The 144,179-nt window shown below is 37.8% G+C and overlaps 7 protein-coding genes across 14 annotated transcripts; 4 read left to right on the top strand and 3 right to left on the bottom strand.

Moving 5' to 3' along the window:
* The first annotated feature begins 30,279 nt into the window (after window positions 1–30,279).
* On the top strand, window positions 30,280–34,060 carry LOC114148950 (protocadherin 8). The gene is made up of 3 exons (XM_028024466.1): window positions 30,280–32,895; window positions 32,986–33,184; window positions 33,374–34,060. Exons 1-3 carry the CDS (start codon window positions 30,442–30,444, stop codon window positions 33,685–33,687), a joined length of 2,967 nt encoding a protein of 988 aa, XP_027880267.1. The 5' UTR covers window positions 30,280–30,441; the 3' UTR covers window positions 33,688–34,060.
* A 2,351-nt stretch (window positions 34,061–36,411) lies between these two features.
* On the top strand, window positions 36,412–43,890 carry cnmd (chondromodulin). Its single transcript, XM_028024509.1, has 7 exons — window positions 36,412–36,456; window positions 36,624–36,767; window positions 37,177–37,317; window positions 37,449–37,562; window positions 37,673–37,826; window positions 38,904–39,073; window positions 43,309–43,890. Exons 1-7 carry the CDS (start codon window positions 36,412–36,414, stop codon window positions 43,534–43,536), a joined length of 996 nt encoding a protein of 331 aa, XP_027880310.1. The 3' UTR covers window positions 43,537–43,890.
* Window positions 43,891–53,579: 9,689 nt separating this feature from the next.
* ednrbb (endothelin receptor type Bb) lies at window positions 53,580–58,435 on the bottom strand. 2 transcript variants are annotated; one of them, XM_028022010.1, is made up of 8 exons: window positions 58,299–58,435; window positions 57,069–57,439; window positions 56,808–56,920; window positions 56,398–56,602; window positions 56,069–56,209; window positions 55,842–55,975; window positions 54,421–54,529; window positions 53,580–53,816 (listed from the first exon to the last, which is right to left on the bottom strand). In XM_028022010.1, exons 2-8 carry the CDS (start codon window positions 57,285–57,287, stop codon window positions 53,661–53,663), a joined length of 1,077 nt encoding a protein of 358 aa, XP_027877811.1. In that variant the 5' UTR covers window positions 57,288–57,439; window positions 58,299–58,435; the 3' UTR covers window positions 53,580–53,660. The 2 variants fall into 2 exon arrangements, with proteins under 2 accessions (XP_027877811.1, XP_027877810.1); XM_028022009.1 differs by lacking the exon at window positions 58,299–58,435 and having other exon boundaries at window positions 57,069–57,598.
* LOC114147535 (uncharacterized) lies at window positions 58,339–67,787 on the top strand. Of its 2 annotated transcripts, none has more exons than XM_028022008.1 (13): window positions 58,339–58,626; window positions 58,725–58,776; window positions 62,518–62,639; window positions 62,753–62,826; window positions 63,258–63,353; window positions 63,481–63,642; window positions 63,814–63,962; window positions 65,406–65,452; window positions 65,577–65,692; window positions 65,858–65,937; window positions 66,052–66,207; window positions 67,142–67,370; window positions 67,536–67,787. In XM_028022008.1, exons 1-13 carry the CDS (start codon window positions 58,359–58,361, stop codon window positions 67,770–67,772), a joined length of 1,788 nt encoding a protein of 595 aa, XP_027877809.1. In that variant the 5' UTR covers window positions 58,339–58,358; the 3' UTR covers window positions 67,773–67,787. The 2 variants fall into 2 exon arrangements, with proteins under 2 accessions (XP_027877809.1, XP_027877808.1); XM_028022007.1 differs by having other exon boundaries at window positions 62,515–62,639.
* Window positions 67,788–68,297: 510 nt separating this feature from the next.
* LOC114148241 (glutamate-rich protein 6-like) lies at window positions 68,298–78,753 on the top strand. 2 transcript variants are annotated; one of them, XM_028023381.1, is made up of 10 exons: window positions 68,298–70,553; window positions 71,745–71,845; window positions 71,937–72,010; window positions 72,415–72,531; window positions 75,531–75,630; window positions 75,724–75,863; window positions 76,759–76,835; window positions 76,916–77,071; window positions 77,154–77,382; window positions 77,469–78,753. In XM_028023381.1, exons 1-10 carry the CDS (start codon window positions 70,534–70,536, stop codon window positions 77,685–77,687), a joined length of 1,233 nt encoding a protein of 410 aa, XP_027879182.1. In that variant the 5' UTR covers window positions 68,298–70,533; the 3' UTR covers window positions 77,688–78,753. The 2 variants fall into 2 exon arrangements, with proteins under 2 accessions (XP_027879182.1, XP_027879181.1); XM_028023380.1 differs by having other exon boundaries at window positions 75,531–75,863.
* Window positions 77,797–97,157, bottom strand: cog3 (component of oligomeric golgi complex 3). The gene is made up of 23 exons (XM_028023379.1): window positions 96,947–97,157; window positions 96,550–96,696; window positions 96,403–96,464; window positions 96,005–96,170; window positions 95,529–95,603; window positions 95,210–95,302; window positions 94,886–95,011; window positions 94,081–94,161; window positions 93,947–93,990; window positions 93,709–93,835; window positions 92,298–92,389; window positions 91,968–92,107; window positions 85,989–86,149; window positions 85,293–85,401; window positions 85,085–85,203; window positions 84,872–84,961; window positions 83,904–84,024; window positions 83,526–83,614; window positions 83,254–83,388; window positions 82,887–82,962; window positions 82,620–82,747; window positions 79,714–79,812; window positions 77,797–79,546 (listed from the first exon to the last, which is right to left on the bottom strand). Exons 1-23 carry the CDS (start codon window positions 97,112–97,114, stop codon window positions 79,517–79,519), a joined length of 2,478 nt encoding a protein of 825 aa, XP_027879180.1. The 5' UTR covers window positions 97,115–97,157; the 3' UTR covers window positions 77,797–79,516.
* Window positions 97,158–99,382: 2,225 nt separating this feature from the next.
* Window positions 99,383–142,909, bottom strand: mid1 (midline 1). 5 transcript variants are annotated; one of them, XM_028022878.1, is made up of 11 exons: window positions 142,777–142,909; window positions 120,680–121,401; window positions 118,700–118,759; window positions 108,670–108,765; window positions 107,785–107,892; window positions 106,487–106,635; window positions 106,165–106,292; window positions 105,486–105,629; window positions 102,044–102,205; window positions 101,723–101,930; window positions 99,383–101,516 (listed from the first exon to the last, which is right to left on the bottom strand). In XM_028022878.1, the coding sequence occupies exons 2-11, from the start codon at window positions 121,343–121,345 to the stop codon at window positions 101,168–101,170; spliced, it is 2,070 nt and encodes a 689-aa protein (XP_027878679.1). In that variant the 5' UTR covers window positions 121,346–121,401; window positions 142,777–142,909; the 3' UTR covers window positions 99,383–101,167. The 5 variants fall into 5 exon arrangements, with proteins under 5 accessions (XP_027878679.1, XP_027878682.1, XP_027878680.1 ...); XM_028022881.1 differs by lacking the exon at window positions 142,777–142,909 and adding an exon at window positions 130,351–130,374; XM_028022879.1 differs by lacking the exon at window positions 142,777–142,909 and adding an exon at window positions 128,292–128,476.
* Between the last annotated feature and the right edge of the window lie 1,270 nt (window positions 142,910–144,179).

Here is a 144,179-nt window from a genome sequence, read left to right as displayed (position 1 = left end):
GTGAGACAAGAGGATGGAAGCATGTGAGCAGCAGCTGCGAAGGTGCCAAACACTCAGACTGGTTCTTGGTCTCTGTTGCTTTTGGCACCTCCTGCAGCATCACAGACACAGATAACCCCCACCACCCCTATCCTCACATCTCTCCAACTGATTACAACTGGCCAAATGTTTAGCACACTTCCCCCAATCACACTTAATGTGCTGCTGCAACATGCCACTAAATAGCTCTCAGGGTTATATAAATCACATTGGCGTGTAGACTAGATGTTGTTAGGTCTAAGGTAATTGTCCTTCCTTCCTGTTTTGGTTCTTTTATTTGCATCAAGACGTCTAAACTTGGATTTTTTTAATTTTCTTTTTCAGCAGGGCTTGAAAATCCCTTTACAGACTGCCACTGAATTTAGGACAAGTGAGGGCCAACTTAAAAAGACATATTTGTAAAACAAAGAACGCTTATGGAAATAAATGCACAACATGAGAAAATCTGAAAGAAAATTCTTTCTGTCTTACGATAAATTAATTAGTCTATTAGGGCAAAGCATGAATAATAAAGACTTTTCTTGTAATTAGATCTCAACGGACTCTACATGTTTTAAACAAATGCAGAACATTAATATGGATGCAGCGCCAAAAAAAAAATGCTTCCAAGATTTCCTCATGCTGGCCACCAAAGGCTGGGACTATTAAGAAATTTTTTGAAAGACATGTTTTGTTGTTTAAATCTCCTAAAAGCCCAGGCAGATCAAAAGAGGCATTAGTATGCAGAGACAAATCATGTTTGGCTGAGGTTCCTCTATCCCCTCTCAACTCCAGCCATTCCCTCCTGTGTAGTAACTAATGGTTGTTGCCTCACACCGATTGGAACAACAGTTGCTAGCTGCATTTTGTTATGCATGAGCATTCCTGAAAAAGCACTGACCTTATGTGGAAAAAAAAAAAATCTAAAATAAAGGAAAAAAAAAAACAAGCGGAGTACAACTGCACGGCTGGAGAATGACACCGTCATTAGAATTTAGGCACAGAGAGGAAAAAGACCATTTTCTATCTCATCATTGTTAAAAAAAATACCTGGTAAAGGAGCATAATGACAAACAAAGCAAAAAGAGGTATCTGAATTTGAGGCCAGTCATCTCAAAATGGGGAGTCACCCTGCAGGGTTGGATTAAAACTAGGGATGAGAGTGCCATCTACAGGTGACGTGTTCATACAGATGACTTGCAACATTTTAAGAGCTTTCAGCACTATTGTTCATGATATTTCACTCAAATAAGTGATATATATAAACACAAAACGTTTTACCTACTTCATGAAAGAGACAGCTTTTTCTAACAGAGAGTAAAGACGGCGACATTAAAAAATTGGAAATTTGCAACTTGCTTCTACTTCTATTACCTCTGAAGTGAAGAGGTGTCTTATAAAACGTATTGCAATTATAGTGACTGCATTACATTTTATGTATGTTTTTTTTTCATGACTGAAGACCCAGTGGTTGCTTCCAGACATCATTTGAATGTGATGCACATCAAACATTTTTAGTGGTTGATGTAGCTTGAACAAGACTTAAAATGTTACTCGTTCAGTGTCTTTTTATGTGCAAAAAGATATGAACGTGTTTAAACTTATAACTAAATTTAGTGTCTGGAAAAAGTATTTACCCCAATTTACTGTTTTGTCATTTTGTAGCATTACAACCATAAATATAAAATTGTTGGTCCTTCATATTATTCATATATTTTCATACTATGTGAAAAATATTATATTTCAAATTACAGAGATGTACAAAATTCTGAATTAGAAGGAAAATGATACATGGTTTACGTTTTGTTGAGAAATACATATCTGAAAAGTGTGGCAGGCATTGACTTTGTTTGATGCTCCAAAATAAAGTGAAAAACAAACTAAAAGCAAAACTGTTCAGAGCATGTTTCTGTATTTGAAATGCCCAGAGAAAGTGCAGATCTAATATTTATTTGAAAATCCTTGGAAAAACTTAAAAGAATGAGCAAAATTCTGAGACAAAGTTGGTAAAGACTTAATAAAATACAACTTCTAAAATAGAATTCAAAGTTCTCAAGAGACCTGAAAACAAATATATGCCACTACTTAAAAAATGTAAACCATCCATTCTTTCACTTCCACTTAATATTTACTTTGCATTGGTCTATTACATAAAATTTTAATAAAATACACTGAAATTTGATGTGAAAGGTTGAAGAGGTCTAAATACTTTAACAAACCACTATGTCTACTGAGGTAAAAAGAGTTTTCTTGCTCAGCCACACCGTGAATAAACCAGATAGTCGGTGAGAAAGTAATATTATTCAACACAGGAAAGATAAAGTGTATCTTTCTTGCATGTGGGTTTTCCTATGATTGCATTTATATATGCCTCCATGTGCATGTAGCCTTGATGCTAATTTGACGAGTTTTCAAAGACGAGGGTCCCTCTCCTGCTCCTCGAATGCATCACATCTCCGCACTGTCATCACAGAATGTCAGCTCCTCGAAGCAATTTCCCTCTCAGCCATTATCTGATGAGTGAGAACCGTTTCCCATTGGCAGTTGAAGATGATATTTGGGCTGAGCTGGAGCTGGCTGTTGACCAAAGCTCCGGTCCTCCTGGTCCCAACAGCACCCACGGGCCTGGCCACCGGGGGCGGACTGTTGGGCCAACTGGCCACTGAGGGGTGTAATCACTCCCTCTGACAGTTTTGGCACAAGCAATCCATTTGCTTCACAGCAGAGAACCCTGAGTGGAAGAAGTGCATAATGCTGTTAGACCAGAAGATGGCAATATTGAGGCAGCATGCTGATTTAAAGCATCTCTGCTCTTATAATGCTTATGTGACCCTTATGTGTGGAGACTAAGAAAAGCTTTTATCTTAGTGATCCTTATCATGCTGTATTGAGGTAATTGTGTCCTATGTAATGGTCCAATTAAGTTTAGTTAGTTTACCAAGTGGCTAAAATAAGAGTAATTATCATTAATATGTACATAATGCAGGGGTATACCTTAAAGAAGCAGTGCTTAAAGATTCTGCAAGCAGACAATACACTCTTATTTTGCTGTCTTTACTCATGAGAGTTTGAGATTATGAATGCAAAACGGTAACAAAGGCGCTAAATAGGAAGCCTGTGGTGTGTGGATGTGTGCAAGTAGAGCAGAGAGATAGATTAATGTTGAGGGGCATCGGCTTAGAGGGTGCTTTGTTTCCCCCACTGTGTGCCGAATGCAGAGAGGAGTTAAGGGATTCCAATCTGGTCGTCGAGTCCTGCGGTGCGAAGAATGTTTGGAGTAGGCTCGGCGATAGCGGACTCCATTACAGGGCTGAGTCTCAGGGTAGGATGCCATTGTGCAGGGAAGCGAGAAGGTTAATCAGATCCTGGCTCCATTATGACAGCTTGGTATTTCCAAAAGGAGTTCTATGAATAGAAAACTGTAAGCTCTTGTAGAAAGGAATCTGGGCTGGAAGCTTTTTGTATTTTATGTTTGTTTTTTGTTTTTTTGACTTGATAAAGAAGAGTGTTGGTATACATTTGAAGTGATTTTGCATCCTCCGGAGCAAAATAAATAAGAATTTTATGGAGGCCTGCTTATTAATTATCTGAGATTAAGAAATTCTCTTGCAGCTCTGCAGCTGTGTCTTTGTTTGCTGGCAAGGGCAGATTAACTTAATTGATTTTTCAAGTATTAAATTAATTTCACATTGTGAATCAATGATGTCTGCTTGCACAAATTCTGCTTGTATGTTATCAGCATTTCCTCATTAAAAAAAAGGAGACATTTCAAAGCATACTTTTTTAGGGTTCTTTTGTTTCCGCTAATAAGGGTATTATTCTAATTTTATTTGCCTCATTGTTGATGAATAAATTTATTTTATTAAGTTATTTTATTGATTTTATATGGTGAGCTGTTCTCAAGAAAACTGACAGGCTTCATTATCTCTACATTTAACCCTTTTATTTCTCCACAATAAGCACACACAGCAAGTTCCAGCTTGCTGAAAGGCACAATTTAGCTTCCTTCCTCAGCTTGTTGTGTGCTGAACTCGAGAAAGTATCAGATAAGCTAGGCACTGACTTGATAACACCATCAACATCTACCTCCACTTACACACTCAGCTGAAAATCTCCCTGATTAGGAGGCAGCTGGAAAGTGATGCTTGCAGATTGGTTATAACATAGCTGCTATCCTATGTGCTAAACATTTCAGAATATAAACTGCTGATGACTATCGGGATGAAGATGCAGAAATGCTACACCAGATTTTCTTTCACTTTATAAATGACCTTAAAATGTCTAGATGCTTTTCAATATATTAAATATCTTTGGAAAGGTCATTCGCTTCAGTAATTATACTCAAAAAGTGAAACTTATTTAGATTCAGTACACAGAGTGATATATTGTATAGTGTTTTTTTCTGTTAATTTTTAAATAGTGTCTCACAGATAATGAAATCCCTAAGATAATAAAAGGTTTTAATACATGAAGGAGTTTGAGGATAATTGTTTCCCTGCATCTGTTTGTTGGGTTTTACCCCAGTGAATGAGAAGGTATCCTCCCTCCACCTACATGTGGAGGGACAGATTTTAATTGTTGTTGGTGCTTATGTGCCTAATAACACCAAATCCGCAGTTATTGGACTTCTGTGGCTGTCATGGGAAGATGCCAGTCAGACTTGGCAGCCCCAACCGTATTGTAAGGATCTGCTGTGAATCTCTCATCAGACTCAGCTGTAACTCCCACCTCTGGGAGATCTTTGAACAAGTTCCAGGGAAGATGTCCAAGTGGGCCACGTTCCGTGCTTCCATTGACAAGTCGGCAGACTGGTGCTATGGCGGCAAGGTTGTCAGTCCCTGTTGCAGTGGAAACCGTCAAAACATGATGGTGGACACTATTGGTGAGGGATGTTGTCAAGCTGAAAAAGACCCAAGATTCTTATTGGTTTTTTTTGGCCCAAAAGACACCGGAAGATCCAATAAAATGTCGGGTGGTCTGTGAGGCAAAAGCTCAGTGGTGGGAGAAATTCAAAGAGAACCTCCACCATCCAGCATCTCATCTAGGCTGGCCTGTAAACGGCTTTGGATTCCCAGGAGGAGCTGGCCACTTGTGGCTGATCCAAGTGGCTGTGGAGAGGAAAGCCTTTCTGCTTGGGTTGCTGCCTCCGCCACCCACAGAAGATAATGAACAGACGGACTGACAGACGAATGGATGGGTGCATGGCTTGGGTTATGGCCTACACCATCCAGCAGAAATAACAGTAAAGAACACTCCATCTAAAACATCAGGAAAGTTGCTACTAAAAACTTTTAGCAGCATTTTTGCTGTTATTAAATCACTTGGATGTATACAGTGGAACTAAAAATGGGACAAAAGCTGCATTTTTGATAATGTGCCTTTAGTGTTTGAATGCACGAAACAGTTAGAAATACAATGCTATTGGCTTATATCACTAGTTAGCACCAAAATAATTAGAGTCATTCTGACATTCAACTAAAAGAATCTAAACTCCAGAGTGCTGTTATTCCCAAATGTGAGATCTGACTTCCCAGCAAAATCAAACAAAGCAGTAGCCCATAGCCACTGGGCTGAAAGCAAAAACACATTTATCTGGCCACCACCCACCACACACACATTAATTAGGATAGAAAGAGAGGTAAAAAATAATCTGTAAGTTCACTAAGAAAGAACTGCGATAACTTGCCTCTTGTGGTGACCATTTCTCTATAACAATCTTTAGATGGCGCCTACATACCAACTGGTTGTTTGAGAGCTACAGCAGCACTGTCATTTTCTTAGACATAGACATGGAATTTGCTAAACACTGTGACTTTGACTTTAACTGTGCTTTCTGAGAGTGAGGCTGCTGTCACGTGTATGTTGACATATCAAGCAATGTGCTTTCGATCTCTCAAAACATAAAAAATGAAGTACATCTGTTTCATAAAACATCAACTTATGTCTATGAAGTGTGTGAGCTGCTAATTGTTGGTCCCACAGTGTGAGTTTTGGGAAAGGGATGGAAAATTAAGTGAGCTGCTGAATCTGGATAATAAGGCACATGCCTATTGAGTGACACCACTGTCTCTTTTAATTTTTTCTTTTGAAATGTAATTTATCCTTGTCACCTGGCTGATAGGTGCTGCTCTAATTCACTCCAAATGAGTTCTGTTAAGCCGAACTCAAGACTCTGTGCAGATCAGTCAAGCTCTTCCACACTGAACCCACTCATCCATGTATTTATGGACCTTGCTCTGTGTACTGGTGAGCAGTCATGTTGGAACAGCAAGAGGCCATCCCCAAGCTGTTCCCACAGAGTTAGAGGCATCAAATTGGCAAGACAAGTTTATTTATATAGCACAATTTGTACACAAGACAGTCATATGCAATTTCAACACAATAAAAAAGACTGAAATTATGAAAACCACTGCAGGTATTGGATAAAAAGAAACAATTGATAAAATGCTAATTTAATCTTAAATCACACTCACCAATCAAAATGTCTGGTGGGATGCTGAGAGTTGGCCTCTTAGTCACCGGACTAAGAAGCCAAGCCCAATTTCTTAAAAACACTCCGACATTAAAATGTCTCCTCCATCAAGCATTATGTTTGGCAAAGTGAACTCATATGAGTGCTGTTTTTCTGCCTACTGTCAAACTTAAACTCATCCATTGGATTGCCATATGAATTGGGATGATTCATCACTCCAGAGAACACAACTCCATCGCTCTATAGAGTCCAGTGGCAACATGGTTTGCACTGTTGCATGTTGTATGCAACAGTATAAATCATGGAAACCCATTCTATTAAGTTTTTGATATTGTTCTTGAACTGATCTGAAGGCCACATGAAAGTTCTACGTCTGAATCTATTAGCTTTGTACAGTGTTGGCTAAGTCTGTGCTCGCAGCATCAACTTAGCACAAAGAGTAGATTAAGCGCTTTCATAAGTGGCACACTATCACAATATTATGCTGAGCTCTTGTGAGTGACCTATTCTTTCACAAATATTTGTAGAAGCAAATGCAAAGGTGCTGGTGGATGTTCATATGTTATGCATATGAATTTAATACGTTTGACAATAAAATATATGTTCCAACACTGAACAGTTCTTTGGACATACAATCAACCTTCTTTCATGGCCATCACGTCACCTACTTAAACCATATTCTTTGTAGAGAACTGATGAGAAGAAAACACAAGAGATCTCTTGCTCTACATACTTGTGAAATGTTACAGAAGAAGACTAAGTACCATGCTGTTGAGAAAGGGGTCTATATAAACTTTTAACAGCTTCGGTGAAAGTGATCGAGGCATCAGTAATTTTGTAAAACTGTACTATTTACTGACATGAATTAAGCACATGTACAAAAAATTATTTTCCTGAACTGAGTGAGATTATGCCACAGCAATAAAAGACGAATTTCTTTTAAGACTTTCTACACCATGAGCCCCTAGTGATATAACTTGTTAGGACAATGAACAAAGTAGGGAGCAATTCTGAGAAAAAATGCTTCTAGACAATATACATCAAGAGTGATTGAGAGAACTGACACTATAGGACAGCTCTTATTTCATGAGGAAAAAAAATGTAATTTCTTTGTGAAGTTAAGAAGCTGAACTTCAACTAAGCTTTGGAGAACAGAGCACTTATAAGCGAGGAAATGTGTTAACAGCCGAGACAGACCTATTCTCGGCAAAGAGATAGTAAAGCATAGAAGATGAAGTGAGATAGAAAATCTAATTTCCATAACAGAACAAGAAAAACAGTCTGGCAGACGTTTTTTTTTTTTTTTTTCTCCTGCTCGTTCCTTTGAATTGTCAGAGCAATCATGGCCAAGCCACAGCCAGGGCATCAGACTAAAAGGAGTGGGGGTGACTGGGGTGGCTGGGATAAGGGCGTTGGAGGGATGTGAGCCCTCTCCCTTCCAAAACACATACAAATGAACTTGACCAATCTTGCGCCCGTGCATGCTCAAACACACACAAAACAGAAGAGGAGACACTCCGAAGCAGGCATGCACAAACATTGCTCAGTCTCAGAGGATCAGACAGTGAACACATTATGCAAACAGAGGCTTTGTGTGTATGCTGCTGAACGTGCCTGTGTGTCGGAGAGAAAAATTAGACTGATTAAAAATCAGGAAAAATCACAAACTGTTGGATGAATCTCCTAGGGGCTAATTAGGATGCTGAATCCTGAGCTAAAAACAACAAAAAACACTGTTGAACAAATCAGGAAATGTAGGTGTACTTGTGATTTGTTTTCTGATATTTGATTTAAACATTGAGTTTGTTTACATCTTAGGGATGCAAACCGTACCTGCCTCATATTCTTTTCTTCCACGAAACAGGCAATAATTGGCTCCTGTGTTTTGTTTTTTTTCTCAGGATATAGGACTTGCAGCAAGCAGTGGAGTGAAGTGAAGAATGTTGCTGAAGAGCAGGGGTCAGTCGACATACTTGTTTCATGAGGGAAAACCAGGTTCTAGCAGAGTATATTTCTGGTCCTTTCAGAGCTGAAATGAACCATTGCTATTTCCTCAACTATGAGCTCCTCAGTGAGGAGACATAAAACGGAGACTGCAGGGACAAATTTGAAATGCCCCCCTTACAACGCAGTTTAGATCCTTTTTTCAAGCCAAAGAATGGGCACTCATTGAATACTTTTTACGATATTCAAGTGATGGAATCAATATTGTTTATGCTTAGCTTATTAGTCAAGTTTTGCTGTTTACCCCAAGTTCAGTGGGAAACAAAGCAAACATGGAGGCAAGTGCACTGATCAGATCAAAAGAGGATTTTCTTGGCCTTTGTCCAGTGAAAAACTAACACTGCAAATCAATATGAATATCCAGTTGCACGTGGTGGTGGTCACATCATACTATAGGAGTGTCTTCTTTTGTGTTGGTACAGAAAAGCTCTGGACCTTTACTGGGCCATTCCAACACTCAAATGTACTTTGATCTAAACAAGGGTTTCTCATCCTGATCCTTAGGGTCCACTGTCCTTCATGTTTTAGAAGTGTCTCTGCTCCAGCACACCTAATTCAAATAATTACATTAGCTCCTTTTCAGGTCATGGAGTGCTGCAGAAGCCCTTTAATCGCACATTCATTTATGTCAGGTGTGCAGCAGAAGTGACATAAAGCATTCAGGACAGTGAACCCAGGGACCAGGTCAAGAAACTCCGGTCGAGAATAAAGCGCATTCTGGTATTGGAATGGCCCAGACAAAGCCCAGACTTTAATCTCTAGCAAGACTTAAAGATTTGAACACGTTTACAGTTTTGAGATGCAATCTGTGGCTACGTCGAGTTGCTTTACCACAAATAATAAGCACTGCATTATTTCAGCTTTTTTCTCACTGGGTTTTTAGCACTTCTAGCACACTGTGCTGTGGAGTGAAATGGAGGGTGTTGACACAAAGCAGGGGTCAGTCAGCGTACCACTTTCATGGGGAAAACCAGGTAACAGCGGAGTACATTTCTGGCACTTCAGTAGTAGGAAATGAACCATTGTTAGCTCCTCTATGGTGAGCTCTGCAGTGGGGCGACATGAGAGGAGACCACAGGGGCAAAAATTGAAATGACCCTTCTCACAAAACATTCTAAATATTTAATTCAAGCCAAAGAATCGGCTGCAGCTGAATGTTTTGCACCACGTGCCGAGCCCCCAAGATGTTAGCCCAAGCAAGTGTATTGTGATCATTTGTGTTCGCCTTATTAAATAGAAATCTGAACTGCTCCCTTTCTTTCAAATCTGTCATTCAGAAACTTTCAATTTTCATGCACCTGCCATCAGAGCAGTCAGCCAGCCTGCATGAATATATTCAACATCACACAGAGACAGTGAACAGAGGGGGATCTGTTTAATGTTCTGAGAGGAGGAAGAATTATACTTTAATATTTAAACAGCCTTCTTTTTCTCTAGAGTTTTCTGTATATTGCTGAAATTCTCATTGTTTTCTTTATGTTAACAACACAATGGTGGCATGACATGACAATCAGCTTGACAGAGAAGCTATAGCAGCTTCAAATCCATCCAAACTCTCTTTCAATTATCATCCCTGTGCACATGAAATGGAATGCACAATGGTGGAGTCTATAATATTCATTTATTCTGACTTCCCCGCAGTTACTGTGTAAATTTGACTGAGGGATGGGTTAACTGCAACATGCATGAAAGAGTAAAAAGCACGAGTTACATTTTTGGAGCTCTATTAAAGTTTCTGGTGCTGCGCAGCACAGCTATATTTCTTGGGAAAATCTGATGTTTGCAGAGAGTAATTTCACCTGCCACCTCAGTTTTTGCTGTGAGTTGGTGTCTTGGGGTTAAAGTTTCATGGCTAGCAGGGCACCGACAGAGCTGCAGAAAGAGCCACCAGCAATCTGGCAGGTCGGTGAAGAAAACCCGAGCCTAATTAACCTCTGAGTAAGCAAGTCTGCATCGGTGTAAGGGTATGTGTGAGATGGTAAAGCGGGCAAATCTACTATCATCCAGTTCTGCTGTTGAAAAAGCAAACACCAGAAAAAAAAATCCCATTACATTCCTGAAAGTGGGATGGTATAGCTTTGAAGGTGAGTATTTTTCTCAAGCAGAGGATAGCTTAAAGCTTAGTCTTAAAATTTTGAAATATAATATCGTCCTTGATCACAGAATCCAAACACCAATACTTAAATTGATTCGATGAAAATTTAAATCTTCAAGTTCTTCTATGAAGGTTGTTAACAAGCTGTACCCTGACATTATATATAACTATAGGTAAGACAATACATGATATTTAATTTGAATAAAAAAGAGAGATAAACCGAAGAAAAGGTCAATTTTAAAAATCAAACATGGCTATATGTTTAATATTTTATTGTATTCGAAATCCCAAAGTTAAACAATACAGCATTAATAAAAGTATAATTAAAACCTTTAATACAACCGTACTCATGTTTCAAGTCTGTTCAAAATTGAAAAATGAGTCTTTGTTTTACAGTTTGGATTTGTATGTGTGACTCCAGAGGAGTCAGTGCCTCACCTGTCGTAAACCTCACCACATGTTACTGGTACCTATGGGGGGGAAAAAAATCTGATTTCCAAGCAGAATTGACTGCAGGCTTGAATTCTACACTGTGATCATACCCTGACAGTAGATGCATTTCCATTCCAAATGTGTGCAAAACTGTTATTATTCTACTAATGTTGAAAATACACAATTTTGCAATTGCAGTGTTTCCATTAAGTAAAAAATTCAATTAAAATCACAGCTGAATAAGTTTGTTCACACAATATGTCATTAAAAAAACACGTCTCACCATTATCCTCCAAATTAGAGAATTATGAAAACTGAATGCTGCTACTCCATGTTGGACTTTGGTTTCTTTGTCTGCAAAGTAGACTTGAACCAGAAGACCTGAGTGGTTTGGAGAAATAATACGAGAAAAGATAATCAATGTACTTTGAATGCTAATCAAAATGCTAATACATTCAGTGACTTGGTTTAGATTAAAACATATGCTTTCTTTCAAGTTGTGCTGTCAAAGTCCATACTTAAAATCAATTAAGAATTTAGAAAGAAAAAACAAAGCTGGAAATTGATTTTTTGACTCACTCTCTGCATAATCTGACCGTGGTTGAGCTATTTAACCAGATAAATTGACAGCCACTTCAGTCTATAGTTGTGTAAAGCTGGCAGGGAGATTGCAGCTGTAATTGGGATGAAAGTTAGTTCTGTAAAGTACTGACACACACAGATTTTTATTCCACCAAAATGCTGACAACCATAGTTTCATTCCCCATCCCACAATTTAGACCATGCAAATAAAATCCCAATAACTTTAATATTTGCAGTTGTAATGTTACAAAACTTCAACAACGTTCTTGAATAGAGCTCTTACTAGTCTTTGCAAGGCACTGTACAACTGCAAACATGTAAACTGTCTCTGGTGCACATGCTGTCTGCTAACAGGAAACGCAACAGAAGAACCACTTTTAAAATATTAAAATACAGCAGTGCTGGAAAAAAAAAACTATCCGATAATGATCTGCGCTTGACTGGAAAAAAGACACTGACAGTTAGACAGGAGTACAGCACAAAAGTAAATTATTTCACATGCCCTCAGGCATGTACATACTGTCTGTTTCGCAGATTTTCACTCGGTCCAGGCAGTCGCTGGTCTCTGTGTCCCCAAGGCACAGCTCTGCTCTGCACAAATCACTACACAAGAAAACAAAACAATAAAGTAGCCAGTGCTTGATGTCGGCCTCGTGCTTCTATGCATTAGCTACTGACCTGCTCAGCTTTTTGTTACTGAATCTATTTTATTGCTTTAAGCCCTCACAACCTTTAAAACTAATTGTTACAACAAGCACTGAGAAGACTATAACAAGCTACCCCAGATTTTTTTTTTTTAGCCTGACTTTCAGCACGGAGCACTGTGTCAAATAAAAGCCTTCTACTAGGAACAAAAATTTAAATTCAATATTCAGTCGTTGCTTTTTATAACTCTGTAAAATGATGCAAAGGTATTTTTTTCTTTTCATGCATTGAGAGTTCTACACTAACTGGTTGTATCTCAGAAACAAGGTCCTCTTCACCTCAGGTTTTACATGTTGTACAACTGATCCACTTGACCGTAGAGATCGAGTAGGTTGCTCTTTGAAAAGTCTTGTCGATTAGCCAGAGACACACTGGAAGCACCATAAGTAATATCAATGTGAACTGTGAGAGACAAGCTCTAGTTCAATGTCAAAGCCACACCTTGGTATTAATGATATTCAGTGAAATCCAGGGTCCTGACCACTGTTGCTTTATATAAAACAAAGTGAAATTAATATTAAGGCTACATTTTTCTTCACCAGCAGGCCTGTTTATTTAAAAAAAAATAAAAATCAACAATCCTGACCATAATTTGCCACTCATAAAGCACTGTTGCGAAGTCACCTTCTAGCATGGACCATCTATCACTGGTTATGCATGTATAAATATGGATACACATTTTACAAAATGTGATTGAATGGTGACCTGATCAGGGTGTACCCTGTCTTTTCCATCTCATCTGAAGGAAACTGAAGTCCATTTGCAAATTGTCATTTTGGACACAATCAGAGATAGAAATAGACTGGGCACATGTGGTTTTCATGCTTGGTACTACAGTTGCCTTGCAGCAAACCGGTCCTGGTTTCAGATAATGACCTGGTGTTTTTCTGCCTGGTGACCCCATCCATGCACGCAATCCGACTCCCACAATCCAATAATATGACTGCTAGTTATTCTAAATTGCCCTCAAGTTAGAGTGTCTCTGTGCTAGGTTTTCTATTCCCTTTGTCTTTGTGTTGCTCTGTGATGTAATGGTGACCTGATAGGCACCAGGCCCCAAAGCTCTGTGAGGATAAGTTGGCATGGACAATAAATGGATGTTTCATAAATTCATCATTATTCTTTTGCTCTGAGTCATAGCTAAAATGTGACTAGTCTAGTGTAATGTGTATTCCTAGAAAACATTGGGAAATTTGTCAAAAATAAAAAAACATTGCTAACATAGCTACTCTTTCATCTTTTGCTTGGTAATGATATTATGGGTAAGAGAGTCATGTGTGACAAATCATTTGGTGTATAAAATCACACAGCTTTAGAATAGGACACTAAGTTGTGACTGAAAATAGTAAATTTACATTAAATTAATGAAACAAAATAAAATTCTTCTTTGAGAAAAACAACCACTGTGCTAACTGTTGATGCTGGATTTGTGGGGTTTTCCTTCTGCATGAAGAGACTTGATAGAAGACATGACAGTCAAAAGCAATAGGGAGAAAAAATAAACCATAACATGTCACAATTTTACATTTCTTTGTCATTTAACTGATATACTTTGCAGGGACAACCTCTCGATTAATGTAGCTGTTGAGTTTTTTTTTATACAGATTGATAACAAAAGCACAAAGAGGTTATCAGTTTTAAAGGAACAGAGGGAAAAAAGCAACCTTCTTGAACTGTTTCTGCATTTTAGATTTAGCAAAAAGCACATGTTTTCTAAGCAAGTGTCTCCACAATTGTGTCCTCCTACCTGTATTTTCTGAGCACTGTCACAGCCTGTTACCTCAAAATCAACCAGAGAAGTCTCTTGTCAGGCCTAATCTTTTTCTCTGATTCTTCCTCATGTTCACTGTCTTTCTCTCTTGGAAGCTTGTTTCCACACAAACTGCTGCGCGCAGCTAGATGCCATGAAATCTCTGTAGTTTGCTTCGGCTGTGTGGACATGCTGTCAGTAGTGATGTGCCGAATCAAACTGACAGCTCAGATGTGGGGTGAAAAAAAAAAAAAGACGTTAAAGATCATGTGGATAAAGGGGCCGATCATCCCCAGGTTTCGCTGGTTTAAAATATCTAGAAAATACTCAAGTGGGATTGGACAAAAAGTTTGTATGAATTCATATCTGTGTGCTCTCTGATGTGTTCGCTTGTAGCTTTCGAAGTGCATGCAAATCTTCCCAACACCACCAGACACTTCAAATGAATTCTTCATTGGCCTGTCAAAATGCTTTTCCTCTCCCATCAACACCAGCAAGAGTCTATCGTGATCTTCTATGCAATGGCCTCATTGTGCGGGGCATCAAGTATTCTATGGCTCCATCTCCGGGTGTGCTGTGAACTGTGAATTTCAGATTCAGACAGCCCAGGGCCCAAGGCCATGAGCCGCCAGCACTGCTGAAGTACTCTGTTGCTTCACACATTTGAAATTGGCTGACATGTTTAAATTTGCCATACCTTTGCTCATCCTTGTGCGATTTCTACTGCGGAAACCACGCAAAGCTGAGCGACTGAAGACCTACATGTGTCAGGGCAATAAAGCGCTTCCCACCTCCTGTTTTAGTCCACATTTTCTGAACTGCCATACATGCACATTTTGATGAGATTTATAGTGTACACAGAGAAATACCGTTGGACACACCAGCTTGTAACATGGTAATCTCAAGAAAGGATGTTTGACGGAGAGTTTCGCCGTATTCAGCCACTGGATCCGATGGTGCGGTAATCCCTTAATATCTCACCAATAACTATTAAGGATTTAATGTCACTCCTGCTCTTCTGGGAGGGGGTTTGCTTGATTCACTCCAGTTTTTTCTCAGCTCAGGACACGGCGGAGATTGACTGAGCCTGTAAAACCTCAAAAGTCTTTTCTCACGGTTCACAGAATCAGCAAAGGCAGGATGTTCAGATCTTGTATAACAGAAAGTCAGGGTGACCATTTCCACCTAAGTTGGAAAATCCCTGTCAAACCAACCTCCTTTCACTTGCTTGGATGATATTTAAAAAACATGTGAGGATGAAACTTGTATTTACAAAATGCCCTGAGAAAGTATCCATACTTCTTTAATGTTTTTAAAATTTGTTGTCCCCATAAAATCACAAATCAAATATTTTTTGTGAGATGAACTAAGAAGAGTGTGATGTGCATATATTTAAACTCTTCTGATAGCCTTGAAAAAAATAGAATTCAATGACTCCTTTTAGGTGTCACTGAATGAGTAAGTTCTGTATAACTCAATCTGAAGCCTTTACAGAACTCACAGGTAAATTTTGTAAAACTTAAAAAAAAAATCTCAGGAAGGATTATGGCAAAATTCAAACTTAAAATGTGTAAATAAGCTAGACCACCTAAACATACAGACAAGGAAAGGAGAATATTAATCTAAAATGCAGCCTAGAGCCAAAACCTCAGGTAGGACAATCTGTTGAGAAGACAATAATTAGTCGTGCACGCAACAAATCTGACCTTTCTGGAACAGTTGCAAGAATATACTGCTGAAAGAAAGCCACAAGAAGTTTCAATTGCAGTTTACCACCAACTATGTAGGATAGAGGTCTCTATCCAACACAATATTGATCTGCCTGTATTTTACCACTGGATTACTGGCTAAAAATATAAATATGTAGAGCACTGACAGAACCCTATCACCCTGAACACACCTACCTACCTGATAATGTCACAGGATTGTCACAGTGTCTTGCTGTGGCAATCCTTCTGTTCTGCAGGAACAGGAAAGCTGCTCAAAGTTTATTGCAAGATGGAAGGAACTAAATATGGGACAAAGCTAGAAGAAAATGTATTAGAGCAGATTAGAGGGCAACAATCCTAAGCATACAGCCAAAACTATAATGTCAATGCTTAGATCAAAGCATGATGTCTGTTGGAATAGACGGACACTAAAGTCCAGACCCAAATACAACTGTGAATCTGCGGCACTTGAGACTTGAAAATTGGCTTTCATAGTTTCTGTCCAATCTGACTGAGTTTGAGCATTTTGGCAAGATGGCAAATGGGAAAACATTTAGATTTTCTAGATGTGCAAAACTGGTAGAGACAAAAATGTATGTCTATAATGTATTGACATAGGAGGACTGACTACAAATGTATGTCATATGTTTCTGATGGGACCTTGTTAAATGTTAAATGCATCAATTTTCTCTCATCAATTAGGTACTACTTTCTCTTAGCCTGTCATACAAAATCTCATTGAGATGAATAAAAATATGTAGTTTTAATGTGAGAAAACATGACAAAAGCTTCAAGGAGTACAAATACTCCTCTGAAACACTGTTAAAATGCAACCTTAATATTCTCGACTGGAATGAAGTTTTGTTTTTTTTTTCTTTTTGCAATGTTGCTTTATTGCTGCTGATACACTGAATAAAGCATTTGCAATGCAAAGTGGTTGTAATCCAGACTCAGACGAAAGCCAGTTATAGTGTGAAAAAAAATTTGGATCACAGTAGGAGAGATGGATGAAAAAAATATCCTGCTTTTTTAAGGCCTCTCAAAACTTCCCCGGTTAATTTTTTATGGCCATACCTTTTAAGAGACACGTCAGTTTGATTTAACGTTCAGCTGACAGTTATTGGTTTTTGGTGTTTACCTCTTATCACTTCAGCAAACTGGGGAGGCCAATTTATACTCTGGATGCACATGAAGCAGCATCAAAAATTAAGATCTTGACGCCCTGGAAACATTATAAAAGCTTTCTGTAATGCAACTCTGTGTGTAATTGGTGATGCTCTTTCTCCAAGTGTGTGCGTGAGGACGATAGCGGGCTTGTTAAAATTTATCAGTATTTTTTTTCAGTATTCTCACTTTAGAATGACAGACTGACACTTTTTTTTTCTTGCTACAGCCTCATCTACTCACTCAGTGGACCCCGGACAGTTTGCATCTGAATGATGAAAGTGCAGCATTTTCTATCTTTTTCTTTCGTTTTTTTTATTTTTTTTTACTCCATTACTGATCCCCCAGAGTTTGCCTCTGTCAAGTTGGAGTTTTCATGATAAACAACCAGGCAGCAATAAGTGTTTGCTGACACATATTCTGGCACGTTTGATAAAGAAAATCTTTAAAATTGGGCTTACAGTGGAGAAATTGTCTCAAATGGTTCAAAGGATTTGAAGTGGAAGAAGAGAGGATTGATGTTTTTGCTGCAAGCCCCTGAGTAGAACTGGCCCAGGGTCTAATCAGAGAGCAACAACGCACCCCCACTCAGCACCCCCACTCCTTCCCCACAGCCACAGGATTTTCTCTCACTATTCAGAGGCTGATAGATGAGCCTCTCTTTGTATTTCAGCCATGCACTTTCTTAAATCTGAAAAGCCAATTCATCTTGGGCAAAAGCATAAGGAGGAGGGAGTCAGGGTAGAGGGGGGGGACTTCAAAACTCATTTTTTTCGCTCCTTCCCAGCACTCAAATGTCATTCACAGCCTCCCTAAACACTTTGTCTCCCCTTCATTAATTGTCTCAGTGCCTCACACAAGTCACGTGCCTTGACTACAAGTGCAGAAGGAAGACAGATCTCGCCTCGGCCCGTCCCTCCAAGATAAATTAAAAATGTGATAAAGACACACAAAATTTCCTAAATTCTTACTGAATTTAGAAGCAACAACAATAGAGCAACAAACTTTCAGGAAACTCATTAAAAGAAGCAGGGCAGACATGTTGCCATCTTAACAAGATTATGCCAAACTTCCATTTTGCAAAACCGCATTGGTATTTCATCACTTCCTACTTATATTTTGTAACCATCAACAAACTATTTTTACCGTTAAATCATTAAGTATCAATTTATTGTTCTTCATAGTTCAATAATTTCATTATTGTGATAAGTTATGAAGATGTTGAAATCTCATCTAAAACAGCAGTTAATCGTTCTACATTAACTGAAAGTTTAGTATTTTACCCAATTTTGTATTTAGTTTAGCCTGGATCTCTGTTTGAGCCAGCAGACTCTCACAAGATATGACAGATTATAAACCTTGATCAAACCAAGTAACTGTGGCATAGTTTTATTTATTGAAGTCATATTATCATATTTCTTTTTAGTCAATGACTGAAAGACTGACTCAGCTTGAGTCAGTGGTTGTCAAAGCAGGTACAAAATGTTCTCTATAGCTGCTTATTCTGAGTGGTCATTGGGCGAAAAGCTCAGTAAACTGTGAGCTCAGGCCTCTTTTCCATCACAGTACCAGCACAAAGACAGACAATTATCCCCCTTAAACACAATTTAAAGTTGAAATCAACCTAAGACACATGTTTCTTTGACTGACGAATATGTATATGGTAAAAGAAAAGCAATACATTTTCAAGAACTTCTTACTGTAGTGCAACACTGAAAATCACAAAGTATCTGCACTAAATTAACAGATGCTTTCTACCTGTTAAATACTTAACAGAACTGATCGAACATGCTGACTAAATACTCAGAAATTCAGACTTCCAAATAGAATTTATGTCTGTGGTTATGTGAGTGAATAAAACATAACTCAATTCTCAACTCAATTACTCAACTCAATTCATGGGATTTACCTCATGAAATTGGGTGTTAATTTAATAAAAGAGACAAAGCTAAATAAAAAGACTTTTTTTTGCTAAAATGTGCATAGTAATGCTGTCCATCACCTCAGTCTTTGCTGTGCAATCTGCCATATCCTGCTGGCTTTTATTTGAGATGAATGCACAGTGCTAATTATGAAATAAGGTGACACTCATGTAGCATTTAGAATGTAAAAGACATTGTGAAGTGAGTCAATGTGTAACCATTTCTAAAACATCTCATAGATACACTACAAGTATGAAGTGACTTACTTATGGCAAATATGATGCGTAGCAAATGAGAGCCAGTTTCAATAAACAGAAAACAAACAAGTATGCTGCTTTTATTCCTCTTGTCCACATGCAAACAAAATAACTTTCTGAAATGAATATCTATTTTAAAAAAAATAAAGCAAGATATTTTTCAATTATTAAAAACAATGACAAAACCAACAGCAGTTTTGACACATAGCTTATCACCCAGAGCACCATCACATTAAGACATGTAAAACATAAAACATCACAGAAATATTAAAAAATTTAAATAAAAAAAAAGTGTCTTGTGGCAAATGGGTCATCATCCTTTAGATCAAGAAAATGGCTGCAACGGCAATATTCACGCAAGAATATTATTAAAAACAATATCTGGTGACCTACTTCATCCATTCCCTCTATCGCTTTCTGAGCCTTTCTTAGTCTTTTCTGAGTCATTTCTACAGGCTTTTAAAAATCTGTTCAGTGCTTTACCAATCCTCAAAATGCATTACTACCAACGTTATATTAGTATCAGAGGGTTTTTTGATTTGTGCACCAGAGCCTGTGTAGAGACATGGTTTTTTTGTTTTGTTTTTCCAATCAGAAAAAAAAAATCTTACAAAAAAAACACTCTTAAAACTTCACAATATACAAGCAAAACCTGGGATTAATGGCACACAAAAAACTTTGCTGGGCTCGTGATGGACTGAATTAATCTTTCCCTTACAGGTACAGTGCTTTATAGACATCCAAGTAGTGCACCATGTCTACGCTTGCTGTCAAACCGAGTTCAAGCAGTTAGTGGGGGCAGACAAATAACCAGTGTAATAAATCATCCATTTTTCTCTGGTGGAGCATCAGAGAAGCTGCTGCACGGACAGGTTGTTTGAAGTTTAGGCACTTTCATTACACACGTCAACAACATGCGTAAAGTTTAATGGTCACACAGTAAACTTGGGGGCAAATTTTGTTACACTTCATGTAGCAAACTAAATGCCTATTTTTTTCTTCTTCCAAGAAGATTATTTGTCAGCCAGCGATGCAACATACATCGCAGTGTGTTTTTAATCTTGCAGCGTCTCGCAGTGCCCATGTGTTGAGGGAGAATGGGTGTCGGGTTTAATTAGCAAATTCTTACAGTGAATGTGGACACCTTGTTGACACATCCATTCCACATGAGCTATTGCTGATTCCTTTGAATGCAATTTACATAATTATACCTCATCCAACCCTCTGAAGCGCGTGCCTCAAACACCATGTTGCTCCCGGGAAAACCGCATGAGGGGGAAAAATACAGCCATATTAATGCTTGTGGCAAGAAAACACTAAACGCTGCAGCTCCGTTTCTCCATCTGCATTGTATGAGATGTGATGGCCTCGTTGCTTCACAGACGGGACCACACATACACACACAGGCGCACGCACGGTGACGCGCACATGGATATAAGCTCACTCTTTACAGTTAAAGACACACACAAAGACAGAAAATCTCACTGCCTGGGAAAGATGACCTACATTTTGTCGATGCTCTGCACTTTCTGTACATATTTATGTTGATCTATTTTTCAAAAAATGCAAAACCTCATTCCAAAACATAAATCCTCATTTACATGTACAATGTTTGCAAATGAGACACAACACCAAGTGAGCAATGTCAACGCTTCCCCACAGAACAATAAAACTTGACGGTCCCCCAAAGCCAGGAACCAAATTTCCTCCTGAACCATGTCTTGCTCATCTAATAACTTTGTTTATGTCTGCTGTGTGACACGTCTGGAGAGACACCTTGAACAGTGGGATGCAGCTCTCAGTCCAAACATAAAGAGAGTAATGAAATATTCACCCGCCTTATTGTTTCCAAACTCCTTGAGAAGAATCAATAAAACATAACATAAGCTTCTCTCCGAGTTTAAGACTTCCAGTGGGCTTTGAAAGCCCCTTGTGACGTTCCAGAGCCTTTCTTCTTGTGTAAAAAAAAAGGAATGAAAAAAAAATCACACCAGAGCTTTAGTTTGATGGTTGAATTAATCAGCAGAGACCATCTTCAGAACAAAAAGACATGATGTTGCCTTTGGGATCCAAGGCCATCTGAGATTTCACAGCCTGTATTTAAAGGCGTGTTTTGAAGAATGCATCTCAACAGCTCGTAATAGGCTACGACAAGCTGTAGTGCCTCCCGTTTGTGGTTTGCAAAACATGGATCCCCCTCAACCCCCAGCAACATAATACAAATATTCTCTATTTTCTGAGTTAGTGAAACTGAAGAACTTCAAAGAGTTGTTAAAAATACATTTGACTCAAATAAAGTCGCAGTAAAACATGTTTTTACGCAACTTTCACATTGAGGTTAATGCATTGTGAAGCGTGTCCCTTCAATACTTACAACAAGGAAGTTATACCGAACAAGGTCAACATTTGATGGCACCATTAGAAGACAAAGAATGCAGATAAATAGAAAGGGGCTGCGACCTTATTAGTATGTTATCTCAAGAGAGTCTGTTTTTCTTCTCACATATACAGGATAGTACTTTCCACACTTACTGGCTCTCCTGTAGAAAATGTGCATTATGCCTAGAAATAACATAAACTTTTGTTTCAGAAACAAAATCTCAGTGTATATTTTCTTTATGTAAAATGTATTTTTTTAATTACAGAGCAAAAGTACAGAAACGTATGTGATTATTTGGCCAACAGCAACAAATTGTAACCCAGAGTGTTTACTTTGAACCAAAAGTATCACTCTGATGACCGAGAACAATTTGAATGCAGCACAGACCAGCTTTTCATCCATGTGAGGTTTTTCTGACGCTATTAGTTTTGAGGAAAAACTTCTTGGACTTAGCTTAAAATACACATGGCAGTGAAGGGTTTTTAAAAATACATCATTAATTTTTAATGAACATTAAATCAAGTTGGACGGCTGATTACTGATGGGGCTCCAGCTATGAGTGCTTACACTGGTTCCTGAACTTTTTAACAATGGCTCCACATCTGCAGTTTTTGCTTTACATCCATTAGGCGGTTATGTGTGGAAAGCCCAGAGATGACCTTAGATATACAATGGAGAAAGCCATGAGAATTGTTAATTTTATTTGCTGCTCTCCTTGTTCATAATAGCTCAGCAAAGGGAGAGTTCTGAGGCATTCCGACAAACACCATTGGGAGATCATGCCATTTCTCTGTAAATGCAAAAAACAAGAAAGAAGGAACTTTTTTGCCAGTTTCTGGCAAACGTGCACTTTATGTGTGACATTTTTGGACATCAGAGCACTCAGCGTCTAATAGTGTAAGAGCAGGAAATGCTCATTGTCTATTTGACTAAGAGACTTGTAAGAGAAAAGTGACCAGATCTTCTGTATGCTAAAATGTCTCACTTCCCCAAGTGACCAAGAGACCTGACCCAGATAAGCAGAAGAAAATGGATGAATGGATGAATGGATGGATGCCTTTGTTCTCTCTTAAATGTTTCAGACCATCAGATACATTTTATTTTCTGAAAACGGTGCCCAGAATAAATGCAAAACACAAAATTTAACAAAATTTATTAAGGGGAAAAAAAAATAACCATCCAAACTCTGTGTGTGAAGTTACTTTCAGGAAATGAATTTGCAGGAATTAGCTCTGTTCAAATGAAAAAGTTGTGTCAGCAAAGTTCACCAATTAACACATTTCTTCTCATTTTTTTTAAAGCACTGCAACAACTAATTAAAATTTCACAGAGGGTCATGTGGCAAACTATTTTCAAACAATGTGGAATTTTTACACTTGCGTGGAATAAGCAAGCGGCTCAACGAATGTTATTAATTAGGGCGGATTTATTTTGGACAGGTTTTTGTGCTGATTACCTGCAGATTTAACTCGCCTAACTTCCCAGGGGGCAATGAGTATCTTAAAGAAGTCGACGGGAGCGACTCTTCCTAAAATGCAGTGAGAAGAGGAAATACAGACTTATAGAAAGAGAGTAAAGGCTAAAGCAAACGATCTCCCACCAGGGCAATATTCAGCTGAACTGAGCCCCACCACACAGTAATTTGCCTCTGATTCCTAATCTTTGTAAAAAGAATGCAAAGCTAAATGCCTTGCACAAATTCGCCCAATTGTGGCATTTCTTCAGGCACATTATAGACCAGAGTGATTAGAGAACTTAAAATGCAAAGGCATCCCTTGAAACTAAATGCATTTAGAATCCCATTAAATATGGAATTGTGTCTGTGGGCCAACACTAAATTTGAAATATCTTTCCCTGCCACATTTTCCCCCCTCTTATGTTTCTTGTTTGCAGCTCGCATCCTTCACTCTCTCTGCGAATGTGTTTGAGGCTGTGAATTATTTGCCAGTAACTTTAATGGAAGTAGCTCTGCCCGGTGTAATTATATAACATTAATCACAAAATGTGGACATTTGTTGTGACTCATGATTCCGACAGTTGATTGCTTTTACTGTGAATAAATATAGTTATAAATTGCTACCTGCGAAAAGATGTAAATGCGGAGCCATTAATGTAAAATGTAGCCTGACTTCCTAGCCTTTCACTGCTGTCTTCTTCCTCTAGAAGAAGTGACCTTGAGTTCAGATATTGGAATAAAATTACATTCTGGTAGATGGGTAAAAATCTCAGATATCTGGCTGAAATGTGTTGTAATGAGCTGGAAATTCATCATTTCACACAAAAAAAATATTTTATGTTTTCTCTGAGCAAAGTAATTATGCACTTTATGTAAATGAAGCCATGGCAAATTAGGAATTCTGCACACCACAGTGAAAGCAACCATCTGCTAAATAGCCCTTTTCAACCATAAACATTTACTTATCATAAATTCACATTAACTCCTCCGTGTCCCAGTTGAAACAAATGCTGCATTGTAGTATCATAATCCATCTTCCACAATAGCCATTTGACCTGCTTTAATGCAATCCAAAGATAACCCGCCCACACTGAATCTACAATCACCTTCGTACTCATTAAGGAGAACTTCAGCCTGCAGAGGATGCGACTCTACACCATGTTAAAAGAGGCAATAACTGTGCAGCAGCAATTTCAATAAACAATGCTTCATAGTTTTCGGCTGCTTTCATTGCTCCATGAAATTACTTAATCTTACATACATCAAAGAGCTGCAGGCATGCTTTAGGAATAAAGGTAAATGCAATTTGAAAATGATGTTGGAACTCAGGATATATTTGAGTATGCTTATTGAAACAGCTCAGAATGGAGCCAGTTTAAAAGGCTTGTGCTCAGTAGCAAGTCACACATTTGGACACTACACAGTGGAAAAAGAGATGTGTTTTGGTGAGTGCATAACAATCCCAGAACAAAAGCAAAATACCTTGTAAAGTTTGGAAGAACTTTTTTTCACAATGACATAAATCCACACCAAGATGGGCTAAAATACCACTCAGTGGGGAAGAATTCATTAATAACATAAAATATAAAAGAAACACTAAATGTCAGAATAGAGCTTAAAAATGTGCAAAGAATAGAGAATTACATTTTTGGAAACATGTCATGTGATCTGATCAAACTGAAATTAAATATAATGGCCATTGCTTTATCTGGAGGGGAAAACGAGAAGCTTGTAAAGCTGAAAATAGTCTTAGGACAAAAGGGTGGTATCATGTTGTTTGGGTGTTTTTCTGCAGAAATGACTGGTGTGCTTCTTAAAATAGAAGATATAATCAACACAACATAATAAGTGCAAGAAGGCAGGCTTAGGGATGACAAAGTCATTTTGGATTGTTTATGACAAATTCCTGACCTCAGTCCTATAGATAATGTGTTGACAGATTTGAGAAGGTGTGGCCAAAATGGCCTACAAACCTAATAAAGTTATGCCACTCTTGTCTAGAGAAATTGGCCAGACCTGCAAACAGATACACAAAATATCTGATGTGATAAAGTTGAAATACCATTTAATCAGTTATGAAGGACCAATTTTAGTAAAGTTCTTTTTTTATCTTAAAAAATATACCTCTCGTGATTCTCATCACTCTCTTTTGCCATTTTTTAAAGAGGCTATCGGTGGCAAGACTTTTTAGATTAAAGATCTCTTTCAATGCTGAAAGAGTGAATTCCAAAACTGGAATCTGCTATGAAGCAATTCTCAAAATATACATTGCCTCTTACTTTTCATCCAAGTGTAAAGCAGGTAGTTGTTTTTAAATTTTGGTCAACCTCTAAATGTCCAAATCGGAGAAACAAAAGGTGAATTAATTGTCTATAAGATCAGTGGATATGGACAATAGATAGATTGACATATACTGTAGATGAACATAAGATACATGAAATGAACCTTCATGCTTAGAAAAGTGTCTGGTAGGGTCTATTTAAAGTGTCTCTAGTGATGAATCTGGAGTGTAACATTTATAAAACATCAGTTTTCTGGATTTTAAACAATGGTATACTTCCTCAAAATGATGGTGGTGTGGTTGCTGTGTGGTTCATTCTTGAGTGTGAAGAATGAACATAGTTGAAGCTATTCATTTATGAATAAATCTTCATCCAAGATTTGCCCATGAAATTAGGTTAGTGATTTAAAGACCAAGAGGACAGGCTACTGAATTACATTTTATCTCCAAGGTAGCTAAGCTTCTTCAGCAAGAGGAGGAACAAACAAGAACCCATCTACCCTCAGAATGCTAACACAGCAGATCCTTGGGATCAATTCAGTAGAGAGCTTATGTTTTCCATCTGACTTAAAAAAGCTAAAGATACCCAGAGGGAGTAGTGTCCAGTTAATGAAGACATGATGGATGGATGGATGGATGGATGGATGGATGGATGGATGGATGGATGGATGGATGGATGGATGGATGGATGGATGGATGGATGGAAGGATGGACAGATGGATTTTCTTTAAAATTATTTTGCACCAATGTGATAAAATGTCTGTTAAAGAGTAATTAAACCTATATTTATTGCTTACCACAGCCCCCATTGTTTATTCACATTTTTATGCAATTATCCCAACATCCAGGCTCATCATTATTGGCATAACCGTTAACAGACAAGAGTTCCCATGCAGTGCTTCAATCTCAACAAGCTGTGGTCTATGTAACCACCTAATGAATCAGAATGAAAAAGGAGGAACAGATAGTTAGCTGTAAATAGTCAAGAGATGAATTGCTCTCAGTCTTCTTCCAGGTGCTGAGTGAAAGATGAATTTCTCCCCATGCTTCTCAGAGATCCTCTTCTTGCTGCGGGAGCAGAACAAAGAGGTGTAAAAACATAATTATTCTGCAAAAACCTAATCCAATAAGGTGCACAGGGGACCTGACAGAACATCTTAAAAGAACAAACTTCCATGCACACATACTCGATGGAAACTAAATCAGATCCCGAGAGAAAATCGAAAGATTTGTTCTCTTGATTACTGCCAAAATTCAGTTTGCACAGTCAGTTCCTGATACCACATTTTGAACGAGAGTTGACTGGCATGTTTGCCAACACTTTACTGAGTCAATAGCACAGGGTTATCCTTCCGCAAATTCAACACTGGTGAACCTCATGATACTCTGCTGGAAAAGGTTTTGACTGAAGGCTGGAGTCTTTGGAGGACGTCTGAGGCTGCAGATTGCAGGTGGAGGGCTGTTGTATTCAACTTGAGCGGTTTAAAATGTGAGCAGAGTACAGTGAAATGTCAATTCGACTGCTGGATATGAACACTGTTGAAATAACAGGTTCTTGACTGAAGACCATGTGCATTAATATACCACTTTTATCTCCCTGTGTCCTTCCTGGTAGGCACAAGACTGTGGAAAGAGAGAGAGGGGGGATTTGATCCTTTTCAGCTGCACAATTATCGGTGAGGTCGGACACTGAAGTTGAGTGATAAGGTCTGTCACTCATCTGACACTCCATATTCATCCCAAAGCTGATGAAAGGGTTGGTGTGAGAGATTTCTGCAGGTTAGAGTTCCTTAATGTGAAATATGAAAAAAAGAAACACTTTTTTTAATGCATTGCAGTTTGCCATCCTGAAAATGGAAAATCTCCCCTAAATATATTAATGGGTTTTTAATCACGTTGTTATTCAAACTGGATGCAAACAGCTCACTCTATCAGGGACACAAAGATCCTGCTTCTGAAACTAAAAAGCTGAGGAAATCAGGAAAAGAAAATACATGAAAACCTATTTGTGTGATTCTCCACACATTTTTTCACAAACATTATAATGTATTTTATGTGATGGAGCAACACAAAGAGGTTCATTATTGTAAAAAAGGGAAATAATAGAAGGTTTTCAAAATAATTTACAAATAAAAATCCAACTCTGTGAAGTCCACTTGTATTCAGCTTCTTTCATACTGTGCAAAATCACATTTTGCAGCAATTACAGCATCATGTTTTTCCCCATGTATCTCTAGCGGCTTTGCACATCTACTGTGGTCAAATAGGGTTGGGAAGCATCTTTGCAAACCAATTTTTGTATCTTGTCATAGATTCCTAGTGTGATTTAAGTCTGGACTTTGACTGGGTCATTTTAATACAATAATATGCTTTGATCTAAACTATTTCAGAATAGCTCAGGCTGTTTAGGGTCTTTTCAAACCTCTACAAGTTATTTCCCCCCCAGAATTGGCCCTTGAATATAGCCTCCAATAAACTCTGACCATCATCTATGTCTCTGCAAAAGAAAAGCATTCCCACAGGATGAATCTGCCATCACTGTGTTTCACAGCTACTATGGTGTGTTCAGGTGATGTGCCATGTCAAGAGATACCCATAAGTCATTTTATCCAAGTTCAAATAAAGACTTTGATGAGCAAGTGCAAGTCAAGGGTTGAGTCTTTTGTTCCCAGTCAGAGTCAAGTCTCTGATGATGGAAATACACATTTTCTCATCAAGAATCTCAACAAAATACACTGCAGTTTGTGGTTCTAATGAGATGAAATATAGAAAAGTCCACATGCTCATTTGAGGCCTTGCACTTGTACAACACTGAAACCCAGAAGAATGCGATACCCAAATTAAATGTCTGAAAGGCTAAAGGCTGTTTATTCCCAAAATATTCTACAAGAAGCTGAGCCAATCAAAGTAAGACTAAGGCAGGACAAGAAAGGGAACAAACGGGTACTAAGAAGAACCAACTATTTAAGGGTGCTAATGAATACCACATTGCAAGTATAATTAGAAACAGGATCAGGTGCACAAGAAGAGCAGAAAATAAGACTGACTGAATCAAATCTTGGCACATACTGAGCGATTAGAATAACATCATAGTAAAAAAATAATAATAAGAAAGAGACAATATAAAACACAAACAATCAAAGGTAAAAAGAAATACAATATTTACAAATATATATAAACTTAAAAAGATGTAGTGTGTTTTTCAGTCCACACTCATAATATATTTGTAGACTTGTTTGGTATAGAGCATTAAATTACAATATTTATGATAGCAAATTACAATATTTATGTTAGCATGGATATCCGAACCAAGCCAGAGAATTATACCTGAATTCATTCAGCAGCATCAGTTGCAACTTGATTTGTCAGGAGACATGTTCTGGCAGATTTGTCCCTGGAGGAATATGTTATTGTCAAGTTAACTAAGACCTCGCTCAGCTCCCCAAGAACAATTAATAGTCCCTGGAGTGCACACACACACATATTAATATACAAAATGCACGCATCCGTATTTACAGGCAGCCTCAACAGACAATAAAACCTACATCAAAGGAACGGGGAAATAACTTCTGCTAAATAAATCGCTCACACTTTAATTGCTACAGAAAGCAATAAATAAAGTGGCAGTGTATGTTCAAGGCGTACAAAGAAATGGAAAAGGCACCCCTCAGATGGGAATCGTACTGAACACACCCTCAAATTATTGTCAGAAGGTCTTTTTCATGGGCAATGATAGACCATCTGTCAGATATCGCACAGTAATAGAGGACTCAAATACAAGACTCAACACAGTGGCATAAAATCAGTAATCCTCTACTGAAGTCCAAGGTCAGTTCACAAAAATCCAATCCAAACTGAAGTATCCAAAACAGAAGCAAGTCCAAAATACAAGCAGGGTAAAAAAAGAATCACTGAAAGACAAAGTTATGATAAAGGGTGAAATGCTTGACACAAGGGATGAAGACACCATGACAAACGAAAGCCACATGGGACGAGGTATAAATAAAAAAAACAACAAAGGAAGACAATGAGACCCAGGTGGAAAACATTAGGGTGGAGCAGACGGTGGTTATGGAAAAAAATCTCAAGAAGTTGCCTGAAACAAAGGAAGAAATTAATGCACAAATAAAATAGAAAGTTCAAAAACAACACAGATTGTGTCAGTGTCTGTCTGCTAAATTTCAGTAAGGTCATAGTTTTTGCAATGATTGTGTAAGCCATAAAATGTTTTATCTTTTATTTGAATTACTGATTTGTACCTTCATACAAACTGTAAGCACAACAAGCAATGAAGAACGGATGACAAAACTAGGGAAATGACTTCTACTTATAAACATACTATCGGAAAATTGTTGGAAAATTGTAATGAACAGAGCAAAAATATTAGCATCATAAGGAAAACGAATTTTATTTGTAAGTTGGAAAACAATGGTTTGTCTAAAATTATGATTCTTTGTTTCAGCAGGGTTTCTATTGTTCAAGAAAGGACATGCTATAACTGTTGACAAGCAAAAGTAGAAAAATGAACTCTTGACTAATTTATCATTCTTGTGTTTAAGATTGTATTATTTCCATTAAAAGTTGTTTTCCTTCCACATAACCTTCCATACCTATGCGTGGATACAGCTGAACACCCAGCTTTTTCCCAACAACCAACGTCCTCTTGTTTTGTTGGAAGCATGTCAATAATTACGTGGCAGTAACACTTTCATATCATTGGGTACAATTTTTATTAGTCTGAAGCAATTTTCCAGCACATTGATACTTAAATAAGCCTCATATCAGTTTCATTTTTTTGGAATGAATAACCTAAATTAAATAACATTTCAATGATATTTTAATTTACTGAGATGCACCTGTTTTTACAACAGAAGAAGTAAAAAAAAAATTCATTTTTCATATCATCATCTTTCTGTCCTTTTTTCCTGTTGTGCAAAGAAAGAAATCAAGAGCTCGGAGCATTTTTTTTACCCTGTGTGGATGTATTTTTAATTCTAAAGCGAGGGATTGGTCACACTTGGTCTCATTAGCATGAGGAGCCGTATAAACCCCGCCACTGCAGAATTTGGAGCTGTGTTGAAGGCGAGGCTGCGAGCATATCTGGCTGACTGGCTGCTGCGCGCACTGAAGGACTAACTTTCACTTTCAGTACAGTTCAGTTTGTAAAAGCGGAGCGCTGCATGGAGAGCTCGCTCCAGATGTAAACCGCACACAATGAGGCTACTCAGCGACGGGAAGACCTCTGCAAAGATGATTGTAACTTATTGGCACCGGTGGATTGTTATCGTCTATTTTCACCTTTCTTTATTCGCCTCTCGGACTGAGTCTGAGGGAAATACAGTGAGGTACCAGACCAGAGAGGAGGACGCACCGGGCACTGTCATCGGGAACCTGGCCAAGGACATGTCCTTGAGTGTGTCCCACTCCTCCAAGATCAATTTCAGGATGATGAAACAATTTAACGACTCCTTTATCCGGGTGAGAGAAAGCGACGGGCAACTCAGTGTCGGGGAGCGAATCGACAGGGAGCGAATCTGCAGACACACTCCACAGTGTCTGATTACTTTTGACGTGGTTAATTTCTCCAAAGACCGCTACAAACTGATCCATGTCGAGGTGGAAATAAGGGACGTCAATGACAACTCTCCGGAGTTTCCAAACAGGGAGTCTTTGGTGGAGATCTCAGAGAACGCAGCGCTGGGGTCCCGGATCCCTCTGGACCCCGCTGTGGACGCTGATGTCGGGTCAAATTACATACAAAGCTATCAGATTTCTGTGAACAGTCACTTCACCATAGATGTGCTCCAAAGAGCGGATGGGGTTAAATATGCGGAGCTGATCCTGATGAAAGAGCTTGACAGGGAGACTCAACCCTCATATAATATAGAGTTGGTGGCAAAAGACGGAGGGAGCCCCTACAGATCCGGGTCAACTAAGATAACTGTGAGAGTGACTGACTTTAACGACAACAGCCCAGTTTTCGACCAGAACAGCTTCTCAGTCAGCCTCCCAGAGGACGCGCCGGTTGGCACGGTGATCCTGGACCTGAACGCAGTGGATGCTGACGAGGGTCTGAACGGGGAGGTGGTCTACGGGTTCGGGAAGCAGGTTTCTCACGAGATCCGCGAACTTTTCCAAGTGGATAACAAATCGGGCCGCGTGACCCTCAGGAGTCCCGTGGACTTCGAGGATAAAAGCACCTACGAGTTGGACGTGCAGGCTATCGATCTGGGCGCAAATCCGATCCCGTCCGTGTGCAAAATCATAATCCACGTCACGGACGTGAACGATAATGCCCCAGAGATCAGCATCACCCCGATCACCTCCATCGCCACGGGTGTTGCGTACATTAGCGAGGCGGCAGAAAAAGACAGCCTGGTGGCGCTCATCAGCACCCTGGACAGAGACTCTGGCGTTAACAGCCAAGTACACTGCACTTTGTATGGCCACGATCACTTTAAACTCCGGCAGGCCCACGAGGACAGCTACATGATAGTCACAGCTGCCTCTCTGGACAGAGAGAGGATCAGTGAGTATAATTTAACAGTCATGGCTGAGGATTTCGGGTCACCCCCGCTGAGAAAAATCACCCAGTTCACCATCAGGCTGAGCGATGAGAACGATAACGCCCCCCACTTTGCGAGGGCCGTTTATGAGGTGTCAGTGGTGGAAAACAACGCCCCAGGCGCCTACATCACTACGGCGGAGGCCAGCGACGTGGATCTGGGTAACAACGGGAAGATCACCTACAGGCTTGTGGACAGTGTCATCATGGGGTCCCCGGTGAACACCTTTGTGTCTCTCAACTCCGTGTCTGGCTCCATATATGCGCTGAGGAGCTTCAATTATGAAGTGATGAAACAGCTGGATGTACATATTCAGGCTAGCGATGGGGGGTCACCCCAACTGCAGAGCACAGCCATCATCAGGTTAAAAATAGTTGATCAAAATGACAACCAGCCTTATATTGTAGAGCCTCCACTCTACAAGGGGTCGGCTGAGATTTTCCTGCCCAGAGATGCACCTGCAGGTTACTTGGTGACTCAGATCAGGGCCAGTGATGCTGATGAGGGCATTAATGCACAGCTGTCCTTTAAGATTACAGATGGGGGGCACTTAGGATTCTCCATCAACAAGGACACTGGAAAGGTGCTAGTGAATCGAAAGCTCACGTATGACCTCACGGACAGTGTTAAAGTCACGGTGGCGGTCAGTGACAATGGGACCCCCCCTATGACGTCCACAGCCATGATTATTTTTAGTTTCATAGAAGGCACCCCGCCCAGCCAGCCTTCCTCAGCTCAAAATAGCAACGAGGAGCTCTTCGAGTGGGACATGTCCGTCGCCATAATCATTGTCCTGGCTGGAAGCTGCTCTGTTCTCCTGCTGGCTATCATTCTCATTGCAACCATCTGTAGCCGCAGGAAAAAGGAGACAAGCGAGGGGGGTTATGAAGAGAAAGCAGAAACACCCGATGTGGAGAAAGCTGAAAGTAGTCGTATGGATTCATTGATCGTCAATCACAAAGGCAAAGTATTTGATGCCCACCCATTTCCAGAGGGTCTGCCTCTGGCCAGCAGCAACACAACAGAGACCAGCAGTGAGGACAGCAGGCAGACAACAGGAATCTTTGAGCCAAACACCAGGCCAATAGAAGCTAAGTTAAAGGTAAGCAGATTTCCCCCCTACATTTAAAAATGATCACCTTATCTGTTTGAGCTTTCTGATTTAAAATGAATGTGTTTTACATATTTACAGGGTTATTCCACACTGCCAGGGTATGGGAAAGAAACTGTGAGGCCTATAACAATATGGAAAGGCAACTCGTTCACGACTATCTCAGCAAGGGACCCCCAGATTAGCGGGAAAGACAGTGGGAAAGGGGACAGCGACTTCAACGACAGCGACTCTGACATCAGTGCAGACGTCCACAAAAAGGAATCACCACCATTGAACAGTGAGTGTCAGAGATAATCAAGCAATAAATGAATCAACCCACCACATCTAACTTGTATATTCATCAGTACTCAAGAGTTGTTATGATTGATTCAGATACAAACTAAATTTCAATTGAGTACCCTGGGTTCTTCTGTCCTCAAACACTCAGATGATCCATCAACTATTTGCTGTGTTTTCCCCTCCTCAGGTCTCTGGGCGTGCACCAGTGAATGCAAAGTGCTAGGACACTCTGACCGCTGCTGGAGCCCATCAGCCAGTAGGCCTAATACAAGCTTGGCCTGCGGACCTCACCTGTCGACATTCTCCAAGACTGCCACGCTTCCCCGGGATGCCAGGAGGGAAAACTACTACCCGCCCCATATCCCAAAAACCAGTGGTCTGCAGAGTGTGTATGAAAAGGTCCAACACCAGGAGTTTGATTACATCCTTGTCGGTCCACCTACACCAGCCAGGATACAGGAAACGGATGAAATATCCATCCCCGAGTACACAAACTCTTAAAAGGACATGAAACATGTCTAACACTGTAATTAAAAGACATTTAGTCTTTGTACTGTACAGATCTTTAATCCAAATTGACTCCATGTTGGATTGTTGACGTGTTCAGTAGTGTGTCGTGTGTGTCCTTTGGCTCATATATGACTGTTCATTGTATCATGTGTAATATGCAAGATTTTTTAACGATAATATATTTTTCATAATGATTCAATGTAAAGAGGAATTTTATTATGACTTTTTAAAAGCATGTGTTACTATTTAAGGGCATGACGTTTGGACATTTAGGCCGAAAAATGGCCTCTCTACTGTGGAAAACAATCAGCCATGTTTGTGGTAGATTTTATCATAATGTTGCACAATAAAGAGTTAAAATCAACACTGTTTTGCTGTTCAATAACAATTGAAATGTAAAAAAAAAAAAAATTGGGAGTTGTTTATAGTAATACAACCTCAATTAACCGCCTGTATGCAGTTTATTTGCCTCAAAGGCTTGTGAGCTGCAATAAATATAATGTAGTTCTAAACTGATAGTGAGCGAAAACCAATCTACTTGTCTTCTCGTTGTGCACAATGTGGCTTGTCTGCTGCTCCAATTTGCATGCAAATATGGCACTACTGCTCAAATTCTCCCGCAATTGCATATTTTTCAAAGGTCAAAGAATCCCCTCACCTTGTGTGATTGCCTCCCAGCTTACCAATTATCCAAAAAATGTAATTTAATCTGTTCCTAAGCAACAGGAGCGCAGCACATTTGAATCTCTTTTTTTTTTTTTTTTGCTATTTTTTTCTTGCTTTTAGGTTATAATAAAGACAGAGAAACCTTGACCATAAAACTTGAAATCAGAAAGCTCATAATTAAGCAAATGTTATGTCTCTCTTTCCTTCTTGTGTGTAACATATTCAGAATGTGTACCGTCTTCAGCCTGCTGTTTGAATAAATAAACCGAAGAATAATAATATTTACAAGTTTGACTACAGGTATAGTGCCAGTTTCATTCCTGCTGACATTTTGGCAAACAACTTAAGGAAATATGCAGCAAACACATAAAAAATGTATGACAAGGTAGTGCTTTTCACTTCTGCCTTTCTGCATAAATATCAGATAAAACTGAATCGCATTTTAACACAAATCTAAGTAGATTAATTTCCACACAACTGAGACAAGATTACTAGTCAGTACCTTGCAGAAGTATTAATACCCTTGAAGTTTTTCACATTTTGTCATGAAAGAAACACAAATTTTGATGTGTTTTAGTGGGTATTAATGAGGTAGATCAACACAAAATAGAGCATATTTGTTAGGTAGGAAAATTATGTTTTTTTAGGGGGGGGGTTGTAAATCAAAAATCTGAAAATTTGTTTAGACCCTTACAGTAATACTCCTATATGAAATCTTGTCTGACCAGTTGCTTATTTAGTTAATTTAATGTGTGCACTTTAATCTCAGTAGAAATACATTTTGGGAGTTGTTGTGGATCATTAGCAAACAAACAACATAAAAGAGAGTTGATTTTGGATTTTAGGAAAATTATGAATATGTTGAACACTCTATGCAACATGGGAAAAGAACTGAATGTGGACTATGGATGTGTTTTCCTGACTGGTAATGGAAATACCTCAGTGATCCTGCCTACCAAATTGGAGTGAGTAGACTGTATTTCTTGAGGAAGCTTAGGTCCCTTATTCTTTGCAGCAGGGTGTTGGATTTCTTCAGAGGCTGTTCAAGAGAGTTTAATCTCATCTTTAGCCATCTGTTGGGGAAGCAGCATCGGAGCCAGTGACTTAAAAAAAAAGCCAAACAAAGAAGAGCAGCCCTGTTTTGTGGACGGAACAGAGACAACATAGCATTTTATTCATCCACTGAAAAGAAGGATTATTTTTCTGCAAACCTATGAAGTTCACCGAGACTGACAAGATAAGGTGTCCATTTAATGCTTCTCAGGGCATTAATCAGAAAATTAGCCAAGAGCAGACGGTAACTCTGGAGGAGCTGCAGATTTTCAGACACAAATCTGTTGTAAGTACTATTGGTCAAATGCTCCACAAATGTGGTAGTGGATTCATGATGTGGGGATGGTTTTTTCAGCAGGAACAATGAAGCGGGGCAGAATGGGGAGACAGATGGATGAAACTAACCATGCAAAAATCCTGAAAAATACTTTGTTAGAGGTTTGTGTTACTCAAAAAGTGCTCTAAAAGATGTGCAAGTATAATTGAACTGGAATTCTCTTTGGTGACAGTATGCTGAATCCTTGATGTACAAAGAAGCATTATTGCAGGTCCTTCCTTGCAGGTGTCAGACTCCACAATCCTCACTTTGTTTAACAAACTTCACAGTAGTGTACAGTCTTGCTGTTTACACATTTCTTTACTTTTTCTGAATAGTCTGTTTTATTAATTAGTCCAAATATAAATGCACAATCTATCATTTTGTTAAATTATCCGACTAAATTCCACAATTTTCCCTAACAGATATATATATATATGGTTTTTTTCCAATCTCTTCAACGCTCCTTTGTATTTCTTTTTTTCTTTTTCTTAGTTTGGCACCAGACGTTTGGCTACTTGTTGCTTTGGGGAAAGTAACATTCTGATGAAGAATTTTGCAATTTTATATTAACCTTTCATCATTCACACATACCTGTCAGAAAGCCTTCTGGCAGATAACCCAACTTCCATAAAGAGAAGCAACCAGAGAGGGAATTACAGAGGCACGAGAGAGGGATTATGGAAAAAGTGCAGAATTCAGCTGGTGGATCCTGCTGTGCTGCGGTAAGACAGGCTCTGGTTTTTGATCAAAACCATTACTGACATCTTTGACGTGTTTGTTAAGCTGTCAACGTTGTAAAGTCTTATGTTTTACCCAGCAGTGTTAGTCTTGCCTCAGTCATTGTTCAGCATTTGCTGTGTGTGTGTCTTTGTTTGCTCCTGAATTTAAGGGTTGCGGCACATCCAGCACACCACCTTCTGCTGGAGTCAGTCATGTGCTGAGATTTGGAGTTGTGGCCCTTATCGCAGGTGCAGCGTTCATGTTTTGCACGTTTGTGGTTTCCCTCTACATGTGGAAAGCCAGTGATAAAAATGTAAGTGAATTAGGATTATATGTTAAAAATGTTGACAAGTGTGCAGCATTTCAAACTGTAAAATTAAATCTTTCCTTCCGACTTCAATACTCAGGCTGCTCAAATTGATTCATTGTGCTCTTCCACATTTTATACGCAACAGCATAATGTTTATTTGTGTTCTAATGAGCTCACATGTGGGGCAAACCACCTCATTGGGGTCTGCAACAGCATCTCCCGTGGTGTTTTACTCAACTTCTCAGTGTGTTAAAACTACAGAGGATTTTGTTCCATGGAAATGTCTGCGAGGGGGTAAATAACACAAGCAACATGAAGCTTGTTCCTGCCTCTGCTGTTTGTGTTTGCCACTTTGAGATTTACATAACTCGACTAATCAGTCATTTTAACATGTCGCTTTGAATGCTGGCAGGTTTATAGCGTTCGCTACAGCCTGAACATCAATGGGAAGGTGAGAGAGGGCTCCATGAAAATTGATTCTGACAACAATCTGCAGAGATTTCAAACTGGGAGTGAAGCTGGGGAGGCTGTGGAGATTCATGACTTTCAAATTGTGAGTAAGTTTGTCCTTGTTCTCACTATCCGCCTTCCCCCCATTCCCAGAGCTCAGCTGAGACCTTCTGTGTGCTTAGCGAAGTAGCAAAGTTGTGAATGTAAACATGGCATCTCTGTGATTTGGTGCAGGGAATAACTGGAATCCGCTTCTTCGGAGGAAACAAGTGCTATATAAAATCCCATATCAAAGCAAACCTCTCACTCCTGGGAGCACACAACAAAGACACGCTGATGTTTGACCTGGTACGTGTGCAAGTTCTTTGACATGCAACGTTGAGAATTTGGAAAGAAAGAGAGATATTGCAGCATTAATCTGAGTAAATTCAGAGAGACTGTGTTTGTTCTCTTGTCAGACAGATGAAATAATGCCTGTGAGGTTCGATGAGGAGTTCCTTATATGGGTTGCAGCAAAGCAGCCGCTGAAGAACACCACATTTTTGAGCAACAGAATTCTGGATCTTTGTGGGGAACTTCCCATCTTTTGGCTTCAATCCATTTATCCCAAAGGTTCTTCCTGCTTTTTCCAGATTCTGCTTATGGTCGTAGGAGGCCTTAAGCAGGATTTAATTTGTGGTAGATTTCTGTTAACTGTGATGAATGAGGGTAACAGCAAATTAAAATCCCACGTTCAGTTTCCTAAGACATTAAATCTTTTTATAGATCAATAAAAGAAGGAAACAAAAGGGGGGAAAAAAATATGTTATAGCCTACGCAGTCATGGAGAGACTTTTCCAGCACACAGTCATTGACACCCTGCACAAAGACCATAATCCACAAAAGGTCACTGCTAAAGAAGCTGGCTGCTCACAATGTGCAGTATCCAATCAAATTTATGAAGAGACAATTGGAACGAAAACATGTGGTAGAAAAAGGTGAACTGGTAACCCCACATCATTCTTTGATGTCTTTGCATGATTTTTATTTTCTGAGAAATTTGAATTTTGGGTTATCATTTGGCATAATAGTTCAAATTAAAAATAAACACTTGAAATCTATTGATCTGTATGTAATAACTCTAAATCTGCTTCACTTTTTGAATTGGATCATTAAAAGAAATGAACTTTTTGTTAATAGTCTAATTTACTGGCATCAGCTTGTACATCTGTGTTAGTCAACATGTCCTTTGGGTATTTTTAATATTTTTGAAACCCGGAGGCTTGCAGGGGCCCCAAGGCAGCCATAGAGTCTGACCTGATCCCACCGAAAGGAAAACTGCTGTTCTAAAATACACTGTAATCTATTTTAAGTTGAGCCATTTTACTTTTTTCATAGCTCATTAAAATCTTAGCTGTGATTGCTTTTCTTATCTGCTGACACACTTGTAATATTTCCTGCCTTAGCTTAGAAGTTAGTGAAACACTTGAACATCTTGAACATACACTAAATTTAGAGTAGAATAACAAGGTCCCATATTAAAAAAGAATGAAATTGAAACATGCAGCACTGCTTGATATCACTGCTGCTAAGTGAATTATTGAAGACATCTGAGACAGATCCAGCTATGTAGGATTGAGCTCTGAGGACATGTATGGCATCTTGCGGATGTTGACCCAATACTCTTGCCTCTTGTGTATGGAGTAACAGATGGGGAGAGGAGAAAGAGAGGCGTGCGACGAGCCAAACGGCAGTTAGACATGCAGGACATCAAGGCGTCCATTCAGGAGAGGGACCCAGAGAGGCGGGGTGAGCAGGAAGCTGTGGATGAAGGACAGTCAGCTATGGGGTCAGGGTACAATCCTGAAAACCCCTACCATGTGAGTGATCATTTCATCAGCAACATTGTTTATAGTGAACAAGTCTCCACAGCTGGTTAATTTTTGATAAGGTATCAAGAGGCATATTCAAGGCCTTGAAGCAATCCTTAAAGTGTTCTTCGAAATGAAGTTTTGCTTTTCACAAATTACTTCATCACAGCAGTGCTAAAAAAAGACAGTTCTAGATGTTGTGAAGTGGGTTTCAGTGTGGTAGTTATCAGCAGTCAGTATTTTACCAGCAGGAGACAGGGGTCTCAAAGTGCGTTCTAACTGTATTCCGAAATCAAAGAATTTGCTTCTGTGCCACTTTACTATGCAATATGTTCCTCATTAAATTAACATAGAAAGCCCTGTGTTCTGTTTTTAATATTCTGCTTTATTACACCACAAAGTACGTTCTGTATTGATTTAAGACTCAAAAAAGACTTTCCAGTTTTCTTTCAAACTCATTGTTCCAGTTGTTAATAACCCAAGCCCTAGCATTGGATGGCAAGGATGAAAAATCAGAAGGGTTGTACATGTGTTATGATAACACTGACACCACTGAAAAAATGTGAAGAATAGTGTTGGATGTCGTAGACCTGTTAAGAAAAAAATAATAATCATAGGGGACAAGAATATTTATAAGACACGAGGTAAGGATTGACCCCAGGAATTTCTCTGACTGAGGATATTGTATTGTCAAAAAACATCCAGTAATAGAAGTTCAGTAGCAACAGGGATTGTTTACTTAATATAAGAGATCTCAGACAGTCATACAGTAATCCACTTAGATGAATCTGTACTTTAAGATAATAATCTGCTTAGATTATCAACATGTTCCTAAAGGTGACAGAATATTACTCAATTATTAATGCACTGACAACTCAATGCATTAATAACACTATCTTTAAAGCACTGTAAAAACAATTTTTTTAAAAAAGCATAGATGACATATATTACAAAGTTATATCTTCAGGATCTCATTGGACTATTAAAATGATTAGAACTGTAACTAATAATGCATGTGCAAAAATGTTACATGGCCATATTATTCTTATTATCTGGTACTTACAAATTCCTGTCACTGTATTGCTCATCCAACTCCATTTTCTTTATGCCATCCATTATTACACCCCAATACCTTGCCCAACTTCCAGTCCTTATTTCAAGCCCTATATTGGCAACTCTGGATGGCATCAATCTTAAACACAGTGAAATGACGTCTTGTTTATTATTATTTGGTCATTTTTATAAAGGGCACACAGCACTTTGCATATTGAAACATCTGTAAGTCAATATATTGCTTTTGCCCTTCAATAAATCACATTCGAAGAAAGACATTGTTTTAGGCTTCGTCTTGTGATAGTTATAAGAATGACACAACAATTTGCAATTGTAAGAAGTTTTACAACCCAAAACTGGAGGACTCTTAAGTTGAGTGAGACATAATTCACAAATCTTACTTGTAAGAATCATTAAATGCGTCATAAATTATCCAAATTTGTAGAAATGAAAACATTTTAATTTTATATTTTTTTTATTCCACTTTTTTCACATTTGAAATTAGTGACTTGATACATAAAAAGTAGTACAGAGACCTCACTCAACACTTTGCAATATAACCTGGGCTGACTTATAATGCCAAAAGAAACGCCATCAGCCAAATGCAAATATTAGCACGTCAATGCTAAATTTAACATGCTAATGTCAACCTTGCAGCGAATTGTGATTGTTAAATAGACCGTCTCCTCTTTGAGTCTGAGACTGAAGATCTGAGAGATTCTTAGCAAAATGCTGACTGAAACAATGTACAAAACAACTGTAGCAATATAATATTAAAACATCATGTTGAATTTGAAAACAAGACTTGTAAACCACATCAGATGGATGTTGGCGTTTTGGATAATTTGCATACATGCTACAAGCGAGTGTAATAAAAGCAGAAAAATTATATTCTAATAATATTTTGAACCTAAAAAAGCAGAAAACTTTGGAATCAGATCAAAAATCATATGACCCCCCTTTCCAACAGTATTTAGACGCACCACTTACGCACAAATCTGGGCTGTGCTAAAGCGTGAAATGAGTCTCAAAAATCTGTGTGCATTCGTAACCGAATCTGTGCATAAATGCAGTTTTGTGTGTGTGTACCAGGTGATTCGTGTGTACTTATTTAACATTTGTAGGTGTAGGAGAAGGTTTGGATTCATAATTATCAGATTTGTGAGGTTGTCGTTAAAAGGTTTGTGTGTAGAACTTTAACGTTTGTAGAAATTGTAATTTTGTGTGTGTATGTTTATTTTGTATTCGTAATTTCTTCATATCTGTGACCACATATTAATAAATACCCAGAGCTTTTCTTTTTACAGTTTACAAATGATCTTTCAGAGATACAACTATCCAAAGTTAAACTCAATGACCCTTGCACAAGTTACAAATCCACTAATACACACGCACAGATACTTTTACACGCGCACAGGTTTTTGACATTATTTTCACTCCCTAATGGACTCAGATGGGGACTGTTTGTGTGAAAACTGGCTTTATATAGCTGGAACATTATCATTTTCCCATTGTCCTCTGATGAACACAATGAGATGAGATGTTGTGAGAATGTTTATTTTTCATGCTGTATTACTTTTGCATCTGAGTGGCCTTACCATGTGCAGGTGTCTCTCATAATAATTGGGATATAACAATAATTGAATGAGAATGAATAACACTATATATGTCACACTGTAAACCGAATGTTACAGAACTAGAGTGCATAAATAACTGCAGTACAGTGGATCCCTAATAAAAAATAAATACAGAGCATTAAAGGATATGCAATAGCTTCTGGCACAAAGATTTAACATTGTAAAACCTGTACCCACAATGCTCTGTTGCTACCATTCAGGTTCACTTGGTTGCATAAGGCAAAACTGTGACGCTTCAAGAAAAAGTTCATTGGGTTGCCTAGAACAAACCAGTAGGAATTTGAAGGCGGTACAACATATAAATAAAATAAAGTAGGATATGGAATATTTAATTAATGTGGGGTTTTTTGTTGTTGTTGTTTTACATTAATGTGTTGACTGAGGAAGATGACCCTGTATGAATTTGTATGAACTGTACATACAAATGCATACATGGTGAGCATCCACAAGGCATACAACTCATCTCCACTGCTCAACTTAACTACTAAACATTCAAAGAACAACTTGTCTTGAACATCCTCATAATGTGTATTAACAGTAATTACCTGTTGCTTGATCAGCGATAAGAAACTAGTCCCACGTTTCTTCCAGCACGTGTGCGATTCACAGTGTCTGAATGAATGTTGAACAGTGTTCCTGAATTAGTTTGCAAACACCAAACGATAGAGTGTAAGTTACCTTCAAGTAGGTATTTCAGTTTTCAAGCTGCATTTTTTTAAAACTATTTTACAAATTCTTTCATAATTTTTTATGAGTAAAAACATTTTTCTTTCTCAAAAAAAATTGAAAATTGGCGGCTCTTTCACAAATTTAGAGTTACGTTCCATAGAAAAATCCATGAATACTGAATCATGAATAGGTGAGGGTTCACTGTTTTTAGAATGCTCTTTATTTTAATTACAACTGAGCAAAGGTTCAACCATTAAATGGCAACAAAAGACTTCCAATACAGTTCTTGGTTTTTGTGCAATAAGAATTAACTAGAAATAACATGCTACAAACGTGACCTTCTCTTCGGTGTGAGACAAAGTTATGAAAATAGTCTAGAAACAGTTTATATGTTTCAGCTGGACCTTAGACCTGAGCTGGACCTCAGCTGAACTGAGGCCCAGCTGTTTGTAAAACTTGTACTGTCAGTATTGTACGATACTGACAGCTTCTAAAAAAAACCCACAGAACTCCATTTAAACTAAAAGTCCAAACTATCCCTTTGATATGCCAACCTTCTTCAAAATCTACTTTTACAAAACTGGAACTCAGTGAGAAAATGCATTAACTTCAAGCAGACCCTTTTCTTTGCTGTTGCTGCTTCCCATTGTTAGGGCATCAATCAGACAGCTGAATTTTAGGTCAAAGCAGCCAGTCTGTCTTGATGAATTTCTGAACCAATGTAGAAAATTCTCACCTCTTATAAAAATTAACATTTTCCACAAAAAAAGAAAATCTGCATTCTTGAGATGATTAAGATATTTAGAACTTGTTTGAATTGCAAATATAGATTTAAAAATCTGACGTGCTACTCATGTATATTAATCGTCTTTAATGTAACCACAGCGCAGCGGAGAAGCCAGAGAGGAGACCGCCATGACCTTTGATAGCATGCTGGACCACCAGGGAATCTGCTGTTCAGAATGCCAGCGCAGCTACACTCACTGTCAGCGAGTGTGCGAGCCTCTGCGTGGCTACTGGAATTGGCCCTATAACTACAGAGGGTGCCAGGTGGCCTGTCGAGTGATCATGCCTTGTCGCTGGTGGGTGGCACGGATTTTGGGTGTTGTGTAGCCTTCTTGTTTAGAAAGAAAAGTGTCATTTTTTTTGCATCACCAAAGATCTTACTGTTTTTCTGAGCTACTCTTGACAGCGCAACTTGCATACTGTGAAAAAGGTTTTCAGTAAATGTTAGAAATCGCCACTTCCCTAGACATACTTTTCCTCTTTTGTTCTGTAAAATTTGAATACGTACTGTAGATGCAACTCCAGAATCACAAATAAGCACATCTTTTCATAGCTCCATGCTATAGCTGTAGTGCACTGTATTGTGTTTGGTAGAAAGGCTTGGGACCAAATCCAAAATGCTCAGCAGATCATGCCCCCTTTTTTGACTGAGCAGGCTTTCAATAAATTCTAATTACAGTATGCCTGCTTTGATGTTGATGTTTTTCTGTGTCACACGCTGTTTCCATGGTTCCACCGGGTGTTTTCTTCTTTCATTTTGATAAAAACTGAAGTGACAGCAACAGTTGCCATAACTTCCATTTACAGCTCCGATTCAGTTTGAGGGCAACACAGTTTTTGTGTGCCGACATCTGCATTGACATGTGCTAATGCAGACTGAGTGTTGTGGCAGTGATGGAAAACATTTCCATCATAATGACAGTTTCATTTTATTTATTTATTTTTTTTTGCTAAAAGGAAACTGCAAATAAACAGGTAGAAATTGCGATCCCCAAACGTTTTCTTTTCAATTTTTTTTAATTTCTCATTTTGTTTTATTAATACAACTGCTTGTGTTTTCAACTGTAGCCTGAAAAGCTCACAATCAAAAGTGATCTGACTGTTATCTCTAAAGCCGTACGCCAACTTTTTAAATAACCAAACGCAGCTATGTTGTGATGAAGTTGATTTCACAGAGGGTTATCCAGGCACATCAAATTACAACAATGTGAAATTGCTCCATATCTGCCTCTAAAGCTGCATTGAAACTCTGAAGCAGTGCGAGGAGGCAACACAAAAGAGATGCTTGTCTTTTTTTCTGCTTGGAGATTTTTCCTGGTTTTCGCGCGGGTAGAGGTGCTTATCACATCTGCAGTGCTGATAAGGCAGCCTCCGTGCTTCCGTAGGCTATATAATATTAATCCCTCTCCCACGTCTGCAGATACACTTAAAGGAAGGTGACAAGCATGACATATCCAGGACCTCCTGATGGCTCGTGCTCTCGAGTGCAGCCGCTAAAAGAGCCCCCAAGTACCCTCAAGTGATGTAAATTTGCAAGGGGAGTCCAATTTCCATCACAGTCCTGTCACTGCCATGGTCATTAAACTAAATCATCCTGCTGTGTGTCACACAGCTCCTGTTTTAAAGGCTCCTCTATAATGGAGTTATACTTGGACTGCAGATTGGAGCACAACAGTAAAATGTCTGACCTGACATCACCTGTAGGACTAACCAGAATATTATATTTTTCCTCAAAACTGTGGAGGATGAGAAATGTAAAAAAAATATATAGTACTTTATTGTGCAGTAGTTATATGTTTTTTAACAAGTTTAACAAGACAAAGTAATTATAATAAACACATTTACTGTGCTGCTTTGGTCTGGCAATCTGTCCAGGATGTACCTCGCCTCTCGCCCAGTGACCGCTGGAGAAAGGCACCAGACCCCCTCACAACCCTGCAAGGATAAGCGTGTTAGATAATGGATGGATGATGGACATTTACTGTGCTGTACTGTCTACTGTCAAACTTTAGCCCATTTTGTCAAACTATAACCACAAATGTCCATATTTCTAATTGTATGTGGTAGAGCAAAATAAACTACAGTTAAGTGGAAAGAAACTAAACTTTTATACTTAAAACCTTAAAAAGTGCATTTGTATTCAGAGAGTTTACTCTTGTACTCCTAAATAAAATTCAATGCAATCAACATCAGAAGTCACCTGATCAGTGAGCAGACTCAGAGTATAAACACAAGTGCTCTGTGAAAGCCCCGGAGGTTTGTCAGAGAATATCAATGAAGACAAAACATGGCAGACAGATTGGATATAAGCCTATAGAGAAGTTTAAAGCAGAGTTAGGTTGTAGGACAATATTGCAAGCTTTGAACATCCACTTAAACTAACAGGAAACCATTGATAAACAATATTAATAATCACAAACTTTATTTGTATTACGCCTAAAAAAATTAGAAGCCACAGTGTTTGATGACATAAAACTGAGTAGAAAATAGCTTATGGTAAAACCTGCTGAGAAAACATGATAAAATACAAACATGCAATAAAATATTTGATTATTAAAAATAAAATTAGGTAACACTTTATTTGATGGGTCATGAACTCATGAGTTCATGACAGGTGTACTGTCATGTTTGTGACGGTGTCATGACAGTCTTATTCACAACCCGTCAAATAAAGTGTTACCTAAAATTACTGTGACAAAGTTAAATAAAAAATATTCATAACAGTTATAAATCCATGGGAAGAGTCTCCTTAAAAACAATTTAAAGGGATTAAAAAGTGAATTTGACTAAACTGATCTTCTCAGGGAGTATATTTCTCTAAATTGGTGCTCTGACCAAAGGAGCTCCATTCCCTTTAGTCTTTATTCAGGATTGTGGTATAGTCATAAGAGCTACAGTATGTCCTATGACTTCAGACTTCAGCCGTGGTGTTAAGAGATCAGAGATGAATTTGGCACAAACCCAGAGTAGGCCTTAAGGGTTAGCAATAAAATCTTAAATTAATCCTAAAATGAACTTGTGAGCAGTGAGAAGACCATAAAATTGAAGTTAATATGTTCCTTTTTTATGTTTTAATAAGTAGTGTTTTGTACCATCTGTAGCTTCTCAGAGGTTTATAAACTGTAATAATTAATTTGAGAGGAGATTAAAATTTAGAATTTTTTTTTAACAATACCGTCGAAGTTGCATGAACTATGTTTGAACCACAGAACTGACATGCTTATCAAGGGTAAGGTGGATATCAAAAACTATGCAAAACAATTGATTATAAATTAATCAGAATAACAGCACCTTGTGCTCCAGAGGAGCTGTAAAAAATGCTGAGCTCAATTGGAGGAATCTTGACAGTTATTTGTCATGCAGTCTACAAATCTGCTTTTTATCAAAGAGTGGTTGGTGGTGGCTGCATCCTGCTGTGGGGCATCTTCCTCTAGAGCACAACCAGGGAAGCTGATCAGATTTGATGGGAAGATAAACGAGACAATCCTAAAAGAAAACCTGTTAAAGGCTGCAAACAACATGAGACTGAGGTAAAAGTTCACCTTTTACCTGTACAAAAACCTTAAATCTACCACCAGAGCTACAGTGGCATAGTTTAGCTTAAACCACAGTATTGTAATAGAATGGTCAAGTCAAAGCTCAGACCTAAATTTAATTGAGGATCTGTTGCAATACTTGAAATATGTTGTTCAGATCCCATTCAATCTGACTGGGCTTCAGCTACATTTCAAACAATAAGGAACAAAACATTCAGTCACTTGATGTGCAAATCTAATAACTCAAAACACTTTCAGCAAAATTTGGTTCTTTAAAGCATTTATCTTCCTCTTTATGTTTATAGACTACATTATGCTAGTCAATCATGCAAAATTCTAATAAAATACATACAATTTTGTGTTGAATTTTGTCGAAGAGTAACTTATTTGTTTTGTGGATTTTTTATTTTTTGGGGGGTGGGAGAGGCATTCGGTTTCACTCCTAATTTGTTGGCAAAGGAGCACAGAACAAAGAGCTCTAACTTTAGACTAAAGGAGATGGAAAACAAAAATCAGAAAGACAGATCCCAACACCACAAGCGAAAGCTCAATGTGGCATTTAAACCGAGAAAAAAAAATGCTCAAAACAACATCAGTTTTCTTTTTCTTTTTTTATCCCAGGGCCCTGTTTCGAAAGAACTTGTCTCTTTTTGCCATCCCTCTATCTCCTGAAAGGAGAAATGCACCCCCATTGAGTAGAAAGACGAATGTGTTGGAGATCGGCTTCAGTGTGCGAGACAGTGGTGCCTTTTTCTTTGTCTCTCCCTCTGGAGCTGAGCTTACCCTGGGAACCCTGCAGGCCAGGGAACAAACAGAGCTTTGTGAGCACCGACCCACTGTGCCCAGCAGCCACACTGCAAACCTTCAGCTCCTGTGCTAATAAGACGCCACAGATGAGGAATGCGCTCAGCTGACAGAGGAGGGGGCGCTTTCTCGCATCCACCTGTGCTTTCATCATTTCCCATCATAACAAACATGGGCAGGCGGGGTGTGTTGTGGATGGTGCTTTCCTCACCTATCCATCCTCTTGCCACTAAAACCAAATATGATATATTTGGGAGAATTGATCTTTTGCTGGAAGAATTAGGGCTAATCACAGCCATGCAGTCACGAGAGCTCCCTGTAAATATGTCAGTAGTCTGTCATAAATTTGAGCGTTGTTGCCCAAGAGGCACAAAAAGTGTGAACAGGAGTGAGAAGTGAACCACTCTAGCCGACGTGTCCTACATTTGATTGCATGTTTTCCATTACACCCAGACATGAATGCAATAAATAGTACTGACAGTCCATTTTGCACCCTAACGATGAACACAGAAACCCTTTTAGGCTTGCTCATTATGTTTGTCTGTGAAAAAGCACTGCAATACATTTATAGATGCTGGCACTGGAGAACCTGTTACCCGCAGCTTTGCACCAGCAGAAACAAGCCAAGCTAGGGAACATTTGTCTTTTCTTTTCTCCTGAATGCTCAGAAATACATGGCTGGATGAAGGGTTGTTCTGCTACAAGGCTTAAATGCTTTTTAATCCCATGGTTGAGTGACCACTTGCAGTTCTGCCCAGTACTCTGCCTGCCATTTGCAGGTCCCTCTGAAGTTTCTCTGCCACTTGCTCGCCTTTCTCTCCCTTTCTCTCAACACCCCACCTCCTGTTTTGTATGTGAGTCCCAAATGGTTTTTAATCTAGTACTGCATAAAAAATAAATAAATAAATAAATTTTTAAAAAAGGCGTGACTTGTTTATTTCACAGAGTTAAAACTGCAAATACTGGTTATAGACCTGCCTGACTTCAGTGAATTATTGTCAATGTTATGAAACATTATGGCAATTACTCTGCACACACTGCAGGGATTTTTTTTTTCTTTCCGCATATTGCACTTGGTTGCATGGTGTCCTTGTTACACTTAAATAGAAAACCTGTACTGTGGTGTGGGTGTAAATTGGACACAGTACTGGAATTTGCACCACTGCTCTGCGAAGGACAGACTCTGTGTGTGTGACAGTTATTGTGGTGGTGCTGCAGCAACCTGCAGTGGATGTCAAAAGTTGAACTAAATAAGGTAAGGCAGTTATATTTAAATCATAACACGAGATGTGGTCTTGGAGAAGATAATGGGAGAATATTGCACATTTGTAATGAAAAATTATGTCGAAATCATAAAATAATATTGAAAGGGTAGTTCAAGATATTTTAAGTTTGTTTCTGATAAAAGGTCATAAGAAGTTTATATAAATCCAGATTAGTTGGCCCCAGAAGGGAAAGCTGCCAGCTAGTCTGCAAGACCAAAGGGTACTTTCAATATACTGAAGCACATTCAGTCTGAAAACTGTCACAGTGGTTAGTGTGAACATTCAAGTTGAGGGCAGAGGGGTTTTTTTAAGCGAATAACCAGAATAAAGAAGACCAAGGAACACAGCAGACATCGCACAGATAAAACTGTCCTACACCATGCAAGGGGCATATAGTAAAAGCATGGAAGTGCTCTGGTCAAAAAAGACCAAAGCTGAATCATTTGCAAAACATTATGTCAGGCAGAAACCTCTGCAAACCTATGATTATTCACACAGAAAATGCAAGTAAAGGGAAACGCTCCACCTCTGACCTCCCCAGGAAAACAGATATCATGTCCATCCGATGTAGGAATGGCACAAATTTGGAAATTGTGATGCAATTTCTACAAGACTTTTTTCAAAATCTACAAGGACTTTTAAATCACTTTTCTACAAAAATCTAAATTTAATTAAAATGTTATGTTTATTGCTTAGCAGTAAGTAGTCAACAAAATGTGTTTTTTTGATTTTTCATAACAAAAAAAATACAAATGTATAGTTCTTGTGAGCTTTGTTGCTCACATGAACTATGAACTTAATTGTTTTGGCTTCTGGGGCAAATAGTTTGGACACCACTGATGTCAGGTCAGAGAAGACCCAGCAAGCTTAGAAATATAAAACAGTTTTCACTTAAACCACCATATTTTTGGCATTTCATTCCGCTTCACTTTTACCTCCTTCAACCCTATCGTGGTGACACACAAATTGCTCAGCTGAGAAAATGGCCACAAATTTATAATATTGTCTTATGAACATGTATGTTTTTAATGTCTGCTAATATTGTGTTGAATCCCATGAATATGTGTATATCCCATCTAAGCTAGTTTAATTGCTAAAATCAACTAAACCTTTTAAACTTGATGTTAGATTTACACCACTATGAGGTTTTGTTTACCTTTCATGTTGATACATGATATTTGTCTGGGACTAGTAATGGAAACAATTTTACAAAAACTCACTTCAAAAAAAATCCCTTTAAATGATAGAAACCTGACCAATCTTTCCAGCTCTTCAGCTTCTGTGTCCAACTGATCTGGATTTGCAACAAATGAAGTTGTCCAAGACAGAATATATCCATCAACTCTGAAAATACAGAACTATCCCTTTAAAACATGCCAAACGAATAACTGCTATGAGATTCTCTATCAAACGGTGACTTTCATTTCAGCTTAAATCCTTCAAATAGGTTTCCCAGAAGTTACGCATCCTTTTCCAGAGTAGATTTGAAATGAAGTTATAGATAGCTCAAAGCAAAATCAAATGAGGACTTCACATCTACAAACTGCTGGGAAGAACATAACAGCTCACTCACAAAGCAATGTCAAGAGGTTTGCCAGATGAAAGTAAAAGTTGCTTTGAGAGTTGCAGGAAGTACTGACAAAGTTTATGAAGAAGAAAGTAAATGTCTTTTTAATCCTCAGCAGCAAATGCAACAATGAGGGAGCCTGCACGCTTAGATATGTCACCCCCGGGGCAGGCTCTATACTTAAGACTTACAACAGCCTCATTATCTCCCTCAACTCACATCAGATCCTAGCAGCAGTTTGTCACAGGCAGGCTCCTCTCTGCCACCAGGCATCAGACCAATTCTCCTGCAACACTACTGTACATAATTGCCATATGGACAGCATTTTGGAGCCAGACAGAAGACTAAAAAGCCCTCCAGGCAGATTCCCCAGATAACTAAATGAATATTTTATCTCATTTCCATCTAATTTGCACTGCATTATAATACAGGAGTGATTTTTTTAATTAATTGATAGAACAGATCAAACACAGGTTTGCACTTTGATTTTTTTTAGGGATGGAGCTGTTATTTTGATAATTTGCATGACTTTTTTCCCATGCCAAGCCTTTTTATCTCTTGGAATTTCAGCATGTCTTTATAGCCACACTATAATAAAACATACAGCAAATTAATAACTGTCAGCGCGCATAAAATGCCTGTCTTGGTTGTGTGAGCACTTCCAGTGAGAAGTTTTTTCTTTTTTTTTTTACCTGCCACCCCACTGATTAATTAATTTCACACTGTTTAATTAAATCCACAGTCTGGGGAGCCTGGGCAGCACCACGGGGAGCCGCATGTGAGCCTTGTGCGTACAGAGATTACTAAAGAGGGTCTGAGACTCCTGCTCCCTGGCTGATGTTGACGCTGACGTCACCCTCTGGATACCAGAGCCTGATTGTGTCAATGTCATCCTGCAGTTGTGAGCCTTTTCTGCCGGGGACATGATAGCATGCCTTCATGTGTGGATTTCCACCTTCCACTTCCACTAGCACAGAGAAGCTGAGCATTTCACAGTATCATCCTGAAAGTAGCCTTAAGATTAGACAGTATTTTGAGCTTGTGGTATAAGGTCACCGTACAGAAGCTGAAAAATTACACAGATGTGTTTCTGTATAGATAAGAACCCGTATCAATATCAAGATGGACTGCTGTGAGATTTTCACAGCATTATGACCAAAATACAAACAGTTTAAGAATAACCAGGAGCTTCAAGCTGCAGTATTTTAAAAAGAATATGCTTCTTAAATATTTGTTAAAGCTGTCCCTATGTTATAACTATATTTTATGAGACAGATAAACTGTAAAAATAAATAAATACCGTACCTAAAAAAATTAGCTCCTCTATCTTCTCCCGGTCAGAAACAACCAATAAAGAGCCAGGAGGAGGGTCTTGGCGCTGTCGGTCATCCACATGTACTTGCTGCTCAATGTGCTAATGGCAGAGAAGTAACTTAGAGGAAAATCATTTATCCAACATCATCTGTGGCCATCCTCACTAGCCTGAGCATTCAAGACAAGCTCAGGTGTCGGAAGAAGCTATAGAGCTGCAGAGAGCAAGGGGGACCGAGTGAGCAGCGCATACACAAGCTTGATTGACTGCGCTAAGACCCTCCTTCAGGTTCTGATTGGTTGATTCTGACTGAGCTGTGTATTTCTGCACTTAGAACAGGGAGCACTGGGACAAGGCAGAGGAACTCAATTTATTTTCATAGATTATCTATCTGAAACTGTACTCACTGACAGTTTTAACAAATATGTAAAAAACTTATTTTTAATAATTAAAATTACATATTGCAGTTTTCAATACTGAGGCAGGTGTGCAAAATGACAAAAGACCCAGACAAGCTAATCAGAGAGAAAGTGGAACAGGTGTGGTAGGAAGAAAGCAGGGAAACTGAGAAAAAGAGGTTAATTATTACAAAGGAAGATTAACTCCAACTCAAAGAATCTACAAAGCAAAGGGGAAAAGTCCAGCAATAATCCAGGTGACATAAATTTACATATACAAGAAACAGAGCATGAGAATAAACTCAGAGATTAAACTCAAATAAATGAACTATGGCAACAACGTAGAGAAATGAACTGAATAGGACAAAACATATTGAATATAAATATAATTCATTTTTTAATTATGTGACTTGTTTCATGAGAAATAAAGAATTAAAAGGGGAATGATTTTTACTAAGATGAGCTTGCAGACTTGAAATGGTGATTTTAATCAAAAAGCACTTCAATAGACGCTTAGATGCAGTTTACAGTTAAAGAAAAAAAGACAGAATCACAAGCCACACTTTTGTGTAAGCATCACAAACATCTCCAGTATTCACACATTTTTATTCAAGCTGCAGAGTTTACTGAGATGTGATAAACTTTTAATCAGCATTCCTGCACGCAGACTGATACAGCATAAGCTCGGGGAGCGACGCACTGTTTGCGCCTGCCTTGTCCTGTGACAGGAAGACCTATCAGGTGCTAACCCTCCCTCCCCCAACCCCCTAACTCCCTCCAACTCCCCACCTCCATCCCTCCTTCTCTCGCTCTCTCTTCTCCTGACCTCATTCTGTCATCTTCGTTTTCCTTCCTCCCCACTCTCAGGTCTTTCGTAAAGTGTCTCCATGCATTACACATTTAACAATGTATTAAAAATAGGCCACCATCAATCAGTTCTTTCAGCGGCAGAGACTGAATCTACTCGTGGCACCAATTTGATATGTTTTTCTCCAGGTTCAAGGAGGAAATGACAGCGGTAAACTTTTCACATACTGCTCATAAAGCTGGAATGAAAGCAGCATTTAAGTGATTAGAGAGCGCGCGGATGTAATTTTGAATTTACATTTCTCTTAATGTACACATCAACATACATATATATACATATCCATATATTGTTATTCATGCATGTAAGCCTTAAGCTGTGACAGGATACATGTTGATGGGTGCCAAATTAACACTGCATCCAAAACAGTGATTTAAGGAGTGTGATGCATGATACAGGAAAGGTACAAGGTGAAGCCTGATGTAATGGTTGGAAGCGAGTCAAGCCTCAGGGGCAAATAATAGTGTGAACAGTCTCACTCCAGGTTGCTCACGCCAAAGCAGATGTTCAGCTGACGACAGCATTACAAAAGACAGTGCCCCGTGTTATTCAGAGGCTCCTTGCGTTATTGGGTTGGCATGTCGGAGGCTGTCGAGCTGCAGACAGGAGGCCCCAGTTTGGTATTTGTTTTGAACGCCATACTTATTTATTGAAGAACTATAGACAGGATCAAAAAGTATTTTCACGGTTCCACAGGACTTTTGTTAACACAGTAAGGTGTTAACAGGTGGAGGTTCCTTGTGAGCTTTGATGTTGCTGCTTTGCTCTGAGGCTTGATCCTGCATTCTGGACTTCAAAACAGACTGTGCTTCATCGCTGGCACGGGCTTGAAGAGGCAGACACAGACTGCACAGACATGCCTGGAGGACCACACGGAAAAAAAAAAATCAGCTAGCACACGTCAACATCACAGGGAGAACATCTTACTCCTGTCTTGTAGAACTGATCCACAAAACAAGACGGAATTAGTTTAGAGAGGTAGATATTATAATAAAATGGATCGGTTTTATTTATTAATTTATTTATAGTATGATACTATCAGTGTAGCAAAAAAAAAAACAAATAACAAATGCTAGATGTGAACTGTTGTGGTAACCTAATGTAAGTCAAAATGAATCTGTGAATATTTCCAATATCTTCCTCTGCGCTTATAGTACAATAAAGAGCTTTAAATGGCTCCTCTTTAAAAAAATGCCTGCAAGTCACATTTTCTTCTTCATAGCACGTCAGTTTGATTCACAGACTATCTTGTAGATTGCCAAGTGATGGTTTTTTTTCCCTGATAATGTTTTTCCAGGTCATTTTCACTTATTACCCCCTGAGGTGTGCAGTCTAGCAGCAGTCTTTACAGACATGACTCCATTACGATGTCCCACACACGCACACACACACACAGGTCATTCAACAGACACCTGCAATGTTCTTCACTTATAGAAGTCTTGTCTGAACCGTGGCAACACTCACCTTGAAACATCTCTTGAATCTTTTGCTGACGATGTACAATGCAATAGGGTTGATGCAGGAGTTCAGCGAAGCCATGTTAATGCCGAAATAGTCAAGGATGAGAAAGGCACTGGAAGGACAGGATACTTTAGGAAAATGACCTGCAGTACCTTGCATAAGAATTTAATTTCATATCCCATTCAACTGCTCCGTAGGTTTTCATACTATAGTCACAAACTAAACTGTATTTATTGAAATTGCACGGGATAAACAACATAAATTACAGAGTAGACATGAAAGAAAGAAAATAGGTTGTTTCCAATATGAAAAGTTTAGTATGAAAGTGTTTTGATTTCGGGGAATCAACACACTTTTCTCTTACAATTGAACTGTAGATATTTTGTACAGCTCTTTCAGAGTTATCATGGGTTTCCTGGTTCTTCCTCAGAAAAGTACAGTCCTTGCTTGGCTTGTCAGTTTAGCCATGTTTTGGTAGGTTTGCAGCTATGCCATACCTTTTACTTCATCGAATAATGGATTGAACATTACTCTAAGAATTGTTTGAACCTCGAGATGTCATTTTATGACCTATTCCTGATTAAACTTCATTGCAGCGTGATTACAGTTTTGTTCCAAATTGTTTGCTGTGATCCTTGGTCTTCATCATACCGTTTCTTTCAGGAATGTTCAATAGCAAATTTCAAAATATTTGTTTTTACACTGAGCTCAGATTAAACCGGCTATGTGACTTCTGATTGTGTTAGGATTTAAGGGGTATCAGTCTAAAGGGGGCTTAATATTAATGCATGCCACACTTTTCAGATTTTTACTTGTAGAAAAAAAACTATGAATTATTTACTTTCAACAATTTTGTACTTGATTATGTTGGTCTATGAAATAATGTGAATTCAAGTTTGTAGTCGTTACTGCAAATGAATATTTTTGCAAAGCCCTTCTAAAATAATCAGGTCTCAGTTATGTAGTGAGTTTATTTTAGATTTGTGTAAATCTAAAATAAACCCTACCCTAACCATAACCCATACATGTGTGGTTTAAAGATGACATCAAAATGGCATGATGTTACACGGTGGTAGTACCATCATGCTATAGGTATGCTTTAATCTGTGGCAAAGACTGAGGAAAGTTTGTCTAAAGCAGTGAGACACAGCTCTAAAGGAAACATTGCATTGCATATGGACGTTTGCCACACCTTTCAGATTTTTCTCTGCAACATATTTTGAAAACAAATGATAATTTTCCCTCCACTTCAAAATTAGGCACTACTTAATGTTGTTCTATCATATAAATGTATACATTTTATTATTTTCACCTTTAATTCTGTGGTTGTGTGACAAAATGCAACACATTTTATAGGTTATGAATAGTTTAGTGAGTTACTGCATTATAGTTTAAGTTTCAAAAAAAGTAACAACAATGCTCACCTAAGTAGCTGGCACCTATTAGGATCCTTCTCATCATATATGGTCCATTTCAGGATTCTGCTGAGGTACAGGGGTAACCAGCACAGCGCAAACACAGTAACCAGGCAGAAGACAGTTTTGGCAACTTCTTGTCTCTTTGAAAGGAAAGATTTAATATACATTCAAATTAAAATGGATACCATTATAGGTTACAAAATTAAATTGAAACTAGAGGATAATCTTATAACCTGTTTAATGTGGTCACTTAATGTATTCTCTGTCTTCCTTAGCATCTTTCTGGTCATCAGCGTGTAGAAAATTGCAGTCCAGGTTAGTGGCATGCAAAAGTAAAAGCCAAAGAGCCACCAGTCCTTTATAGATTTATAGAACTGTAAATTAAACAAGACACATGGCCGAAAAACTGTCATTGTCCGTGGCAATGGGATGGCACCAACAGTACAATACACGTATTTATAGGTCAACGGGGACATCAATAAAAGCATACTTGACATTTCAAGACTTGCATTTGATAAAATTTGAAATCTTTATTTTGTGCTGCTGAACAGCACGACATTACCTGCATGAACTGTGTGGTTTGGATGGGGTGAAGCAGACATATCCTCAGATGCTTCTCTTTATAGTCCATTGTTATCATATCAAAGCCGACAATTTCAGGGACAGCCAGCAGGATGGAAAAAACCCATATCAGGGTTATTTCAATCATTGTCCGCATAGAAACCCAGATGCCTTTGATTTGATTCCAGGATACAACAGCGCGGTATCTGCAAAATCAATGAGAAAATGTCATGGCTTGGGGAACTTTTTGTCTGCAGCAATGAACAATTTTTTTTATTTCCATTTTTTCTAGCTGAAGAGCATTTCAAGGACTACAGCTGAACAAAATGTGTCTGCTTGATGAAATACAGATTGTAGCCTCAAAACACTATTCTCATGGAGGCGACAAAACAGCACAGCTTATCTCCCTACCTGTCAACACTCAGGGCACATAAGCTCAACACAGTAATCCCAACAGAAGTTTTTTGGATGAAGGGGACAAGTTTGCATATTATTAAACCGAACGGCCAATCCTCTGCCAGGAGCTGCAACAAAGACGAGGACAATTCGGTTAAGAGAAAGAAGAAGAATATCAGGATTGAAGTCTTAAAACGGAACAGAATGCAGAAACGCAGCATAGGGTGCAATGTGTTTTTCTCAATGTTATTACACAGCATATGGCAAATAACTCACCCTGTATGAGTTGATTGGAATGTCTATCACAATGTGGATCAGATCCCCTATAGCAAGGCTCGCAATGATAATGTTAGGTCCACTTCTCATGGTTTTGTTTGCATATATGACTTTCAACAGAGCAGAATTCCCCACTATTCCAACAACAAACACCACCACAGAGACCATAATGTTGACATATTTGAAAGCGCCTCTGATTCCAGGAGACTCTAAGCACATGGGGGGCTGTGCTTTTTTTCCTCCCGTTGCTTGGGTTGGAAGAACCGAGATGTTGGATTGCTGTTTTTCCAGTGCCGAAAGACCAGGAGAAGCTGTTTCATACGGCGTGATTACAGGGAATGGGTCTGAATGCTGATCACCGGCCTGTAATGCTACAAATATATTTCCAAAACACAGAAGGAGAGTCACGGTCTTCATTGTTTCTGATTTCCTTAATAAAATCCTGAAGGATTTTTTTATTAAATCTGGGCTAAAAAAAGAGAAAAACACAATAATTAGCATATATTGCCTTTAGATTTGCAGCAAAGCCATTGAGGTAATGGAAAAAGGATTAATTTAATTTCCTGATCAAAAGGCAGAAGGAAATGATCAAACGGAGCTGAAATAGTGTGATACAGTGAATTATTTCAGCCTACCTTCAGTTGTACACACTCTGCGTGAAACAAGTCGCTGTAAAACCTTAAGAAAAAACAGACTTTATATTTAACACAAAAGACAGCGCTCTGTTGCTGTGCCTGTTATAAACGTTCATATCCAACTGAGAGAAATCAGGGTTTTATAGACTAAAGTATTGTTGTCAGCATTACTCATCTATCTGTCAGTAGTGACTGTAATTACGCCCCTTGATGCATCATTCTGAATGAAAGGCTGGTGGTGAAGTGTACTGTCTGTTATCCAGGAGTGAGATCATTTCAGTTTGCAGTGGGTATATAGTTGTACAGTTTCTCCATCTTACTTTTTGTAAAACTTGGTGTCAAATACGCACTGAAATAAAGTTATTTAATTTTCACAAAGTGCTCCAAAATGTGTATTTTAACCTTGTGAGAAATGTGTCCTCGAGCTACAAAGCATTCCACACACTCTTTCAAGTCGTCGTAGATTAAAGTAACAAACAGAAGGGGGAAATAATCTTTTGAAACTATGTGACATTTTTGATGATCTTGATGCACGGATACTGCCAGGCAACAGCGCTTGAACAAAAACAAATAGGATGGGGGATCGAGACTGTACCGTGTTCAGTCAGCTTTCTCTGGAGACTCTACTTCGTTTGACATATCACGTTTTGAAAACATGAGTCTGTCTCCGTCCCAGGAAGAAGCTGCCTCTTCCTCTCCTGAGAGTCCCAGAGAAGGTGACTTCTCCTCTCGACAGCTTTATGACAACTTGGAGAGCCTGGAGGAGCATGAGACATGTGACGACAAGAGAGGCCCCATTGTTAATAACGTACCCGACAACTACTCCAGCTCCCCTTCGGAAACTCAGATCTGTGCTTCGCCAGTGACAAATGACCTTGAGAATGTACGTGCTGGCATTTCTTCCGAGGAGCAGATTGAAGAAAGTGAGTTGGAAATGGAAAAAAATATGACAAATATATGGAGTCAGTCTGTCTTTATGCTCTACTACATGAATCTAATTTTCTGTTTCTTTGGCGGGTAGGCCACTCAAAAGAACCAGAAGATTCAAGTACATCGTTGTTAGAAGAGAAACTGTAAGAAAGTAGAAATATAGAAATGTTTATTTTCTTTTTTTCTCTTTTGCTCATTGAAGGCTATATGTATTTACTGTCATTGTCTTCCTATAACTGTTGTTAATCACTATTACATTGTTTTTAACCTGTTTAAAACTGCTCTTTTTTTAAATCCTTAAAAGTTATAAAGTCTAAGAAATACGTACAGTGACATACATTCAAATTGTCTTGTATAGTGCAAAAAGGGTTTTAGATACCCTTTCTCCACTTACTCATGATCCGAATTCTTCACATCACTTATGTTGCATACTTGTAATCATTTTGTACTCCTGTGGTTAAATTATGTATTATTTTAATGAATCATGGAAACAAATGTTCTTCAAATACTAAAATTTCATGGATAATTGAATTTAGATTTCAAATTGTGGCCTTATTTCTTTTAACTGTGGTTCTGATTCCAGTTTGGGTCAGGTAACTCACAAAATGTGACCCATAGTTATGGAGCACAAGATTGTAATAAATTAGGGAAATAACAAGGGGGCTTCTAAAATCAAAAATACCAATGGAGACATGCAAAAAAAAAAAACCTGCTCAGCCATTTTAACAAGTTTGATTGTTGGAATGCCAATAATGATTATTTCCACAGGTTTTTAAGAAAGATATGAATCACTAAAAAATATGTTATCTTAAAATTAATACTCTAATTTACATAGTTCTCTTAATCCTTTGAGATATGTATTTATTTATGAATTGCTTTTTTTAAATTTTCATTGAGCATATCTAAACTCGTTTATGAATATGATCTAAAATATTCGAAAGAAAATGGGGCATAATACGTATGAGCAATGCTACGCATGCTATTGGCCAACCAATCCAGGAGCGTCATTTGTTTTTCTTTGGTGGTGATTGGCTGTAGCCCAAAGAAAGGAGAATTCAGGGTTTGCATCCTTCGAAGGCCGAGAATAAACGACGACCGGAAGAGAAAAACTGTGAATTCGGACAGGTGTAGCCTTCGGCCCCGTTTACACGACAACAATTTCGGGTGAAAACGGAAGAGTTTTGTTGCGTTTGTAGTGTACATTTACACTACCGCCGAATGTTTTCTCTGACAACGGCACAGGTTGAATCCTGAGTGCAATGTTTCTGAAACGTACCGGTGTCCGTTGTCTTGTAAACGGAGTAAATGGATCTTGTCTGTCGGGGAATCCCTAGCTCATGCATAGTATGACGTAAAACATAGCTGCTTCCTACAATCCACAGAAGAAGAAGAAACTACTGTCTCTTCACACTTAGTTTCAAAGAACCTAGCACCAACTAGAGGCGTGGCGAGAGCATTACACGTTTTCGATGTGTACCGTTACTGTGTAAACAAAGATTCTGATCAGAACGTCTTCATGTAAATGTAATGTAATAACAAAAACGGAACAAAAATTCCACTTTTCGTTGGATCATTGTCATTTAAACAGGGCCTTCAGCTAGCTGTTTAGCTTCCACCGCAGCTTAACTCATGTTGCCTAGCAACCGTTACAGCGTGAAGCTCGGAGAGCAGCAAAAGAAAACAAAACGGAGTCGTAGTTTGTTTTTCAGCCATATACTCCTGAAATCTGTATTATTCTTCACTTTTTGTAGTAAAGGCTGTTCTATAGCAAAATAATAATAATAAAAGTCTGTTAGTTTGATTCTAAAACGTTCAAACATGTACACATTTCTACAAAGAATGAATATAAGCAAATTATTCATTTTCAAATATAGTCTGCAGATTTCAGATAAGACATTTAAATAAAACTATTATGTTTAAAGGCCCAATTTTAATCAGTAAAATTCATTTTCTCAGGAATAAATACAAAGTACTTGTACTTCATTACTTCCCGCCACTGGCTGACAGCTGGCAGTTGAATGTAGCATTAAATACAGGATTAAATGTTTGATGTGTCTGGTACAATGAAAGTAAGTTTTTATACATTTTCAAAGATATAATTATGGTAGTTTTTAAAGATAGTATATTTATTTTTTTACCTTCTGTTTTGCTCTGGATTCTGTTTTACTGTATCATGTATTTTCTCTTGTTCATTTCTTGTACACTGGCTTTGTGCTCATTTTTTTTATTTGCCCACACCTGTGTTCCAAGTTGTGAATAGTCCTTTACCAGCGCTTTAGTCATCCCCCATACTCTACCTGAACTAAACGCCTTTCTTTGTTCTCTGGTAGTCATTTTGTGCTTTATACCTGTTCAAACAGGCTTTTTAGGATTTATTTTTTATTGGGTATGTATGTGTATTTACCAATGGTGGAACAAGTTATACGTGCCTTCTTTGGCAACCAATATTTTAATTTGTTTATCTAATTTTAAATTTAAAGGAGGTTGACTGAGTCCAATGAATAGTATTAACCTGCACATTTTTTAGATCAACGATTATAATATTTTATGTTAAAAAGAAAGGTCCAAACAAGGATCAGAATCTCAGTCAATCTATAGTGTTATATAGAGGTTTAGGTTTTCAAATGAAATTATTCAGAAAGAACAAAATGACCATCTATTGGTAAAAAAAGAAAGAAAAAAATGCAGAAACAATTTTGTAAACGTTTGATTTGACCTCAAATTGTTTCATATCTTTTTACTAAACTATTGGAACTTTGCTGAGATCAGCTATTGTAGCTAAGAGTTTCATACACAAATACTCTAATCTTAAATTATATTGTTTGTATTACTCATTAAGAACTAATATCTCATATTTTTATTGTCCTTATTTCTATCCCAACATTTCACACATGGGTCTCTGCTACTTCAGTGTGATGAAAGTAACACATATCTAGTTAATTTATTCTATCTTATTTCAGAAAATTTTGCAACATATCCTATTTCCATTTATTGAGGTTCTGATTCCCCTAAGGGAACATTTGAAAATATCCTTCCATAATATCAAAGCGAACTAACACATTTCTCTACATATGAACATTAAAAATAACTTTAACTCTCTACTTTTTAAATGAGTACAACACTCCCTTCTCCAGGCATTATAAGATTACACATGAATGCTATAAAATGTCTTGTAGCAATTGGCTTTTTTTATATCCAAGCCTGAGATAAAGAGATCAAACTGCAAAAGTGAAAATTGAGATGGAACCCATGTCTAAAATAATACAATATGTCCCTGAACTCCAATAAATAATGATAACCATGTTTCTGCTCCTAGGTCAAATTAAAATAACTTTGACTGACCTCCTTTTGGTGCATATGGTTTATTGAAATTTCAGAAAGGAAAATATATATATATATATATTACAGGAAACTAAGCAGACTAAGCACTTTATATTATTGGTGGTTTGTCAAAACTTTTTTCCAAAAGGGTATGAACTCATGCATAATCAGCTGAAAATGTCACATGGAAGACAAGAAAAAATTTGGTGTGAAAAGACAAAAACCGCAACACTTTGAAATCTCCCAGGCCAATAATATAGTAATAACAAAAATGACTTGTAGTTTAGCTGTGTCTCAATTTTAACCAGAAACAATTCTAACTTAGGAGAGAAACTACTGCAATGTGAGCAGACTTAAATTAATGTAGAAATAGATTGAGTTTGATCAAATACAGTCAAGATGTTTATTTTTTCTGAGGTAGACAGAACATGTCATTCGTGACCACTACAGCTGATTTGTATCAGCTAAGGGTGTACTTTGCATGCTGACATGTTGCTACATAAGTATTTCAGACAGTTGAATGAAACTGCAGCTGAATCTTATCCCTCTGTTCCTCCAAGCAGCCCAGACTCACCACTTTTCATGGAGGTCTTATCACTGGATGGAAGATTTATTACTCTGGTGAGCACTGAAACGCAGACAGATTGGGAGAAGGTGGAGCAGTGCTTCTCTTGCACCTGTCAAGGTAAGCTGTGTCATCAGTTTTGGTGAGAATGGGTCACCTGTTCCTACCCCCATTTTTGCCTCCCAAGACTTATAGACATCTGTCAGATTCCTAATTATTTCTCCGTGGTGCAGTTCAAAAGGAAATGGGGCCTCTCCAGATATGGCAAGATGAAATGTACAGGGACGCTGTCATAGTGTATTTGGAGGTAGGCTGCTCAAATCAAAAGATATCTGGGTTATGTAAACAAGTCAAGCAAAAACGCATGATTTTGTTCAAATAAACATGCATGAATAAATGAGATCTGTAAGCAATTCTCTATTTTGAGATCAATCAAGTTTTTTTTTTGTATTTATGCAGTTAATGAGATACACAATGTATGCATTGTATATTTTTTAATTACCAAATTGTTGGTTATTGGATTTAAATATCACATATTGAGTGGGTAAAAATAAAGGTAATTGAAAATCAAAAAAATATTTGGCAATTTTAGTTCTTACAGCTTTGTGGCCGTGATTACTCTCAAGTTGTTGATCGTGGCCCACGTTGCACAACATTTGGACATGCTTCAGATTATTTGTAATTTTTGATCAGCAATCGATGTGCAATTTTTTGCTGAAGTTTTTTGTTTCACGTTAGGATGCAGGAGAGGAGGAGTATGATAGTCTTCATCTGGGACTCCCTCGTGTTCTAGCATGCAGACGAGAGCCAAAATTCACTCCTCGTGTTTTCAAGGTGGTGCCAAGCAAATTTAGTGCTTAGAAAAAACAGCTACGGTCTCTTTTTTTGTTGTTTCCCCTCAGTAACAGTGTGGAGGCTATAATATCTGAGGTGAAAGGTGATTGTGAATCTGTTCTTCTAGCTGGAGATTCCAGGAATTAGGTTCAGGAAGAAGAAAATTCTTTCTAAAAGAACTCCTGACAAAACTCTGTGTGAGTTCTGCCAGCAGCGTAATCAACCCTATGAGCATTATAAGTCAATTTCATTCATCAGATCACTGCAAGAGGAGGTCCTCTTAGACAGAGTGAGTGTACCTTGTTTTACTTTACATCAATTCATTAGAAATGATTACATCACAGATAACCTTTACAAAATGACAGGATCACCTCATTTGTGGTTTGACAAGGGTCACTGGTGAGTAGCACCAGCAGTAAAAAATGAGGAAAAAGGAAAATTTTGAAATTGTTTTATCCAGGACATCTATTATGAGGAAGCTAAAGAATTTGAGGAAATCTTGCAAAAGGAAAAGGAGAGACTGGAACGGAAATACTCTGGTCTTGCGTATGATCTGGAAAATGCTATGCCTATGATCAAACAGGAGTGGGAGACTGTAGATGAAGGATGGTGAGTGGTCCAGTACTCTCTTTATGCTGCAATTCAATGGATGGTACTGTGTGCAGAGGATACAGCACCTTTTTAAAAGTATTAATGCTAAAAATTTTTCCTTCAGATTTTACCATGTTACAACCACAAACTTGAATGCATTTTTGGGAGAGTTGATGTGATAGGCCAAGACAAAGTTATGATTCATGGGTATCAATTTTTTCAAAGGGTGGGTGGCCTTTGCGGTGGGTATTCTGTAAAATCAACTTTTTTGAGCCATATGTCACAATATATAATTCCCCATGGCAGGGCGTTCATGAACACTTGCAGATACAAAGCCCCTTCCTCACTCACTTCTGCCAGACTAGTGGAAGCAGCAAAAAGCAAACACCTGGTGGAAATGCGTATCTGCTGAGCTTCTCATGCAAACTGCTTCTCAGTCCCGAGCTCTTAAGAAGAGTTACAAACGGCAAAATGGAGGGGCATTGAGGTGAAGGGAGAGCGCGGGAGCTTTTTAAAGAGAACAGAGGGCAATTTCAAAGCAGTCAAATTGCAAAAGAAAGTTATCACACATAACTTTCTTTCAAGTTACAAGTGATAGATTGCATCTCATAAATGCAGAGAAAGCATCTAAACCTTTGGCTTTAATACTGCACCATAGAGATCCACAGCAAACATTATTAATTCTCTCCACAAATTCAGCCTTTCCATAACAATGGCAAAAAATATAATTTTGTTGGTTTAGCAAGAAAGACTTTCATTTTTCCACATCAGATCAATATTGAATACTGGGGTGAAAATCCATGATGGTGACTGGATTATGCTGTTATCAGAGTTGATAGATGGAGCTGAGCACAAGGCAATCCTGGAAGAAAAGCTGCCAGAGACTCAAAAACCTGAGACAGGCACCAGAGATTACATTTCCAACAGGACAATGATTTTATACATATAGCATTGAATTAGAATAGTTTTGATCAAAACACAATTATGTGTTTGAATGGGCCAAAGTCTAGACCTAAATCTAGTAAAAAAATCTGTAGCAGAGCTTGCCAATCCAATCTCAGTAAGATTACCCTATTTTGCAAAGAAGAACGGGCAAAAGTTTCAAAGCTGGTACAAATACACCCCCAAAAGACTGGCAGCTGCAAATTTAGCAAAAAATGTATTAACTGAGAGGATGCTGAATAAAAATGCACACTGACCTTTTCAGATTTGTTTTTAAAAAGCAAAACTGTGTATCCTATTCCACTACTAGTGATGTCCAAATGTTGTTTCCACTACTATGCATTACTATGTGTTGACAAAACATTAAAAAGACCATCAAGTGATGGTAAATCTTTTACCACCACCAATCTTTTACAACTACATGTAGTGGTTGCTGTTATGTTTTACACTATCTAGTGATTGCTTATACTTTTGTATTGTTGCATCTGTTGTGTAAACTATCTGGATTTTCTAATGTAGGATGAAGTATTTGCATCACCAGAGAAGAAGACGATATGATGTCCCAGGTATAAAAATAAACTTAAGGCTTCTTTGGAAAAAGAAGCCAACAAGATTCTGTGAAGCACATTGCTTACTAAACCTCTTACTGAAGAGATAACAATAAATGAATGTCCCCCTTGTGTTGCTCAGGCATGCTTCCATTGTCAAAGGATGTAAAATATGAACTTGCTGATTCTACAGAGAAAACGTTTCCTTCTACTTTTGTTATATCAAAGTCGCCAGAAGATCTAGATGGTGAACCGAAGGTATGTATGTTGTATGTGTGCTACAGCTCTAGTCTTTCCAAAACAGTAATCAAAAGTGAAATTGTGGGAAAAATAATAAAATTAGGGAAAGAGCTAAATACAAATTTTGATTGTCGTATTGTAAAATATATTTAGGGATATCTAAAACTGTGTATTGTGTTGCAGACAACCAGCGTAATAAAGAAATTCTACAAAGATGGGAAAATTTTTCTGATCAAGTATTTTGATGGATCAGGTACTGTTTTGTATCCTTTGCATTCCGGTAAAAAACAAGCAAACAGAAAAAAAAAAGAAAAGAAGATAAATTACCCATGAGAAAGAGTTTGAACAGTGTTGATGGTTCTTAATAGAAAAAAAAGTTATCCTTCTGGGAATCCAGCCATCATAATAACCCCAGCAGAAGATCCTCACTTCATTTACATAATCCTAGAGGACAAGGTCAAGAAGCCCAGCATGATAGGCATTTTCACACCTAAAGGCTGCGCTACGTGCTACCATTCCAATGGATTGATGTGGTAACTGTTTCTTGATTAATTATTTTGAAACATAAATTAATTTCTACATAACTTTAAAACATGTGCTTTGCTGCCAACTTTTGCTGTGGTAACTTTACATGTAAACAAACAATCTGTTACAGAACAACTGAAGGTAAATAAAAAAAGAAAATGTGGCAAAATAAATCTTTACATCTTTAATGTAAAGATTAAAGATCTTTAACATTAAAGTACCGTTCCCTTATTCTTTCAAAACAGAGGGAATGACTTTTTATATTTTTATTCTTTTAAATCACTGAGAGTACATTCATGGGAACCATCAGTGGTACGTTGAGAATGAGGTTAGGGAGGTAAAAATCAAGATATCATCTAATAACAAGTACTTATTGATCATGAAAGGATATACTCAGATAATTGGTTACTTCTAAAACCCAAAACCACACATGATTCACTCTCAGTGGTGGTGTTAATCCTGTGATGTTTCTTTGGTGTTTAGTTGTAGCTCCAGCAATAGGCTTTGGATTTTTCTGACTTTTCTTAAGAAGGGGTTTGGTGGTGGTCTCACATTTTGATTATTCAGCCATATTTGTCTCGATTCTTTGTGTGCTGCTAATGTGATTTGCATTATTAAAAGCGTAGCCAGAAGTAGTGTTTCAAGTACAATGTTTTTATTGTCAAGCCATCAATCAAGAAGTTACTCAAATATTAATTGGGATGTAGGAATTTATGTGAGCCTGTATGTGTCCAGTTCTTTTAACTCAGTGGTAATACGACATTACCACTGAGGATAAAAGAATGATTGACATAATCATTGACATTGTTATATTTATGCTGAACTTCAGAGTAAAACTATAATTGTTAGGAATCTTTGTTCTAGCATTTGGTTAATAGTTACATATTTGAGAGATATTCTGCTTTTTTCTTTTTCTTGTTTTTCTTTTACATGTTTTTAAAGGTTGAACATAACCTCTAGTGGAGGTTTCTGCTTCGACGAGAAGGGCGATTTGAGGAGGCGTTGGAACTGGTTGTATTTTGACCCACATGTGCACAACCTTCCATTCAAGCCCCTCATCTCCGCCATGGGGCCATGCATCTGTATCCACATACATTCGCAAGAGTGTGTGTATGTTAACTTCTCACACAAGGAAAGGCATGTGCGTTTCAACGTTGGCTCAGAGCTTAAGGTGGGTCAGCACAGATGCAAAACACATTATACATGTTTTGATAAGGTGTTTTCTTATCTGTAAAATGTGTGATGACGACACCACAGCCATGGCTTACTAATGAAAAAAACAGTGCATTAAAAAAGAAGTTGGTTTTTTCTTCTTTTTTTTAAATCTTAAATACAGCTCACTTGCCCAGAAAGCCATGGTATACCAGGCCAAAGCATTTTGGAGGGAGACATCCAAATACAGAAGACAAAGATTTACTGTCTGCTTGACCAGATGCAAACCTGCATATCCCACCCGTTGGCAAAGATGCAGAACATAAAGCCACATTACCGTTTCATCGCCCGGCTGGAACAGCTTACCAAGAAAATGGAAGCAAGGAACTCACTCAAAAACACAGAGCCCAATTCAAATTAAAGGAGCAATACTAAACCCGGTTTATGATTTGTGACAGTACTAGAGTTTACAGAATTTCAATATGTTCAATCTTTTGAGGATCTTGTGTTGTGGTTTTTCCCAGTAGCGACAAAAGCAAACATGTCATCAGTCACACAAATGAAAAAAAATATTAATTATGTATTAATTAACAGAATATTTTTGTCTGCTTTTTAAATGAAAAAGCAGTTGTTTTTTTTAATTTAATATCTGCCCATCTACATTCTGCATTCTGGATGAGGCTCACTATTTTGACATGACATGGCATTGTGTTTAACATAATAGTAAAGTTAAAACAAGATATTTACAATTTAGTGTATAATATGTAAATACCATACATACCATACTTTGTAGTATGTATGGTAGGAAATAATTTGCTCAATTAATTTCAGCTATCAATTTATCAAGTAATGCTCATTTCTACCATATCTAGACAAAAGAAAGCTGCTGACAAAATTCACATAATTCACAAATTGGCAAGCATCAAACAACGTGCAGTATACATTGGTTTTCTGATATAGAATGGTGTATATTTATTTCTGTAACATGTTCCAGCGTACAGTTGCACAAATTGACAACATTATGGCTTAATATGCAAGCAAGTCTTAACTGGAGTCAGGTGAGTTTCAGTTTATATTACAGCCTCGTCTTCAGTTTCAAAACAACAGTTCACATTTTTAGAGAATAAACAATGCAAGACACAAACTGAACAAGTGATCTCCTTACAGGAGACAACTGTAAAAACCTGTCATAAGCAGTTTTGAGCTGCTTTTTACTGTGTCAATTTGTTGCAATTTATCAGCGTAGACATAACCATAATGGGTAATAATTTTTCCATTTTCTTTGCTTAATAACCCAAATGTTTGCCCCTTTTCTTCATTGCTATGTTTGACTTTTTGTGTTTTTTTGAGATGCCAACAATGTCTGTATTTTTTTTATCATAGAACAAAATGAAAACAAAGAGATTCTTTTGATGACTAAAAATGTTAACATCATATAATTTTATAAAACAGGCACATCCTGGGTTTCAGCACACCTGGTTTTTTGTTTCAATTTGTAATTATATTGTGACTAAAGATTCAGTAAAATTACACTGATAGATTAAGATTTTAAAAGATCTTAAATTAATTGTAGTGCGCTTTTAATTTGCCTGAAGTCGTTGCGAACATTTGTTTCACTTTATTATGTTTTAGCTGTTTGGTCATAGGCAGACTACGTTGACAAGTCATTTCTATTAACAAGGTTAAAGTGTGAAAAACTCATTTACAAAGAAGACAGATCAAAACACTATTGAATTACTATTTCTATGTCTTTAAAAGAAATAAAATGAAGTACCTGATTTAAGAAAAAACAATTTAAGATGGAAAGAAGCTAATATGAGTGATATCTCATTTAATTATTGCAGAACTAGTTTGACTAAACATAACTGGCTTTCGCAAATGAATATTTTACATCACTCACTGAAAGATTGGTAATTAGTGTTCTTCCCAGACTCTGAATAATTAAGCTTACACAAATACTGATGGTGAGCATATACAGTAATGGTTAAAAAAAGGACACCCTTGATAAGTTTGAGGATATGCATGTTTAAAATTTTAACCTCAAGTGTACAAAAACCACACACCATATCATTATTTATTAAACAAAGATGAAGTCCAAATGAAAATGTTTCTGAAAAATTAAGTTCATCTCAAAAAAACTAGAATTTAATTAGGGTGTGCTTTTTTCACAGTTACACGACCTAATTCTAGAGGAAAATACATGAAAGGCACGGTCTTTAAGACTATCCGTTAAACCGCAAACAATTTTTCTTTTGAAATCCTTCTGAAGTTTTCTTGGGCCAATAGTAATGTCTACCATTTATATGAACCCACTTACACTTTATACACCTCTTAAATTGATTTACACACTTTTGGGGACAGGTTGCCATTCTTATTTAGACACTTTTCAAAATAAAATTAAGAAACTCTGAAGAGAGAAACGGTTGTTTTACTGAAGATTTCATTGACAGCCATGGGAGTTTCAGAGTTGACATGGTCCACTTTAGAGAAACTGAATTTTTTTTATTCATAACCCTGGTATTTTTACCTCTTTTAGGCTGGGTTCCAGTGTTAATTAATGTTTTAGACAATAAATAACACAACCATCTACCCTAACAACCAATGATGTATTCCTGATTTACAACATCTTTGTCGTTACAGTTATATGAATTTGAGATGGATCTCTACCAATGGCAGAAACCTGAGCCAAACCGAAAATAATGAGCAGTAAAATGTAAATCCTTCAAAGAACTGAATATATAATAATTTTATTCCAAATGTTTATTTACCTACATGAAGCTTCAGTGCACCGCTGGTGCAAAGGTAATCCACAACGAGATGATGAGATTTCAGGTAAAAGAAGTCTACTTTAAGGGACCTTTGTGTGTATTTCTCTTTGTGTCTGCTACAAACACACACACACACACACGCACACACACCCTCATGCAGCTCCGTTATTGTTCTCTGGTTGCTAAGTTACACCAGGGGGCAAAACAGGCTGTTTTTATTTGACCGTATTGTGCCTGATGCAACTTTTTGTGGTTTCTCTGCTCACCCCTGCTTCACAATGAGTCAAGACTATCACAGACATGATGCAAACACCCGGCTCGCCAGGCAAATCAACTGAGATGGAGAAAAAAACAAATCCTGGAGACGTCTGGAGAGAACTGACCCAAATCTAGAGTTACTGCACGAGAGCAAATATGGAGCCAAACTCTAGCAGGTCAGACAACATTTGACGAGGCTTAATTTAAATTGATTTATTTATTTAATGAAGCAAGAGTTGCATGTCGTATTAGCTATTGCATATGAGTCGCTAAAACAGACATCCACATACACTCTAAAGAGACGCCATAACCATACATATTTTGCTCCCTCTCACAATAAATTAGGCTAAACTTTTCCTGTTTGGCATGAGTTAGGATAACAATAGGCTTTCTAAAGCCTGGGATATTTTGGAAGTTTTTAAAACCTCTTCACATTTAGACGTTTACATAAATTGACCTAATGTTTAGTAAAATTTCATTTTAAACTGAACCATATGCTGTATCAAACATTTCTGAATAACTTTAAGCCTCTTAAATAACGTGCTGAAATTTAGGCTCAATTATCTTGTCTTTAACAGAGTCAGGTATGCAGGACGTCATTCCCACTCACTTTTTTCAGTGCAGGCCAAACAATTTCTTTAATATTAAGATGAGGACTTTGTGATAGCTACTACAAAACAATTACTTTTGATGGTGTTTGATTGACGCTAGCTTTTGCTTAATATGGATGTTTTGCATAAATATGTTTATCACCCAGACACACATCCAGCCTCCGCCCTGAATTGGAAGATGGCTAGACATTCCCAGGTTTTGATACTTGTGTGAAAAGGTGGATATGGCACCTTCAGTCATCAGGAAATTGTTCCCATGGATGGACCAAAAATTGTGATAGTGTATGATTTGGTGTTTCCCATGCATTTTGTCTTATATCCATGATGTTAAGAAAAGGAAGCAGTGTGTTTGAGGTGTCTCTAAAGGTGTGCCTTCAATTACATAAAATTATGTAAGTTAACTTATTAGAAGTTTGGAAAGCCATGACAACATCATCTGACCTGTATATATACAGTATAGATACATGTAGATATATATATATAGATAGATAGATAGATAGATAGATAGATAGATAGATAGATAGATAGATAGATAGATATCACAAAGACAAAAAGTAAAAAAAAAAAAAAGACTAAGGATCATTTTAAATAGTGTATATAAATATTTGTCTTCAATTTTAAATCTGTTTTATCCCCAAGTGAATTTACTTACTTTGACTGAAACTACAGAATAAACAACTGCATTGAGACAGGCTTGAGTTATGCTTTGAACGTTGTTGGACTGAAATAAATGTGATAACTAAGAACTGGTTCCAGGGAAACCTCATCAGACATTCTCACAATCCTCACATATGATGGGAGGACTGTCACCAGAATCAACGTTGCCACACAAACAGGCAGCAGATATGGAGACCCCGGTAAGTTTTCCTTTAATTCTTTGTTTAAGAAATCTTATTTGGTAAATAAGTGTACATTTTTAAAGATGCTTAGTATTTTTTCTGTCTGCAGACTTTGTGCCAAAATATGCTTTGCCTGAGAAGAAAGAAGATTATGACAGTTCAGAGCAGAGAGCTGACGATGAGGTATTCAGATTTGTAAAATATGTCTCCCTGCGAATGTCACTGACAGAGTCAAAGATTTGCTTGGACATCCTGAGCCGGAGAGGGTTTTTCTGACACTGACTCATTAATCTAACAAGTAAATAATACTTTGTAGAGAGCCAATAGAAAAAAAAACCTTGGCATAATTGCCCTATCTGAAATATTTTGGTATTGTTTAGAGACATTTCCTTCTTTTGCCAAAGTAAAAGTGAACTTGAGTTTTCACAGCCTTGTCACATTGTAAGTTTTATGTTTTGAAAGCTGATATGACATGGTATCCAGAGACAAGCGGTTTCACGGTTCTGATTTATTCATGAAGCACAAGTTAAAGGCCTCAAAGAATTTAATAAATTATGAAGAGTCTTTGTTTTTTCCTTTCACTTCAGAGTGAGTTGAAGATATCCCCAGATAATGAAATGTTGGATTTGCACAGCAAGGGAACTCCCCACTCTCCTACAGCCTGCCAAGAAGGAACAGTAGAGACCTTAACTAATCTTGACAAGGTATAGAAGAAAATGTCACTTATAAACTCCTCATTTTCCTTTTCTGGTTTAAATATGAATCCATTTGTGGAACAGGCAATTAACTCAGATTTGTTTTGTGACAAATTAGGCCTTTCATCACTTATTCATCTTCAAAAGAACAGTAAGAAATTGAATTAGATTTTTTATATTTGATTTGCAATTGCATAGTAACAGTTCCATGTAAAAGTATTTATAGCTGTTAACTTTTTCACATTTTGGGATATTACAATAAAAAAAAATGAATGTTTAATTTTGTATGTATATCATCAAAACCAAATTGTGGGAAAATTGCAAAGGAGAAAGAAAATTACTTTTGTTTTCCCTTTGAACCAATTTCTGAAAATCATCTTTCATTTCTATTTGACCCTCTTTAAATAAAATAAAATTCAATCCAACTTATGCTGCCTGATGCCATCTCCAAAATTGTTAGCCTTTTGATAAGCTGATAGAACAAATGTCAGAGAAAGGTAGTTATTTTACAAAATATTGATTCAGACGGACTGAATATGTCACACATGTCAGATTTAATTTGCAAAAAAGCAACTAAAATCACTACTCATTTATCTTCCATTTCACAGATATGTGCTACTTTGTGTAGTACGGAGGTATTTTTGATGCAAAAGTATTTGTGTCTTGCGACTTTTAGTTTGAAGTCAGAGAGAAAAAGCCTGTAGTTTTGTAATTGTAGATTTTTTTAGTCTTTCACAAATACAAAACAATAGCTACAGTCCTTCAAATTCTTAATTACAAGTACACAAATTGTATTCTTTGAGTCACACTTTTAAAAAATCTTACACTTGTAGACAGAGCTGTGAAGCAAGATTTGAATCAAGTGGAGTAGAGTAGGAAGGACATGGCAGAGGCTAGCTTTGCACCATTTGTCAAGCTGAAAGTGGAGCAAAACATTTTGTGTCTTGTGGTAATATGTATGCTGAATTAACACCATGCTAGTACGGAGGTATTTTTGCTCAGAGAACAGCCAGCAGTTAAAAAAAAACCCTCCAGTGACCAGTGTTCTTATAGCCTACAGTGCTGAGCTAAAAAAGGTGAGACAGTGCAGCTCAGGCCACTGTTGACATGGAGGCTCACTCATGTTAAAAGGAACAAAAGCTGCTGTCGGTGTGTGCAACTTGGAACTGAACAGATTTTTAAAACAAAGGGGAAAAACAGTCAACAGTATTAAAATCAACAACACCTGACTTTTTATCCCTTCAGACAGATGAAATAAAACTGTCATATATACAGCAGAATATATATTATTGTAAGGTATTACAAGAAATGAGTAGAATCTCTAAAAATCCCAGACCTGCTATTTCAAACCTCTTAGCATTTTGTCCGTGCTTGCAGCTCCAAGGGATGGGGATGTCAGTTAGTCAATTACTTGCTCCAATCTGAAATGTTTTAAAAGTCAACAGACCAGGCAGACTTTAAAGATCTCCTGCATTTGCTCCGATATCACCTTTACAAAAGTAAAATTTGAACTTCACATTAAATTATTTACACTGTCGTAGTTAAAAGGAGAGAAGTTGCCTTTGCTTTGTTAAAGTTTCTGTCTCACAGTCTATTTTAGGAACAAATGTGGTTAAATTAACAACATTCCTTTCACCCTCAGCTCTACTTTAAGCTGAAATGGTATGTCAGATACATTTTTTAAGAAAAAAAAATCCTTTTCATTAATACTGCTGAGACTGTCAATGTGCCCAGTTTCAGTATTTAGGTCACACTGAGCCCAGTAACAGCTTCAGAGTCCAGAACCCAGACAGCTATTTGAGTATTTATATTTTATTTTATTCATGACTTGGCACATTTAGAACTCCAGAGTTCAGGTATTCTAGGATGAGTATTAAATGCCGACCGGAATAAATCAGAATAAAGTTACAGATGAAACTGCATTCAAAAGATGGAAAAGGGGTGGACTGGCTATTTATACACATTTAACCAAACTAGTAAGATTATTCTTAAAACTGAACAGACACTATTTGTAAAACACAACAATAAGACAAGTTTGTATCAATATAATGTATTAAATAAGATTAAATTGTGGAAACACAAACTTTCAACATCATTATCTGTGAACTTTACAGTGCGGAACAAACTACTGTGCTAATATTCTGTAATTAAATTTTCAGAATAAAAAAAATAATTAAAAACGCTGAAGAAAAGAAATCTTGAAATTTGAACCTGGAAAACAAGAATTTTGAAGAGTTAATTTATTGGATGACAAATCTTTTTGTTGTCAGTCACATTAGTTCATATCAAGTGGACACATCATGCTTTTAAATCCTTCATTAGGATGTTGCTAGAGGGTGACGCCTAATCAGAATCAAACAAATGCTCCATGTTGCATTATAATAAAAAATCAAATGAAATTATACATAGATTTTATTCAGACATCTAATTTATGCACTACTGGTGAATGTATGAACCTCTCCTGAACTTGAGCTAAATGTAAGTTCCTACTGGCCTCAGAGCCAAGAGTGGACCCTAACCAACCACAAAATCTGCTTGTGCCTTTGGCCAGCCTTGACTGACGTTTTGCATGAAAACAGAATTTAGAATATTTATATAATTTTTTATTATTAGTTTTTCTGCAGCAAAAATGCCTCATGAAACTCCACTGCAAAATCACAAAATTTCAGCGCGTATTTTTGGTGTAATTTCAAGCGCAAATATCTTAGTACACTTAAGAGTAAGACTAAATTAACTTACAAGTAACTTTTCACAAAGAAACACTAAATTGTTTTAAGTAAATAATCGCTTAATATTGAATAAAATACCAGTTCCAAGTGAAAAAAAATTGCCAGTTGAGCTACTACTCTTTCATCAATATTAAGAAATGAACAACTTCACACAAGCTCTTATGTCTTGCTTAAAAGTGACCTGTAAGTTAATTCTGTATTATTTCAAGAGTACCAAGATATTTGCACTAGAAACTAGATCCTAAGTTCTTGGTGAGATTTTGTTGGTTTTTTTTCCAGGGAGAGTCAGATGGAGAGTCAGAAAAAGAGGAAGATCAAAGGTCAGTACACACCCCCCAGGAGCATGAGCTGCAGTCAAAAGAGGATTCAAATGAAGCAGGTTGCACATACTCTGGATCATATTGCAAGCAAATTAAGGTTTTACCATCATTTCCTTTAATTCATCTGTGTTGTGAAATCTTTAACATTACAGGACAAGTAGAAGTTTATGACATCTCAAGTGATTTTTCGGATTACGATTGGTTCACCACAGAAATGGTGACATGGGAGGATGAAACAGAAATAAGCTACAACAGCATCTTCTCTTTCAATGTGAGGAAGGAGAGACTAAAGGTGATGTCACATGTTAAATGTTCAAATCGCAGTAAAAATGTGTAAAAAACCTTCAGGTGAATTTATCTGTTGTAGCACTAGCACAATCTCACACTAACAAACCTTGAATGGATGGTATTATGCATTTTCTAGGTACTTGGTGGTATTGTATATACACTTGGCTGTGCAGCAGCACTTGAAGGTTGCTTGAAACAACAACAACAGGTTGCTTGAAACACTTATAAACAACCTTCAGTTGTTATAAAAATGCTGCATGTAGCAAAGATGACTTACAAGAAATTTGACTTTGTAGTTTCAAGCCTTGAAATTGGGTTTGTCTCTTTAAGAAGCTCCTGCTCTTTTTTACTCTGTCTTCAGCACGTCATCACAATAATGGTTCTCGTTAACAACCATTCTTAAGGGCATTGCGCTGAGTAGTAGTTCATATGATAAGGTCAGCAGACTAACAGTTCCACCAGGTGTTTGCTAATTGCTGCTGCCGCTAGTCTGCGGGAGCTGAGTGGGGGGGAGGGTTGCTCTGTCAGGGTTGGGTGGAAATGGCAAGCTTTGTGAAATAGGCAGTGCTTTGTAGGAACAAGCATATAGGCTGCCATGTGAGATGGGTTAGTAGTTAGACATTCTGATCAATCTAAACGTAGAGTACAAAATTAAGAAACGTGTTATTTGCATTTACCTTAAAGAGATTGTTAGGAGTACAAACAATTGTGGTACTGGTGGGGTTATAAGTAGATGTGTACTTGTTAACAGGATTTTATAATACACTCAAATGAGATCTCTTACTGCTCCTGTTCTATGCATCTCCAACTGAACATTAATTTAAACTTTGGTTTGTCGCACAGCTGTATAAATGTGGACAAATTAAGAATAAGTGAAAATTCCCTCTTTGCATCAACAGGAGTTGCCGCTTGTCAGACGCTACAAAAATGGCAAAATATTCATTTTGGTCTTTCAAGATGGAACTGGACATGTGTGGTATCCTCTCACGTGAGGCCTGATGATAAATTATCGCTTTGATACGAGTAGAACGTTGTTTCCTTAATCATGCTGGAAAGCTATCCATCGGGAAGACTTGCCATCCTCGTGGCAACATCGCATTCAACCAACTCGTCTTGTGTGGTGGTTCTGGAGAATGAAATCGATGAGCCACCGATTAAGGCGCTTTTTACCAGCAGAGAGCAGACCTGCTTTCATGAGAATGGCAACATTTGGTAAGATTTTCTATTTTATTTGCAGAAAAATCTGCCTCCATGAATGACTAAAATCTTTCAAGTGATTCCCTTTCTACGCTAGGGTTAATCTTACTTCAAGAGGAGGTACGTTGTTCAGTGAGACGGGAGATCTGAAGAAACACTGGAAGTGGCAGGAGAATGAGCAACATGTTCATGCTCCCCCCTGCCAGCCCATGCACCTCACCCTAAGCCCTTTCCTTAAAGTCCACATCAAATCCCAGGAAGATATCAGCATCCTTTTCAACTCCAATAAACACAGCGTGGAGGTCCACAAAGTGGCTAGTGTGAACGTAAGTTATTGCGTGACCCCAATTTCAGACCTAAATCACCCCTTCTGCTTTTGCATTTTTTATTTATTTTTTTTTGCTTTTTGTAGGCGAAACATGTCAGAAAGAAAACAGCGTCAGTGGCTGAGTCGCTTCAGTCTTATCTGAGGCAGAAGAGTCCAGAGATCAAGGCGCTGCTCCAGAACCTCCAGTCCCTCGTCACCGATCAAAGCAGCGCAACTCCGTCGAAGGTCAGCCCTCATCCTGCAGATGGAGAGGCAGCAGCTGCCAGTGAAACGGCAACACTCTGCCAACAAGACCCCCCATAGCGGACAATGTCCTTCAATAGGATTTTCTCATTTGTGTGAAGAGACTTGAGCCGTGGCGTCCCTTGAATTTGAATTTAACGACTAAGTGCTTTTTAGAAATAAAGCCAAGTAACATTAATAACCTCTTCTTTTATTACCATAAATAGAAGACCTCTACAAACCAATTTACATGGGACAAACCAAAGCAAAGAGTACACTGATGACACATCCATTCTTCATGTAAGAGCAAAATATTATACTGTGTGAGAGTAAATGCTGAATTTACCAAGTTATAAAAGAAGTATAAAAACACAAGTTTTCAGTTTTGCTTTCCAAATGTGCAACTAAACAACAAAAACATTCAAAATGGAGGTTGTAGGTGAGAAGGTTGGTGAAAACATCCGTCTCTGCTTTGATTAGAGAGAACAAACTTGTCAGACCTGACTCACCCATAGTACAGGTCATCATTTGGCTACACAGACGGAGACCAACAATGCCTTGCAAAAGGATGAATACTCCTTCACCTTCTTCACATTTTTTCACCTTGTAACAACAAACTTCGGGGCTTTAAACAGATTTTATGCACCAACAGAATTCTGTTCAATTGTGAAGTAGAAGGAAAAGACATTAACATGCTTTGCAAGAATAAATCTGAAATGTATGACAAGCATTTATTTTCCCTTTGTAATTTCGACAAGTAGTGCTCGTCTAGATACTGATATTTTCACCCATTTTTTCTGTACAAAGTAGTTCAAGCTGAATCAAGAGCATCTGTGAACAGTTCTTTTTGAATTTAAAGTTTTTTGAAATTTTAGATTATACATTGGATTTAGTTCCAGTAACATATGAAGATGTTTGTTCTTAGCTATTCTACCATAGTCCAGGCTAGATGTTCAAGGTTGTTGTTCTGCTGGAAGACGGACCTCTGCCTTCCCTCTCGGGTCTTCCCACAGCAAGATGCTGCAACCACTATGAGTCGTGGTAGAGATTGAATATTTAGGATATTTTGCATGTAGTGAAAAAACTGTTGTTGCTCTCATTTAAAACACAATAGCTTATACAGATTTGGTGCATCCCTACCAGGTCTTATAACAAACTATACAGGACTTCTGTTGGTGTTTTTGCAACTCCTCTGTAAATGACAGAGTTATGAAGCAGGTGATAGATTCTCCAGCTAAATGATGGATTTCACAGCGTTTTACCATTTAAAAAAAATAAAATATGCAAGTTATATATCATTGTTCCCTCCACTTCAGTGATGCACTTCCTTGTCTCAGTCTACAAAATATTTGAAGGTCAGTAGTTGCCATGTGATGAATGTGAAAATGTTTAAAGGGTATTAATATTTCTGCAAAGCATTGTATAAAGACTTTTGCATGGAAAAATAAAGAAATAAAATATTTTTGCAGCATTTTCCTTCCAAACCAAAGAAGGGAACTGGGCATATGACTGTGACTTACTGACCATCAGTTGCTAACTGACTTTAATAAGTCCGTCATGTTCTCGTTTTTAAATCCATACCCCATCTTTATATTACCACCAAAACTGGTCCATATTAAGAGTTGCAACAGTAATAAACCCACCACTGTAAGTAGGAGTAACCCTAAGACCCTAATTCTTGCGCAATAGGCTGACTTTGAAAAGTCCTTCTCCTATGTGGAGTTCAACATGAGTACCCAAACCTTCGTCTGATACATATATTTTTTTAAATCATCCATCCAGCACTCCCGTCCCAGCAGGTAGCACAGATGCAGGGTCTTTTCTGGTCATTCCGCCCCCTCAACCTTCCAGTCATGACTGAAGCGCCGGCTTCACGCTGCCATCGAGAGGGTGCATCGATTCACCGAACATTACTTATTCACAGACAGCAGCAGGTTAATCTGAAATAAAGCCGTGGAAAGTGATGAGCGCTCGCTGGGCCTGAGCTGATGCACTTTATTAAATGTATCTTTCCTGAAGTTGGCTTGAAGCACTTTTAGAAGCTGGAGCATCATTATTTAAAATATCTAAAACCCCTAAAGGCTGTGCTAATCCCACAGAGCTGTACCTGCTCCATAGATGGACATGCAATGATTTGAAGGTCTTCTCCACTGTATTCCTCCTGAAGCGAAGTGTGCAGTCTTTGGAAAACCTGCTGGATGTTATTCTGTGTGAAAAAAAGGGAAAAAAAAAACATCCCATTACTGAGAGCTGGAGGGAAATTAAACCACATTTCCATCTGGCCTCTGTCCCCTTACTATCCCTGTTTCCATGTCAACCAGTGAATTTTGTTTCTCTCATTCAGCCTCACCTGGCACCTTGATGAACAGTACACAGGCAGCACAAATATTTCTCTATTAAGAGTTCAATCACACTGACAAAATTTTTGGCGAGGGGTTCCATCTCTGTGCCACATTAAAACAAAAACAGTTATCCTGAGAGTCGACGGCAAACAAAGAGCTGCTGTCGCCGTCTCTCCAAAAATTCAACTACTGTCCTCTTATCTCAGCAGCTAATTTCCACGAATGAATGGATGAACAAGAACACGAATAAGACCTAACATTATAAGAGGTTTGTTTACATGACAGCAAAATTTGCACAATAACAGAATTATATAGTGCCAGTAAATACTTCAAAAACACTCAGAATTAATGTCATAATAATTTGTGTGCTCTTAATGATACATTTAAACAGTTCTTTTTTTTCCCCCACAACCATGCTAAATAATATCTTTATAGACTAGGCATAAAGACTTGTCTACATAGAATGCCCAAGATGGAATATATTCTGGGTTTTATATAACCCGCAGAGACCGTGCGTCAAAATTACTCATACAGGCTTAATTATAGAAATACATCATTACAAACATTTGAATGAATGTCCTTGAGGAAGGTGTAGAGAAACCACACGTTTTGTAGCAATCATCAACCTTCTAGCCCACATTTGACCATGTTTCTTATCAAATCTGTTGAGTTAATTTAAATTAGCTGGATTGCTGACATGTTCCTGACTTTTAAGCAGAGTCCATAACTTTGAGGTTAAGTGCTTCCAGGCGGGGTGCTGTGGTGGCACAGGGGCAAAGCACAACCCATGTATCGAGTCCTTAGTCCTCGTGCCGGTGGTCGCAGGTTCGATTCACGGCCTGGCAACAAATAAAGGCCACTAGAGCCAACAAATCCTTTAAAAAAATAATAATAATTAAAAAAAAGTGCTTCCAGAGGCTTAATGTTATCCTGCTTCTTCTAGTCAAAGACCAATGTTCCTGTTAAGAACCATTGTTCTGTTGGAAACCCCAGTTGTGTCCAAGTTCCATGCTTGTGTTCAAACCCATAGTAAAATAGAGGCGCCACCTCCATGGCCTCCTTGACGCCTACAGACATACCTCATGTTACTGTGTCAGAATAGCTGTTTGTCTTACCTGACTAAAGCTTTCTGCATTGACCCGTTTATGACAAGATTGAAGGTGTCGATTTAAGAGGAGGTACTTTTTTTATTCTTGGTCAGCTTACTCTTAAATCAAAATCAAATCAAGATCTTAGTCCACACTGATGTAAAACTAATTTTATTGTGGACAGTGAAAGTGTTGTTCTAGTATCTCATAGGCTTGCACCTTTGTGGTTCCTGGATTTACCCTGATCCCTCTGACCACATGCCAATCTTCCATAGGTAAAATTTTGGACACAAAGGTGATAGACTGTATTATATATTCTGTCTTATGCAATAACAAACCATGCCCTCAGCATGATTCTGCCAAGACCGTGCTTCAACGGTTGCGTTGTTTCCTTAGGTTAGAAAGCCTCACTGTGAGTCCCTCCATAGATAATTGTTGCCATTTCTGTAACAATTGTTTCTTCAGACAAGAAATAAGTATACTTGTTTCTGTACAGCAGAAGGCATTTAGTTTGCCAATGTGGGCAAGTGTAAATTGCAGTGAAGCTTAAGAGTTAAATTCAGATCAGATGCATCCTTTCTGGTCAGCGTTCATTAGTTCATCCTGATGTGAAACATGATGCTCTATAAACAGTGATCCATCTTAAGATTCATAGACTTTCCTTTCTTAGTTCAATGATGCCTATGAAGCAGGATAAAGGAGGAGGCATTTTGGGAGCAAAGTGATGCATCTTATCAGTTGATGTGCATCAACTGGTGCGTTTAACACACTTAAGATGCTTTGCATTGAAGTGCTTGCAGAAAAAAAAAAGAAAAAAGAAATCACTGGACTCCAGCTTTGGATAGTCCAATGTGAAGCGTCACTGCTTCTGAACAAAACAGGTTCAGAAAGGATCGCTGGGCGCTCTGCCTCATAGCCTTGGGTGCTGAGAAGAGACGAGACGCAGCCAAAGTGGATTGTTTGATGGAAAAGAATGGGGCACATTTTTTTGGCAGATGACTGACACAGCTGATCTGTGTTGTCGTTAATAGTAATGTTCTAGAATGGCTCCAACCTCAATTGATTTTGTTTAAACGCCAAGGCTATCCCTGGAAACCAACTTGTTTTGAATAAGTGTGGCCAATCACTTGAACCAGGACCCAGATAGGCCAACAAAACACCTGTGGTTTATCTTCAATTAACTAAAGGACATTTGCTAAATATTACTCTGTGCGTTATGCACATTATAACCTATAAGTATATTTTTGACTGTGTGGATTTAAGAAAATCCATAGAAAATTCTGACTTGTGCATCCAGCTGTAGTTGGATCAAATATTCACACTCATGATGAATGCACAAACACCCCACTAGTATCCTCTACAATAGCAGAGAGAAGTATTGCAACTTCAGCAATCTGATGATACTATGTAAATAATATAATCTTACATAACTAACTGAAATTTAAATTAAACTTGCACAGTGACAGCAGGGTAAAGCCAGACAGTAAATAAGGAAGCAAATAACTTTTTTAAGCCGTTATAATGACTTAAAAAGAAACCAAGTCATCCAGTAAATGTCAAGCCTCTGCTTTTCTGCCACCCACCCGAACAGGCTTAAAAAGGATGAACTCTGTGTCTCTGTTGGCCAAGTACAAGGACATGCTCTGTAAAGTGCTCGGCAGCTTGCTCTTCATCACCCGGTATGTGGCCATCACTATATCGTTGATCTTTGCTGAAAAGAGAGGGGAGAGGAAGAAAAAAAAATGTATATGCTGAAAAAAAGACAAAGAAAAACACTGGCATAACCTCTAGCATTTGCCATATGGGCCTTGATAAATTGCTTCATGGTGTTTTCCTGAGACAAATCTTACCTGGCTGAGCCCAAGGTTGCTGAGACAGGCTGTAGGTGGGACCACCTTGGACGGCCATCGTTTTCAGAGCTGAAACCTGAGCAAAGCCACAACAAAACATTACAGCTTGACAAATAGAGCTGCCAACTCATCTGTTTTTGTTTTGAAATAAAGGGGAAATAAATAAAACACTTACCCCAATTTAAACAAAAAGACATATTTACAAAAGGCATTATTTCACATTTTTCACTTGGGTATTAAGACCTTCTGTGGCAAGTGAATTAACAAATGATTACAAAAAATAAAAAATAAAAAGCTGAAAAAAAAATGAAGGTCCAAATGAGCTGTTTTAGCCTGAGGCTAAGTCTGCCTTCGCTCTAACTGTTACCTTGGTGAGAAACTCCTCAAGGTTCCCCACAAAGATCTGAGTCTGCTGCTGGATAAACTGCTCACAGCTGAACTTCAGGTGTCGGTCCACATCCTTCTTTGAGTCAATGTAGTGCTCTTTTATCTCTGGTGTTCCCTGGGGGGTCATAGAAAAAAGGATTTAGTGCTATCAAGCAGGAGCTCCCTTAGGCGGGGTGCTATCAAAGCACATAAAATGAATAGTATGTTTAGTATGAAAGGTGAAGGGAGACATAAAAAAAAAAAATACTCTACCTCCAACAGGAATTCAAGTATGGCATTGTGACTATTGAGTCGGAAGAATTTAGGAACAGCCTTGGGGTTCAGGATTTTGAAGGCAGCATCTTAGAACAAAGCAAGAGAGATTAAATCTGAGTTGGTGCAGAATTAGAGTGCCATCTAGTGCTGGGAAACGTAACAAGCCAGTTAACGGAGATGAGGGTGATAGGAGGAGCCACTTTTGCCCTGAGAGGCATCGGTTAATGTACATTATGTTGCTGGATTACAATTTCCACATTAATTGTTGCCACCGGTGCATGTGATAGGCACAAGTTGCTTAATGAGCGTGAAAATGTAATGACTGGCTTTATGGAGCTGAACACCAACGTTCCCCTCTGCCTTTAATTATCTTACCTCGCGTTTTTTTCAGGTCCAGTGAGATTTCCTTGATGGCAAAATCAGTGTGAAATGGGGCAATCTGTTCACGCAATATCAGCAGGTGCTTGATCAGGAAAAGTTGCCCGTCTATTTGAGTCTGCAGGAAGGGAAAGCACAGTGATACATCTGCTGACTGTCTACACTACAGTGAATACAAAAAGACACAGGAGTACAAAAAGACAGGATGGTAAGCGAAACGACTGATCATTAACCGCTGATTAACCGTAGCCAAAATATGAAAATCACTGTAACAAATAAGGGAGTTAAAATCATGTGTTGCTCAGACAGCAAGTAAAGCTTTTGTGAAAGAAAAAAAAAAGAAACATCAACAACATTGGGTGGGAACACATCCCCCGAGATTGATGCTGCTGCTTTAATTTAAAGTGGAAGGTTGAAATGCCACTGAGCACTAGATACTGACAGCAAATTTGGAGGTGAGAAAAGCCCATAAATAAAGAATGGGTTTGCTGAATTCTCTGTGGAGCTTCAGGATGCCTAAATTATTAAAATAAAAACATAAATAATTTCCTTTATATACAAATAATAGCTAAAATAAAAACATGAGCAAAACCAAAAACTAAAATGTAAACAAACTAAAATATAGTCAAATTTAAACAAAATCAAAATGAACAAAAATATTTAAAAAACCATAAAACAAACATTTAAGTAAAGTGATATAAAATATACATTTATCAAAATACCACATAAAATCACATAAAATAACTCCATTTAAAGGATTTTACCATACAGTAGCTAAAGCCAAGGATTTCTTTAACTAGTCAGATTTCACAAGCAGCTGATTTTAAAAGTTACGCTATGAGTGAAACATTCATCATGGATGTCCAAGCTTTCAAAGTTCACAGAAAGAAAAAGTTTTTTTGTGAGCTGATGTTATCATTATAAAAAAATATAACCACATAATAAACTTAACAGAACATGCCAACCTTGTTTTTAAGGATGATATCAGAGGCTTTAAGCAGCGACTGGATGCAGGCAGATAAGGCTTCTTGAGATAAACCCTGAAATACTGCTCTCTAGAAAAAAAAATACAAAGACTTGGTGTAAAAAAACAAGTAGATGAAATGGAAAAACTAAAAGTAAACACTACAAATCCTGCAGCACTTTAAATTACTTTCCCATAAACATGGAAGTCTTACATCAATGCATCTGTAGAGCTTGGACAAACAAACCAGGGTTCGCCTGACAGTGGGGTACCACATGCCGTGCAGATCCGCGGGAGACACAGATGTCTGAAAACGGGAGGGTTCCACATTGCCTGTTTTGGTGCGAAAACGAGAAGACAACATCAGGTAAATTATAGCAGTCCATGTTGGAAAAATAAAATCACAACCTGAAGAAACAGACCTGCATTACTGTTTCTTCTTCTATCGGCATCTTCAAGCTGAACATCAGCAAACACAGACTCTTGTGACATCTGCTTCATCTGTTCCTCCTTCAAGCTCTGGGCAATTCTCTGTTGTTGACGAGAAGAGCAAAAGACAAGAGTCGATACATCGAATACAAGAAAATACAATTCTGTAAAGCTAGTAACAGCTATTAAAAACTAACCAAAGTAAACCTCAGCAATTAAATCCCTGTACGTTTTAGCAGTCAAACACAAAATCTAAAGTTTTTCTCATGAAATGTGAAGATATTCACCCCTGAGGTTTCCCTACCTAAATAAGTTTTAAGAAAAAAGTAACTAGAAATAGAAGTTGGAGTTAGAATTTTTCTCTTCTTTATGTCAGTTTTTCTTCATGAAAACTGACATAAAATGAAATGCGTCTGAGAGAAATAAAACAACAGAGAACAAACCACGCAGACATCACAATACTACAGAGGCAAGAAGTGAAAAATGCTTTGCAGCCCAACTCATTTCAGAGTTTCATAAAACTGCTTCCATAAATGCTAAAATCATTTCTATTAATCAAAAGGAAATGAAATGGACCACAGCATTTATGAATTATGTTTGCCTCCAACACGGCCTAAGGGCAAGATGTTTAAAAAAAAAAAAAAAAAAAAAAAAAAAAAGGCTATGCCATTTCAGAAAACAAGACTCACCTCCATCATTTCCAGTTTTTCAGGATAAGCCAGATCACCTGGAGCTGGGTTGTAACCTGTGATATCAGTCTGGATGTAAATGTGAGTCCTGTAGACCAGCCTCTCCTGAACGTCCTCCAGCATCTGCTTCACCACGGCATCAAAGGCGCCCAGCTGAGCAGCTGCAATACAGAACATGGGATCAGTTTAGCTGATAGCAAAACCACAACAAATTTATGTGTAAAGTTGCAGGCCAGCTTTGGTTTGCATTAAAGCTTCAAAATCATGAGACAAAAGATTATGCTAAAATGTAATCATTCAGTAACAAATGTAAAATAAAATGCCACAATGTTTCTCTCTAACAAGTAGCTGTTAGAAAAGCTGTTAAAATCCCCAATACAATAGTAATATGATATATTAATTTAATTCTAAAGCTCATCTTCAGAGTCAATTAGGTTTATTGTCATTTCTTCAATACACATAATGCCCAAGTACTTAAAACAAACTGATTAAAATTATATTCAATCAGAGAATTCAGCCGGCTCCTGTTCAGTTCGGATTAGTACAAATCATTCAAATACACTCCAATAATATGTTCAGATTTTGATCCAGTTACATACAGTCCAATTTAATCTGAGTTTTAAACAAAACAATCAAATTCAGTAGACTGTAATGAAAATCTGAAGTGTTCTGCCAAGACAAATGATGAGAAAGAAAGATTTATGAGTGGCATTAACCTTTAAGAAAGCTCTCAATTTTATACCATTTTTAACATGACCAAACTGAACTAAGATCAGCTCTTGGTGGCACAGTTAAACAGAGCTCAGCCAAATAGTGAATTAAAGATGTAACTTTAGAACCTTTCGGAATAAACGTTAATCTCTTCACGCAGAACAGAACCAAAGCTGTGACATTTACCCTCAAAGGTAAAAGCTTGTTGACTGCTGTGTTGTTGTGCATGTGCAATTCAGACTTCTGTTTACTCTGTACATCACTCGTCATTAGTGATGTTCAGCTGCTCCCTGGCTTTAAGCTTCTCCATAACAATTTCCTATTTAGTTGAACTGCAACAACATTAACTGTAGACAGTGCATATTAACTGAACCCTTGTGCTCCAGCAAGCTAAAACTCCCCCTAGTTTCTATTGTTGCAGCACAAAGTCTTATGTTACGGGAGAGTCAATGAAGAATGAAGTCGTAGCTTAAGGGAGTCACTTAGAACATTAAACTATGACCATTATAGAGTTAATCATAGACTAAACAACTGTTGTCTTTAAAATGTGAGAAGTCTGTCAGCACATAAAGCCAGAAACAAGATCCAAATTTTTGACATGTCATGTTTACAGCTATCACATGAAAATATGTAAGACAATCTGATAGGTAAACTACTTTACAGCGCATTCTGTGTGAGCAAAGAGAACAGAAGAGATTATACTGATATAATCAAGATATAATTAAGATGGGAAGAAAAAGGTTGAAAATGCAGGATATTTAAAAAGAACATGGTTATCAATGCTTGATGCCACAATCCTTGCATTGATTAATAAATAAATGAAAATGTGTTTATTTTGGGACTGAAAACTCAGCCCAGAATATTTAGGTACCAAACAGTGTTTTCTGAACTGTGATAAAGCTGATAAACGTGAGCTACCAAAACACCGAATTGGTAACGTTATCCAAGAAAATCTAGCCGACTGAACTACCGTCACTGACTTTGCAGAAATCTTTCTACCTGAATAAAGATTTGTTGAAAAAAAAATTATAATTTAACAGAAAGAACCTCCAGCAGAACATGGCTCAGTATAACCAGCCATCTCTAACAAATCACAGTCTTGATTCATTTGAATATATTATGGTAGTCTATCCTGAGGTTGTTTCTAAAGGAAAAAAAAAGAAGGCTAAACCTTTTTTTTAATATAAAGTTTAGACTCTGTATCAGTTGACTCTAAAGACTCTCCACATTTGTATTTGTTTTTTTTTCCCTTTATCAAGTAAGTTTTTACTTCTCTGGGCATTTTGTAGGGTTTTCAGTGCAATCCTATCAAGAATGTACCTACTAAATATTTTTAGCTGACCAATGTTTAACTTTTCCCCTGTCTCTGGTAACAGTTTGTTCTCTAACAAACAGATGCAGAGCTCACAGCACAAAAAATGTATGCCCCTCTCATTTTTTCTGTACAGGTAAAACTAAGACTTTTCTGACAGTAGTATGTCTGGCCTGCAGCCTAATCAATGTTTGTATTGAATTAAGGTATTTATAATATAATTGCAACTGCTTAAGCTAACAATGGTCATGGTAGATATAGTCAGTAATCTCTTTGCAAACAGCTGGATGTTTTATAGTGTTTTACATTAAAATTATATTCTGCTCCAGTATAAATGCAAATATTTCTATGGAAATCAAAGAGACAAACAAATATCATTTCTAAAGCATGTTTCTCCCAGTACTTTAGGTGGTTTACAATGCAGTAAATGTTGAAAAACAGTTGCTATTACTGAATTTGCCACAACACACACAAAAAATAGGGACGATTTTAAAGATGAGGGTGCAACCATTAAACCGTGTCAACACACACACTCGCAGAGCTTTGAAAACTGAGAAAATAGCTGCAGGCGGAATACTGGTAATTGTGACAGCAGCATGAGAAAACCTGATAAATCTACACGCACTTACATTTTAGATTCCTCTTCCACAGAGGTGTTTTATTTGAGCGAAGTGTTGTGCAGAGCAAATGTGGAATATGAAATGAGCAATCGGGTATTACAGTCTTTATTCTCAGCAAAGTGTAGTTACATATTTTAGGTTAAATGCATGCCGCTCTGGCAGGAAGCTACAACAAAGACATTGAAGTGGCTTAAACAGTCATACAGCTGTCTCTTTTTTCAACCTACAGTGCCTTAATGGCTTTTAATGGGGGAAGCCTTTGCTTAAACTAATATCTCTTAGGGATGAAACTAAATGAGCCCTTGGTTCTCTTCTTTGAGTTTAGTTCAGCATCTATGTAAAAATAATTTTGCTTCCAGGCTCAGAGTTAGAGGGTGCACCAGCAGCAATGTTGTTTAGTAAAAATGAGGTAGACGTAAATCACTTAAGTAAATTATATCTCAGTTTTCATATTAAAGCTGCCATACGCCAGTGAGCAGCTATAACGTCACAGCCATGTTTCAGTGGATTTTATCTGGAATTTCATGCAACAGACTGATAAAAAAAATATGGTGTCATTGTGAAATTAAAATAATACAAAACATGCAATTTTTGGGGGGGGGAGTCTAGAATGCCTTTGTACTGAGCACCTTTATCCTGCTAGACTTAATTAAGATCCAGTGCAACTAACTAACGTCAAGAGCCACATATTAAAAACAACATGATGGTGGCGCTATCATGCTGTGGAGATGCTTTCTTCAACAGGTCAGGAATCTAAACACACAACAATCATGAAAGAATCCATCTATTCCTGAAGTACATTTAATTAAAGAAAAGTGGTAGCAGAAATTTATTTACAGGAACCAAGAGAAATACAGTCCCCTTCATTATCCCTCACTCATAGGATGGAGGGACTCCCCACGGCAACTATGGGAACCATGCGCTTTCCATGCGAACCAAACATTTTATAAATGAGAAATTTCACAACACATTAAAATTCTTGAAGCTCAAAAAATTTTACACTGTTCTATAATGGTGATATAGCACTGGCTTTTTATTCAGGGACATTATGCATTAATTATATATAAAGATGCAACTATAAAGCATCACAAATCTATAGTTTGTTTTGCATTGTCATTTGAACAAAATCTAAAAAGAAACTATGTACCCTCTCCTTCCACTTCACAATAATGCACTAATAATTCTAAAATAACATTTTGCGTTGCTCTGCAACATAAAATTAAAGTAAGTTTTTACATTAAAATAAAATTGTTCAAGGTTTAATATATATTGGAATATAAAGAACTGGATGAAATTGCATTATTTTTGTCTTAGGTATATGTCACAGCAGTTAAAGGTACCGGTAACTTCCATGTTCGTCTATTCATTATCATTATTGCATAGGGAAAAACAGAAAAAAAAATTGCTAATGTGTGCAAGACCAGTGGACCAGTGTATCAATTTGCTGGGCTAGGAAGTTGGAGTTGCATTGGAAAGAACAACTTGATCTCCCTGCAGCAGTAAAAAGTCAAACAGGGAAAGGTATCGGGATGTTTTATAGCTGAAATAACTGCTGGGGAAGAAGTGGGACTGAGATACTTTATGTGTAAAGTATCTCAGCAGCAGTATTATATTCCTTCTCGTCAATGTTTTGGCAGCAGTTATTCCTAAAATTTATGAAGAGGTACGATAGGGCATTATCAGGGCTGCCCATAAATTTGAATCATTTAAATCTTTTTGGGTTGAACGTTCATAAAAATCCTATTCAAGACGGCAATAACCATTTTATTTTCAAGATAATGTATTGTTTTTATTAAAATGAGTAGTTAAATGTAGATACTTAGATACACTTTATAAAATGGCACACTTGTTCCCCTCCCAGTAAAACAAGAAACCAAAACTTTTCCTGTTTTAGGTCTGTTAGGGTTACCAACATTTAATTTCAATTTACATTCTTCTAATTTAAAAGTTTATGTGTATTTCCTAAATTATCTTTTAAATTGTGTGACAAACATTGATTATTTTTCCACAAGTTTCTCCAACTAATTTGCCTGAATATAATACGATTAATAATACCCAAACTAATAAAGATCAAGTAGCAAAAACATTTACAGTAAATAGTTTATGGTGATGTACAGAAAAAAGAACACAAAACTATCATTTTGAAACTACAGACCAGACTATTTGTAATTAATAAAAGTTGTTAAGAATGGTTGATTAAAGGTGGGAACATAATTGAAATAAAAAACTGCAAAAAGAAAGATTTCAAGGACTGCAGTTTTGAAGAACAAATACCTCTGCTGTAAGGAATGTTTTCATTTTAAGAGAAATAAAATTCTTATCATTGTGAAGATTTAATACTTGACAATTCGAAACAACTTGACTAACATACATTGTTTTTTTTTCTTAGAAGTTGTGTGCTGTTTGCTAAAAATCACAAAAAATACAAACAGGGCATTTTAGTAAAGTTTGAGAAAAAAAGTACATTTTCTGCATAAAGTTTAAAGTAATTAACTGAAGAAGCACAACAAACATATCAGAACTGCTAAAGACTTATCACAGCAAAAGTCACTCATTATATCTATTGTTGAATATCCTGTCCTTTTCATTTACTGAAAAAAAAAAAAACTTTGGTGTTTTTCTTAGGGAGTGGTCCCCAACCCTAGCCTCAGGGCCCACTGTCCTGCATGTTTGAGGACTTCCCGTCCTGCCACACACCTGACATAAATGAATGGGTGATTAACAGGCTTCTGCAGCAGCTGATGGCATGCAGAAGCCAATCATTTCAATCAAGCGTGATCGAGCGAGGTCACCTCTAAAACGTGTAGGATAATGTGCCTTCAGGGCTAGGGGTTGTGGACCACTGTTCTAAATTATTTCAGATCCTCCTTTGTTCCAGAATAATGTGCTTTGTACCCACTGCCCTCAATTCCAGACTAAGAAAGGAAAAAATAATGTTATCCTATGCAGATGACACTAAGATTTAGACTGCAAAAGTTAAATAAGTCTTCATTTTTTTTATTTCTTTGAAAGAAGTACAAGGGTCTATATTTTTGCTTACCAATGTTTCTTCATTTGTGGACATGGAACCTCCAACACATTAAAGAAATTTTAACATCACAAACATGGGTATGGTTGGTGACTTTAGCCTCAAAGGTCAGAAAAGTGCAGTGGTGAAGCAGTCAGAGGCAATACATCAAATTCATCAAATGAAAGGAAAGGAAAACCAAGGAAATTTGTTCTATTTCCTGTTACATGCAGGTAGCTAAGTCCTGCATGTAACAGGACTATGCTCACAAATCGTGAGCATAGTATGCCTAATGATGAGTTTTAATAAGAGAAAGAGCTCTAACCTACCATTGTTTTGAACATGGTCTTCCAACATCTCATTCTTTAGGATGCTGCACAGCTCAGACAGGGTTTCCAGGTGTATGATATGGATTATCAGCGGCCGGAGAACATCGTACAGCGACAAACACAACTTCTCCAAAAGTTCGCTGTCGGAGATTAAAAATTACATTAGTGAAAGATTAAAACATTATTTTTAACACTCAAAAGTTTAAACACTCAATCAACAATTTCAAATTTCTAGAGTGGATTTTAAAGAGCTCCCACCCTAAGCAAATACACAGTTCCTGCCTATTTGCTACTGTAGCGTGCTGTCCATGTTCAGCTGCTACTACTCACTCTAATTTAGATGTAGGCTTGGTGAAGAACTCATTAAACAGCTGATGTTCATCCTGACACACATGAACCATAAAGGCACAGCCACTTCGAACCTGCAGACACAATTAGACCATGTTCATAAACTCCAAATACAGGTCATTGCAAAAGTATGCATGCCCTATTAAAATATTTTACAAGCAAAAACATCAATATATTATAGTAGGGCTGAAACGACTCCTTGAGTGATTCGAGTACCTCGATTACTAAAATTCCTTGAGGAAAATTTATCTGCCTCGAAGCTTCGTTAAATTATATTTTATTAATTAGCGCACCGTGTTCCGGTCGGGTTATTACTTGCGTTACCCGGCGCTCTGACTTCCGCCTGAGTTGTTGACAAAAGCCAAGTGTTGACAGCATAACGTCTAGTTTTCAAGTTCGGCCTGGGAGGATTTTATTAATTGATGGTAATGTCTGGGTCTTCGTCATTTTTCGGGGGACCAATAAGCATCCTTAAAATGACTGGCGCGATGCCTGGAGCACAGCAGCTTTTCTCCTCCTTGAGCTGCTGCCTGGTGGCGGTTCAGAGCGAACGGCGGGAAGAGCGCTGCAGGAGTATTTATGCAGGTGAGCGGATAGACTGAACACTGCGGGTGGCTGCGCATTAGATGATTAACTTAAGTGTAGCTTTACAGACCAATCGGAAAATTTATTTCATATCATCTCAGTCTCAACAAATGGGTGGCGAAGCTCATAGTGGTGGCACGTAGCTGGTAGATGTTTCTGTGTGTGACGAACAAAGGTGTTAAATCCCGTCGCTAACAAACACAAAAGCATTTACCATAAATGTGATATAAAAAATGTGCTCTGCATTTGTATTTCCCCTCTTGATTCAATACTTTGCAGGACCACCTTTGGCATCAAATACAGTTATAAGTCGACCTGGTCTTCATATCTAGAGACTGCAGTGTTTGCCTATTTTTTTTTCTCTCCAATCTATTTGTGTAAAATTTCAATAAAATACAGTAGAATATGTTGTTGCAATGTGAGGACATGTAAAAAAGTTGAAATAACTCGAGTACTTTTGAAAGGCATTCAATGCTAAGCAAACTGAAAAAAAAATATTTAATCTATTTCCGTGCCTAGTTCTAGGTCAGGCATATTCACTCACAGTTTGAAAATGAAATATGTTGGAGGATATTCTAACAGGATTGTGTTTCTGCCAATAAATTTACTTGAACGAAAAGATCAACTCTCTTGACACCTGCTGTACACAATCTGAGGTCATGCTAATTTATCCAGCGCATGGCTTTCTGCCTCCTCAAACACTCCAGAAAATGTCCCTGGGGCCGCATGCTGTCCTTTCCACGTAAACTAAAATGTCATCTTCCAATATCTAAAGGGCACCTCTGGCTTTGAACTCTCCATGCCTTACCAGAGCACAGTGGTCTTTGTTGTTTTGCTTGGTCAAGTCAGTAATGGTGGATGTAATGCAGGGACTGAGCAGCTGCTCTCTCTGGTCAAGATAGCACTGATGGATTTCATCTAGCAGCTGCTGGTACCTGCCCAGGTTAGGAGACAGAGAAGTCAATTTAGAGTCTTAGGAAAATATATTTATAAAAGGTAGCATGAAGCCAGTGCTTTGATGAAGAAAAAATAATAGTAATACTTACTCTGGAATCTTCTGTGCTCGCTGCTCTATCTGTTCAATCAGAGACTGAAGGGAGGAGATGTAAAAGTAAAATGTAATTTATTTACAGAAATTAGCCAAACAGGTTGAAAATATTTAGGAAATGAATATACTCACTCTAACTTTAGGCGCAGCAGCTCTAAATTTCACGTAATAAAGTGTAAAAGCATTATCTGCATTAGTGAGACCCATTGGATCCTAAGAAAACAAAACAAAAGTATGACATGACTAACGATGTCCTAAAACTTGCAGATTTTTAAGTTTCAGTGGTGAACATTTTAAGTTATTTGAATTCATCTATACAGAAAAAAAACACCTTCACATAAGATAAATATTACACAACTTGAACTGTTTCACTTTCATTGTTACAAATTACATGTAGCAACAAACAAAGTTTGCTAAAAACCTACCAAGTGTCAAACCATGTAGTCAGGGCATATTTATGCTACAACCTCAAAGTTTATAAAAATATACAAATAAAAAAAACATAGTTTAATATTTTCTACTGAGGACAATAAAACTGGCAATGAACATATATTCAACTTTAAGATGCAACTAAATAAAAACTCTTTAAAGCCTTATAATGAAATTGCTAAATTTGGATTTTTTTTAAGATTGCAAAACCTACATATGATTAGAAACAGTACTGTGTTTCTATGTAAATGGATAACAATAAGAAAATGTCTTTTTTTTTAAATAGTCATTTTTAAAACAAAAGGTGAGGAAACCGATATATTTTATATTTGTTGGCATCCTCGTCCACATTTCAAAAAGGATGAGCTCATGCAAGTATAGCAAAATTAGAATGTCTCAAGAAAAAAGGATACTTAATAAAAAAAAATCTAGTAAGCAACTAAGGAGGTAAACACACAGGCTTACATTCCAGTCAAAGTTCACTTTTAAGTAAATAATTTATACTTACCCTTTTTGTTAACTGGCTTGTAAGAGATTGCATAGTGTTTACAATGTAGACCTTCATGAAGTGCATAGCTTTAGAGAGACATTGTTTAAATTTAGCCAAATAAACTGGATAATCCTTAAAATTAGGCTGTAACAAAAAACAGAGTTAGAAATAATTTGCACAGATCACTTAAAAACAGACATTTTTGGTTAAAATGTGGATTTTGAACACTATCACTGAAGACATCTATTATGTAAAACAAGACCACTCAAACACCAATTATTACATGCAGTCATTAATTAAATTCTGGGTTTTTATGAATATAAATTACTACACATTACTTACGTGTGACGAAACATATTCTATGCAATCATCCAATTTGGACAACATTGGTATAAAACCTTCACTATTTACAGATAAAGTTGGAGAATTCAGTTTCTGTAAAAATGAAAAATAAAAACAAAGATTAAAGTCATTTAAATGCAAAGTATTTGCACTTTTGTTGCAGTTAGTCTTGTCTGTTAAACAAGATAGGAGGCTACTTTTTTTTTTTTTTAATGAAGAGTATTACAACACACCTAAGTTACATTTGGAAACTAAAATATGATCTGTGTAAAGCAGTGTATGTTTTTGCAATGTGCAGAAAAAAAAAAGCCCAGCCTACTGTGTTTATGTTTTCCAGCTCATTAAAGTATGACAGTTTCTGCTGAATGCTCTCTGCCAGGTCAACAAGCTCTGACTGCATGATGAAAAACAAACAGTTAAAACAAGTTAGGAAAAGCGTTCTTCCTACTTAGTTTGTGCACCAACATACAAATATGAAGCATGTTGAAACTTATATTGAAAACAGATTATAAATAAGATCTCAAAACAGCAGACCAAAAATGTTCCCTTTATGTATCCTTTAACCGTGTAACACTGTGGATCTTCACAGCATATAGTATTTTCAAGACTTCTACACAGTCACCTTTGAGTGTCATCAATTTATTTACACAATTTCAGCTCAGTTTTATTCATGTGGTAATAAATTTAAAATTATGTTTATCAAACTTCAAAAACTATAGAAAAACAACTGAACTGCAATTTACAGACAAGTGATCCATTTAAAGGTTTTAGTTAAAACAACAGATTTTTCCTTACTTGTTCTTTGAGCAGCTGTTCACAGGCCTCATGCAATGCCCCGGTCTTATTGGACACAAATATGTACTGTTTCTGAAGAGAATCCAAATGGTCAAGAGCTGCATTCACATCTTTCAGAATAGCATCACATTGTTCTTGGTAGCTGTTCAAATCATCTCTTGTTCTCCTAAATGAAAACAAAGAACACTGTGAGTTTCCTGAAAAAGTAGACAAAGTTATGGAGATTGTAGTTTAACAGAGTTTGTGATGTGTTACTTACAAAATTTACAAATGCATTGTAATTCAAGATCAAAATAATAGTATATTCAGAATGCACATAAGGACACAATATTTTTAATAATAACGTTGATTATGTTTTTACGGTCTGTATAAAATCTTAAATTTTAGTATTTCAGCACCTGTACTTTGCGCTCTCATCCAAGTCCATGCTCGTCTGTAACTTGGCAAACCAGGCAAAGAACTGGAGGGAAGCAAACAGCATCATATTACACCATATTACAACATAGACAATGTTCCGCAGGGAAAATTTTGTTGGATAAACTTACCTGCTGTGCAGTTTCTATTCTGTCGTTTTCCATTTCGAGCATCTGAAAGCCTTTGAGTAGGACGTCCTCTGTTGAAGCAGGCACCGCTGCTGTGAACGGGGACTGCAAGGACCGAGACGCCAGGCTGCACAGGTCCTCAATGGGCAGCTGCACAACAACACAGCACTCACTGACAGGTTTCAGCTAACTTGGAGGATAGCCTGTTTCAAACACAATAACTAAAGCAGGCTAACAGCTAGGCTAAATTAAGCTAAAGTCAACTGAATGCAGCACTAAAATACAGGAGAACTGCATTCTCATACAGATGCAAAGTAGTTGTGAAGTTAACTTCTCCAGGCATTTAGGAGTGGAGTTAGCATCCATGTTAGCCAGCTAGCTGTGCTGAGTCTCCTCTCACCTCCGAGGGAACAGACAGCGTTTCAGCCGCAGCTCGGATCTCCAGGACAGAGTCCATTTGCTTCTCCGTCAGGGGGGCCGTGGCATCCGTGCGGCGGTCCCATAAAGACAGTTTCTCTCGGGTTTCCTTGTCTGTTAGATCCAGAAGCGACAGATCTGTGGACGCCATCGTCACTGAGACAACACCAACGTCAGCAGCAACAACGAACAGGTTCCTGTTCCGGGAGTTTGGGCGGGGCTTTGTGAAAGGCTACACCAATAGGAATCGAAAAGAAAGTGGGTCCGTTCTTTTCCAGTCAGTCGGCAAGTGACTCGGTAAAAAAGTCGTGTAATGTGTAGTTTCCTTTCCTAAGTACAGAATGCATCAACTTAAATCAAGGGACTGCCTGACATTTGGTATCCGCCACTAACATGAAAACATTTTTATTGCTTTTATATCAATCACACACCCCTGCCGACTGCCGTTGTGTGACAAAAGCTGTTCGCCACGTCGTACAATGCAAACTCCGCCTACCGGTGTCGCGCCTCTCCGGTGTGTAAATGGTGCAGACCCAGCGAATGGAAAATCATTGACAGTATTATCAAGAGGTGTGGGCTATTTACTTGACCATGTATTAATTCATTTTTAATTCATTTTGTTTTATACGATTATACTCCTGCCACAAAATATGTTTGAAGAAAATAAGTTACTTTCTACTCTAATGCTTACCTGGAGTTAAGTTACAGACTCACTTTAAAGTAAACAAAAGAAATCAAGATTTTTTTTTTAATGCTGGACATTAAAATCTTCTAAGTAGGAATCAGTGTGTAACATGCAATACTTTTATATCTTTCAAAAACTAAATTTTGTAAATGTTCAAATAACCTTAAAAGTCAGCAGATACAGAATCCATCACTCCAATCAACATTTGCATGGAAATGGGGAAAAAAAGACTCACTTGTGTGGTCAAACAATATTTACTATCTGCAATGTGTTCACAGTTTCAAAGTTTATAATCCATTGTTTTTTGTTTGTTTGTTTGTTTGTTTTAACTATTCAAGGAATAGACTTTAATAGATTTGGGACAATACTTTAGAATTAAACACAGTTCTCTGTTTATCTGTTATTTTGTCACTTTCAGTTGTTCAATTATTCATTCAATCCATATTTTTGAATGAGTTGTTTATTCTAATACTGTTAATTAATTTTGTTATAAAACTTGCTATAATTGAATACATAATTTGTAGATATTTAGTTAGATGACTTGGAAAAGTAAAACCACTTTATATCGTCTTTATATCTAACTATATATATTTAGAAACTGGCTTATATTCTCAATCCTGAGCCTTCCTTCTGATTAAAATGGGAATAAAAGCAAAACAGAGATCTAAATATTTTAAACGTTCATATAGCCACAGAATTGTTCTGAGAGTTAAAGTGTCTCTCGCCATGTACAGTATCTATTACAAAAAAAAAAGAAAAAAATCCAGTAGGTGGAGTCCTGGGAAATTTTTCTCATCTATTCATCATAGAAATTGGACCATTTATGTCCTTGGTCTCTCTGAAAATGTAATTTTAAGGTTTTCTGATATCAACACACGCTGCCCTAGATTTTAAAGTTGTTGATTCTGTGATTGGTCTGTCTTTTACACTGGAAAGCAAAACATTAAGTGTTTTTTTTTTTCCTTCATGCGGGAACATCTTTTTGTCTCGTGAAGAGAAACAAATACTCAACGATAAATACTTTATGAGAAACATAAAGATTTTTGCATTTTAAAAACATGTGCAGCATGACTTGAGTTTTGTATGTGCCTCTTTTTTTTTTTGCCTCCGAGACATATTTTCTTTTTTAAATGAACACGTAGTGACAAATGTTTTTAGTTCCTTAAATCTAAATATTTCCAAAGCTGTTATTAAAAAAGGGCTTTAGTAATTTTGAATGTCAAATATAAAAATGAGAAAAACTTAAATAAAATCTCTTATAAAGGAGTCTCAACACACAAAAATGAGCACATCCCCAAATGGAAGGCTGGTGGTATTATGTGGATGAGGAGGTGGTGCTTGTGTATTACAGCTTTGTCTGCGGGGTGTCTCTTGGGGAGGTCATGGAGAGTTCAGATACTTTTTTTCTCCCTCCCCCTTGTCTTCTTTGTTGAAAGGAGACGCAGAAAATTCAGGCTGCATTACTCTGGCACAAAAAGAGATGTCAGAGTCAATCTTGTCAGAGGCGGTATTTTGGATCAGTGAGGGTCAGAGAAGATCCTGGTAAAGCAGTAAAAATTGACACGTCGCTCTGTGGTGCAGGTGTTGTGAAAACACAATTGAGCAAAGATGGGAAATCCCACAATAACGGCTGTAAACAATAAGCGCTTATTCCATGAAATTACCAACTTTGTGGGACTCATTTGTAGTGTTAACTGAGCATCACAAAACAAAAGGATAAGGTCACACAGCTGATCACTTGGAGTAGGTTTTTAATTCGCCTTTATGAGGATATGTAAATGTGAAAACTGCAATGAAGCATTGAAGCTGCTGTAGTGAGGAGATTCTAAACTGTGATCAAGCAACTACAAATAACAAATACTTAAAAATGTTGAAATATATCCATTAAGAATCAGATTTTCTGAGTGAAACTGCTCTATTCTGATTAAACCTTTCTTTTTCTTAGAACGCAAGGACAAGTAAAAAAGGTATTCTGATAGAAGTTGACTTAGAAGTGCATTTCATAGTGACAGCTTTCTTATCAAAGTGCTGGCATTTAATACAAATCAGTTACACTGCAATAAAATAGTCTGACTTTAAAAAACTGTGAATAAAAAGTTGTTTTTTTTTGTTGCAGTCTGTGCATGAACGTCCATCAACATCGTCAATGAAAAATAAACAAGACAATAAAAAAGAATAAAAAATTCTCCTGAGCCCTTTGAAAATATTGCTTTGAACTTTAGATTTTAACAAATTCCTAATCTGACCCCACAAGGTATTGTACATAATTGTGCAAAGCAAAGAAAAAATATTCACCAAGGCCTATAATGTACTTAAATAATTTCAATAAATTGTAACAAAAACTTAATTCAGTCCTGTTTGCTTTTTAGATCAGTTCATCTCGCATGTGCGTATGTACTTATTTACAGTAGTTTGCAAAATTCACTCCCCTTAAACTTTTCCACATTTCTTTAATATTATAACCGTAACACAACTTCATTATGTTTACGGAGATTATATGTGATAGACCAAGGCAAAAACGTGCACAAATGTGAAGGAAATGACACATAGTTTTAAAATTTTCTTCCAAATATATACCTGAATATTTTGACATTCTTTTGTGTTCAACTCCTTTTCTCCCATAACTGTAAACACAATCTAGTGTAATTAATTTCCTTCCGAGGTCAAATAATTTGTAAATGAAGTCCTCCTGAGTGAGATTTAATCTACGTATTTGTTCAGCCATTGTGGAAAAAAGTAGAATGTGCACAGTGTATCAAAATAACACAGTAAACAAATGGAAAAGGGTGTGTAGGTCATATAAGACCAAAATTGAACTTTTTTTTCTCACATGCAGAATGTGTACACATTTTATTATCCCCACAATGAAATGATGTTTGTGGCAGACTCATGCTGTGGGCATGTTTTTCTAAAGCAGGGACAGAGAAGCTGTTCAGAACTGATTGGGAAGATGAATAGAGATAAATACGAGGCAATCCTGGAAGACCTATGAGAGGCTTTCAAGCCTAGTTTCTGCAGGACAGCCACTCTAACCATTCAGCCAGAGCTACAATGGGCACTAAAGCATAGAATGCAAGCAAGGCTCAGTTAAAGTTCAGACCTAAATCTAGTTGATATCTGATGGAAAGAATCAAAAATAAATGTTCACAAATGCTCTCCAATCCATGTGACTGAGCTCATCAATTCTTCTATTTTGCAAAAAAAATTGACTAAGATTAGACTTTCTAGATGGTCAAAGTTGGTAGAAACATAGACCCTAAAAGAGTTGCAGCCATAAAACATTTTTCTAATAAGCATTCTAATAAGCATTTTTCTACAAACACATCCCATACTTTTAAGATTGTTGTCTAAAAAATATTTGAAAACCATGTCTTATTTCCTTTCTGTTCACAATTATGCGGTTCTTTATGTCTGTCAGATTAAATCCCAAGAAAATATATTGAAATTTGTAGTCATACCAAGACAAATGTGGACGTTCAAAGGGTATGAATACTTTTGCATGGCAATGTATCAACATCATCAGTGGTTAAAGTCTGTGCTCTCCAAATGATCGGGTATGGGCAGTCCACTGAGGACCGTCAAACATCTATTCCAAACATTGAACACCGGGCAGACTGGATGAACAAAGTCAATGTCAAATGTGTACAAGTGCTGCGAGGCCACAGCATCGTAGAAGGAGAGCGACCCCGAATCGTAATCCAACAATATCCCAAGGCGCCGCAGGTGGGGCGAAGGCTCGATGGGGATTTCCTTGCTGTTGTGGCGCACCACCCACGAGTTGTTGCAGCGGGAGAGTACCCAGGAGGCCGAGTTCTTGCCAACCCACTCGTGTCTTGGTGCAGACTTGTAAGCAATCCCCACAGCAAACCTGAGTGTGTGAAAAGTGATACATTGAACTTAATGACTGATTTAAAGTACTACTGTATAGTAAAAAAGAAACCTCAATGAACGCTATACGGTAATTTGTGCATCATATAAGTATATTCCTTCTGTTTTAAGACGTACTTCACACTGGACCAATCAGCAAGACTCATTCCAAGCTCAGTGATCCAAATCAGTGTAAAATGCTCTTACCATGTGCTTCCTCCAATCAGAGCTTCCCAGTAATGGCGGCCGCTGTCTATGTAGACATTCCCAGTAACCCCATAGCTGCTGTGACTGGAGAAGCGCTCCTGACTGTGGCTCTTTTTAGATGATGTCTCATCTCTCTCCACCGTAAGGTTATCGTGAGATACCCTTAGCTTCCGATGAGCAGACTTTGGGTCCAATTTGAATGGCTGACCTTAAAAGAAATCAGAAACCTTGGTAAACCGTTGTTTCATTCACATATAATTTGTTTTACTCATTATTAAAACACTTAGTATCAGTAAATATTTGCAGCTGATGATGGCCTACTGTTGGTTTTGAGTTTCCCCGGGGTGCTACTGCGGCTTCCAGCCTGGTTTATGGCCTTCACTATGAAAATGTAGTTGGTGCCACATTGGAGTCCATGCACGGTGTATTGATTTTGCTTAATGTTTGGGGCAATCATCCAACTATCAACAGAGTTACACAGACCTGCAGTCCAGACATACAGAAAGTCACTGATGAGGAACAAGCAGTTAATCACAGGTTTAGTTAGCAGAAATCACAGCGATAATTCAGTTTGTGGGTGTTTTTTTTTTGACTCGTGAAGCATAATCTGATTAGCACTCATGTGAGTGTGCTGGAGCATTGGGGCAGACAAGAAAACATTGTTCGATTGAGCATGTTGCGACCACATTAGGGTGATCAATTCCAGAGGTCTGCTGCATTTCCGCCCTGGCACAATATCAAGACTACTGTAGCATCGGTCCAGCCTGTCACCATAAATGTCACATTAAATTTTTCTTATTTTCTTTCGTTTTTTTTATTACTGAAATTAAATTTAAGAAATCTAAAATTCCCAAGAGATAGGGTTGAAGACAAAAGTTTACATTCACTCATCAAAATAAATTGTGGACTTTTATCAGTTCAGTTATGCTGGGTTTCTTCTAGCTGAGGGATCAACACACAACTTTAATCGTCAACACAATAATAAGGTACAAACTTTGAATTTACAGTAGATGTTAACCGACAAAGGGCCAAATTTGCTCATGCAAAGTGAGTTGTATGCAATGCTCTAATTGTAAATGACCTGTTATTGTTGTACCAATCCTCTAGACCACTCAGGTTTTCATGTATTTACTTACTTACAAATAGCATATAATCAAGGAGGAACTTCCTAAAGGACAATATCAAATGCTTGTGGTCCTGTGGGTTATTGATGATGTATGTTGTATGTTGATTATTTCTTTCTAGAGAAAGAATCATTTCAATACTACGGAAGAGGATTAGGGCCACTGAAAAAAAAAAATTATGGCCCAGAAAAAAAAAAAAATCTCTGAATTTTCATGTAAAAAAAAAAATAAAAAATTCAGTGTCCCAGAAAAAAAAAAATAAAAATTTCAGTGTCCCAGAAAAAAAAAAAAAAAAATTCAGTGTCCCGAAAAAAAAAAAAAAAAAATTTAGTGTCCCAGGAAAAAAAAAAAAAAAATTCAGAAACCACAATTCTGACTTTTTGCTAATAAAATGCTACTTTACCCAATACTTTCCTGGTATGGTTTTCAATATGTTGATTAAGCTCATTTTCCATTTGAGCAGGTCTAAAAGCTATAGTCTAAATGCATTAAAATACAGTTATCCCTGATAATTACTAAAAATATATAAACTGTTGCATTTGAAGGAAGTCACAAAAACGCTCTAAAAATGTTCTCATGTTTTTTGGAATTTAGAAAATACAATTTTGCTAATTCTAACTAACTTAGAACAAGAAACGTTGGGGTGGTGCGGTGGAAAAGCACAACCCATGTATGGAGGCCTCAGTCCTGAATGTGGACATCACAGGTTCAAGCCCCGGACTGATGACCTGTGCTGTGTAGCTTCATTACTGGCTTTCCTGTCTGATCACTCTCAAAGGAAGAGCAAAAAAAACCTTAAAAAGTAGGAAAAGTTTTGTCTTATAACGTCAGACAGTGAGAAAAAAATTGCACATGACTTTTTTTATTATTATTTATTTTTTTATTATATATATTTTTTTACATTAATCAACTGCTCATAAATATCTAGTATCAACTCTACTATGCAAACTCTTGGTAAACAAAACAATGAAGTTCATTTGTATTTCACAAAGAACTGGTTTTCATGTGTTCAATTTATGACGTAATTCTTGCTGTACTGCCATTTTGTCATCTTCTTCAAGGTCGGACTGATTCTTTCTTCTAAACAGCCCAAGTCTTCTGCAAATTCTTTTTAGAGTTTGATTACTTAATATAGTATGATGACTGTGCGCTAAAATATGAAGGATTTCTTTGTTACTTAAAGACAGTCTGAAGTAAAGCCTAATGATATCATCCAAATCTGACACTTTCTAGCTTCTTTCACTTTAAGAAGGGAACAGTCTTTAGCAGAAGGCCTTTTTTGGACAGTTTTTTGCTTTAGCAGAAGTTGAAAACAGCAATTCCGTCTCCATAATTTTCCAGCGTTGCTGCGACATCCCAGTCAATCTGCACACAAACAGATGAGAAAGGACAATTATTTACTCTGCACATCAACGTTAAAGTTACCTTTTAGATTGTACCCTTAGGTCCCTGCTTAAAACGATTTACTGTTTTGGGGAGAATTACAATAACAGCAGCAGTAAATGTTCAATCCTCTATTTTACTGAAAAAGGAAGAACTGGATTTTTTAGCATGTAAGTAAAAACACAGATTCATAAATATACAGTCCGTTTAAGGTAAAAGGTATCATGCATCAAAACACACAAGAAAATATTGTTAACAGTTCCATTGTTATTACAAAAATTAAACATCACATTAACTTTGATTTAGTTAAACGAAGCCTACCATTTCCACACCTGTGCGATAATTGTGCTGATACATAAGATAAAATATCACAGATATGCACATTAGTTGGTGTTGGTGAAGAGATCCTACGATCAGATCTACAGCCAGCCGCAGATCGGTGCAAGTCATACATTTTCCTTTTAAATATTTGCATATATATATACTATAGTTTCTGTCCTCCACTGAACTAAAAGTTACACAATTTAACACAGCGGGCATCTTATTTAGAAGGTAGCTGACATTCAGCTAACCTTAGTTTCATTGTAAAACATTCAAACAGAACAATAAAATAAAGGCACCAAACATTTACGGGACAATTCCAGCAATCACCAGCTGTTACATCCTTTATTCATCTGTGTGATTTGTAAATCAGCTTATTGCTATAACCGCGTGAGCTAACAAACATGCTAACTACTAGCTATAACCGTTGGGCTTTAGACACCAAACTATCTCATTTGATTTACTCACCTTTTGTTCTTCCATTGGTGCAATAGAAGCTTCAGGGACTCCTCTGGCACGTAAAAAGTGACTTAAATCAGACATCTTTCTCCAAAATGTCAGCTGTCCGCCACAACTCGCCTCTGTCTGTGGTTGTGAAGCTGGTTGCTTGCTGGCGCCCATCAGTCAGAATTGTGGTTTCTGAATTTTTATTTTATTTTATTTTTTTTTCTGGGACACTGACATTTTTTTTTTTTTTTTTTTTTTTTCGGGACACTGAATTTTTTTTTTCTTTTTTTTCGGGACACTGAAATTTTTATTCTGACCAGTGACTGACCAGAAGAGCACCTCTTTGCTTAAAACACACTATTTTATTTGGGTGCAATAATAAAGTCCTGGGCTCAATGTTTTTTTGTTTTTGTTTGTTTTGTTTTTTTTAAAGGAATTACTTTCCATCACACAGTAGAGCTCCAATCAATTGTACATTATACACTTACTGACAACATTAGACTGGCTGGTGAAGATGGCATACTGAAGCTCATATGAAATAACAGAAAACTCATCGTCTGATGTCCAGTGAACCGTGATGGTGTCGTACGAAGCTGTACACAGTTCCTCACGAATTGACGGTGGATTTGGTGCTGCAGACAAAAACCAAAAAGCCTTTTTTCTCTTTTAATCCAAAGAGACTAATGGATGCGGAGTGGATTTCATTCCGAACACAACATCATCAAAAAAGAGAAACCAAACAAATGTATCGTAGAAAGCAGTGGAGGATAACCAGCACCATCCATTTGTGTTTTCTTTCAGTCTGACAAGTGTAATTAATCTACACTGGAGTTCCTCCAGCTATTACAACCAGAGCCCCCATGCAGTGTTACATTTTCGCTTCACAACAGGGGCTCAGCATAAACAATCAAACCTCTTTCATTCTGCACAAAATAAGGCCACTGCTGCCAAATATAGTGAGCTTTTTATTCTTCTGCCACTTAACATTACAAGTGTTGAAATTAAAACCACCTTATTCATTACAATGCATATTCCATGATTTAGGCCTGAAGAGTGGATTATTTTCAGTTCAGGAAATCAAGACGTTAATAGCTAGTATAATAATTTACACACAGTCATCAAGCATAGCAATTAAAAATTGACTTTCATAAGTATAACTTCACTCACCTGTGAGGTAATCCAAACTTTCTAGCATTTTCTTTTCTCTCGTGAAGTCCAGAGCAAAAGTATCAAATGCATCGTTCAGGTTAATTTCTGGTAACAGTATCTGAGAGGATGCTGTTGCCATAGAGACTCTTTTATTTAAAAAAAAAGAAGTCATTAATGTGTCATCAAGTGGTGAAAAATGCATCCATTAACATTAACAAATATTTACAGTGCTTTGTAAAAATACAATGAAATACATTTAGATTTTCGATGGTGATCTGACAAAACATGAAAAAGATATGAATTCTTTTGCAAGGTATTGTTGCAGTTTGGTATCTCTTACCTCTCACAGATACTTTTAGCTGTCTGAAGGAAGCGGGCGTGGTCGCTCTCCTTAAGGGTTTGGTCAGCCTGAGTGATGAGGGAGGACGATCTCTCGACGCACTGTTTACAGCCCGCTATCTGTTGAGAGAGCTTCCTCAGCCTCATGGCCTAGGCAGAAAATATGACACAAACATAGATGATTATTGTTAAATTACCAATAAATCCAGTGTGATATTTAGCTATGTCAGTCACAAAATCCGGGTGGGAAAACATCTGATTTCCTGAATACTTTGAATTTTCTGAATACTTAGAATTTTCTTTTTTTCTTTTTTTTTTTTTGTCAAACTGAGCTGTACTTGCAATGGAGGGCATATTTGCAAAGCTTTCCTAACAGCGCTGTCAGAAGCACAACATCCTCCTAACTGGCTTAACAGCCAAGAGCAAATTCACAACCTGTCATGAGGCACAAGGTGAGAAAGGAAAGAGTCCTCGAGAGAAGAGCTTCCCTGAAAGCAGGGCTGATCTTATGCTGACACTGAACAAGGCACAACTAGATATAACTTCTCTAAGGGAGAGGTGATGATTCCCATCTATCATGGAAAGCAATGTAAACAATATTTTAAATAATTGCAGAAGCTCTGACAGAAATATGAATTCTGTTTGAATTGCCGTAACCCCACAATGTTGGGTAGAACATGTAGTCTTTTTGAGCACTTTCGATAACTATTTGGGAAAAAGCGGTCTCAGCTCACATCAACTCGTGTTGATGAGAGCTGAGTCTCTACTTGCGCTTAATCAGCATGAATCATTACCCATCTCTCTTTTGTTCTGAATAAAACGCTGACACACAGTGAGCACGTTTCCGATGCTGACAGCAAAGCTCGAACTGCATGTTTTATAAAAAGTGTAAAACAGTGCAAAAATGCTGACAGGTTCTTTCAAGTTAGAGACTGGTATAAATATTTCATTTAATGAAACTGATATGGTTTTTAACCCAAACGTATGCTACCCATGCATCATCTCAATCTCATCCTCCTTATCTCCAGCTCCTCTGCAGAACCTATGTATTTATTTTCAGTAAGATCTTAACCAAATTTTCATTCAGGCATCTTGAGAAGTAGCTTTAAATATACTGCATTTACTGTGTAAAGTTGAGAGGAAACAGCTTTCTTAGATTTCTTTACCATTTCAAAAAAGGTTCATGTCTCACTTCAGTAGCAACGCTACAGTTTTTCCAATAACACAATGCTCGCGGTCTCAGGAGGCAAGGTTATCAATGCAAACAAGGTGATGCACATGTACAAAGAACAAGAGTACCTTTCCCTCCTTTATCTTTGTTGCTATTATTTGTCTTCGATGCTGTATGATATTAATCAGCAGGTCACACTCCTCCTGTAGCTTGTTTTCTTGCCGCGAGGCATTTACCTGGACAGAAGAGAAGTTTGAGATAAGCAACAGAAAAAAAACCCCAAATAAATAAATAAGTGGTGGTCATGCTAACATTTGTTTTGACAAAATGTTGTGCTGCAAGCTTTTCTTCATGAGAAAATCGGAAATCTTTACAGGGACCCTTATGAGGATCACGTTCAATAGCATACAAGACAAATGACGCTGAAAATCAAATGCGATGATACTTCTTCCCTCTCACAGGAGGCAAGATCATAATAAATTGATTTTGTGAGGGATTTCTCTTCTTGTCCCCTGTGTTCCTCATCAATAACTGGCTCAACTTTTATATCTCTCTGTTTGGTGACAGAGAAATAATAATGTTAGGTAAATCAGCAATAAACAGGAAAATTACAATTTACAAAAGTTTATGAACTAAGAATGGAAAAATAATAAATATAAAATAATAAATTATTATGACAAAATAAATGAGCAAGTAATAATAATAATAATAAAAATGATAACTTGTTCATTTATTTTGTCATAATAATTTATTATTTTATATTTATATTTATAATAATAATAATAATAATAATAATAAAATTTTTGCTGATCTTTTAAGCATTAAATTCAGGTTTCTGATTATTTATTCTCCATTATTTTGAAAATAGCAAACTTACATAAAACATTTAAGAAACTATTATTACAAAAATTGTAACATAATAAGTGAGTTTTGATGACATGATCTACTACTTTTAGATCTGGTAATTCATCATGGAGTAAGAGTTTCCAGATGAATCGATAAATAAATCTCACCTCCACATTCTGGCAGGTTTGGATAAGTTTCCCCATCAAACTTTCTAATTCACCGGTCCTTTTGATTAAGCTGCTGAGGTTGGAGTCCAATGCTTGCTGCAAAACATAATTGAACAAAAATCAGCATTTCATTATACACTTTTATATCATCAAGCCATAAAGCAGCTGGACAAATACTGAAGAGCAGGTACAGCATTTATTAACGTCAATATACAGCATGTCAGAGCCCAGACGTAGAGAACAGTGGATGTAACTGGATCTGACTGTCCACGTTTAGGCTCTGATTAGTGCGAACCCCCACAAAGTCCTCCCTGTGGTGAGCCAAAGATCCCATCACCGAGCCTGCTGGGGCATGGAGCTTAGCAGAACATCTGCCAGTGATTAAAACAACTAAACCCTGGCTGTGTTAATCACTGACTGAGATCAAAGGCTTAAATTTCAAACTTAGTCTCTTGACTGTAATAGTGTGGCATGATGATGGTGTGGTCTGATGGGGAAAATGTCATCTTATATGCTGAGTATTATTCCTCTAACATTAAAACACAGATTTCAAGATGAATTGGGCCCAACAGTTCATACTTTTTCCAAGAATCTTTAATTTGAATCTATTTTAAAATGTTGCAGGTTAATAACTATTTAGTTATTAACCTGCAACATTTTTGCACCCCATATTGAACTGGTAAAATTATTTCTATGTGATAAAAGCTAGTAAACGAGACTTTTTAAGAGAATTTCTCTCAGTACGACATGGGTCAGAGGTTTTGAGCGACCTTCCACAAGCTTCTCACATGGACTTGCAGTGATTTTTTTCCCCATTCTCTCTGACAGAGCTGATGTATCTTGCACATATATATATTTTTTTGATCTATGGGACTGAGAGCAGAGTTTTGTGATGGCCACCTTAAAATCATGACTTTGTCATCCTTACACCACTTTGTCTCATAACTGACTGCTACTTAGGGTTGGTATCCATTTAGAAAGCTCACTGTACTCTACATGATGCTGCCACTCCCTACTTCACAGTTCAGATGATGCTCTCAGGCTTGAAAGCATCCATCTTTTTTTCCTCCAAATTTCCCTTTCATCAGGCCTCCGGACAAGTCTCCAAAATCAATGTCATTGTAACTAAGTGCAGTGGCAGTTTACTTTTTATGTTGCTTTTGGAGAAAAGCAGTCAAAAGTAGCCTTTCAGCTCATTTTGAACAGGACCAGTTTCACTGCGCATTTTGAAACTCTCTTAACATGACTCCATCAGGCATTGAATTAGTTTTCAATGATGAAACAGAGAATTGTGCTCTCTTCTTGATATCTTGGCTGACATCTTTTAAAATAACAGTTCTCTTTCTCTTTGTTCTGTCTTTTAAAAATATAGACATTTTTGATCACCCCAACAGACCCCAAAACAGGAAGGGTTTAGTTAAAGGTAGCATCAGACAGTGAGAAATGGTTATAAATCGTTTTTATACAGCATGTGTAAATATTGCAACCTGTTTTGTTACATCTTCATTTAGTAACAATGCTGGATTGTTAACATGCCAACTTAGCTTTAAGATTCCATATTTCTCTGAATTGTGTACCTATTGATATGCATCATTGGCGGCCATGTATAAAGTTATTATGCCATATGGTCTAATAATGGAGCCACCAGCAAGACCAAGTACTAAGTTAGGGAGGCCATTTTACCTGGTAAGCCTCCCTGGGACATCAAGGGATATTCACCGGGGCCTGGCGTAGTCCCCACAGCACCAGCTGGGTTAGCATATCTTGGGAGCCATGGGAGACTCAAAGGGATCCCACTTGATGGAAACCCATCCAACAGGAGCTCATCACTCATATTAAGCTTACAGTCTAGTCCTGAACAATTCTTCAAAATCGTTCAGTACTTTCCTGTGGTTTTTAAATCGCTACACCACCACTGATGCAATGCTTTGTGTTCTGTGCTCTTCTGTAGCTTTAAGAAGTAATAATAACAGAAACATACTTTTGTAGAGTTTCCTTTTATAAGCATTCAATAAAAGATCAACACCACTCTTGGTGAAGAGTGGTGTTGCACTACCGCATAACAGCAAAACTGTTCTGGTTTCAAATCCCAGCAGGAGATTTTCTGTGTGAAGTTTTCCACATTCTTCTCCTGCTCACGTGAGTTTTGTCTCCAGTTTTCTACCAAATCTCAAAGAAAAACATGCATGTTAGGTTAAGGTGTGCACATACTGTATAAGAACCAAGTTTAGTGTTATATTTGTTCACACAATGTAACAAGAACGGGATACTTCATACAGCTCAAGAAACTGAGGTGCAGACCTCTTGGGAAATATTCAGCAAAAGCAAAAGGAAAAAATTATCTGTTTTTCTCTTTTCTGAGTATACTGGCTTCAAAGTTCTGAAATTAAACAATGCTAGTCTGACACCACAGACAAAAAACAGCAAGGATGAGGTGCTAAGAGTTACCTGCAAAGACTCCCAAACCGGGAAAACAATACCACCTATCTTTCCTTGCATGCCCAGGGGAGAGAGGACATACATCGGCTCTTGAGTAATGTTAACAGATTTTAAATTAGAGATTCTAACCTGCATCTTATGTGTGAGTGTGAGAATAAATGGTTGTTTTCTCTGTGAGGTGTATAACCGCTTCCCCTCAGTGACTACTGTAGGCAACCAACAAATGAAGGTTTTCCAAAATAAAAAAATAAACATTTCAAAGGACTACAACATATGATATAGAAAAATGAGCTGCAAGTCCTTTAATAGAGGCAGTAGATTTTAATTTCACACAATTAATTCATGAAATACAAAGTTAACCTTTCATTTTTATCAAAATATGTCATCACTCTGTTTGTTCTATGATCCCCTCTTCTCCACACACCCACTAAGTCCTGTTTTTTAAATTATTTAAAATGTAGAAAATATGCCATATTTTTTCTACATTGATGTAAAAAAAACTGGTTTTAATGGACCGCTCTTGAAGTCTATCTCCATATAATGATTCGCCATGTTAACAGCTGCCTCAGAGTCCCAGTTCGCAGCTACGACAGCAGGACTAATTTGTCATGGTTAAGAGTACATTTAATGAAAAATGACTGAAAATCCCCAGGTTCACACTGTAGTTTAAATCTATCCTAGGCAATGAATCTAAGGATTAAATAGAGAACCAGGGCTTTGGGATGCCACACTGAATGTAAATAACACACAGGAGAAGGAGCAGTGCTGTTCATTCCTGGTATCCAGCTCAGTGCTACAGAATACTACTTAATCATTCAGAACTATTCACAACAAAGGATTTTGGAACAATACAATTCTACAGCAACCTTTAAATCACTGTGATATCTGAAAACTGTAAAAGAAACATCAGCTAAACAGACCATTGCAAATATTTGCTACAATTTTCTCTGATTTTGAAACTAACGAAAACTTTCAAACATAATTTTAGCTTGTATCAATTTGACAACTAGTAAAAAAAACAAATTTCTTACTTAAAAATCAACAAGTAATCAGTGCTCATTTCTATTAGCTGATTTGGCATAAACAATATGTTGCACATTCAGAAATCTAAAAACAAGGGCTCAGAACTATCATATTTTTATGTTTGTAATGTTCTTGTTTTTATTCTTTGCATCACCACACAGTTAGCTTTAAAGTTGCAATTAAGTAGCTAAACAAATTCTAATGCAGTCCAACTGGCAATTTAAATAAATTAAACTTCTACAGCCTAATTTATTTAAAAATATGAATATTTAACTCATCTACGTTTTCTACACATAGCTAAAACAACAAAGCAGTTCTCCAACATAAAATCTGCATGACGGAGATGGAGTAACCATAATAATGCTATGCGTCGACTACTTTTTGTTGAAAACACCAAAGAGTCAATGATCAGAGAAAGCTGGTAAAATAAAGCTCCGAAGGTTCAAAGCCTGAAGCAAACGGTTTGGAGACCACTTTCATGTTAGGTGTTTCACATTGTGATTTCATAAGGTATGTGCGTCACCATATACAAAAATAGCAGAGGCTTTATATTACTGCTCTTACAAATATGATTTATTTATACTGAAAAGAGTGTGATGAAAGCCATTTCAGAGTCTGTGTTGCTAGTACAGGCGAGGTGGATTCATAGCTTCAAAAAGTAGAGCGTGGAGCATAGTGTACTGATCAAAGTAGCCTAAAATACAGGCACATGTGTGTGCTTTTAGGAAGTGTTTGATTATCTCCAGTGAGACGCAAATAAAGTCATAAAGAGGAAATGGGAAAATATAAGACAGCAGGCAACATCAGTCATAAAGTGAGTTCATTTCTGGAAACATTTTCATCTGCTGCTTCTCTGAATGTGCCTAAAATATAACTCCTTTGACAACATCAGTCTTCCTTGCTTGTTTGAATAACTTTCTCCGAACGGAGAGCTCTTTCCTAAAATCCTTTAAACTCGATGAGAGTAAAGAGTAGCAGCTTCCTTTTCTACTGGAATGCTTCTGGTTCCACACCTTTTCTTTGGCCAGACGCTCTTCCTTCCTTTTACAGTCCAAGCGGGTCACTGTCAGGATCAGGAGTTATATCCTGTGTCAACATTAGGAATTTAATAAATTGGCTCCATATTCTTCCTGTGAGTATTACAGGTGCTGTTAGAAATGCATATAGGACAAAGCAGATGGAGACAATGGTTGGATAGAAGACTATAGACCCAAGAAGAGATAAAGTATGTAACAGATCCAAAACTTCCAAGTTCTGATCAAACAAAGCCCTAGAGACAAAACAAGAAACGTGATGCATAAGCTGCACAACACGTCCCGAGGGGGGAGGGAGGGGTTAAAAAGCCAAAATCTCAATTTTTGTATTTATTTGATACAGGGTTTTAGTTATTTTGCATCTTAGAGTTCTTCTTTATACTGATGCTTAACATTTTTCTGCAGTAGTAGTAGTAGATTAATCTATTGATCTAAATCTTTTTTGTTTTATTTGTTTTGTTTATTAAAATTTACTGGTATGTTAATTTATTTAGTCATTCATTTTCAAATTATTTTAAATTAGACAGTCTTAGCTGTCATTAGCATTTTCTTTGAAGTAGCAAAACTTAATTAAGACCAGATTTTTATATCTTTATGAAATATCAGAAGGTTTGTGTGAAAGGACTAAAAATAGAAATCCTTTTTGAATCTAAAGTTTCTATTAAACTTCTAAAGTTTAGAACTACATTGTATTGTTTTCAATATTTGTATATGTGGACTAATTAATGGGTATAATGATGATTTCATGTTTTTTTACAGGTTTTTCTAAATAAAAATACACTCTGAAAATTATTTATCCCATTTTCAATCATCAATTGAGAAACAATTATTGCAATCAAAACTTTTTTTATAACTGCTGACCTGCTTTTTGCAACTTTCCACCAATATTTTGACATCCTTGACATTGGAAGACCTCCTTGTCATCACCCTCATTTTTAGCTTCCTTCCACATATCCTTATCCAAAACATTAATAATGCTTTTATAGAGTAGAAAAATGTTGGCAAAAAATGTAAATATTGCTAAATCTGCAGGGGGGCAGTGGATTAAATGAATTTGGTCTAAACTATAACAGTGCAATGGAAAGTGTGAAACCACAAGTGCATTGGCAATTCTTAACAAATATTGCAAAAATGCTGAGAACTGATCTCTACTGGGTTACATTTTGCGTATGTGGTTTTCTCCAAGTACTCCGGCTTCCTACCACAGTCCACAAGCATCCATGATATTTTATTAAAATTGAAGTTACGAGAAAATAGACAGTTGTTGATTCTGTGTCTGACTTTGTCACAAACTAGCCCAGAAACCTTTCGACGGTGTACCCAACTTCTCAAACATTTACTGATGGAATGCAATCCAGGCCCTAATAACAGCAGGACAGAGACAGAAAATGGATGGGATGCCGCAAAGAATATGTAAAGGTCACAGACGAAGCTCCAAATTTCAAGTTCTGCTCGGATGTCTATGGAATACGCCTCATTATTTGTGATAAAAACACATGAATGAACCACAACCTTTAGAAACAATACAAACCTTAACATCCCAATACTAGACACCACGCTTCACAAGTTCTTTTTGTATTTCTTACTGGGACAAATTTATTTAGGGTTACAGATTTATCAAACTAGTAGCATAAATGCTGAAGCTCACTAGTAGTTTTATCATGGTTGACTTCATTTTATACTGTTTCTCCTTGATTTTTAAAAAATGCTTTTAATTCTAATCTATTTTAACTCAGTGACTTACATATTTAGGTTTCTATTTTGTTTTTTGCAGGCTTGGTAGTCTACTGCGTAACGAGATTACTGTTCTGCATTTCACAGTATTTCAATTATTTCAGTCTTTCATTGCCATATCAGTGCATCAAATTATTTTACATTTAAAAATTGCTACATTGATATTTTTGATAAAAGAATTACTGTATATATCAACAATTGTACTATCATTGTTCTTCTCCTTGTTCTTACTGTTAGCATATTAACAAAATTATTACACAGTTCATGTATTTTTTATTTCTATTTTTGCAATTTTACTATGTCAAAAATATTAAATCTTTAAATTAAAGATGTCTATTCCAATTTTTTGTAGACTGAAAGATTATGTTGTTCCCTTATCACACCTCTGAACTCCGTAGTGGAAAAATCTAAAACCTGAAAAAAATGTATTTTGTACATTTATAAGTAACCAATATATATTGTGCTTTAAATTGTATTTGTCTATATATATATATATATATATATATATATATATATATATATTTTTTTTTATTTCCTTCACAATGAGGTGATACTTTTTAGGGGACTTGACAAGTCATGGAATGACTTAAATATCTGTTTAATAGCTTTGATATGCTGTACACAAATATACCAATTGTCCCGTTTTTTTAAATGATACCTAAATTTTGTATTTATTTGTATTTAATGCCAATCTCTAATCAGAAAAAGCATCTGATGTTCCGCAATATGAACTTGTAAAGCAGTAAATGCATCAGTTGTTTGATTTGTGTAATTTAACCAGTGGAATTGAGAATAATTTTGTGGATCTTCCATTCTGCACCCATGAGAGCATTAAAAATACTAGCATTTAATTCCCCACCTAACATTGTCTCAGATTCTGTGAAATCATGAGGACAAAACTCCAGAGAGCTGGCCCCCAGTGGACTGCAAGTTGTTTATTTTGGGGTTTCTAAAGATACTTTTGTAACTTACCACAGTCCAAGTTTTTAGGAATATTTTTACATTGAAGCTAAGGGGGAGTATCACTATTGTTCAACCCTGTAATACATTTGACTGGAAACATAACCAGGATGTTCCCAAACTCTTGCACTTGCAATGCCGAAATAAACTCCAGCCACCACGTGACCCTGAATCGGACAAAGCAGCTACAGACAACGGATGGATAGTCAGACAGAGGTACCGCAATGCAAAAAAGGACACAGACAATTCATCTGAAATCCCACATTCTCGTTGAACATAGACACTCCACAGGCGCCAGGACACAAAGGCAACAAACCACAACACTCTGCAATGCCAGATAATACAGTTCCCAAAAGTGCTTCCATTCACTTCTGGGTTTGAGATATTTTCGGTGTAGATTTAAGGTGAACTTGTCTCATTAGAAATGGTTAATTATCAAGGGTTGTATTTTATAGATCAGTACTACACTTACTGTCATTGGTAGTCATTTTTATATTAGTTGATTTATTGAAAAATGTATATTTGTTATTATAATAATACTGGCAGTTCAGGACTGCACTTAATGTAGCAGTACTTTGAATAATTAATTTAATTAATCTTAGTCTTTTCCCCTATACCTTAAATAATTTCTGAAAGTAAATTTTGAACTGTCTAAGTTTTTTTTGTTTTGTTTATTGACTGTCCATTTCTGTGGGTTCCTAAACTGTCCCTTACAGGAAAATATTTTTTTCAATAGAGAAGCTTTTATCCATTATATCCTTCCAGAGGTCTGTCTTATTAGTGGTTTGCTTTTCAGCTAAAGATATTGTGACCCCTTCTTTGAAGAATAAAATCAGACTCCAATCCCTGAAGAACTATTCTTGGGACAAGTCCTATATCAAGATATCTCATACAGATTTAAAATAATGTCATCCAAAAATATGTGGAGCGTTACATATAGCTAAAAAACCTGACCGTGACTGGCACCCCATTCCCATCAGCCCTGTTGCTTTGTGCCCAAATGTTTGAATTTATTTTGAGGCATGATAAGAAAAGGTTTTCCAGCTGAATTCCCTCCATATTTTAGAGCTGGCTGTGGTCTGCTGTGTCCTGCATGTGGAATGCCAATGATTTCTGAGCAAGGGTAGAAGTGGAAACAAAGGTAGATTGTGACCTAAGAAAAACATTTACACAACCTTTACATAAAAAATATAAAATAAAGTGCTTTTAACATACAGCTGTGAAAGAAATAAGAAAATCAAAATTAGCATTAGGTGGAATAATCCTGATTTGTAATCACGCCTTTCATGTGTCTCAGAACACTCTCCACCAGTCTTCCTCAATACTTTTGGGTTCAGATAATCACTAATCAGTTCCTCATTTGGCAGAATAATGTGTGTTTGCATTGAAATTCAAGAGAAGCTGACATACATGCAGAGATGATGTTTTAAGGAAGAAATGGTTTCCGGAACTTTACATTTAGTTTCCTGGAGTAGTCGACGTCATATTGTGTAAATATTTTTACGCGTCCATCACATTGTTTTTTCAATGTAATAATCGACGCCGTTATTATACAATGCACAAGGATATTTACTGCTCTATCTTTTAAAATATGTTAATTCAGACTGGTGTTCCTGTAAATAAAAGTTCAATATTTGAAAGTATAATTTTACTATTTGGAAAATGAGAACAAAATTTGAGTGAAAGTCATTTCTACAATGCTCTAAAGAATTTAATTCAACATGGTTTATTTATGAGGCCCCAATTCACAGCAAATGTCATTGCAAAGTACTTTACAAGATAAACAGTTTGAATTCACATACAGTTATAGAGAAGGATACAATGATTTCTGTTTACTGCAATTATTGCACAACCACATAAATTAAAAATGAAATTTACTGTGAATAAGTGTAGCACTGTCCTACTATCACCATAACATCTTTTAAAGTCTTAACATTATCCCCTATTGTTTGCATGGTTTTAGATTAGCATCTTCCCATGGTTTAAACGGAGTCAATTTAATTTCACTTCAAAGTTTCAGTCTTTTGCCTGTTTACATATAAGCTTTGGGACTGACTGGAAAACTCGTATTCCTTTAATGCAGCAGTCTCTCTCTTTGATCATTCATAGTGAAATATGGACACAAAAATGTGGCAATTATGGATTTGATCTCCGCACATAATGATCCAAATACTCAGCAGCACACGTGCCTGTGCAATGCCACACAATCTTCTTTATGTGGGAGATTCAGAAACATTTTGAAACACTTTGATCGAGAGAAAAACTCTATCAGAGCTATTCACAAGCTCAGCTGAGTGCCACCTGGGTCCTGGACTGCATGCTATACGAAAAGCCTATTTTCCACAGCGGTAGGAATTGCTATTTCCTCTTTCACTTCCGACCCTCAAACAGCGGAAGTAGCTGCATGTAATGTGAAGTCCATAGGACGCAGAGATAAATAAAAAGAATAACATCAAAAATTACACCCAGCAAGTAAATACTTAACTCTGCAGGAAGATTAAATGGAAAGCCTTTATCTTCCTCTTTATCCGAAACGTCATTAATCATTGAGACGATGTTATTAAGCCACATTAGTGCTCACATTAGTTACTAGATGCAATAATGAAAACACAACAGGCTCATAAAACTGAGCACTGTACCTCATACATTAGCAGCTGCCAAGGTCACATTAGCATGTCTCATTAGTCAATGCCTTAGACCCGTGTTAGCTGTTTCAGGGAATACATCACTTTATCTACACAGATACTTTTCATCCCTCAGGAAGATTACGTTCAGATTCAAGGAAGATCAATAAAACAAATCTGTCCCGATTGTTTGATTAAAGAAATGATGCTGATCACCTGGTCCGCCTCCTGGTATGACTGATCATTCCCCGCACAGAGAAGGCGGCCAGGAAACTTCTGCATGATGACAGCATGATCAGACAAAGGAGAGAAGTTAACACCAATCCTCTGAGCTAAAAAACATCCCAAAAAACTGCTTGCATCCAAATTCCACTGTGACCGGCAAGCGTAAGAACTAGGACAAATGCGGTATGAATTGATTTTATGATAAATAAAAACATCTGTTTGTGACTCATGCATGAACATTGTGAGTGTTGGTGAAGAAAGTGGACCTTGTTTTCATGCAGCCATTCATTTCAAGAAGAAGAAAGGTTGTTTTTTTTTTTAGAAAAGAATAGTTTCCTTCATAGACCATGTGATGATCTGAAAACTTCCCAAATTACGGAGCCAGGAATGGGTATAACAGCTGCTATTAATTAAGTTTATCATTCTGTTACTGAAAGGTAGCCAAGCTAGTTTATGGCGTTTTCTCAATAATCGCATTTTATGCTGAGAAAACCAGATTTCTTTTTATTACTATGCTGTTGATATTTGGCAAAATGGGTTGACTTTGATTATCCTCTATGCAAACAACTGAGTTATAGTATTTAGTATTTTGCTGTGGATGATGCCCCTAATATTGCAGCGACAATGTTGGTATACCATCTCGAGGTTCATCCTGCATCTACTCTTTTGTGTCAATTCTTTTCAACACAAACCTATTATCAGCATGACTGTTTAAGACATATTTAAATGATTTTTAAAAGTAATTTGTTGATCCTGCATGAATGTTCCTTAAGCTGACATTTTAAGATTGAATAAGAAGCTAGCACAACCTTCCTGGTTTTGGTCAGACTCAATTTATATCCAGGCATGAGAAAATAATTTTTGCATGTCATAAAATACGTATGTTAAAGGTTAATTTTCTCAATTATAATGAAACTTATATTAATAAGGTTTTATTAAACTGAGATAATGCAATATTTACTATTTACTAATAATCTTGAGGTAAAGGGAAAAATAATTAAAATGACAGAATAAACTTTTTAAGGTGTGTCATCTGCTGGGTTCCATGCTTAAACCTTTGATTACATTTTTGTAATCAACTTTATATGTGATCATAAAATAAACCCATATAATTCCTGAAGCTAAAATAAATCACTAATAACACCGGAATTTCTGCGAGAACTGCTCATTTAAATTTACAATGAACTGAAAGCAGAGACACCTTTTTCATGCTCCAGCTAACATCATGTCTTATTAATGCCTGCCCTGCTGTTGAAAGTGAGCAGTTCCCCTTAGGGTAAAGATGTGAGTGCCTGGTCCAAGTGCTATTGCACTCTGGAATTAAAAGCAGAGTAAAAGGTGGTTTTCTTGCATGACATATTACAGCACAGTTAGTTCTATAAAGCTTATAATGTCTGTAAACATCGCCCACTGTGGACCTGACAGTGGGCGAAAGAGAACACTGGCTTCACAACTAATTAAAAAAGAAATCCAGAACTCATATTTCATTCGAGGCAAAATACATCTGTCTTTTGTTTAGTGAGTTTTTTTAAGCCACAACACAGAATTTTAAGAAAGTCGATCACATCTAAGGGAAGACACTATTTTAGTCAACGTTAACTCAGATTAACTTGCTAAACATTATAAAGTACGCTTGAAAGAGATTGAGATGTAATTACTCGTTACATCTGCGTGCATTGCCAAGCTGCTGATCATTCAGAAATGTTTCGCAGGAAGGTAAAGTGCAAAGGACAGTGTTTTTTTTTTGTTTTTTGTTTTTGAGAAAACTGCTGATAAACTTTAATTTATGTGACAGTGCATACCACTAACATCATGCATTTGCTGCTTGATCCAAATTTTTATAATTTACTATCATATTGTGCAACTGGAATAATAAAGTATTTCAAGAAGTGAAGAGAGATCTGCAGGAAAAAATCTGGAATGCTTGCATTTTAAATTCTCAAGCATTCTAATAATAATTCTATTTCTTACCTTGAGTTTGTCATATCGGTCGCTAAGGGCCGCCACTTGGTGGTCTCGATGTCGGCCGACAAGTTTGCACAAGGCACAGATCAACTGTTCGTCTGTTACACAGTACATGTTGACTTTCTCGTCCTCGTGCTCCAGACACATGAGTCCCCGGAGATGGGAGTCCTGCAAGGGTTCAATCAGCCGGTGGCCCGTGAAGGGTTTCTTGTTTGGGTGGGTGGCCTTGAGGCATTCCTCGCAGTACGATACCTCACAGGTAACACAGGTCTTCACTGCATCCTGAGGGGGGTCCTGCTCGCAGAACTGACACTGCACTCGGTCCGTAGGAGATGTCATGGCTTTGCCTTCTGGGATCACTCGCTCACGACGAGTCTCACTAGGGGAGTTGGGTCCACTTAAAGAGGCTTTCTGGTAGCGGTCGATGATGTTCTGTAGGGTCACGTTGCGTTTGAGTCCCTCTAGGCCTCTCTGGTTGAGAGTAATGACATAGCGACAAGTTGGACACTGGAAGGCGCTAATAGACTGGATAAGCTCGCTGGGGGTGCAATGGGAGACCAAGATACGATGGGCACAGTTGAAACAAAGACTGTGAGCACAGGGCAGCAGCAGTGGGTCCTCAAAAAGCTCCAGACAGATTGGGCAGGTCAGCTCAGACTCTAGTGTTTCCATTTTCAGGCACAACAAAGAGGGATTGTCAGCAAAATCCAGGGAAGCCGATCAGCTATCTATGAATGACACAAAGAAAAAAGCTCAATAATAGAAAGTTGGGGGAAAAAAGAGTTAAAAACTAATTAAATAGATGTTGGAGTGATTCAATCCAACTGTCCATATTTAGAAATGAGTAGAGAGGTACAGAGAGCAGATATGGTAAAAATTCTAAATCAGAAAGCTTAATCACAAGAGCTTCTAGATTTCACAAGCATTAAGAATCTTATGTGGAAATTGGTAGTCAGGGTAGATGATTCGAATATGGGTTATTTTCAGAATCAGTAAGGTGTTTAAAAAAGGTCAATGGAAGCACAGAGAGGTAAAAGCCAAATTAAAACGAAAACTGTATTTTCTAAAACATGTAAAGACATGTCTGCAGCTCATTCAGGCTATAAGAGAATGTTGCAAATAGCAGGAAGTTTGAACATATACAGTTTTTAACCGCAAACTACAATGGAAAATGATTGATATCGTAATGTTGGCAGTCTTTTGGAAAGTGTTACAGAAGGGCTGCTTATTTTCTCTTGAGAAAATAAGCAGCAGTTGATGTTTCAGTAGCAATGTTAGCCAAAGGCAATTTAAAACGTCTTTAAAATGTCTCCCTACGTTTTTATCTGTTATAAAGTATGAGTAAAATATTAGTTTATGGTGACTGAATCTCCCTCACAAACACCATACAGTTGTCTCTACTGTTAATATATTTAAATAATGACTGTTTTCAAAAGAAGTGGTAGAAAAAAAGTGAATGATCAGAGCCATGACATCATAAGTCATCTGAAAAAGGACTTGAAATTTTGCTAAAATTAATATCAGCAAGTATTCTGAATGGTGTCTCTCTAAACAAAGTACAAATAAAGCCTGAATTAAGCAAGACTTTTGCACACTATGTGTTAGTTAGGATAATCAGAATGTATTAATTCAGTCCCATCTTGAGTTTTATTAGGCTTTCCTTTGCAAGATCAACTCAAGATTATGTATTGTGTAAATATTTGTGGGACAGTTAGGATAAGCAGGTGCTCGCTACTAATAAATAACCCTTTTGCGTATTTGGTGCAGATCTGATTTGCTGAACTTGAAGAATGCAGCTGCAGCTCATTTTAATTTGGCTCAAGGGGAGCCTGCATGAGTTCCCCTCTGCACGGTCGTCCACTGGGGAACAGAGCAGCGAGGACTGACAGCTCAGCCAAGCAGAAGTCTATTGGCCTGCTTGCTGAAGGCTGGGGCTCCACACACTCACAGACACTAAGCCTTTGTTCCCTGGTCACTCAGACACCCCCAGCTGCAAGAGGACACACTGGACTTCACAACGTCTCCCTGTGCGAACTTTACCTCCACTCATTAAGTGTGAAGAGGGCAAAAGCTCATTATCAAGGACAGTCGGCCACAAGCAGCCCCTTGAAAATCGTGCAGGACGCCACAATTATCTCAGAGCAAGTTTGTGTTTTCTGTTGTTCTCGGATCTCCAGACTTTTGCTTATCTTACTGTGGTTACAACAAAAGAAACAATTGTTGAGCATGTCTCTTATGACTGGGAAGCATCTGCTAGCCTTTGTTAGTTTGTTACTTTATTCTTTACACACAAACCTGCCAATGCAACTGCCAAGAAATTCTTTTGCTGGCTCAAACATGATCTCTCCCCCACCATTGTTGACAAAAAAAACTCAAACAGAAAAGCTTTCATAACAAATTTTGTTAAATGTACTTTATAACATTGTCTCAAGAGATATGCTATATATCTCAGACTTTCTAATTTAATTTCAGTTGAAATCCTTGTTGTTCTAATATTACTTTTTAAACATTTTTGACCATTTTGTTTATCAAAGGTAACATTTTTGAGTAATAAAACTACAAAGCAATAAAAGAGGTAAAACCGCAAAAGACACAAAAGCATCTCAGACTACATTAGGTTTTGCAGGTCTTATCAAACAGGTTCGCCTATTGGAGCATGCATTCTCTGATAAAAACAAGACAAATAAAGAGCAGTTTTAAATAAGCACAGCATGAAGAGGTGACTATTCTGATGTCATCACCAGCCTGGACTTATAAAAGCTTGTAAAATAAAACTGTGGTAAAGAGCCACTCCAAACAGCCCCAAGTATTTTCTGCATTCCTAAAAGCGCTCCCATTCATACAAAGTTTACTTTACCCACCGATGGATTTCGCCCCACTTTGCACTGCAGAGACATTTTTGCTTCAGGGAAACCTCTGACCTGAATCATGAAAATCTGTTTCTAGCAAATGCAATAAACATGGACTCCGGTGTGCAGCACGCATCCAGATGGCACAAGTTTTCCCGACCCCAGTAATCCTGCTGCAGAGCTGTCATTAGGCGAAAGATTGAGCAAGAGGTAGCAAGCACAACAGGAAAAGTTGCCCGACAATTCCAGGAAAGCCAGCTCCACCTACAGCAGGAGCTCCGGCCAGAGCTTGGGAGAAGAGGAGGAGAGCGGACAGCAGTGAGTGGGGAGAGAGGGAGTAAAACGTTGAAAACAAACGGAGGGGACGGGATTGTTGCGGAAACCTCGTCCTTACAGGCAGGTCAGTGTCCTGGCAGCCCTGCCCATTCAGAAATTCAAAGCTTCAGGATCAGTTTCAGCCTTCTTTGTGCAACTGTTCCCTCTGTTTCATACAGCACAATGCTGTGGACTCAAACTTTTCCTGGCACTTCCATCAGGGACTCAAGGGTAAAAGTTGACGACACAAGCTGAGATGAGAGTTGGCCGGGCTATACAGCAGGGTCATGACTCTTTTTGCAGCCAGTGAACAAGTGATGAGGACCAAATAATAAGTCCTGTTAGAGGCAGATCCTCTCCGGAGTAATTCAAACTCCAGCATTATCCTACAGCTTGCAAAATATCTGCGCAGTCTCAAAGGAGAATGTTCAATAAGACTAGAAAATGAAGCCAGACATGACTTAACATCATCGGCAACATCCACATCTGTCATAGCTGGCCCTGATGTGGCGAGTCACTGAGCAGCCATCTGCTTACCATGTGTGACTATTTCCGAACACACCCCTGCTGGGTTTCGGTTTGATCCTCCTGTCACTCAAAGGGGTCCCCCAGGAGGCTCGCCGCTCTCAGAGACAGACAAGAAGCTGTAAATATTAAAAAAGCTCTCGCTCAAGTCCAGACAAACCTGTAGGTGCTAACTTCCAGGGAGAGAGAGACGTGAAGGGAATGTGACTGGGATTCCCAGGGTGCTTGCTGTGCAGCTTCCAGCGGGAAATAAATTCACTCGCCCTGGAGCAGAAAAGGGAACTTACCCATTTGTTCAGTAAAATGATGAAAGACAATGTGAACATTATAAGCTTTGCTCACATTCTAACTTTAAAGCACATACTAATCAGTTTTGCATAAAATATGGGAATTTGATTGACATGCCAATACATATTCACTTCATATTAAACTATCTGTGTGCAACTTAATCTCAAATAGAGCCAGCTGTTCTGTGAATAACTTACAAGTTTGTTAAAGCTCATTAATGTACAAAAGCATCATGAAGACAAAGGAACATGTCTGACAGCTCAGAGGTAATATCGGGGTGCAGTTTAAAACACCAGCTTTGATTATGTAGAAAGATCATGGCACCACTGCATACCTGCCAGTGGCATAAAGAAAGGCATTATTGAGAGAGATCCTTAAGTCCAGTTTGCAGTCTGCATGACACATCCATAAGAGACACAGTAAACATGTTGGAAAATGGGTTCTATTCACATATGCCTTAATTGTCTCTCCTAAAACACTTACATGCAAGACAAAGGGTCCATGAGGATACCCATGTTCACTTGACAGTTAAGAGGGTTTTAAGAACTACAGTGAAATGGTTTAGAAATAAATTGTGTGTTCAATGGATAACACTCTGCATCTATCTGAACATAGTCCACTGTAAAACATGGTGTTGGCAACATCTGGGTGTGGGACCTTTTTTCAGGGACAGAAAAGCTGGTTATAGTTGATGGAAGATCATACCAAAGATCATGCCACTGAAGTGGTATTCCTATAGGATCATTGTCTGAAAGGTTGATAGAGCTTCTTATTTTAATGTAAAAAAGTTCACTGGGGGGGAAAAAAGAGACTTTTTTCAGGCCGTGTTAAGGAAAGCTTGGTCTAAAACACTGGAATTCAGCCCCAAACGATGAACCAAGGTACTGAAATGACATGTGGAGTTACATTTTGATTAGGAAGTAATAGGTCCTTTATAGATGAAACAATTAAAATGTCTTTGATATGAGGGCAATTTCCTGCTCAAACGCTTCCTAATCCTTTTGGTTATGGTCTTTTATCACCCTTAATGATAGTCCTGATCCATGTAGGCTATTCAGACTCTGAAAGATTGTTATTGCTCTCTGTCTTCTTCCCTGGGCTGACACCTAACATATTTATCTGTAATCCTGTCCTGGTAGCGTGGCTGTGACCAATGAAGGGGGCCAGGGCTGGAGGAGCAGCAGAAACAGCCGGCTCTGCTCAGTTCGGCTCAGCTCAGCAGCGGCCCACTCAGGCCTAATGTGATTTACAGCTGCGGTGGCACCAGCCAGCTGATTAGACTGACTAATCTACCTGATCTGCAGCTGCACACATTACCCAGATCATCATTAATGGAGCCTGTACGGCCGAGACACAGGCTGTAGTTTAAATGATTAAAGAGCGCAACCTAATTACTAACCCTAGCATCTCTGCGACTGGAGTTTAACCTCATCTGTACATGTTGGCACGGAGAGAATAACGGTGTTCCGGGCTAATAATAAGCTTCAGGTGAAAACCGTGGTTCTAAATGTATCGTTTCTGGCATTTCAGAAGTCTGGTTGTGCTAACAAGTACATTTGGTTTCCTGTCTTACAGTCTGAGCAACGCAGGTATTCCTGGTCGGCAGCAACTTCTCATTTCCTCTGAGAGGCTTGGCAGGTGCCATCAGCGGGAAAACACCCTATCCTTTCCACGACCACAGGAACTTCAAGGAATGTGACTTTCCAAGCATGCAGCTGCCACCCGCTTCCTCCAAGTTCAACCACGGTTAAAACTACTCTGACACTCGTTGAGTTAAAATGTCAATGTACTCATTTGAGTTTTGAGTTTTTAAGTTTGGAGAAGTCGTTTAGGATTGACGATTTCCAAGTGGCGAAAACACGTAAATGGCGACATCTTGTGGTTGTTTTGCATAACTGCATACAAGAAAGTATTCACTCTGTCACACTTTTAGCAATAAATTAACAAACATTGGATCAAAATATGAGAAAATATACCCGCTTTAACGACGGTGACTTTCAAATAACAACTTCTTGGAAAATTTAAAAACTTTTCTCAGAAGTAAGAATATCTCGTACATCTCTTCGAAAGCTTTAGTTGTTCTTGCTCTGACCTAACTTTGTCTTTTGAAAATTTAACACAGCCCTTAAAAATGTTGATGGAAGCACAGAACTCTAAGATTAAAAAATAAGATTTTTGAGATCAAACCATTTTCACAATAAATACAGTTTTGCTTCTTTAGAATGATCCATATTAGGTCTCAGAGGTGATGGACTGGAAGTAATGGCTAGTCCAAGATGGGCAAAGACCAAAATAGATTTCTGAAGCGTCATTGTTTTTTCCAGACGCTGTTTTGTCAACATTTGAATATTCATCCAAGTTGCACTTTGTTGGAATACATTTACCTAGAAAGTAATTAGTTGCAAAGAAAACTGAGTGTGACGTCAATGTACTCACTGTTTTAAACAAACTGAGAACTTTGAGGAAAACAATGTTACTATCTAATTTAAGATGGCTAAAAAGGTCTGGTATAATAGCATTTACATGAACTACTACTATATTGGATTTTTTTTTTTGCACTGAATTTTCTACCAGATACTTACAGTGTCAAGAGAGGCATTACTTGTTCTGTTTTCTGAAAATGATTTACACAGGAAGGTCATGGGTGGTGCACCACCAATTTTATCTCCAGTGTAATTAACTTCCTAATTCAAACATGACGATGCGTTTTAAAGTTTTTTTTAAAATGGCTTTTGTGTTTAACGCTAAGGTGGTGTTTCTGACACTGGAGTTGTTTTGATTCTGCTCTGGTTTTAGCCCCTCCTACACTAGCTTTTACTTTAGCCTCCAGAACCAACTCATCTGGATTTGTACTTAACAAAAACACTAAGAAAGAGAGTTATGTTATACTGTAGGTAAGATATCAACTGCTTATAAAGCCTAAACAGACTATTAAACAATTCTTAACAATCCCTTCAAGCACTTCATTGGTTCAATAAACGCTATAAGGATCTCCACATGTGTTGCCATGGTGACAGCTTGTTGTGTATTAGTCGCAGGAGTGATCAGAAGCAGTGTGCTCATTTGGAAAGGTGCCTTGCATATCTTTTTAAAACAACCAGTTATTAATTAATAGGAGCCACAAGAAAATATATTTTCCATCTCCACAATGAAGTGGACCGTGACATCTGATAATGATTTAAAAAAATGGATCTGTCGATAAAATGGCAATAATAAAAGGGAGAGACCATCCTTTTGAAGATGCACACTCACAAATAATGCATCAAACTAAAGTAAATGTGCCAAAGAATATTCCATTCAATTTCCAGAAAACCTGCAGTCAAGAATGTGTTTGAAAATGTCTAAAAGCTGTTGCAAATGACTGTTTTTACACAGGAAGTCTGCTGTAGCCTCAACCCACTCATTTCTGTGCTGTTTAATTCCAGAAATTCCCTTCAGACCTTGCTTAGTCATCACACCTCTCATCCAATCGAGTTCAAAACCTTAGGAGAAATAACATAGCCCGACAACTTTTGCACCTAAAAAGATCCCTGCCTGGAGCTTTTTAAACACATTATGACTCATGTTCTAGCAGAAAAAAACTCCACAAAGGCACAGTAACATTACACACTGGCTGTGTTCTGAGTGACCTCCTGACTTACCTGCCTCATGGTTCCAGCCGTAAAGAAGCAAGGGAAAGTACAGAGCCACCTCCACAGTCATTCACTGCTGATATTTAGTCTGCGAAGCTGATCCACTGCGGCGGTCTGAACTTAAAGCGTAGTGACTCGCCTCTCAGACTCTCTGTGAGTTTCTGAGCTCTTAACCCTCCTCTGAGCCTGCGGGAGGATCAAAACTTGCCACCTTTTTATCTACTCTGACTGAGAACCATCCCATCTAGATGCAGTGGGCTGCAGGATATTGGTGAAGCCAATAGTGTGAAAGGGGGGCAGGACTTTTGCTTCTCTGCACTATAACTTGAGTCTATGAGACATAACTTGGAGCAAAGGTTTTCCAAACTCACATATATGCCTCCAGCTGAACACCAGAAACAAAATTAAACTGTTAAGTTCCATTACCATTATCCTTAACCTCATTAAATTTAGTTGAAAGTATTGGAGCTGAAAATTTGCATCATGCTCACAGCAAGAATAACTGAAGTCAAGCAATATACTTTAATATAGATGCTAGCTCTTATCAGCCATATTTCTCAGATTAAACACAGGAATGTGCTGAGATTTGTGACTGCAGACTTAAAAAGTGTTGAAAGTTCTCACACACCCTTGGCGTCTGCTCACAATTCCTCAGTTGCTTAGAAAATAACTAATGTGGAAAGACTGACCCGGTTAGCACCTAAGCAGTGCAAGAGAGCGAGATCACATCAAGTCTGATCAGTTTCTCAGCTGAAAGTTTGTCACCGACATTGGGTATAAGGATTTGTTTTAGAATTGGATCACTGTGCAAGATGCATGTTTTGCACTGTGGTTTTACTTTTGTAAAACCACAGTGCAAATGGCATAGTTTCACTTGGATTACAAAGCAGCCACATTCCCTTGCCCAGGAGTCCTCATGTTTCAGCTCAGCCTGCTGCATCAGGAATGGTGTGAAAATAAATAAGAGAAACTAAACCACTTTAGGGACTTAATGGTCAATATTCCCTTGAAAAGTAACACATAGTAATGCTTTTACAGGCCAATTAACTTAAATTTAGCCACCATAATGTGAAATTTTGAAGCCTATAATACTTATATTTATCTGTCTAGAAAATCCATAAATTCAAACAATTCTCAGTTGGTTAGAAGGGTCAAAATCATTACACCACCACACTAAACTTTTGGCACAAAGCAGGAAAGACTTATGCTTTTGCACCATTTGAAATATTTTGACTCTCAGCTAAAATTAAGTCTAATCAGACATGGAAGCATTTTTTCAGTGTTGTCTAATTTGGTGAGCCTCTGATTGTGGTCCCAGTTTCCTGCTCTTTGCTGATAGGAGGGTCACCCTGTGAGGTCCTCTGCTGCTGAAGCCAGTCTGCTTAAGGGTTTGACATATTGTGCCAGAGATGTAACTCTGCATATTTTGATTGTAACCAGTGGTTATTTCAGCTACTGCTGCCTGTTCTGTTATCACAAACCAGACTTTCTATAATTCTCTGACCTCTGATGCCTGTAACCTGATTTTCATCCACAGAAATGTCACTTTTTCAACCATTCTCTGTAAACCCGAGTAACAGTCTTATGTGAAAATTTCAGTAGATCAGCAGTTTCTGAAATACTCAGAAGCCTGTCTGACACCAACAACCATGCCACATTCAAAATCACTTGAATCCCATTTCCTTCACATTCTGATGCTTAGTTTAAAGTTTAGCAAGTCGTGTTCGCTATGTCTAGATGCCTGAGTGCTTAAATACATTGAGCTGCTGCCATCTGATTGGGTGATTCACTGTTTACCAAACTATCAAAGAGTTATATCTAATTAAGTACCCCTTGAGTGAATGGACATGAACAGGTGCAGAAGGCCACTGCGTGCCACTAGACTGCTTGTTCATATTCAACCTCCTGTTCAAAAAATATTTGCATCCTAAATGCAAATATTCACAGAATACTGTGAAGCAGATTCAATGCAGCAGACCAATACACTGTCAAAGCTTAAACAGAAACTCTTACTCTTTCATCTGGACTTTTTATGCATCCTTCTCCAAAGATACAAAGTGTGTCTTACCTTACAGTCTGTTAGTCACTCAACCAGACAGTCCAGTCATGGTGACTCAAAGATACATAAAGAAACCAAAGATGAGAGTTTTCTAAAAAATTGTGACTTTGCTCAGAAGACTTCCTCTACTTTTTAACTATCTGTCTGGGTGATGCCGCTTCATCTGTTTTCCTCCTGTCACTGAAAGTCTTCTCACACAAGCCTGTTTTTTTTCTAATCCTCTCCAAAGGAAGCCGAAACTGCTCCAAATGGTTCAACCAGGCACCGACTTCTCAGGCTTTTCCCTCTTTGTGTTATTTTGTTGGCTGGGATCATTAACTTGGTCCCATGAGAACACGAGGAGGTAAATAACCACCCCCTCCTTCCTGTGGAAGCTGTCAATCACTTGTGATGATGAGGAGGTGAGGGGCTGCTCTTAGCCTCTAAGGAAACACTCCTGATTGGTCACCAGGGAGCAGAGGTGCCCGGCATGACAAATGGGAGCTCTAAGATGGATAGGATTGCTCTGTTAGGGTTACATGCACAGCCATAATAGACTTTTACACAACTCACTCATTTGCGTGTCATTTAGAATAAAGCTGCAGACTTGACAGCAAATGTCTCTGCATCTGGATTTGAGTAAAAAATGTGCTTCGTTTAATACATTGGCAGTTGGGTAAATGCTAGGGTCAAGCTGAATAATGTCAAGATCTTTTAAATGACACTTTGGTACAGTCTGGACACTCAGCGGGGGGGACTACGAGGGATGCATTAAGCTGCCGTTGCTATGGCAGTTTGGCAGGAGCAGTGATGCATCCTGCTTCTCAAGCCAAATGCCATTCTAGTCTTTTCACTGGCCAACCCTCAGCTCTCTCTTCACAGATTGTTTGTTTCTTCGTCAAGCCTACCACTGTCTGTTAGTTTCCTCTTCCTCCCAACATCCAATGCCAATTTGAAGTCAACAGCATTTTCTAAGGAAGTGAAATGTGTAGAGACACTGTAACTGAGACAATACCTGAAAGAGGTCACTCCCCTCACAGGACCAAGACTAAACGCTTTAACTGACAAATGACGAGAAACAACAGACACATTAAGCACGGCTGTGAATCTGATGCCTGTGCTTGACTCATTCTGAACACTAATAGATTTGTAAACAGCAAATCCATTTTCAATGCCAAACACAGAAAGCGCTGAAGTAATTCAAGTTCATGTACTGCGTGAAATCAGTTAAAAAATGTAAACATTCATCAGATAAAATACATGCAGAGATATATTATTAAGCTTATTTCTGTCAAGATGATTATGACATACAACTAAATAAAAGCCAAAATTCAGTTTTTCAGAAAATTTGAATATTCCATAAGATGAATATAATTACGTCACATGTAGTTATACCATGTACCACACTAGTTCAAAGTGTTTTGCACTCAGTATTTGATGAAGGCCCTTTTAACAGGAACTACTGCATAAATGCGGAGGGGATCACTCTGTTGTTCTGATGAGCTGTTAAGAAAGACAAGTTTTATTGATAGTGTCCTTTAGCATGTCTCCAATGTTGTTCAAAGTCTTTTCAAGTCTAAATTTATTCTATACCACGTATAACCACCAGTAGTTGACAGAAATGCTGCACGAAGTATAAAATGAAAGCATCCCCGCCCCCAATAAAAACTGAAATAATTGCAAGTTCTCTTATTAAAGGACCTGCAACACATTTCTGTATTCATTTCACACACAGAAAATTATTCATTTGCAACAAAATGACATAAAATCATGGCTATTTACTTTGACTTGAGAGACAAGCAGATATGTGAGGCCAGTGAAAACTGGTTTGCTCTCTTTGGTCATTCCAAAGGTCACATCCTTCTCTGAACTGTAAAAAACATCAAATAAAAAAAAAAGAAGTCTGTTTTTGGTTTTGTCTTTCCACAAAAGAAAATTTGTCTGGGTTGTGGTTTCCAGTAACCCGTCTCCACCTCTCCCGCTGGAAACTCAGGCTGTTCCTTGCTCTGGTTTGACACACAAGGTTTCTCTTGCTTTCAAGAAAAGAGATATAAGATCTTTATTTTTTGGATATATGAGATAGAGTCCTGACAGAACTTTTAATTAAGTGTTTTAGCTGTCACTATTAAGTTTTTCACATCCTCAAACATTTTAAAATAAGCAATTAATAGTCTGTGTAACTACAGTATGCAGTTTTGAAATTGTACTGTGTAGCTAATCTGGAAACTATGACAAAAGGTAATACCAAAGACCCCCTGTTAAGTCATGAAGCAATTATTATAGGCATTTTTATCCAATTTCACTCACCCCAAGCAGGCCTGATTACAGCCAGGTCTGTAGAATTAAGAAATATGGCCAGTCTACAAAAATCGTTCCTTTGATGACTCACCCTGAAGGTCACAAACAAACCCAGAATAACATCTAAACACTGCAATCTTCATTTGTCAAAGTTAGGGTCAGTGTTCATTATTCAACAACTAGAAAGGGACTGAGCAAAAATACTATCCAAGGTGATATTGACTGGTGAACAAAAAGAAAACAATGACCCATCTCGTATTTAGAAGAATATTTTTTCTGGTAGACAAGACAAAAGTGGTACTTTTTGGAAGTCATCCTGCTGCATCCTTCATAAGACATGTAACTTAAACAAAATTACATCATACAGAAAACATTAAATTGGTGGGAGGCTTGTTTTGCCATTTCAGGACCGTGATGACTTGATGTTTGTAGCAGAAATTATTTGGAACAGGACAGTCATCCAAACACCAGGAAGTTCACTTCTGAAGGGCTAACACTAAGACCAAAATGGTGGCTTTGGAGAGGCCTTGCCAAATCCCATTGAGATGATGTGGAATTACCTAAAACAGATTCTTCATGCTTGAAAACCCTCCACTGTCACCATGGTAAAACAATTCTGCAAAGAAGAGTGAACAAAGATATTTCCAAGAAAGATTAAAGACTCATTGCCAGTTATCATGGGAGTGGTTGCTGCCAAGGATGTTACCACCAGTTATTAGGTTTCAGAGGCGTTTTCTAACAAGGCCAGATTGGTCTGGATAACTTAATTTCACTTTATAAAAGGAAGGAAATTATAAAACTGCACTTTGTCTTCTCTCATATCACTGTCTGATATTAAAAGTAATTTACTGCTATAAAATAACAGAAGAAATCAGTGGGGGAGGAAATACTTTTTCACAACACCCTATCTTAAGTGAACAATATAAAATGCTGTCACAAGATGCCATATTGTCAAATGATTTTTACTGTTTCTGCATTTGTATCGGTGGCAGTGAAGCTTACAAATATTCTAGAATAATCCCCATATAATTACAGCCAAAAAAACCCACATATATTCCCTTATCAATTAATAGCACAACTGTCCACAAAATTATTCCAAACAAATGAATATTCATCTCCATTAAATGAGGCCATTTGCAGCCTAAGGCAGTCCTCTTGATGATGGCTGGCACATCAAGCTGCATTAATTAGAAAAAGACCTGCAGAGGGCCAGAAACGCCCTCCTGAAAAGTAAGATAAGTAGTTGGAGCAAAACAGGCCATGAAATTGAATGTTGCATAAACATTAATAGTTGAGAAAGAAGAGGGAGGGTTTTTTTTTTCTTCCACCTGCATAGTCATCATGTCATAAGGTTAGCTATGAATTTGCAGTATAAGCAGTTCCACCAGAAAATCCATGTCATGCCAAACAAAGAAATCCTAATTTATGCATACAAACATAGACGGTACAAATAAGATTTTTCAAATAACGCATTTAAAATGAATAGTCATTAGACAGCTTTAAAGCAGCCAAATATGCTGAGTAAGGTAGAAACAATTTGAATAGCCTCAGATGCAAATTCATTTATCTTCAGAAATAATCAGTAAAATCAACTCACATGCTAAAGTCCTGAGAAATCTTTGAGATTATTTTCAAGCACAAGACAAAAAGGAATCTCCCATTGAGAGCTGAGATCTCTATTTCAGTAGCACATTGATGAGAGAATAAACAAAACATACAGTAGCATCCTAGCTGCTCTGTTTTCCACACGCCCTCCTTCATTGCTGGATCTCCCCACCCAGCCCCAGCCCCAGCCCTGTCTATATGCTCATGCAAGCATAAATCATGACCAGCAAGCATCACGTCCACCAGGCCATTTCATGGATATGTTCTTCATTAATGCACCCCCACCCCCTTTTTGGGGTTGAGCAGTTGCCCCTGACTCCCCACCCACCCTCACAACAAAAAGACAAAGAGGTAGCAAATGCAGAGACAAAGTGGGGGGGTACACAAACCTTGGGGACCACATTTTGATGAGTTTCTAACTACGAGGCCCGGCCTTGAACAGATGGGACCGTGTCTCCAGGGTTGTGCTGCATCTCTGCATTTAGCGCACACACACACACGCACCCCCCCCACCCCTATACATCCCTTTAACCAACTTCTGCTCACCAAATGATGCTAGGGAGATTCTGCTCTAGATGTGATGGGCAACATAAAAGAAAATGTCTTTTATAATATTATGTTTGGCATCAAACTTCTATGTAATCACAGTAATTAAACTCTGAAGGTAAATGTCTAATTAGGTTAGCATGTGCTTACAGGCATTAGGATGGTCTTTTTCAGTACAAGTGCTGATCTAAGCGACTATAATCATTTTTCTAACTAGAACAGTCCTCACTCTGCCAGTGAACAATAAGATGAAAGCAAAGGCTGCCCTCGTCATGGCAAAAGTTCAACTTTTTAATTGCTTTCATGCCTTAAGACATGCTGCCAATGACTAACCCACAATCAGCTTGAATATTAGCCAAATGAATAAAAATGTTATTGAAAAGCTAATTAACGCTTACAGCGGTTTATCTTCAGAGCAGGTAAAGTTAGTTCAAAGAAATCTAGTATGTTTTCTACTGTAGTAAATTATACTAACTTATTCTCTGCACATACATACAGAGACTTAGTTTAGTTTGAAATGTTTATGAAACCTGATAAGCACCACTGTTTACATTTATGAAAGAGCAATGTTCTAAAGAAACTAACATTTGTTTTGTTAATTCTATAGACACAATGCTAGGAATATTTACACATTTTGTCATGTTGAAATCACTCATTTTAATTTGTCATTGGGATTTTATCATCAGACCAACACAAAGTATTATATAGTGAAGGAAAGGAGTAAAAGGTTTGAATAAAAATATTAAAATTGTGAATTTGCCTTGAGACCCCTTTACATTGATAGGTCTAAATAAAATGTAATCCAAACGACTGCTTTAAAAGGTTACCTATTTGGTAAGGAGAGTCCACCTTTTTGGGATACATGCAAAATGTTATGTGAGACTGAAAGCAAACTTTGGACATCAAGCTAAACATACCATTCTCATGGGAAAATATGGTGGTGGCATCATCAGTCTGTGGGGAAATAGCTGAGAGACCAAGAGCATAGAATCAGTCAGCAGTTTTGTATGTCACAAAAACAGCCTTTATCAAAGACGTGCAGGTAAAATTCCAACTATTGCAAAAATAACGGCAAAAAAAAATACTGCTTGCATTTTCCTAGAAGGCCTGTAGGGAATACCTACAGCAAATATGTGGAAGGAGGGACTTGGGTCAGATGACACCAAAATAAAGTCTTGCTCAAAACATGCAAATGTAAGCGGCAAGAAATTAGCACTCCACATCACGCTCAACATATCATCCCCATGAAGAGACTTGACGGTTTGTTTCACCAGGTCAAACAAGTTTATACATGACTATGTTTGTCACAGGTTTATATTTGTATAGCAGTGACAAAGGTTGCAAGGACATTAAAGCTGGTAAGAGTTAGCAGCAAGATGAAATCTGGGAATATCTGAGAACAAAATTTGTGAAAGACGATTATAAATAAAACATCAATACAATTAAGTTTTTATTAAAATTCTAAGAGCCCTGAATACTTCACACAGTACCTCAAAGTTTGCCGACAATCTGTTTTTAAACAATAAAGTAAACTTTGCTATTAAAAAAGAAGTCTTTATGTTTTATTTTAAGTACTATAAGAAGGGATCAAAAGAAACTATTGTGGTCAAAATAAAAAGTCATTGATCATGTCCCAAAGAAGCTGGTTGTACTTTGTGGCTACAGAAAATTGCAAAATGCTTTACTGTCTGGTGCTTTCTCGCTTAAACAAATATGGGAAGGGATTTTGGAAAAGAAATATCATCTACTATTTTAAGTCCACACCACAAACTGCTCCTCAGAAAGTCTTGACTTTTTTTTTCCTTTTTTTTTTTAAACGGAAAAGAAAACGTATCTACTTTTTCGAAAGGGTTCAGTGAATGCCTGCTGCATTCTTTCTGCTTAGATGACTCAGTAATTGCTTCCAGCTTGTGTGGGAATCTATCTCAGAGAATTTATCACATCTTTATCGCAAATCTCCAGCCAACTAGCTTTATCAAAAATTATGATAGTAAAGCATTGAATCCCTCCCCCCCCCCCCCCCCCCGCACTTTCTGGCTGTACACCCAAACCCCTGGCCTCAGTTTGTATTCTTGCTTTACAAGCAGTAGTCGCTTTGAAAGACAGAACCTGTTCGACAAAGGCAGATAAGAAATTGTTCTCCGCCGGGTGAAGAGTTTTCAGACAATGCTGTTCCTCCATCTCTGTTAAACATTACAACCGTCACACTCGACCAAGTTTTGGTGGAGTCAATCTGAACATCTGTGGTGGGGATGTGTTCACATGTCCAAGGAGGCAGTCGGAGCCAAATGCCTCAGCCCAGCTGTTTGAGTCAGGATTAGGTAAATTTCAGTTTTCTCCGAGGTTTTGTTGACATGTTGACATTGTTGGTGAGCAGTTAACATTATTGAGATGAGATTTCTAAAACAAACAACAATATATTGTAGATAATCCTAAGGGTTGATATCTAACAATGATGTATTTACCATCATTGTTATCTTAGGGATGCACAACTGAATATTCTCATTTGCTGTCAATCAAGACGTCAAACATTTCTTCAGGACATTCCTGAATCTTGGCTGCTAGAGAGTTAGAGAAATGGGTGAAATATATATATTTTTTTCTGAGATATTACTGACACCATGGCACTCAGCTACACTTCATTGCACATAACTGCATACACTAGATCTCAAACTTGATTGCACCACTAAACATCCAGTTTCTGTGATGTAAAAAAATACACAATGATAAGTCGCTTTAAAAATGTTTTCCAGCATTAATGCCTTATATATGCTATATTATACTTTTACTTTATGTATAATTCAACAAAAATGCAGCTAATATTTTGGGTAAACATAAGCACCATAAACTCATACTTTGCTCAAGGACATTTTGATTCCTTTTCAGCCTTCTTTGGTAAATCACCATCTTATCTTGACTTGGTGCTGTAACTTGCAAAAATTCCACAAATTTCTGTCTACAGGTAAATCTCCCCAAATTTTCTAGTATTTTTTTTTTTGTTACTCAGCTCTGGTTATTACTTTCCAAATCATTACTGAAAGATATTTTCAGTAATATCCAGTATCATCATTACTGAAAAATATCCTAGTGTTAGGATATGGCTTAATGCACATTGTATTGTAAACTCCCACAAACCTTGTATATTGTTTAAAACTATTGATAATATTCTTAATGTTCCACAAGACACTGAGCCATCATTTGAGGCATGTGAAAAGTTTCTACAATTTTGTGTGGATAAGGTGGCAAATTCCCATGGTCAGATAGCATCTCCCCTTACGTCTGTCCCAGTGGTCTTAGTTTCCTGCTCTGCTATTTTTCACCAGTTTGAGCTGGTGACTGTTAACTGTTTAACAGAGATTACTGATCATCTTAATACCTTTGGTTCATCTATGATTGGCAGACTGGGGTGGTGGTCCCCCTGTTCAAAAAGGGGGACCGGAGGGTGTGCTCCAATTATAGAGGGGTCACACTCTTAAGCCTCCCTGGCAAGGTCTATTCAGGGGTCCTGGAGAGGAGGGTCCATCGGATAGTCGAACCTCGGATTCAGGAAGAGCAGTGTGGTTTTCGTCCTGGTCGTGGAACACTGGACCAGCTCTACACCCTCAGCAGGGTCCTGGAGGGTGCATGGGAGTTCGCCCAACCAGTCTACATGTGTTTTGTGGACTTGGAGAAGGCGTTCGACCGTGTCCCTCGGGGAGCCCTGTGGGGGGTTCTCCGGGAGTATGGGGTACCGGGCCCTTTGATACGGGCTGTCAGGTCCCTGTATGACCGGTGTCAGAGTCTGGTCCGCATTGCCGGCAGTAAGTCGGGCTCGTTTCCGGTGAGAGTTGGACTCCGCCAGGGCTGCCCTTTGTCACCGATTCTGTTCATCACTTTCATGGACAGAATTTCTAGGCGCAGCCAAGGTGTTGAGGGGATCCGATTTGGTGGCCTTAGGATCTCATCTCTGCTTTTCGCAGATGATGTGGTCCTTTTGGCTTCATCAGATCGTGATCTGCAGCTTTTGCTGGATCGGTTCGCAGCCGAGTGTGAAGCGGCCGGGATGGGGATCAGTGCCTCCAAATCCGAGGCCATGGTCTTGAGCCGGAAAAGGGTAGAGTGCCTTCTTCGGGTCAGGGGGGGTGTCCTGCCCCAAGTGGAGGAGTTTAAGCATCTCGGGATCTTGTTCACGAATGGGGGAAGAAGGGAGCGGGAGATCGACAGGCGGATTGGCGCAGCGTCTGCTGTCAAGCGGGCGCTGTACCGGTCCGTCGTGGTGAAGAGAGAGCTGAGCCAAAAAGCGAAGCTCTCGATTTACCGGTCGATCTACGTTCCCACCCTCATCTATGGTCATGAGCTTTGGGTCATGACCGAAAGAACGAGATCGCGGATACAAGCGGCCGAAATGGGTTTTCTCCGTAGGGTGGCTGGGCTCTCCCTTAGAGATAGGGTGAGAAGCTCAGTCATCCGGGAGGGACTCAGAGTAGAGCCGCTGCTCCTTCACATCGAGAGGAGCCAGTTGAGGTGGCTTGGGCATCTGGTCAGGATGCCTCCTGGACGCCTCCCTGGTGAGGTGTTCCGGGCACGTCCCACCGGGAGGAGGCCCCGGGGAAGACCCAGGACACGCTGGAGGGACTATGTCTCTCGGCTGGCCTGGGAACGCCTCGGGATTCCCCCGGAGGAGCTAGCAGAAGTGGCTGGGGAGAGGGAAGTCTGGGCCTCCCTTCTGAAGCTGCTACCCCCGCGACCCGACCTCGGATAAGCGGAAGAAGATGGATGGATGGATGGATGAATGTGCTCCCACTTATGCTTTTTTAAAGAGCTAATTTCTACTTCCGAGCCTTCTGTGTTTGCTGTTATTAACAGTAATCTGTCCATAGGTGTTTTTCCAAATGCTTACAAACATGCTATGGTGCATCTTTTGGTTAAAAAGCCTATTCTGGATCCAACTGTATTGCTAATCTTTACGCCTATCTAAAAGCTATCTTTCCTTTCAAAAGGTTTGGAGAAAATTATTTACAAACAGTTCATGAAATTTTTAACAGCAAATAACATTCCTGAGGTTTTTCAGTCAGGATTTAAATTACGTTACAGCACATAATGTGCATTGCTTAGGATTTTTAACGATATTCTTGTAGCCACAGACTCTGCAAATTGTGTGATCTTGGGTTTTATTGGATTTAACAGCTGGATTTGATACTGTGGACCACAAAATTTTAATTTGTCACTTAGAGCACCTTACAGGCATTCGATAAACTGCTCTTGCCTGGTTTAGCTCCTATCTGACAGAGCATTTTGTGTCAGCCTGGAAAATTTCAAATCTTTCCGTTTCACTTTCTTGTGGAGTTCTGCAAGGCTCTGTTCTTGGGTCTCTCTTTTATCCTGTAATTTTTTTCTTCTTTTCCCTTGGGCTCCATCTTTATAAAGCACAAATATTATTTTCATTTTTATGAAAACAAGAACAAGAAGAGAGATACTCTCTTATTAATGTTTTAATTCCTTGATGAAGTAAAGGTGTGGATGGACCTTACGTTTCTTCTTTTTAATGACAAGAAGACAGAGGTTTTGTTTTTCAGGGCTTCGAGTGTGTAGATTTTGACCCTCTGGCACAGTATTTGAAAGGCACTGTCACCAATCCTGGGGTAAAAATGGACGGTTATTTTAATCTTGACAGGCAGATCACCTCAGTGGTGAAGTCCAGTTCTTACCATTTGAGACAACTGGCATGTACATTCAAAAAAAAGTATGTCTTGATTACTGCAATCCCTTATATCATGGTATCTCACAGACACAGAGGATATGATGCCCATAAAATGGATAGAGCTGTGCCAAAAGCAGGCACTGTCCCTTTGTCTTGTTTAGTTTTCACATTCTTTACTTCCCCATTTAGTGTTGGTTGTTTCACCAGATCAAACAAGTTTATACAAGCAGGCAATCACAGTGAATTTCTGACAGCTGAACGTCCACATTAATATTTAAATAGATGATGTAGTAAGTGGAAGACTCAAGAAGTACAAGCTACAAAAGTGTAATTTGCATAGCAGGATGTGGGTTTTGTTTTTTCTTTCCTTCTTGGTGACATTTGGTCTATACTTCTTACCAGTTGGTGGTGGTAAGGCTCCATTAAGTTAACTGCCAAAATAAAAATAAAAAGTAGAAGAGCCATCACAGTCCTAGCAGTGGTGTCAACCACACCTCACTAAGATAGGAATTTATGTTGACTTCTTCCTTAGAGTCGCTCTCAGCAGCTAAGAATAGCACGTTGTTCTAATAATTGCATGGTAGCTAGCATTAACTATTAAATTAACTAAAACGCTTCTCTAGTCAAGTCAATGACATGAAATTCACACACGATGTTGACAATTAAAGTAATCCATATAATGAGTCTAAACCAAAGTATTTGTCAAAGAACGTTGTGGCTAAAACATTAGAGTTTTAGCCATTAGACCATGGAATAAGTATCTACTAAAAACAGGAAGAAAGGGATTTTCAAAGAGCCAAAGAAAGTAGAGAAACTAGTTGTCAATATTTAAAATTTCTTCCTGTTGCTATGGATTCAGCTATGCTCATGGTCTACAAAAATCCTTTCTGATTAACAAAGAACTGCAGAGTCGTAGGGTTCGTAAAAGCAAAAGTACCTTAAAAAATCTTACTGTTGCCCAAAAAAAACATTAAAAATATAAATAATAATGATAACAATGTTTGCAGTTACATTTCAAAACGTTCAATGGGAATGGTCAATGGCCTCATTTGCAATATTTCAATCAACAAAAACATACATGTGTTCACCACTTATTTGATATACTTTTATGAAAAAGCAAGACTTTGTTACAGCAATATTATTATTTTCCAAAGCTTCGCAATGCACTGAACTGCTCCCCATTCATCAGAATGTCATCTGCAGTGAATTAAATTTCTTTTTAACTAAAATCAGTGCTTGATTAATCCCAACCTTTCACCTCTTCATAAGAAAGACTGGCTCCTTGGGAATGTTCAAAATTCATAGTCCTAAAATGTGACCGTGGATATGCAAACACATAATTCTTAACATCCTGCTTCTTTGTGCTGCTATTGGCTGTCATAATGGGAATGATCTAGCGACTGCTCTTGCCCTGTCACAACAACCAGGCACAAAAGCCTCGCAGCTGCTATTGAAGTTGGCACTGAGAATGCAATGGATATGGTTGTATTTATGATTTGGAGGCAGGGCTGGGGAAACAGAGCTTAGTGATGAAAAATGTTTTACATCCAAAGCGCATTTACCAAAATAATCCATTTATATTGCCAAATTAAGTCAATTCTAGAACCAGGAAAAAAGATAGCATTAAAAAGAACCAACACATTTGCTCAGTCTTTCAAGGAGTAAGAAAAAAAAATTGGAAAGCTTACCTCATGGAAAAATAAAGAAAATCCAAGTGAGTTCACCAATATTGCATGTCCAGACTTTGCCAGACCAAGACTGCAGTATTGCTTTATTAAAACAGGAAAGATAGGACAAAACCAAGACTGCTCATTGAAAGTTGGTCTTTGCCTTTCTTTCTGTGAGATTGAAATAATACCTTTTTGCCAGATGAATGTTTTCACCAGCAGCTGTTTTACGAGGAAGCTGACATATCAGAGCTCCTCAGCTGTCAGCAGATGTGAAGCATGTGAAAACAGGGACGTTTTTGTGACAAAGCATCTGGCTCCCGTCTGAACCGACTTTGTAACTAAATAACTCAAACAGCCAAAACTCTCTTAATGAGTTCATAAAGTTCAGTGCTTCTTCCAGCTCTCCTCCATGCACGTGTTCACTCATGCAGACTGCAACATGCCTGTTTCAGTAGACAAAATAACAAGCATCCAGGTACGAGGCTTAATGTGCTGTGATCGATATTCTAAAATCAATAATGTCTTTTTCAGAAAGACCTGCAGGATTCCCTATGCTCTCCCAGAGCTGATCAGCTTTCTACTTGATTCAGCCAAATCAAAATCTTAAGAGTTGGAACTCCTTCAGTCCAACAGAAATGCTTCTTAATCAGATCTTACCTTCTTCCCCATGGCTGTATGTGCTCTCTCTGGTGGAGAAGGAAAAAGCAGAGAATTATTTTTAGACAACTGGCTATTTCCCTGAGGAGGAAGACAGGCAGGAGACAGAAGACTGAAAGGTGTTCATGCCTGCAAACACTCCTCTTTACTAGGGTGTGTATTCACAAATACCTCCCTTAGACACACACACGCACACACACAGCCTGTCATCTGCTTTACAGGTTTATACAGGATCATGGAAGGCTCTGAAGGAGTATTTAACCCTTTGAAAAGCTGCCACTGAAAAGATCAAGTTTTTTATTCTTATAAATTACGAGAACTGGCAGAAAATCGACTCCATCAAGACTGGGGTAAAAGTAAGTGACTGCACTGATTTTGTCTTTGCAAGACACTAAGATGGAGTCTGGCATCAGATAATGCTGATCGAGGGCCTATTTTCAGTGTCACTGTTGCCTGTTTTGTGTAACCAAGCATAGACAATAAAGATCAAGAGGAGAGAGGGAGAGAAAGGGCGGGGAACCGGGGTGTCTTACTGTTGAGCAAGAGAGAATTGGTTCTTCCTCCATCCTAATGAGAATTCATCCTTTGAGATGGATGACTCACTCTGAAAACAATTTCATACTTGTAATAATGAGATCATATTTGAGGAATTGGGTGTGCATCCCTCGAGTAAAAGTGTGAAGAGTTTTACCCAAAACTACATTTATTTGTGTGGATTTTATCTGTTGAACTCAAGAAAACTCTTGCATATGAACATTCATGGTACATAATTTGAAGTGTCAAGAAAAAAACAAAAACAAAAAAAAAAACATTGTCAAGCTTAACTGAGTCCACTGGGGCAAACGTTTTAAAGCAGGAACACTTCTGGTCAAAACAAAACAAGAACTCGGATACTAAAGCTCTGGAAACCGACAGTGTCAGCTTGTGTGAGATTAGATGCACAGGAAGTTTGGAGATAAGTAAATCCCTGAGTGTTTAGGAGGTTATTTTAGTTTAGATAGTTTATTAGATAGTTAAGCCACTTTATTTCTTACTAATCAGCTTATGCCTAAGGGACAAAGCCTACTGAGCTCTTCAGAAAAAAACTAATTGCACAGAATAGATATCTGTCTGAGCAAGCATATGTCATCCTCTTTAACCTTGATTTAGGATGGCTTGGAAAGCAGAAACGGCTCACCTTTAAAGTAATTTTATTTTACGCCCAAAAAATTTCTATCCACATTAAGATGTCATTTAAGATTTCTGACACTTGAATGGGGGAGATGTAAAATGTCCTTGAAGGTGTTCGGGAGATTTTGTAGCCTAAAATGGAGATTTTTATTTTTAACTCTTCCTTTCTCCACAGCAAGTATAAAGGTCTGAAATTCAACCTTCACTAAATTAATGTAATTTAAAATACTTCT

Source organism: Xiphophorus couchianus, chromosome 7 (genome assembly GCF_001444195.1).
Source record: "Xiphophorus couchianus chromosome 7, X_couchianus-1.0, whole genome shotgun sequence".
NCBI classification, from domain to species: Eukaryota; Metazoa; Chordata; class Actinopteri; order Cyprinodontiformes; family Poeciliidae; genus Xiphophorus; species Xiphophorus couchianus.
The sequence above is the reverse complement of the archived record's forward strand: the minus strand, read 5'-3'. Positions and strand labels throughout refer to the sequence as shown.

Bases quoted from the DNA above. Each gene is read 5' to 3' on its own strand.
- mid1 (XM_028022878.1), bottom strand. From the start codon at position 121,345: ATGGAAACACTAGAGTCTGAGCTGACCTGCCCAATCTGTCTGGAGCTT. The intron at 106,636-107,784 runs GTACTCTTGTTC...TTTTCTGCCTAG, and splicing joins CAAAGATAAAGGAGGGAAAG to GCCATGAGGCTGAGGAAGCT. The intron at 101,931-102,043 runs GTAGGCCATCAT...ATTTCTTTTAAG, and splicing joins GGGGAAACTCAAAACCAACA to GTCAGCCATTCAAATTGGAC.
- LOC114148241 (XM_028023380.1), top strand. From the start codon at position 70,534: ATGGAGCCAAACTCTAGCAG. The intron at 72,011-72,414 runs GTATTCAGATTT...CTTTCACTTCAG, and splicing joins AGCAGAGAGCTGACGATGAG to AGTGAGTTGAAGATATCCCC. The intron at 72,532-75,530 runs GTATAGAAGAAA...TTTTTTTTCCAG, and splicing joins CCTTAACTAATCTTGACAAG to GGAGAGTCAGATGGAGAGTC.
- LOC114148950 (XM_028024466.1), top strand. From the start codon at position 30,442: ATGAGGCTACTCAGCGACGGGAAGACCTCTGCAAAGATGATTGTAACT. The intron at 32,896-32,985 runs GTAAGCAGATTT...ACATATTTACAG, and splicing joins CAATAGAAGCTAAGTTAAAG to GGTTATTCCACACTGCCAGG. The intron at 33,185-33,373 runs GTGAGTGTCAGA...TCCCCTCCTCAG, and splicing joins GGAATCACCACCATTGAACA to GTCTCTGGGCGTGCACCAGT.
- cog3 (XM_028023379.1), bottom strand. From the start codon at position 97,114: ATGGCGTCCACAGATCTGTCGCTTCTGGATCTAACAGACAAGGAAACC. The intron at 96,697-96,946 runs GTGAGAGGAGAC...GTTGTTGTGCAG, and splicing joins CGCTGTCTGTTCCCTCGGAG to CTGCCCATTGAGGACCTGTG. The intron at 95,303-95,528 runs GTAGGCTGGGCT...TCATTTTTACAG, and splicing joins AGCTGGAAAACATAAACACA to AAACTGAATTCTCCAACTTT.
- ednrbb (XM_028022009.1), bottom strand. From the start codon at position 57,569: ATGCTAATTATTGTGTTTTTCTCTTTTTTTAGCCCAGATTTAATAAAA. The intron at 56,210-56,397 runs GTAATGTCGTGC...TTTAATTTACAG, and splicing joins AAACCACACAGTTCATGCAG to TTCTATAAATCTATAAAGGA. The intron at 53,817-54,420 runs GTGAGTGTTGCC...GTGGTCCTCCAG, and splicing joins GATTCAAGAGATGTTTCAAG to GCATGTCTGTGCAGTCTGTG.
- cnmd (XM_028024509.1), top strand. From the start codon at position 36,412: ATGGAAAAAGTGCAGAATTCAGCTGGTGGATCCTGCTGTGCTGCG. The intron at 36,457-36,623 runs GTAAGACAGGCT...CCTGAATTTAAG, and splicing joins GTGGATCCTGCTGTGCTGCG to GGTTGCGGCACATCCAGCAC. The intron at 37,563-37,672 runs GTACGTGTGCAA...TTCTCTTGTCAG, and splicing joins ACACGCTGATGTTTGACCTG to ACAGATGAAATAATGCCTGT.
- LOC114147535 (XM_028022007.1), top strand. From the start codon at position 58,359: ATGAGTCTGTCTCCGTCCCAGGAAGAAGCTGCCTCTTCCTCTCCTGAG. The intron at 65,693-65,857 runs GTATGTATGTTG...ATTGTGTTGCAG, and splicing joins ATCTAGATGGTGAACCGAAG to ACAACCAGCGTAATAAAGAA. The intron at 67,371-67,535 runs GTGGGTCAGCAC...TCTTAAATACAG, and splicing joins ACGTTGGCTCAGAGCTTAAG to CTCACTTGCCCAGAAAGCCA.